Source organism: Episyrphus balteatus, chromosome 2, assembly GCF_945859705.1.
Source record: "Episyrphus balteatus chromosome 2, idEpiBalt1.1, whole genome shotgun sequence".
NCBI lineage: Eukaryota > Metazoa > Arthropoda > Insecta > Diptera > Syrphidae > Episyrphus > Episyrphus balteatus.
The window spans coordinates 10,935,802-11,079,980 of record NC_079135.1 but is presented as its reverse complement, the minus strand read 5'-3'; the positions used below and the strand labels follow the sequence as shown (position 1 = coordinate 11,079,980).

The 144,179-nt window shown below is 32.8% G+C and overlaps 8 protein-coding genes and 1 long non-coding RNA gene across 11 annotated transcripts; 6 read left to right on the top strand and 3 right to left on the bottom strand.

Moving 5' to 3' along the window:
- The first annotated feature begins 35,256 nt into the window (after positions 1-35,256).
- On the top strand, positions 35,257-48,393 carry LOC129909982 (trafficking protein particle complex subunit 11). The gene is made up of 16 exons (XM_055987182.1): positions 35,257-35,564; positions 35,618-35,788; positions 35,853-36,096; positions 37,708-38,051; positions 38,107-38,337; positions 38,401-38,540; positions 39,762-39,934; positions 39,998-40,131; positions 40,196-40,403; positions 40,461-40,651; positions 40,712-41,116; positions 41,176-41,327; positions 44,965-45,464; positions 46,854-47,663; positions 47,725-47,919; positions 47,992-48,393. The coding sequence occupies exons 2-16, from the start codon at positions 35,646-35,648 to the stop codon at positions 48,025-48,027; spliced, it is 3,906 nt and encodes a 1,301-aa protein (XP_055843157.1). The 5' UTR covers positions 35,257-35,564; positions 35,618-35,645; the 3' UTR covers positions 48,028-48,393.
- Positions 43,754-44,950, top strand: LOC129909983 (trypsin beta-like). Its single transcript, XM_055987183.1, has one exon. It carries the CDS (start codon positions 44,102-44,104, stop codon positions 44,864-44,866), a length of 765 nt encoding a protein of 254 aa, XP_055843158.1. The 5' UTR covers positions 43,754-44,101; the 3' UTR covers positions 44,867-44,950.
- Positions 48,394-49,416: 1,023 nt separating the features above from the next.
- On the bottom strand, positions 49,417-51,132 carry LOC129911280 (uncharacterized). The gene is made up of 3 exons (XM_055989014.1): positions 51,077-51,132; positions 50,784-51,019; positions 49,417-50,727 (listed from the first exon to the last, which is right to left on the bottom strand). Exons 1-3 carry the CDS (start codon positions 51,129-51,131, stop codon positions 49,441-49,443), a joined length of 1,578 nt encoding a protein of 525 aa, XP_055844989.1. The 5' UTR covers position 51,132; the 3' UTR covers positions 49,417-49,440.
- Positions 51,133-53,094: 1,962 nt separating this feature from the next.
- LOC129909187 (nuclear receptor coactivator 5) lies at positions 53,095-56,364 on the top strand. Its single transcript, XM_055986198.1, has 2 exons — positions 53,095-53,644; positions 55,565-56,364. The coding sequence occupies exons 1-2, from the start codon at positions 53,232-53,234 to the stop codon at positions 56,289-56,291; spliced, it is 1,140 nt and encodes a 379-aa protein (XP_055842173.1). The 5' UTR covers positions 53,095-53,231; the 3' UTR covers positions 56,292-56,364.
- Positions 56,365-58,238: 1,874 nt separating this feature from the next.
- On the bottom strand, positions 58,239-65,008 carry LOC129909186 (cell division cycle protein 27 homolog). The gene is made up of 3 exons (XM_055986196.1): positions 64,307-65,008; positions 63,892-63,967; positions 58,239-61,077 (listed from the first exon to the last, which is right to left on the bottom strand). Exons 1-3 carry the CDS (start codon positions 64,328-64,330, stop codon positions 58,523-58,525), a joined length of 2,655 nt encoding a protein of 884 aa, XP_055842171.1. The 5' UTR covers positions 64,331-65,008; the 3' UTR covers positions 58,239-58,522.
- A 3,718-nt stretch (positions 65,009-68,726) lies between these two features.
- On the top strand, positions 68,727-78,640 carry LOC129908923 (protein hobbit). Its single transcript, XM_055985761.1, has 12 exons — positions 68,727-68,912; positions 69,039-69,165; positions 69,270-69,509; positions 71,144-71,305; positions 71,374-71,511; positions 71,579-71,848; positions 71,976-72,119; positions 72,180-73,748; positions 73,806-74,263; positions 74,401-74,881; positions 74,943-78,035; positions 78,099-78,640. Exons 1-12 carry the CDS (start codon positions 68,860-68,862, stop codon positions 78,156-78,158), a joined length of 6,795 nt encoding a protein of 2,264 aa, XP_055841736.1. The 5' UTR covers positions 68,727-68,859; the 3' UTR covers positions 78,159-78,640.
- Positions 78,641-79,499: 859 nt separating this feature from the next.
- LOC129908924 (uncharacterized) lies at positions 79,500-82,750 on the bottom strand. The gene is made up of 4 exons (XM_055985762.1): positions 82,617-82,750; positions 82,090-82,199; positions 79,882-80,084; positions 79,500-79,818 (listed from the first exon to the last, which is right to left on the bottom strand). The coding sequence occupies exons 1-4, from the start codon at positions 82,674-82,676 to the stop codon at positions 79,583-79,585; spliced, it is 609 nt and encodes a 202-aa protein (XP_055841737.1). The 5' UTR covers positions 82,677-82,750; the 3' UTR covers positions 79,500-79,582.
- A 1,785-nt stretch (positions 82,751-84,535) lies between these two features.
- Positions 84,536-142,963, top strand: LOC129912451 (mediator of RNA polymerase II transcription subunit 13). Of its 3 annotated transcripts, none has more exons than XM_055990684.1 (13): positions 84,536-87,207; positions 103,819-104,134; positions 126,452-126,545; positions 126,612-126,695; positions 126,986-127,320; positions 127,401-128,067; positions 130,831-131,178; positions 133,596-133,764; positions 133,831-134,390; positions 134,610-138,762; positions 138,824-138,950; positions 139,018-139,157; positions 139,232-142,963. In XM_055990684.1, the coding sequence occupies exons 1-13, from the start codon at positions 87,139-87,141 to the stop codon at positions 139,610-139,612; spliced, it is 7,443 nt and encodes a 2,480-aa protein (XP_055846659.1). In that variant the 5' UTR covers positions 84,536-87,138; the 3' UTR covers positions 139,613-142,963. The 3 variants fall into 3 exon arrangements, with proteins under 3 accessions (XP_055846659.1, XP_055846658.1, XP_055846660.1); XM_055990683.1 differs by having other exon boundaries at positions 139,015-139,157; XM_055990685.1 differs by lacking the exon at positions 130,831-131,178 and having other exon boundaries at positions 84,538-87,207; positions 139,015-139,157.
- Positions 94,351-98,988, top strand: LOC129912453 (uncharacterized). Its single transcript, XR_008771828.1, has 2 exons — positions 94,351-96,277; positions 96,550-98,988. It is a non-coding gene; the product is annotated as an uncharacterized LOC129912453 (long non-coding RNA).
- Positions 142,964-144,179: the final 1,216 nt, after the last annotated feature.

Sequence of the window (144,179 nt, the reverse complement as noted above, 5' to 3'; positions counted from 1 at the left end):
AAATTTGCACTTTTTTCGTTGTTTTTTTTTTGTGTGTTTTTAAAATTGCGCAACACTCCACAACATTGCCTATATATTATTGAACTGCTGGATATGTAGAACAAACTTGCATTTCAGAAGTTTTCCCAAAATTTCACCCCGAAAATAAAGACCCCTTGAAAAAAACTCCTCAAAAGCGACCCTTACTTATAGAGTTTTATAAACATTATGTTATTGAGAAAATTTCTCCAGGGATATCTTTAAAAATATGTAAAAAAAATAGTGTTCCAAATTTCAAAAGAATCGGTGCATTAGTTTTAAAGTTATGCGGGGCACCGGCTTTGAAAACATTAGTTGTGGGGAGAACGATTTAAGCGGCCCATAGAAACTACACTTGTGTGCACACCGGTGTACTGAAAACGGTGTGGCGTTTTGCCACACACGCCACACCAAATTGTACACACAAGAGATCTCAAAGAATAAAAATCAGCAGAATTCGCAATCATGAATTGACATTTTATTGAAAAAAACCTCGGTGTGCGGAGCACTCAACAACAATTTAGATGCAACAACATATTAATTGTGTGCGCGCATCCCCATAGACATCACACCGATTGAGACACCGACATAAAAAAATCAAAATCTTTTGATTTTACTCGCTCCGTGTCTCACACCGAAAATTGGTGTCGAATCCAGCCCACACACATCACACATTTCCGTACACCGACACAAGTGTGCACACAAGTGTGGTGTCTATGAGCCGCTTTAAAGTTATGAACTCTGGACTAAAACGTTCGTAAGCGAAGTATTAAAATACATATAACTTGGTCAATTTGGCTCCAATAGAACTACAATTTGAACACAATATTCTTGAGATAAAAAAATTTTAATGCAAATAAAAAAAAAACAAGTATGTTTCAGTTTTTTTTTGTTATTCTTTTAGAACTTTAATATTTATTAGAATGAAGATTTAAGTATTTGACTAAAAACTACTAGGTCATTAAATAATGGTATAAATATGTCCATGATATTGCAAAATTTTATACAAAATCAATTAAAAAACGTAAACATTTTTTTTTCTAAATTTTATCTTTAAAACTCAATTTCTCAAAAACTATTTAATGAAACAACTTAAGTCAAAAAATAAAATAAGGAATAGATTAGGTGCTAACTTTAATATAGCACAGGATTGTACATGCATTTTATGATTTTTTATATTTTTTTTTTCTCCCGTCTAATCAGGAGGTAAGTAGGTAAGCACTTAAGTGGCTTTTACTGTAACAAGAAAATGAAAATTTTTCCTTCCGAATAACTTTTTTGTCATTTGGTAGCTATTTGATGTGGAAAATGTGCCAAAATATTTTTGGCCAGGTTTTAGACCAAAATACCGCACTGTGCGTCGCATATAGGAGTATTTCGATCAAAAACCTGGACAAAATTATTTTTTGAAGTAAAACTAATTATTTTTGCTAAAAATTATTATTTATGCAAGGAAATAACTTTTTTCAACAAATCTTTAAAAACGCTTGTGATAAGAAAAACTAAAAAAAAAATAGTATGAAATTTAATACACCCAAAATGTGAAAAAATTAAATATCTAAAATATTAGACCTTTTAGAATAGAACCATTGTGATTTTTAGGCTTAGTGAATCCAAATGCATTAATATCAGTAAAAAAATTTCTGGAAAATGTTAACAACCAGTTAAAATTAAACGTAGGGCGTATGAGTGATTTTACTAAAAGTAAAAATTTCACTCGCAAATTATTTTGTTAATCGCAAAAAATATTGATATTAAATTTAAAGAATAGTCAAAGTTATCATAAATCTATGTATCGAAGCAGAATAGGAGGGAATACTATAACAAAACACTTAGACTTTAAAAAAAAGCAATAAAAATATCTATATGTGGCAGACTCTTTTCCCACTGTCATTTACTCAAACAAAAAAAATTTAATATTTCCATAACTACTCTTTAATTATTATTCAATACCTGCAATTGTATTTTTCATATGAAAATTTAATGTTTAAAAGCACGCTTGCTCACAATCAATCTCTAACTATAACTTCCAAATCAGCAAAAATTACAAAAAAATTCCAGAAAATAAACAGCTGACTTTGAACTTGTTTTGACACACCAAACACTTTACCACAAAAAAAAGAAGTGCATCATATGATCCCATGTATATTTAGCATCCGCTTTGTAAAAACTTTAATTCAAAATTTTGATTTTTAGAAAATCGACTTTTGTCCAGCTTTTCGACCAGAATACTCCTTTGTGCGTCGTTAAAATTCGCTGCTTGTCAGTAAGTAGTCATTTTATTTCTAACTGTTATTGCTGATTTTTTTTGCCAATCCGTCCCTTGACGTCCTTGAAAGTCCTTGAGACTTCCAGGAATTAAGTTCAATATAACTTTTTATCACTCCATTGTTTGCTGTGGGCTTCAGAAAACCTAGGAAATTATTATTCCTTTGGTTAAAAATAGCCTATATGTTTGAGTGAAAATTACTCCAAATTGTAAGCGGACTACAAGCTACTTTTGTTTTTGTTGCTGAATCTTAGCTTTTAACCCTTTGAAGAAGCTAAAATTTTGGTAATGGGCAATGTTCTGAATGATAAACTATTGTGCATTACTCTAATTCAAGCTAGAACTTTCTGGCCGCTCAGGTAAGGTCATCGGAGTAGTCACTGCAAAATTAATGTATAATAAATAGAGGCAGGAAGCAGTTCTTCTTCTGCGATCATAAAAAAAAATTAGATTTATCTTGAAGAACGTTTACTGAATGAACTTGACTGATGTCTTTCTCCATTTTTGTTTTAAAATTGTGGTTTACTGCAAAAAATAAATTTCGATTTTGAGTTTTCTACCATCTTTTTCCATATTTTGTGTAGAGCAAGGCTCAGTGTGTGAATTCAACTTTCTTAAGCTTTGTCGGAACTTTAAGAAACCTTTTCACTGCTGTTAGATAAATATCTAATATTAGCAACTCAAGCATAGAATTGACACTCAACCCAAAATATGCAACCAGAACCATAACTGATTCAATAGACAGATATTGTTTTCAAGGTTAAAAAAGAAACACCCCTGTTTTTGACCGAAATATTTTTTTATCCAAACAGACTTTTTTTTAATAATATTTAAATTTCCCAGACACATTCCTCTTACTTGTCCAAGTGTCACTTCCATTATCTAATTCGCAGAAAATTTCACTTGACCGTATCTCCCCAATACGGCATTTTTTTTTTAATGTCAACCCAAACAAAAAAAAATTGACCTTCAGCGAAAATTTTGTCAAAAAATTATTTCTACAACTTGTCGTCATCCATCTTAATTTAATCGCATAAAAATCCTATTAAGCACTTTTTATCATTGTGTCTGTCTATGGTCTGGTATGGTGGTCTTAGTCCTGTCTACCCGAAATACGGCCAAATATGCCGACGGCGGATGGCGGCGGCGGCGGATTTGATTGGTTGGTTGATTTTGAAAGAGAAATTTTCTTATACGCGAAGCGAAAAAACATGTGTCCCTCTATCGTGTCCAACCATAATCCAAACACCAAAAATACTCTTGTCTGTCTAAACTGTCACTAAATAGGGACAGCTGTTCAAAACATACCTATTCTTCGCGTATACCAACCAAACAAAAAAAAAAAACCTTGTCGCGTTCCATCGAGTCTAAACATCTCTTTGAAAGAAACTTGACCATGGGCTTCTAACGCGTTCCATTTGAATGTTTTTGTAGATGTGTGTATGCCTTCCAAAAAAAAAAAACGGAACCAAAAAAAAAATTGAATTCAGCCCTTTGGCTGATTTATTGGATCCAAATGGCATTTAATCGCCAATTCCATTCTCCACCACCACGGAGATACCAACTTGGTTTATCCATGAGTATAATATGTGACGCAAAATGCACCTGGTCTATCCCTGTGTTAATCTTCCGATGACCATGGAAGTTGTTTTATTCTCCTCTTATTTTTCGGTTTTTTTTTCTCTTCCCGCGAAACCAGATGCAATTGAATCATCGCTGACCTATAAACATGTCCAAGTGCAACTACACTGACCTCCTCCTCCGCCATCTCTATTGAGGATGCTGATGGCCTTTTTGACTTGTTGCTGTTGTTTCTGGCTGATGCACATCCCTTTCCATGGACGTGGACATGTACATATAGAGATTGGAACGACCATCAACAAAATCGTGTGAAACTCTCGCTATCGTTTGAACCAGTTGCTGGCTGGCTCTTGCACTTCCTATGCAATTTGCACTTTCCCAACTGTCATCGTTGCTCCTTCCATATCCTCTCTATACCTCCTCCATCTCCACTGTCCACTCCATAGACTAGGACGTTGACCATAAGGGGACACAGAAAATGCATTGATTCATGCGTCGCGTCGGGTCCACCATATTCACAGTCGAGGGTATTGGTTTTATTTTTTGCTGCGTTCGTTGTCGGCGTCCAAATCTGTGGATCCAGTTCTGCCGATGCATATGTTGGCTGTCATGTGTATGGAAAAGGAGGAAGGAGGAAGAGAGTCCATCCGGATGCACCAAAATGCGGATGGTCAGTTACACCACGCATACACACACACATCGGTCTTTTGTTTTTGCTCGCTTCCTGCTCTGCTGCTGCCTGTATAAGCTCTGTGTGGGTATATTGCGCTGTCAACAATCAAAGTCAATGGTGGTTGCAACCAAATCAAGGGTTCCAGCCGCATCCACCATTGCATTCATTAACTCTCTGTGCACTGTGCATATATACTCGTCCTCGTTTTTCGATGGGATTACGATGTCGACCACGACGCCGCCGACGACGTGTCCTTGCAACAGCCAGAGTGGTGGACTTTCTGTGCTGTCCCTGTCCCATGTCCATAGTCCAGATTGAATTGCATTATGTGTACGCGGCTTAGTTAACTGGGCTCTCGAATTCTGGTTCCCAGGCTGCCAAAGAGTCAGCCGGCTAGTATCAGCAGCATTGGTCAGCAGAACAACACCTGTGCAATGTGCATTGTGCATTCCATGGTGCACATGGGGGTTGGTTGTTTTACTGTCGGGTTGGTCATGGTTTGATTTGGGTTTATATTCTTTATTTTTTGTGTGCGTTTCGTTGAAGTTGTCCTCTCGGGTTTTTTTTTATGTCGCGTAGTATATTCGTCATCGATTGTGTTGCATGTATGCTTTTTTTGTTTTTTTTTTTTCATTTTTGGGGGGAGTTAGAAGGCAGAATGCAAAAAATTAGGACATTCGAAAGAAGGGGAAAGAAAGTCATCAGTATGACCGAATTGTTAAATGCAGGTCTTATGCAATGAGTTTTTTTTTTTTGGAAGGAGAAAGGAAGGTATAGGATATTGTATAATGGTGAAGTTCGATGGGTCATTGTGCCAAAATGTTACCATGGTGAAATGGCTTTCACCCCCACACAATCACACACATGGTGTTGATTTTGTGTGAAAGTATTGGAACTATATTGGAAAATTGCATTACTTTAGTTTTCGGAAGGTCAAAAGTGATTCTTTTTTTGTGTGTGTGTGGCTTTCAAGGATTTATTGAACATACATATATTTGGTAAAAATTTATGAACTTTCGTTGTATAACTCAGCAATCTTCAATTCTGATCGATTTCACTGAATTGACGAGCTACATATTTGCGTTTAAAATCGATATCAGCTTTGTAAATTATTTCAGTTCATATTAAATGGCTCCGCAAAATTAGGCCCCAGGAAATAAGGCCCCAAACGAAATAATAAAATAAGGCCCCAAATTGGGGTATTTTTTCATAATTAAAATATGCCCCAATGAAACAAGGCCCCAGCGAAATGAAAAAATGCCCCAAAAATAAATGAAATAAGGCCCCAACTTGTTTTGAACTTTTTTAGAAAAATTAAATTTTTCTTTTTCAGAATTAATTTATTTTTGATGGTAATGAAATATCCCCCCAAACCAACAGAACCATCTTTATGGACGGAACTTTTAAAGTTGTTCCTCAAGGATGTTTCAAACTGTTGTTGTGTCTTTTTTTTCGGTTATTCTGTTACTTATTAATGCTTTTTTCAATGATCTCTGATGGTTTTTTACATTGAAAGGCATTTGTTTGCAGTGCAGCACGATGTTTACATTGAAAAGCATTAGAAAGTAACAGAATAGCTGAAAAAATCGCGCGATTTTTCAGCTATTCTGTTACTAATGCTTTCCAATGTAAACATCGTACTGCAAACCATCAGGGAGTAACAGAATAGCTGCAAGAAATCGCGCGATTTTTTCAGCTATTCTGTTATTTAATAATGCTTTTCAATGTAAAGATATTGCTGCAAACCAACAGGGAGTCCATAATATGCGGTACTTTGCCAATTCTGGGTCCTTGATAAGCGGAATTTTACAACAGTTTTTTTGAAAGATAATTTAGTATAGCATTTTTATGTAAATTATGAAAAATGAAATAAATCCCCAAATTGTTTTTAAAATAATATGAAAGTAAGCTCCAAAATAAGTGTTGGGGTCTAATTTCATGGGGGCCTTATTTCGTAATGAAATTATGCCCCAAAAACAAAATGAAACAAGGCCCCAAAAAATGAAATAACACCCCAAAATTTGAGAAATTTCGTTGTTGTTGTTTTGTTTGTATTTTTTCTGGGCCTTATTTCATTTTTTTTGGGGCCTTATTTCCTGGGGCCTAATTTCGCAGAGCCATATTAAATAACCCATTTTCGCTTTGAACTTATGTCAAAAAAGATAAGACTAGGATGTTGTTTGGAATTTACTTAAATGGTGAATTTAAATAAAGTAGTAAAAAAAAGTGAGAGAGCCTTTTAATATTACATGTTAACTTTTTTTCCCCTTCTTCTCAAAACGAATTGAAAAACTGAGGATTGGTTTGCGCTTGAATTGGCGACTTTAGTCAAACTAGAAGATTGACTCAGTTATCTATTTGCATTTCTATCCAAAATTTCCTTGACTTTTTTTAGCTGTAATCTTGAAGTTTTCGGATTGAGTGAATAATTTTCGAAGAAGTATGAATTTAATTTTTGGCGAATGCTGCTATTTTAAGAAGAAGTCAAGTAAATATTCGATAGTTTAAACTCTTCCCCAATCCCAATAAATTCCAAATACTTTAACTAATTTCAGATGTCAACATTTTCGTTACAGTAATTGCGAAGTCTCCAGAAATCGACATTTTCCGAAGTTCCGCTGATACATACCTATTAGTAAGGGTAGATATCAGGCTGTAATAAGAAATCAAGTCATTAGCAATTTTCTTCGTTTCTTCGGAACTGTCACAATTTTTATCGTTTTCCACATGTATACTAAGTAACATCAGTAAGTGGTTACGGTTGTTCATGATGGTTGTAAGAAGAAAATTAGAAATCTTTCTTGTGTGAAGTTGCATAACTTAAATAGTCCAGCTGACTTCGTAAGGTTGGATTTGACGATATTTTTCCATTCCGCTATATATCCTCTGAAACTCTCGCACGATCGCTTGATTTATTTATTTCATTTTATAAAATTGCAAAAGCATAGTTTGCTTGTTTGATGACTGGAAATTATGTTAAAACACGAGTTTTGCAGATGGACAGATCTTCAATTATCTTTCGAAGTACATATTTGGAAAAAGATAGAACTTTTTTCGGTCTCATTATTTAATGGAGAATCATATATGAAATTGATGTAGAATTTTCCGAGGAATTCGAATACTGTATTCACAATTCAAAAAGAATGTATTTTCACCCTTATAAAGACACTTTTCTGTGACCACTTTTCATTTTTGTCCTGCCAAACTCGCACACAGAGGGTTAAAACTACTTTGAACTACTTTTGCTATACTGAAAAAGTAGTTCAAAGCAACTTTAAGTACTAAGTAGTATATAAATATTCCCAAAGGACCGCAGCTAATATCTGTACATTAGAAAACATATAGTTCATGAATTTTTCTTCTAGAGGGTGCCATAATCCATTTCATACCATCGTCACATTACTTTTTAGCGGACGATACCACATTTGTCAAATTTAGATAAGTCAAACAAATAACCCTTCTCTAGACTTTGACTTAGTCAGGTTAAAATTAGTACAAATTTAAAAAATTCGATAATGTTAAATTTGATTCAAATTTAATTGTGTAAAGTTATTACCTTAAGATTAAGATATTAATACCTGAGGTAATAATTCTAACCGTTTTTGAAATTTTTATGTTTTTGCTGATGTTTTTTTGATTTTTTTACGAATTTCAAATAGAATCTAGATTTCAAAGTCGGTTTTTGAAATGTTTTAAAAAAAAACTGGAATAGTAAGACAATATTTGAACAAAAATTGAAGTTAAACTTTTTCAATCCTTAAAAACATCTATCTATCTATCTTAGTTCTATCTATAAATGCATCTTGCATTATTTTTTATTTCCTGGTTAGTACATAAAGACAAAATTTTAACTTAATCTAAAAATCAAATTAGATTAAAAAATATTTGAAAAAAAAAATCAATGCTTAGAGCTAAATATTATTCCTGCACCTTAATTAAGTTACCGTCATTGAAATATTTATATTTAGGTATGGCTCTATTAAAAAAAGTTACTGTCTTCCTGTATGTGGCTTCATTATTTCAAAAAAAAAAAAAAGAGAATGAAAATATTCACTGAACCCACATCAAACTTTTTTGGTGATATTTATTCAAATAGACAGACGAAAAAAAAAAAAAAAACCATTTCTCTCTCATCCAGAGGAAACCATCATCCGTCATCGTAATCATTAAAACTGGTTTTTAGGATTCACGTCTATATTTATTCAAATCAAATCCACTCTTCTATATCAACAAAGTCATTTCATATACCGAACTCTAGAATTTTTACCCGCCAAAAAAGGAATTAATAAACTTTTTCCACCCAAAATCAAAAGCAAAATAAAAATATACATATATATATCCCGATGCATTATCTAAATCCTTTCCGGGATCGGGATGACGAGAAACGAAAAAAAAAAAGGAACCACTTTCCCTGTCGTGACTTTTAAAAAAATACAAAAAAATAACAGAAAAATCCTTCATAAAAGGGTGAAACAATGGAAAAATGAAACGAAATCAAACACAAACTCGTAGAAATGAATGTAACTCTTTGGCAATGCATATTTCGCACACACAGACCCAAACTGTCAAAATTATTCATTGTTGCTGTTAGTTAAAACATTTTTTTGACGATGACGACGACGAGACTCTTCTCTCTCCGGGATGATTTTTTTTTTTTTTTCGAAACAGAGTGCGGTGTTTGAGTCTGGATGTGTCAGATATATGAACTCGCGCGTCCTCCTGCATTGGATAGGATATGGAATATGGCAATGGCACCAGATTGTACAGATCCAGCATCCTCCTTTTATTGAAATACAACAACAATAGCAAAAAAAAAAAAACCCTCAAACGGGACAGGAAAGCTGTTGCAAAAAATTCCAGAAAATAAAACTAGCGCGGAAAATTCATAATCGTCTTCACCACTGATGACGAGGAGTCTCTCTCTATGATATCTGGCAATGCAAGTCAGGGACAAATAGGATACAAAAAACTAAAAAAAAATATATGAAAGGATGTGTATATTTTCGACAAAAAAAATACAAGACAACACAAAACACAATATGAGAAACAGATCCAGATGAGAAATAGAGCGATAAAACTAGAATAACACTTTTTCTGTCATTTTTCGTCGACAACACAACGACGACGCAGACCGACGACGAAAGGCAAAAGGATATCTCCTTTTGTGTTGGAATTCCTTTTACTCTCATCGCAGCATCATTCATTTGCATACATGGGACATCATAGCTCACACATTATTATTTCCAAACACAAATTGTTGTCAGAAAGGAAGTTTTGTAGGTTAGAAATGGGTCCCATTTGCGTATATGGAAGTGTCACAAAAGGGTCCCACAACAGCGACACTTTTTTTCAATTTTTTTTTTTTTTTCGCTTCTTAAAATATGTGAAATTCAACTAACCTTTCTCGTATTTTTACAGTTAAATCAAAGCATAGTCCTTTTTCAACCCTTTTTTTATTTAATTGCATTAGAAACGGGTTTTTCGTCCTTTTTTTTCTCTCCACTCGAGTACCCTCTCTGTGGGACAATAATGTGCTCTAAGATGGAATTATATTTATATAAAAAAAATAATAATAAAAAAGGTCCTATAAATATTCATATGCAAATATTTCTCATCCTTCTTAGCGACGAAGAATTTCTTCTTTCTCACAACAAACAATATGATTGCGCGATGTGAGAGATGTGTCGTGGTGGTGAAGAGAAAAAGAGTGTCCTTATTTAATCATGACAATCGCATCGTCGCGATAACAATAATTATATTTTTTTTCCTTTTTTTATATTTTTTAAATAATATTAGAATTTCTTCTTGTGCCTATTAGGTGAGGTGATTTTTTTTTTTATTCAATTTGTGTCGCAGACCAAAACAACAGACCGACGACGACGACACGGGGCTCCAAGAATATCTTTAGTGGCTACGACGACACAGCCGCAATACTTGCTTTCCTGCTGACACAAGGATTTTAATTAAAAATTTTCGTCTTTGTCGGTTTGTCTCGTTTTGGGTTAAAAGTTAGGCAAAATGTGTGCGAGCAATGTGAATGTTTTTTTCTGGTTTAACGTTTTTTTTTTTTTTATTTTCAATTCCATAGTATGAATATCCTGATTGTGTGAAAAGGTTGAAGATAAGCATAGGCTGACTTTCAGGATGTTTTTTTTTTTTTTTTCAATGCATTTTCTTGTTATTTTACGCCTCTCAAAAGGATATAATTAGAATCGAAAAATAGGGATTTATCCTTTTTTTTTTTAATTTTTAACATAGCTTCATATGAAGTTATGCGGATTTTATACTTGCATGAAAATATACACACAAAAAAAATAATACAATTAAGACAGTTCAAAGGCTTGTACTTATAATTTGAAAATTCAAGAACATCGTTTGCCGTCGGTTGATAGATTTCTGGGGTGGTTGATTCATTCTGATCTGCTGTGTAAAAAAGTTTGAAAATATTTATTTTTCATTTCATACCGTAGATGAATAAATGGGCTCATTGTGTGTTTAACATTTTTGTATTCAATTGTTTTTGTATTCTTCTTTAGTCAACAATAAGTTAAATCCAATATTACATTGAAAATTGCAATTGCATATTTAGCATACAAAAAACAAAACAAACGCGTCCTTTCTTCAGCGTTAACTACGTAACTATATTTTCTTTTCAAATATGTAAATAATTCTAAAAACGAGTATGTTTGACAAATCCAATGACTTAATTAACTTATTTTTTTATTCAATTCCTTTGAAAAATGCTTATTTCTCAAATTTAAACATTTAGAATTAACTTGAGAAAAGCAAACATTTTTTTCAAAGGAATTGAAAAAAAAACAAAAATTTAGTTCGATACTGGATTTAGGTATAGTTGATTAGTTCAATAAAAAAATTAAAAATTTTGGAAAAAGAGTGCAAAAGCGCCAAATTATTTTATGGATACCTTTTATTATGGTATTTCATATTGGAATTTTTTAATTAGAAATAATTTTGACAACTTTTCAATTTCTATTTTTGCAATTGACTATTTTGGTTTTTTTTTTGTCTTATGCTTTCCTATATTTTAAAGAAAAAATTTAAAAACATGAATTAAGGGTGGAAATCCCTCTGGAAGACATCTTTTTCAATAATTTTTTTTGGAAAACCGAAAGCATTTATTGAAATTTGGAAAAATATATGATATTATTGACACATTTTTTTTGATTGATACAATTTTTTTGAAGTAAAATAAAAACAAAATGGCGGCTCTACAGCTCTTCAAAGTTGGCGTCTGCAGTTTGCGCCGTGCAATGCCCAAGTCCAGAAAATAATTTATAATCAAAAAAGAAATTTGTTTCCAATAAAATATATTTATACGCATTGCATGAACCTAAATTTACTAAAAACAAGTGTAAAATAAAAATTAGAGACAAAAAAAAAACGAAAAAACACAATGTTTTTTTATAAACAAATTGTTAAAAAAAATATTTATTGTAAAAATGTTGTTGAACTTTTAGGTGCATGCAATGGCTAGTAAACGAGTAATTTGCACTTTATTTCAAGTCGAAAGCTTCATTGGTTTTTGAGTTACGTTGCACGGCGATGAAAAAAACGCGTTTCGAAAAAAATGAGTTTAAAGTTTTCGTTTTCGTACTGCGGCAGGTTCGGAGCGCGTAGGTTTCGGGACTATCTAGGGACTTTTGAGGCTTCATTTAAGGCTAAGACTGAAAATAGTTTCTTTGGTTGATAAATGAATTTATTACGCAAAAAAAAATCAAAAATAAAAAATTCCAGAGGGATTTCCCCCCTTAATAAATATTTAAAATTATCTGTGCAACAAGTCTCGAGATATTGAAAGCTTCGCGCTTATTTTTAAATGGCTGGTCCCCCACATTACGCAAACTAATATTTATATTTGGAATAAACCTCTCTTTAAAACTGGATCCAAACTTAGCTGAAGTCTCAATTTTTTGTCAGATTTTTTTTCCTATATGTATAGTTAACACTTTTTGGAATTTTTCATGGTGGTTTTTGATGTGTTTTGTTGATTTTAGTTTTCTCTTCTAAATCAGCTGTTTCTTGAAGAGGTTAAATCATTTTGTGTTTTAATTAGATTTGTTAAAAGTATAAATATTTTGTGAAAAGGTGAAATAAATTTGCCTTCACGTCACGAAATAAATATTTTTTTCATAAAAAAAAGCATCACAAATGAAATTGATAAAACTCTTTGTCCTTACCATTTCAACTAAAAATATTACAATGATACTAAAACAAATATTGCTCAGCATTAACTAGTGTTAGAAACTGCAATTTATAAATAACAATTTTAGTACCAACTTTAAGTTGAACTCAATCAAATGACATCTTTGCCAAAGAAGCGATTGTTATGGTTGTACTGTTGTACACCCTTTACCTATTCTTCACATTTTCTTTATTACTTGTGGTAAAATGAATGAAAATACCATTTTTGCATTTCGCCATATTTTTACCTTAATATCTATGATTTAAACTTAAAAAAAGTCCAATTAATAACCTGTTAAAACAAAAGAGCTGAGCAGCGAACTTAATTTTTTTGTAAATTTTTTTAAACTCTTCTTATTTTTTCACTTAAAAGCACTATGACTATTTCTACTTAGAATTTTAGTGCTGTCTAACTTCTTTCAAAGGAAAGGCACCATGATATGAACGTATAAAACGGTTTTATTGAAATTACTGTAAGGATCCAGAAATTAAATCAAATAGGATGATGCAAAATGATTATGTGACTCAAATCAATGACACACCGAAAAGACTGTTCATAGCGCCATCTATACCCTTGATGAATAATATTGAGGGTTAAGACGTTTTCATACAGTAAGAATAAATTTAACCTTCCATTAAAAAAAATAATAATGGTTCTACATTATTTAATCGTAAATGATCATATATGTTAGTTATCAAATGATAAAAATTAAGTTTTCGGGCTCATTAAATTATTCACTATACTGTGTTACAATTATTTTATCTTGGACTTACTTTTTTAAAATTGGGCTATTGCATTTCGATTTTTTTAATTGGCATTTAAAATAAAATCTTACATTTAAAATAAATTAAAAAACAAAAACTTTTTACATTTAAAATAAATTAAAAACAAACGGAAATAAATATTTGACATTAAAAACTGATAAGCAAACAAAAATTAAAACTAGTATAATGGTTCTAATTTAATTTTTGTAAAGCAAATGAGAACGTTGTGCCTAAGATTAGTTAAGTGTAAAGTTATCTTTAAATAAATCGATTTTAATGTGTTTTGGCTAAATTCAATTTCAGTTTTTGGGTTTCGGAAAAAACTAGATGTATATCAGTCATCAATCACTCTCTCAAATAACTTGAAGTTAAACTGAACTTTAATGGAACTTTTTGTATAAAATTTAGTTTTCTATAGAAGCTGGTACTTTTGAAAAATTGGTTAAAATAGGTTAAAGTACAAAATATTAAGAATATCTATTAAAAAAAAAATAAAATACAAATTCAAAATATGGGTGTGAGAAAAAATAATTTTAAAGTTTTCATTTTCCTACAATACTCGTATATGTTAAAGTAATAATTGTGCAGGTTGTGTATTATTTTTTTTTTTACAAGTGAAATTCAAATTTTTACTTGCTCAATGAAAAGTGTGTCTTCGAAGAAAATTGTCGTGACTTAAATTACAACGAATAACTGAAAACCAAAAAAAAATGTTTTTTTTTACAAGTCACAATTCCACAGTGGGTTTAATGAATCAGAAAAATTATCACTTCATATACCTTATATTATAATATTGAGTTATAGCTCAAGTTGCACGTCCGTATAATTTTAAAATAGGTTAATAAACTCTTTTTACTAACCACATCTCATTTAAACAAAAGAGCTGAGCAGCGAACTTTATTTTGTTTTTATTTCCATTTATTCTGTAGTCTGTTCTTAAAAGTGGCTAAATTAATTTCTCTTGGAGAACTTGATAAGATTATCAAGATTTTAATGTAAATGAAGAAGATCTTTAAGATATTTTATCTGAAAAACTCAATGTTTAATATAAATATAAAATTATTGTACATCGTATTTTTTTTCTCTCACATGAAAGAATTACAAAAAAATGGTTGTTAAAGTCTGAAGGACTTGCAGAGCAACATTTTTTTTTTTTTTCAACGTTTGAAGTTCAATCGAACATCATCTCATTAAATAAGAGAAAACCTATTGATTCGTGTACTTCGTTATTTTATCAAGCATGAAATGTAAACTACCTATACTACCGGAAAAAAATGAGCCTTTTCAGAAAAATATATACATATTTCTACCTCATGTTGACTCTAGAAGCAGACTTTTTTATTATTATTTTTTTTTATTATTATTTGTTTGTATTCATTAAAGACGCAGTCTATCGTAATAAACCTCTGTAATTCGTAATTCAGTCAAAGATTATCCCTAGCAAAAGCCCACTTAGGGTTTTTCCGGTCTAGCCCCGTCCTTATACACAACGAAAGAGAAAGAGTTCCAACTATTCCAAGGAACATGATGGTGGCTTGATTGCTGCTGTAAACATCCATCAACTACATACCATAACTCTACATATTATTAACTCATTTTTATTGCCTGTAAAGTAATATGCAATTATTTGTTACACGGTACTCCTCGTTTGTTGGCATTCAAGAGCAAAAGTCAAATCGGGTGTGTTTGTTGTTGGTGGAACAACCTATACCGCCACCACCGCCGACGTCGCGTCGTCGTCGCAGTGCGGTGGCAGTTATATATCATCACCATCGTCCTCGTCGTCGTCGTTGGTCGTCCCCATAATGTTACTCGCCGCATATATGTACAAATATATCCTTGGGAAGGAGGTAAATGCTTCTCTCTCAATCTCATCATACATAACTTTTTTGTATGGAAAAAGTTCTTTGCAAATATTTGCAAAATACTTGTATCCGTTTTGTTAACTTTACTTAACATCCTGTTGTTGCATAAGTGTACCTATGCGCGGATATATATCTACGCGTGCATATGAAAATCACAGGATGTGCCATTGTAGCAAGAAGAATAAAATATACAGTCTCAGATGTTGAAGAGGATTGCTTTATAATGACGAAGGCACTTAGAATCATGATGCATGTGCGGAGAGGACGATTATGATGATGCCGATGAAAGGATGTACCTATATTTGTAAGGCAAAAACAAAAAACCAAAAAAAAAGAGTGCCTTCATATACCAACATACATATGCATAATGTGCATGCATGTGAATAAAGGATGCGGGTGGAAAATGATTGCCCTTGCACTGATTTCATTTTTTTTGTATTCTTTTTGCTATATACGAGAAACTACAAGAGCCTGTGAATGGAGAAAAAGGATATTTTTCTCGGTGATGTCTACTACACAGTTTGTATAGGCTTGCATTTATGCTAAAGAGGATCTCATTTGTTTAAAGAAACAACAACAACAAAAAAGAATATGAACTCATTCCATACGACGCACGACCGACGACGACATAATAATGCTCCAACGCTATCCCAACGAGAACGGCGACGCGCCATGTTAAAGTTGAAACATCTATACGCTTTGCTGCCCTGCCACCACCAGGGTGCACTAGCATCAGCACCATCACCATGATTCCACATGATTCGATGTAAAGGTTGGTAAAGGTATATAGGCGCATAATGCAATCTGCAGCAAATAAAATTTTCTATTATCCCCTTGGATCCTGTTACCCAACATCCTTATTAAAATGAAAAGGAACTGGAAGTGGTCTGAGGTGTGGGTGTGTGATGAGGTGAAAGGCATCACAAAAAAAAAAATAAAGCTGAATGGTTGGACATTTTTATACAGTGTAGCTTTTCTTTGTTATAAGATACTTGTTACTGTTGGTTTTTATAGTGTTTTTTTTCTAGATGATCCAGTTTTTATAAAGTCATATACAATCATTGTTAGGTTATAAAATAAAAACTTTTAACAATTAAAGAAATAATTAACTTTAATCTTTAAAAAGAGCTCAGATTTATTTATTTTTCTTAGCACTTGTGTATACTTGAAATTACGGATATTAAGCTTCCAAAATTGCCGTGTATCTTAGCTGGCGCCCGACACAAGTATTCTTTAAAGTGAAAATTTTTCGAAAAACTGTTACTATTCCTCAAACTAAATTAAAAATTTCAAGTTTTAAGAAATCAAATCTTTAAAAAAAAATTTAATTACCACGTGATTTGTTTTCAGTGAAACATTTAACTGGCGCCCAACACAAATACATCACTTTTTTTTTGTTTTCTCAAGAGCATTAAGTGATTTTTGAAACATGAAAAAGCGTTTTTAAACATTCAACAATCTTTCAGTACCATCTCCGCAGTTCACAAAAAAGTCGACCACTTTTTCTGCCCCGGTTAGAGAGTTATTCTTATGAAAATTTATTTGAATATTTTAAACCCATTTACTGATGTTTAATAGAACCTTACCAGTGCAATTTCAAGCAAGCAACATTCATCATTGACCAGATATTACTAAACTTTGAAAAACCTAGAAAAAAGACATGAAAAGCCACATCGATACACATTTGTAACGATTTCAAAGCCGTTTTTGACAGCATAATTGAGTGAAACTTTATTCTTTTGTTATTTAGTAATTTCCAACTACGCAGTTGACTATTGTCCCAAAACAGTTCTAAAAACTTATTCTTAAATTAAGGAAGGAAGGTAGTTTAAATTTTGTAAATCTTTGTTAAGATTAAATCGAGTTTCTCTATAAAGCACCTTAGAAGCTGTTAAAGAAGTCTTTTCGTTACCCTTACCTAGCTAATATAAAAAATTCATACCACAGGTTTTTTGAAAAGCTTTAAAGAAGGTAAGAAATCATAGTATAACTTATCTGCCGCCATTACAGTAAATAATTTCTAAGCTTACCAAGAAAAATACCAACTGAATAAAATAGTTAATAGAGTTAATAGGCGCCTAACAAATGAATCTTTAAACCATCAGAGCATGATACATGTATATTTCTCCAAGTTTAAAAATGAAATACTACAAAAGTAATAATATTATTGATTGGCGCCCGGGTTAAGACCGTTTATTTGTTTATTTTATAAGTTATAACTTATGCGAACGCTTCTACAGAAAAAATACAAATTCATCTAAAAAATTAATGAAACTCCGCCGGTAAGGAAGTATAACTTCAAAAGTAAATAAACTTGTATCCCAATTACGAAGTTTTTCCGTACGAGATACAATGAGTTTACTTTTAATAAACTCATTATTAATGAATACCATCAAGTTTGTGCATGTAGCTGAATCAACATATTAATAACTTTTGTTTAACAAATTATAAGTGGCGCCCAACGCACACTCATCATTATCAAATACATTTTATTAAGCTTTTTAGCGTTCAATAAATAATCAGGTAGAGCTAATAAAAAAAAAGAAATGAAGCTTCTAAAGAAAACGTTTAAAAGATATTTATTAAAATAAAAGAGCCGTACACTGAGGGAAAAGCCACCATAAAACAACGTAGAATCAATGAAAACCACATTGATTTAACTATTATTCGGAATGATTTTGCGTTGAAGATGAACATTTTAAAATCAACGTGGAAAAAAGGTTAATTTTTGATGGTTTCGCTGTACATAAATTAAAGTAGTTCACCTTTGAAACAACTTCAATTTATTTTAGAGAAGAGAGAACTATTCTTAAAAGGCAAAATAATAATGTGAAGAACAATATCTAGCAGCTTCATAGGCTCAACTGCAGATGTAAAAGTAGTGGCTTTACTTGTTGGAGAGACTTGTTGGTGGAGGCCTAGATGAGATCCAACTTGCAATGTGTGCACAACCTCAAGAAAATAAGTTTGAGCTGAAGGATTAAATGCTCATAAGTAAAAATTTTACTAAAAAACTTGTAATCCATTTCGACTATGCATACCTAGTTCTAAATGAGAAAAATGTGAACTTGAAGACCCGTTTTCTTTAGTTATATAAATCACGTATCACTCAAGCAACTTTAATATTCATATCATAATTCAAAGAATCATTTGCATTAAAAATGGCGCCCGGGACAAGTCCATTCCTTTATATATTTTAAAAGGATTTAATTGAATGCTTTTTGGATACTTCTCTCTTTCATTTTTGTTAAAGTAAACTTTTCATATAAAACCACACAGAAAATAAAATTGAGAAGTGAAAATCTGTAAAGATCAAAGAGAAATCCGAAAAAAGTATAGGATTAAAAATGCATTTTTCAGTTCACCGTTTAAAACTAAAGAAAAGCCTATTATAACTGTTTACATACCCTCGGATATAATCTTGAATACATTCTCAAATATTAACATCGTTCCTCCGAGCAATGCTTTCTCTTTCTCTTACAAAATATTCAAAAAAAAAAAAACCGTTTCAACATTGCGTAGGTATCCCAGACATTAAGCGAGATAGAAAAAAAAAATATATCTCATTCCTTAAACTAGAGAGACTCCATCTAGCAAGCCCCAGCATCGCATAGGACAGCAGCTTTTCCCGACATTTTTTTTTTCCTTTTTCTTTCCGTTCGCACTCCATTTTTTTTTTTTTTGCTCTCTCAATATACCTATGTACATATATTTTTATGTTTCTTTTTTTTGCCATCAACCAACCTTGTTTTCAACTCCATTTCTTTGGCTTTGCATATTTTTTTTTTTTTTTGAGAAAGAGAACCGCTGCTTTAGGGAAAAAATTCTCTAATAGGACAGCTATAGGATAAAGGTACATAAGAATAGAATGCTTCTATATTAATTTGTACCTATACCTACATCGTGCAGCAGCAGCTAGCAGCAGGAGAACCATAGCCACAGCAGTACCAGCACGTCATTCATATTGGATTCCCTTATTCTTTGACAGGATACTGTTGGATTTTTTTGTTGTTTTTTTTTTTTCATTCTACTATTTTGTGCCAAGACTCCCTCATAATTAAAAATCTACAGTTTACCATTATCGTGTCACTTATACATTCAAATAAACGGTTGTCCCGCGCCAGAAGGGTATACTACCACATTAAGAAAAAGAGAGGTTGAAACCCACTACCCTCTTGCTATATGGCATTGCTGTGGGTGACTCAGATGAATATTTGTTTAATCAGGGATGTAGTTTGTTTTTTTGTAAGTAAATCAGGCCTTCGCAAGGATAGAAGATCTCAAAAAGGCTGTAAAACTCAGTCGAAATTAGAAAATCGCAACCGATATTAGTTAATCATAGCCGAAAATGGAAAATCACAGATTAATGTGGTGAATCGCAGCTAAAGCTTAAATTGATACTTCGCTTCCGAAACTGGTAATTCACAAACTAAATTGATAAATCGCAGACGATTCTAGTAGATCGATGCCGATTTTTCCATCAGAAGCTGAAATTTACAATTCAAGCGCATGCACATCTCATAAATCGCAAAAGGAATTAGTAAGTCGCAGCCCAAAGTAAGAAATCGTAGCCGAAACTGGTAAAACACAATCGATCCGGTTAGCATTTACAGCACAATAAATCGCTGCTAAATCTAATAAATTGCAACTCAAATTGATAATTCGCTTCCGAGCAGGTAATTCACGAACGAAACTGACGTAAATCACAGCTAACACTGATACAATCACAGCCGAATCTGGTAAATCGGAAGCGAAAATGGTAAATCACAGCCGAATCGTTGCCGATTCTGGTAGATCCCAAAGTGAAGCTGAAATTGATAGTTCGCTGGAAAATTGCTAATGAAATTTGTAAATCGCAAACCAAATTTTAAAAAAACCGTAACATAAACAAGTACATCGCAAACGAAACTATATTTCTGCCGAATCTGGAAAATCGCAGTTGAAACTGATAGACCACAGCCAGAACAATCGGAAGTATTTAAAACTGGAAAATCGCAACCGATATTAGTAAATCGCAGCCGAAACTGGTAAATCGGAGGCGAAAATAATAAATTGCAGACAAATATCGTAAATCACAGATTAAACTGGTGAATCGTAGACGAATCTGGAAAATCGTAGTCGAAGTTGAAATTGATAAATCGTTTCCGAAACTAGTGAATCGCAACCGAAACTCTTAAATAGCAGACAAAACTGATAAATCTGTATCGAAGATAAAATATCGGCCATTTCCCAGAAGAAAAGTGGATAGAGATCAGACATAGCCCTTAAACTTGTTCATCAAAAACCTAATCAAAAAATAACGTTTAAATGCGGCCCTGGTAGCAGGCTTAACTAGATGGAATAAAACACACAAAAAAAAATCTATACTGTCCCACACAAGCACACGCACCAACAACAACAACAACCACCACCACCACTACCACCCCCTTTATGATGATGGCTATTTCATATAGTTTGCATATCATTATGGATGCCAAAAGAGAAACAAATATACACAAGCGAAGCAATTCTGCGAAAAGGACACACACATAACACAGAACTCTCAAGGCAGCCATTTTCAATCCATCTCTTTCGTTCGCGGCTTCACACCGAACAATACACAGAAAAAAAATTTTTGATGTCAGTGATGAGAGGGTGGGAATGATGGTGCAGACCCAGTTTAACAAAAAAAAAATTCACCCTCATCTAGGCTATGAGGGTGAACCAAACTGAGGGTGGTTTTGCAAACATTGATATAAAAAAAAATCACCCCTCATATTGTTTTTTTTTTCGTTGTATTTTTCTTCAGGAAACCGCCATTTTTTTTCTTTGAGGCCTCATAGTGTGGGGGTGCTTTGTATTGTTGGGTAGTAGGTATTAGTTGGATAAAGTGATGAGGGTGGCTGAGTGGTAAATTGGAAACTTCCGCGCGCATCATAGGACGACGACGACGTCACAATGAGCCTTCGTTCAACGTTTAATGCTGACGGACTACATATTGTTATGTGTTTTGTTTGATGCAGACATTTGTAGCGCTACTTCTACTATACCTGAGTAAGTAGACTTCTTATAGTGATTTGCTTGTGTGGTGCGTGGAGTTGGCAGAGACTTTAATATGAATTTTCTAAAATGGCAGAAAAAAGCCCGATGACAACAAAAAAATTGTCAGTATATTCTGAATCTGTGATTTTCACAGGTCAATCAAATCTCAAAAACTAAGGAAATCGAATAGAGTAACAGCGCACAGATGATCTTACTAATTTTTAAGAATCATTGAATAATTACAAATTTGTAGAAGAGACACCGTAGATTACTCATACGCCACTGGCACCGGCAGATAGATGAACTACACAATATAGGGCCTCGCTTCAACTAATCATTATTTGTTTAAACCATTATTAAAAATTCATTTTCTTAATTCATTTAATTCACAAACCTAAGCACGCTAATATTACGATGCCAGAATTCACAGCTGCCGTGTTGCATGATGCCAATTTCTATTTGTAATTATTTAAAGTTAGAATTTACCATAACTTCAACACTATAGCGAAGACATCCCTCATTTCTTTTTCAAACAATATATTCCTAACACACAAGTCTTCTAGCAACTATCGTTCTACAGACTACGCCCTTATTTAAATTTAAAGTAAACAACTCAAGCCATTTTCGACCAACCTCTAACTTCTTTACCAAAAATGGCGCACTTTTCAGGACATGTCCGGGGCACGTCCGGGATATGTCCAGGACACGTCCGGGACATGTCCGGGACACGTCCGGGACACGTGCGGGACATGTCCGGGACACGTGCGGGACATGTCCGGGACATGCCCGGGACATGTCCGGGATACGTCCGGGACACGTCCGGGACATGTCCGGCACATGTCCGGGACACGTCCGGGACATGTCCGGCACATGTCCGGGACACGTCCGGGACATGCCCGGGACATATCCGGGACACGTCCGGGACATGTCCGGGACATGTCCGGGACACGTCCGGGACATGTCCGGGACATATCCGGGACATGTCCGGGACACGTCCGGGATATGTCCGGGACACGTCCGGGACAAGTCCGGGACATGTCCGGTACAAGTCCGGGACATGTCCGGGACATGTTAGGGACAAGTACACCAAAATATTTGGAGTATTTTTTGCACTTTCGTGATATACATTTTGAATATAAAAAATATACCATTTTCTCGTATATAAAAAACACCACTGGTTAAAAAATTACACCAATTTTGGTATATAAATAGCGCTAGTGGTATAAAAAATGATCTGGTTTTTGGTGATAATTATAATTATAATTTTCCTTTGAAATTGAAAAAATACACAATAAATCTATGGAAAAAATACACCATTTAAATTATTCTGATTTATAATTTGAACCAAAGTTTATTTTTTTACCTCAAACAGTTTGAAATGAAAATGAATTTTTATTCACCATCACAATAATAAGAAACTAATGATGAAGTATGAATTTGAGTGCCTAATTTAAGAACGAAACACATTTTGTCTACTGATTTTAGATACTACCCCGTCTAAAAATCGAGCGCCTCAAAAATTTCAATGAATTAATGATTTTTTTTTTCGATTTTAAAAATCAGTTTTTCAAAAATTATAATTTTTTTTTTTGTCGTCTTTACATTTTTTTGAAGAGTTCTTTAATAATATAATATAAACGAATCGAAAAAACTAAGAATGCGGGATAATTAGGCCGATATAGTACTATTATAGTAAAATAATTAATCGCTGTCTTCATTTTTTAAATGGCGGCCATTGAAAAATATGGCGTCTCCCACTTATGCAGTCTGGTGAATTTTATGTCCACATGGTGTACTTCCTACACCAAAGAGAGTGTACAAAATATACCGTTTTGGTTGATTTCAGAATCGATTAATTTTATGCACCATTAATTGTATATTTTAAAAACAACCGAGTATCGGTGTATTTTTTGCACGGAATATTAAAAAAATGTTGAAATTTTGTACAAAAAAACACAGTGGTATAATTTTTATACCACTTAATTTTTCAAATTAATGAATTTACACCAATTTATACACCAGTGTGCTACTTGAGTGTCCGGGACAAGTCCGAGACAAGTCCGGGACATGTCCGGGACAAGTCCGGGACATGTCCGGGACATGTCCGGGACATGTCCGGGACATGTCCGGGACACGTCCGGGATATGTCCGGGACATGTCCGGGATATGTCCGGGACATGTCCGGGACATGTCCGGGACATGTCCGGGACATGTCCGGGACATGTCCGGGACACGTGCGGGACATGTCCGGGACATGTCCGAGACATGTCTGGGACATGTCCGGGACATGTCCGGGACACGTCTGGGACATGTCCGGGACATGTCCGGTACACGTCCGGGACAAGTCCGGAACATGTCCGGGATATGTCCGGGACAAGTCCGGGACATGTCCGGGACACGTCCGGGACATGTCCGGGACATGTCCGGGACACGTCCGGGATATGTCCGGGACACGTCCGGGACACGTCCGGGATACGTCCGGGACACGTGCGGGACATGTCCGGGACAAGTGCGGGACATGTCCGGGACAGGTCCGGGACACGTCCGGGACACGTCCGGGACATGTCCGGGACACGTCCGGGACACGTCCGGGACATGTCCGGGACACGTCCGGGATATGTCTGGGACATGTCCGGGACATGTCCGGGACACGTCCGGGACATGTCCGGGACACGTCCGGGACATGTCCGGGACACGTCCGGGACATGTCCGGGACACGTCCGGGACATGTCCGGGACACGTCCGGGACATGTCTGGGACATGTCCGGGACATGTCCGGGACATGTCCGGGACATGTCTGGGACATGTCCGGGACATGTCCGGGACATGTCCGGGACATGTCCGGGACACGTCCGGGACACGTCCGGGACATGTCCGGGACACCTCCGGGACATGTCCGGGACACGTCCGGGACATGTCCGGGACACGTCCGGGACATGTCCGGGACATGTCCGGGACACGTCTGGGACATGTCCGGGACATGTCCGGGACATGTCCGGGACACGTCCGCGACATGTCCGGGACACGTCCGGGACATGTCCGGGACATATCCGGGACATATCCGGGACACGTGCGGGACATATCCGGGACATGTCCGGGACACGTCCGGACAAAAAGCTCTTGCTTCCTCTTATGTGTAATTTTAATGGAATTGAAGACTTCTGACTAATATTTTTAGATAAATTTTGCTTCGACCATTTTAGAATATATGTAGGTAAACATAAAAAAGAAATGCAAGGATAATAAATGCAAGGATTTAATTTTAAAAAGTCTAACTTGAATTATTTACCTTACCTATATCTACTTTACCTACCTATTTAAAGGTTTTTCAAAAAAAAAAAAATTAAGACCAATTGAAAATTGCAATAAAAGAAAAATGTGAAACTCTTGAAAATAATATTTTTGCAAATCCAAGCGCATTTTCATTTTCCTCAAAAAAAAATATATAAAAACCAAACAAAAAGAAGAAAGTCAACCATTTGAAGAGATACAAAACAAAAATAAACCAAAATCATTAAATTATACGAAAAAACCTCAGTCTGAAAGGATCATATTGCACATAAAAATACACGCCCACTTGAGCTGAGTAATTAATCCACTTCACCGACATGACGTCTCTTCTTCTCTATATTATAACGAATTCATCAACTTGTGTCGAAACGACGACGAACATTTTAAAAAATAAAACAAAAAAAAAAAAAAAAACATCCTAGAATTAGTGAATTAACGACAGTAAGGAGCAAAGTGTAAAAAAAAAGTTGGGCACTCACTTTTTGCCTTCAAGCTCCCTATAAAACTCCCAGAAGACCCCGCTCAAACGTCAGCAACATCGCATAGACACCACAGCACTCAAGAAGTGCATTTCCAAAAGTCTGCTCTTGCAGTATTTTTTTTTTTTTTTTACATATATTTTTTCCCTAGCAAGGATGTATACAATTTCAACAAACCAAAAAAAAAAAATAAAAAAACCGACTCAAGATGAAAAATAATGTATGCAGAAGCAGCAGCAGTGATATAACATCACTTCACTTATTTTTCCATTTACTTAATGTAATTTGTAAATTAAGAGAAAAAATGTATTTTTTTTTTAATATAATTAAGAAGTTTTTAATTTTGTTGTTAACGTATGCAGCTTTATGGAGTATTTCAAGCCTGCACCACGACGACGATAGAGAGCGAGGAAGAGCAAACTCATTCACAAGTTACAATCAACAGGATGCTGTGAAGAGGAGCTTTGTGGGGACAGACATTGAGATATGGAAATGGGGGAAGTTGAGTTAGGATAGGTTAGGTTAGGTAAGCTCCGCAGCTCCACACTCCTCCAGCAAGAGAAATCCTGTGAGGCGTCCTTCGTCGTCGTCGCTGTCGTCGTGTGAACATATTTTAATTCATTTAACACGACGAAAAAAGTATCTCAACAATTCCTTGGAAAATGTGATGTATCTCCGGGCTGCATCCACAGGATATACCTACGTATTATATGCTCTTTGTTTAAGTATCATCATAACATGGATACTTTCTACTCATGAACTTTACGTATATGTAGATACTCGTATGTAGAATGACGGTACGGATGTGGTCGATGTGTGAGGTGTATAATTTAATTTGGCGGAATTTTTTCCAAAAAAAAAAACTAAAACTTTTCGCATAAGTTTTAGATTTCACAATAAATTTGTATAACGTACAATAGTCCGGATGTGGAGAATATGCTGCTGTTATTTCACTTATATGTACCTATAATGGACTTTGGGACTTTACGCATAGTTTTGGTCAAGTTTTGAGGGAATTTTATGATTAAAAAGTAAGGTGCGTTACTGTTCAACTAATTAATACTGTCCCATAAATTTTTGGTAAAAGGTTTTTGGACAGTAAAATTTTTGGGGAACGAAAAAATGCACTTTAAAAATCCTCAGGGGTATGCTTAGACGGTTCATTAAAATAAAACCAGAGGTCAACGTCGCATTGTGAGGTTCTAAATTTACAGACTTATGGTTTGAGAATTTTTAACCACATTCATTCTAACAAATCTAAATTGTCTACCAAAATAAAATTGAGCTAAGCTTTAGGGCTGAAAATCCTATTTTTTAGATTATGAATCTTGTAAAATGCAATCGCCTTAAACATTTCACTTATGGTTCATTGTTATAATTGAAGTTTTAAAGCTTGTTATCATTATCATTCTGTCACTAAGCATACAGCAGCTAATTTTGAACTGTGATAAGGTTTTGAGTAACTTTTCTCTTGAGAAGTTCCAAAAGATGTTTTCTATCGAATTCATGTCCGAAGAATTACCAGACACGAGTCCAATAGTTAAATAATTTCATTAAGGAATAACGTGGCACTCTAAGTCTTATGGCAAGCGCAAAGGCCCAATTTCGCATAAATATAGAAGATTTGAACCTCAAAAAGCAAGCTCTTTTTTGTGTTGGCCCTGGATTATGGTGTTTTCTAGAAAGTAGAAAGCATGTCATTATGAGCGGGTAATGTTTAATTTTTGGAAAATGTTGTGTGAATAGCTCTGCTTGTAAAGAATTAACTATTTATAGGAGCTGAAGTCTCAAATAAAACCTTATATAGTATTAAGAGGGAGTTAGAAATGTTAATCTTTCAAATTAAGCTGATTTACAATGCGATTTCTAATTTTTAAACGTTATGACCCCCTAGACCCCCTAACTCCAACATAGATGACCAATTGATACAAATGTCATCGACAGTTAGCATATTTCAAACATTTCAATAAATAAGACATATTTAAAGATAAAACGCAAGATTTATGTCTTGGCAAGAAATTGGACGATCCAAAGACTTATATAAAAAAAAGGCATATAGATAGTGCAAAAAACGCTTTTTTCTATAGGTATTTTTGTTTTGTTTTCATGAGCTGTCGAATGATGAACTGATGTTTTGTTGAATAAGGTTGTAAAGCGCCCAAACCATACCACTAATACAGAGTTCCCAGGTTTTCAAAATAAAAATCCCCTTTTTTTAACACCAAAACGTTTATTTTTCCCCTTTTTCGTAAAAAATATCCCCTTTTTTCCAGAAAAAATTCAAGTATTTATTTTTTTTAAATTTTTTTACTTAAATCTTTTTTTGAACATATTAATTTTGTATTTAATTTATTCATAAAAATAAAAACTTTATAATGGACATAAGTAAATAAAAAAAATTAACAAAAATGAAGTTAAAAATACATATTTTATTTTGATGGTAAACCTAAAATATCAGTGCTAATTTAATAAAAAAATTGATATTATTTTCTATATTAAATGTATTTTTGCAAATCATAGAGTATTTATGCCGATTAAAGCAGGCTTTTTTAACATCGATGTCTTAAAAATGTATAAAGTATTTTTTTTTTTTAATTTTATTTTTATTACTGCCGCGGCTGCTGGCTAAAAATTTCGTTTGATATACCCAAAAAAGTACTGATTCCCTTAATGAAATATTTTGAGGAGTGAATTAAAAAATGGAAGCACCCTAGTTTTTAGTAGAGCTGTCAAATTAAAAAATCCACTTAGCGTGGAATACGATAGTTTATTTCGATATTAAGTTTTATTTAAATTGATTGTTCAAAGATTGTGTCTAACGTTTTTGTAAGTTAAAATTTTTCCCCTTTTAGATATTTTTTTACCTTTTTTATCCCCGTCCCCTATTTTATCCCTTTCGTCTAAGAAAATCGGCAAAAATGGTGATTTTCCCCTCAACCTGGGAACCCTGCCACCAAACCAACTTAAAACAAAAGCTTAAAACATTTAAATATAGAGGTGGAAATGCAATATAGTGTGTGGATCAGTTTCTTAGCACACTGTACAGACAATAATTATCAAAAGAAAGACACAAATGAAACAAAATTGTGTACAATAACAAGCATACCTTCTTCGCTGTTGGTAAAATCTTATTTTTTGAATGCTTTAAAATGGCCAACTCAGTCTCGCGAAGTCAACCTTATTCAGAATTTCAACGCCAAATAAGAAGTAATCCTAAAACTTGAACAAACATTTCCGAATTGTTTGTTTTACAACAAAAGTTCAACATGTGAACAATTTTGTGGAGCTTACGAAGACGATGTCGAGCTTTGATATCAACCCGAGTAAAAATGAAATTTTGCCGCACTACCAAATCCAAAAGTATCTACAGCGAATTTTTCATACAAAATGAAATGGTGCGGCGTTGGTGCAGCGACGGTGCGGTCAAATTTTCCGAAAAACGGGCAATTAAGAATTTTTTTATTTTTTTATTTAAAAATTCAATTTCTATTTTTACTCGGGAAATTAACTTTATTTTCAAAATTTCAATCATAAAATAGCAAGTAAAAATATGTACCTAATATTTGTTTAGGAATTTTTATTTATAAACTATCTACTTAAATGGCCACAAAAATAAAATAAGTAATAGCTTTTAGATTTAAAATGTTTTTGTTTTTACTTAAATTGAAGTATGTACCTATGTCAAATACTGTAGACGTAAAGAATTGGGGGTCTACAAATAAAAAATTATTTCCATCTTTAAAACATAAAATAAAATTGAGTTTCGGGATTGGATTTTTTTTTTTGGGAAGGAACTTTAAATTTGTTCATATAGCAATTTAAACATTGAGTTCTAAAAAAATTGTTGTCTCAGAATAATGTTTAGAACTTTTTAGTTGATATCCAGAGTATTTCTAATCACAACGTTTCTTATTTTATTTTTTTCTTAATTTACTACAACTTTTTCAATTTTGCAAATCTTTTTCAAAAATGTATTATTCATTAATAAATTTATTAATTTAAACTAATTACGTGCATTAAATCAAATATTTATATGCTTTTCGATAAAACTGATTTAATAAATGGATCTGGGCGATTAAAGATATAGGTACCTATTGAGAAATGGGAGGTTTTACCATACCGAGCTATACGAACAATTTCAATTTAGTAACATTTTATTATTATAGTTTTGTTCCTATTATAAAATCGCCTCAAATGTAGGTAGTGATAAAATATTTTTTGATCCTGAACGTCAATTACTTTCAGTTGGTTTGTGATACGAAGGTACCTACCTATGCAAAATTTCTTTTAACCAAAACATTTAAAAACATCTTTAATTTTAAAAATATATGCAATATGCATCTTAAATATTCTCACTCGTTATATTTAGTTCTGCCTTCAACGAAACAACAATCCAGCTTTTTGAAACATATAATCTAAAACATTTTCTATATCAAAATCTATTCAACCATTATCCTCAAACTAGATTTCTTTACTTTTCTACTATACTTTAAAAATTAAAATAAAAACTGAAAATCATTCTGCATCCTTCATATACACCAGAAACTAAGCACCTACATATGTATGTTTCTATCTATAGATAAAGTTTTAGAATCCATCAAACGTCACATTTTAAAAATGAAACAAGGATTTTTAAACATACCAGAGAGGAGAGAGCGAGCGAGTCCATTTGTATACTAACACGAAAACATTCATTTCCTGTGAATGTATGTATATTCTGAAGAAGAAAAACGTAATAGGAAACCAAGAAAAACTCTATAGTACCTATACACAAGGTATATCTTCCTACTTCGTCCATCTAACAAAATAAAAAATCATGGAGTATAGAGAGCAAATTAACAAGTAGAAAAAAAAATTCATCCTATTCCACCCCACCACAAAATATACATCTTCCTCTATCTATTCACCAAACACCAATCGTTTCGTCTCATTTCAACAAATTGTGAAAGCTAAAAAAATTTCGCAACCCTCTATTTTTCAATAGAACTACCCCGCTTTTTTTTCAAATTCCTTTTTTTTTTTCTAAAAAACTTACCTACCACTACCACCCACAATGGTAGTAGAATGGTAGAAAAAAAACTCACCTCCCCGAACAGGGGTAGCTCTACACGCAAAACAAAAAGAAAAAACAAGTAAAACGAAACCTCAGCGAGTTCAAGTATAAGTGCAAACTCCTCTATAACCTCTCGGATAAATCGAGGCGAACAGCGAAAGCGAACAACAGCAAAATATATCCGCAAAAAAAAAATAAACTGAAACAAGGACAAAGGCATTATTCTTTCACATAAGAGCACCACCAGCAGAAGCAGGGCTACCAAGAGGAACACACACATAATATAACAAACTAAGCACAACAACCCCCAGTCCGGTGATCCTGTCCTGGCTGATTGTTATTAGAATTCCTGCTGCCTGCTTGTATACTCCGGTCGCGCGAGTCCTTGTTCCTTGCCCCCCTGTGCCCGCTACACCCCCGACTAGCTTCCGATTTGAAAACTAAAATTGCGAACGCAAATAGAAAATCATCCCCTGAGTACACACAAACACATAGAGCCGCGCAAAAAAAAGTACACCCTACGAGAAATCCATCATCATGCGGCCCTCAACTCAACGACAACGACGGCGGCCCTGTCGATTTTTTTCTATTTATTTATTTTTTTTTACATTTTTTTCCAATTCTCCTTCTACATTTCGTCCTGTTTACAAATCCAATCATGAGTGCCAAGGATTGGTTGGTGGGCAAGGAGGGTGGTTTCCTTCCATCGATAAATAGCAAGAAAAAAAAAACCATCCTAGTATTTCATTATGCCACCAACCAGCCCAGCCACCGTTCGCCAGTCTCCTCTCTAATGTATCGACGAGTATTGAATATTTTTTTCCCGTTGCGCCCGAAGGGGTGTGTTATAGCGGTGTACCTATATAAAAAGGACATGAGTCGAGTGTATGTAGGTAAGTACAATCTAGATCCAGGGTATATTCTAAGCAGCCCCTGTCATAGTTCATATCATCAGTCGATTCCTCTCTCTATTGATAGATTTTCGATTTATGTACATATTGGGTTGTTCTAGGTACCTACGCCAATTATATTTGCAGAGGGGTAGTTTTTTTCTCTTCTACCCCCCATCATCATCATCATTCTCATCATCGATTGATAGATAGAAAAAAAAATAACAGAATGTTCGATACTTTGAATTCCATTAAATGGCTGTTTCTATTGAAGTAGCCATCATAGAAAAAAAAAATTGCTAAAAAAAAATAAGAAGAAAAATTGAACAAATTACAAAGAACACGTCCTCGATAATTAGTTATCCTTGATGTCGTCCTAGTGCGGTGGGTGGTTGTGAATAGAAAAGTATAGTAGAGAGATGCTGTTCCTTTTTTTTAGCACTTTTTAGCTTCTTTTCATGCCTTATTTGTGCTCTTGGATGTCGGGTTCTTTCTTCTCTTGTAAAAATCTACTTTGTCATTAAATGTAATGACTGAATTAAGACAAAAAATTAAAAAACAAAAAAAAAGGACGAAGGACGCTTTATAAGATGATGTTATAGAGGGTATATAGAAAATGTAAACTTTAATGGGAATATTGAAAAAGATGTGAAAAGTTTTTATACTTTTTTTCTTTATTTTTTTTTAATGAAAAGAGGGGATGATTTTTTTTTTTTTGTTTTTTTGGGATGTTTGTTGAAAAGCCTTAAGGACATTTTTCATATTAACTAAATAGCGTGTTGATACGGTGAATATTTATAATTAATTTTATTGGGCTTTTACCTTCAACCTTTTTTGAACGAGCCACGAGAAAATTCATAATGTTTATACATTGTGTTTTTCTTAGTTTTTTTTTGTTTTATTTTTTGTTTTGTTTTGTGGTTTTTTTTTGAAATATTAGAAGAGTAATTTAAAAGAAATAACATTTTGATCCTTTTAAATGGTTATAAAAGGAGTGAAATTAAAATTAATAGAGCAAAGAGTATTAAATAGGTGTTAAACGAAGGGCAATATATTTTGTTTTTGATGGGTTTTTATGGGAAGGTTAGATTTTTTGTGTAAATAGAAAAATAAATGAGGACTTCTTATTTTGGAGTTAGAAACAGAGTTTTTATAATATATTTGCCAATTTATTTAACAGCTTTGGCACTGAATTCGTATATTTAACAATCTTTTTTACTTTAATACAACAGGAACAAAATTATGGATAATTGGACTTGATTTTTTATACCAACAAGGTCTTAAAAATATGTTTAAAAATCACTATAACTTTTTAATAATAAACCTAAGTAGTTATTTAAACATGTATGTTCAAAAATAAAAGTTTATCTATAGATTTTCTTTTATCTTTTTTTTATAATACAATGAATAATAAAATAAAATGAAATATTTGTCAACAATGTTTGAACAAAACGCTTTATTCATTTACAAGATATACGCAAATAAACAGCTGTTTTCTCAGTTTATGCAAAGAAACGACAATATCTACAACTATTTATATGTCCGTTACATCAATTTTTTATAATCACTTTTTGAGCAATACTAAATTTTATTGAAATTTCGAAATTGTTTTATCTCAAAACTGTGTCTGTATCCGTTTAGAAAAAAAAACAACCTTGAAATCAATTGAAAGCTATTCAAAACAAAATTGAGGCAATTTTTTTTAACAGTATATCTCTTAAAACAAAGACTCACAAAGTATCAGAATTAAGCTCCTTTAAACAAAAGAGCTGAGCAGCGAACTTTATTGCTTTTTTATATTTGTTCAAAAAAAAGGCAAACTTTATGAATATCGTATTTTCGTTTAGATTAACCTGATTCTAAGTACCATGTGAAACAAATAAAATGTCTTAGAGTAAATTGTGTAAATCCTAGAACTATATTAATTGAATAATCTATAGGTTCTCCGAAATATATTTGAAAAAATCGTGTGCTCGACGTATTTTTTTGTTCGTGGGACATTTCTTTGCAGATTCTTAAAAATAAACCTTTTTAAATATTTGTTGGCTGATTTCTTTGAGCTTCTGGCCTTTGATTTAATTCATCGTATTCGTATCCGAATCCATTTTGCAACCTGAGCAACTAAGAGCTAAAGCTCTCTTATTGGACATTGGACTTTGATAATGCAAAAACTACAACTTACACATTACTTACGGATATGTTTTTAAAAGCTCATCATAAATAAAAGAAAAATGGCAATTTAAACAATGGACATAAACCTTGAAACAAAAATTTGTATTCCTTTTTTTTAAGGCTCACAACACAATTTTTCTTATCGTAGCACGTTAAAAGAGTATTTCATAATGTTTTTCATTCGAATTTTGAATAAAGTGCTGCTGCTGTGCTATTGAAAATGAGTATCGGGATAGATAAACTTTAGAGTAGATCGCAAGATTCACTTCCATATTTTTTGGAAATGACACAGAGTTTTTTAGAAAACTCTTTGGTAACTGAATTTGAAATAAAACAAATTTAAAGAAAAATTGATTAAAATATAATCTTTTTTATTTTCACACCTCAAAATTTGATTCCACCGTGGAGAAATTATTTTTTTTTTGCGCTCGCTCTTTGCTTATTTCTTAAAAGTTAGTATGAGAAAAAAAAGAGTAAAACGTATTTCAAAAACTTTCTGAAGTCTAAAGAGCCGTATTTAACCATTTTCTATTTTTTCAGTGCAGACTTTTGTGAAAAAAAAACTGTCCACAGACACCTCATCAAATAAGATTTTTGGCCGCCATTACATCTCAATTTTTGAAAGATAAACATTTGAAAGTTAATAACAACAGCCCATACAGTTTTAAAAAGAGAAATTATAACCATTGAATAATTACAAATATAAGTGACACCGCAGATTACTCATGCGACTATAAGAGTACCGGAAGATAGATGAACTACATGTTTGCGCCTCAACTATCATGTATTTTCGAGTTGAGTCTTAACTAATAATTTTTTTAAATCTTCATAAGAAAATTAATAATTATTATTATACATTTCAAAGAGCTTATATTGATATAAGTTTTCGTATTTTGAAAAGTCATATTAGTCTAGAGAACAAGGACGATGCCTCTTACTCCTACTGGCCTAGGTTCGAATACCGGTAAAATTTGAATTTTTTTTTTTGCGGAGATTTTTTTTGAGAAATTTAATTAATTTTTATTCTAGTAATGTAAAAAAAAAAAAGAATCTCAATTTAACGTCAGATTCGAACCTGGGCAGGTAAACTTAACAGACATTCACCTTATCCTCTAGGCTATCTGCACTTTTTGAAATAGGAAAACTTTTATCTATATGTATAAGCTGTTTAGGATTTGATTTTGGGTTGCTGGATTTGCTTTTGGATTGTTGGCTTTGCTTTTGGATTGTTGGATTTGCTTTTTTAATTCAACGCACGATACTAGCGACTACAATTTTACAGCGGAAGTTTCCCTGGGTGTCCACTTCTATTTGTAATTATTCAATGATTATAACCCACCCTCACCCACTCACGGCTAATATAATTTTACCCAAAAGTGAATTTCGTTCCCAAAAAAAGTAGAGTTGATTCTCATATTCAGTGGAAATTAACTTCACCAGTTAACTTAGAGACAGTTTGACCTGTCAAATTTCAAATAATGGCTTGAAGTTGCTAAAATTTCGTATATGTCGGTTTTGCCAGATTAACTAAAGAATCGCAGTCATAAAACTTTCTAATTATGTTCGATTCTACGATTTCTAGCAAGGGAGCCATTTTACCTTGGGGTGCCATTTTAGGCCACTTTCCCCTACCTATAACTAAAATAAAAAAAACAAGTGTTAAATTAAAAAGAAAAGATTTCTTTAATTTTTCTTTATTTGCATAATGTTTGCATTATATCACGCAATTATAATGTAACTGTAACGTTATTTAGTTCGTTCGCTTTACGTACACATAAAAGCCTGCCATTTCTTAACATTACCGTTTAAAATAATTTCAAAACCAACTGCCATATCACAGCGCCACCTAATGATTACTTGCTAAACTAACATCAAACCACAACCAACTTCACTCCATTAAATGACAACCATCAAAAAATCGTCAACGTCACATTTGACATTTCTCAGCTGTTTTTGTTCCCACCTCTTCAACTGTCAAACTGAAAGGAAAAAAAATTAAATCCCTCTCTGTCATCACACACGAACATTATTTTTTCCTTATTTTTTTCAAGGAGTGTTTTTAACTATTTTCCACAACCAAATTAAACTACAATCTATTAATTTTCTATTTTCTTATTAAATTGCTCTTTTCAAATCTCAGCAAATGAATGTAAATTGATGCTACATACAAATTCAAAGTTTTCCTCATCTTGATGTATGAGTTTGTGGGAAGAGGAGAGGAAAAATTTTACCAAGAAATTTATACACTCCGGGGGAAATTTTTATATTTTCTTTGATGTGTGTCTGTGTGTAATCTCGTTGTGTAAATAGAGCGCTCTGTAATAATTTCATTATTTAGAAAATATTAAAATAAGGAAAAAGATAAAATGTCCATCGATGCTACAGCTCTGCCATCAGAGCTCCTTGTAGCACCACAACCTTTGATTGGGTTTTGTGGCCTTGATGTGCTGAAGAATTCAGTGCACAAGTCAATATGGGATGCTTTTAATAGTAATCGCAAACCTGATAGGTGAGTATTTAAGTTAAGGTATTTTTTTTTGGTAAAAAGTAGATCATAAGTTTTTGTCGTTCAGACCTGCTGTGCAGTTTAAGCTATTGCCGCCAAATTATGAGTTCCCAGTGGCAAAGCCGAAGCGGGCTTCCTATGAATGGTATCATCCCAAGGGAATACTCAAGCGCAACTGGATGTTGAAGCATCTTCATGTTCTGCCATCGGTGGTGGTCTTGTTCCAAGATATGGAATGGAACGATCCACTGTGGACTGACAAGCAATTGCAATGTGCCTCGACCATTCAAAGTCTCAAAAATAGTTTGCAGGTAATTATAATACTTCTCTTAGTACAGGTAAAATAGGCATTTAAAAACAAAAAAAATTGTTATACTCATGAAACTTGGCAAAAAGTTTGCCAAGTTTGCCATAAGGTATATAAAAAAATTTAGGTGATAGGGTGTTTTTTTCCGAAGAGACAATAAAATCTATAATTGGTTCCAAAAAGCCAATGATTCCTGTAAAACGTCTAAGAACTGAAGTATAAACATTCAATTTGTCATCGAAACCAAATTCAACGTTTTTACCCAATTCATTAGGGTGGCCCATCATTTTTGTGTTCACTCAAAAAACACCCTTTCACATAATTTTTGTATGAAAACTCTTTATTCTTGCTTTCTATCCCAAATTTATCGTTTTTACCAAATTTCATTAGGGTGGCCCATAATTTTTGTGTTCACTCAAAAAACATCCTTTCACCTAATTTTTTTTTATGAAAACTCTTTATTCTTGCTTTCTATCCCAAATTCAATGTTCTTACCAAATTTAATTAGGGTGGGCCATCATTTTTGTTTTCACTCAGAAAAACACCCTTTTAACCATGCTATTTTTATAGATACTTAAGATTCTTGTTTTTAATCTCAAAAGTAACATAATTGCTGAATTTCAATAGGGTACCACTATTTATTAGTTATTTTTTCCAATATACCCAAATTTGTTCTACACATGAAAAAAATGTAAAGACTAATTTTATTCGTAGTTTCCATAGAAAAGACAACATTTTTAATAAATTTCAAATGCGTACCTTTTATACCATCGATTTTATCGGACTTATCACAGATTTTCCTTATTTAAAAAAAAAAAACACCCTTTCTCCTAAAATTTTTGTATAGACTACTTAGTCCTGATTTTTCAATCATGAGTTAGATATTAGATTATCTGAAGAATAAATGTTTATTAAAAAAAAAAAAAACTTTTATTCCTGGGAATAAGCTCTATCTGAGGTTTATCTGATTATTGAAAAATTGGCCCTTAAATTCTTGGGTTCTGTTATAAATGAAACATTTGTACCAATTTTTATTGATATCACAATTTTGTCCCAATTTTTGTGGTACTAATTCCGAATTTCATCATTTCTTAAAAAAAACACCCTTCCACTCATGATAATTTTGTAGACTCTGTTGATTCTTAAGTTCTTATGACACCTCTATCACACACAACTCAACCCATAAAAAAAAACCCTTTCAACAAAAATATTTTTTAAGAACTTTTTGAATCCTTTGTCCCTGCTTTATCTAAAACCTTCATCCCGAATTTCATTAGTGTAGCATGTTTTTCACATGGGTTTTCGGTTATATTTTACCTGTTGAAAGTTGAAGTTAAAAAAACAAGCACCGTTGTTTTTAATCGGCTATAACTCTTCGTATTGACTTTATTTTTATGTCATTAGATTCAGCATCAAAAAATACCTTTAAAGCATGTCATATGATGATATTCCATAAAAAAATGTGTTCACTACATTTTTTACCTTCACAACCTCCCTCTTGTCGGCTCTTGGTAATGAGTGTAACAATTTTTTTTTTATTTGTTGATTTTATGTACTATTTTACCTGTACTATCTTGAGACTTTCCATAGCCAATAACTCTTATCCATTTGATAGGAACGCAATACTCGTCTAGCATTAGTTTTGCTCCAAAAAGCTGCTCCATTACCTCCTGGTGAGGATATGTTAGCCTCAGAGCGAGCAGCTAGCTTGACAAATGCTTGTGGTATAAGTAGTAAAATGCTCTTCATCCTTCCTCACACTGATCATCTGGTGGGATACACCTCACGCCTCGAATCGGCTCTTTTGGAAATGGCTCAGGGCTACTACACTCTGATGTCGAAACGCATTCGAACTCATCGTGATCAATTGACATCGTCACATCATGTGCTTAAGATTCGCCATCAATTTAAGCTGGGATTTGTTTCAGAAATGAGACAAGATTATAGTACAGCTCTCAAGTAAGTATTACAATTAATTCCATGATCGTTCTATGTTAACCATCTTTCATTGCAGACATTACTCACAAGCATTTGCTAATTTAGAAGAAATTCGTGTTGTTGATACTAATTGTTTGGAAATCAAAACTATTGCTGGCTTCCTGAATTATAAAATTTGCCGATTAATGTTCAAATTAAAAGTGCCACGTGACTCGATAAATCATTTCATAAGTCATATAGAGAAGTACAAAAATCGAATTGGATTTAAGGACCTATTGTTTGAACATTATGCGTGGTTAAGTACTCAGTAAGGATTAATCATATAAAGTCGTATTTTGTTAGATATTAATAAATGAATTATATTTTATAGACATAGTGCATTTGCTGATCTCTTTTGTGAAGCAATTAAAAATGGTCTTCCAGCACTGCAGACACAACATCCTGGAATGTATTATTATAAAGCAGCTAGCAATATTGTGAAGAGAAAAGAAGCATTTTTACAGTGTTGTGGTAAGGAAATCAATAAATCTTTTTTTATTCGAAGCATATAAATGAATTTGGATGATAGTTTGTTTATTCCTTGTCCAAGTCTTGGGTAGGAGTTTTCCAATTCCTTAACTCTATATACTTGTCGGTCTTTCAGCTAAACACTCGATTTTTACACTGCCTAACATTATTTTCTTGTTACAAGAACCAAAGTTCTTCTTTGCTAAAATATTTCGTTGCTTTCTTCAGTACGTTCAATTCAAATTCGAAGTCAACATTCCTTTCAATTTTTTTTTTCAATATTTTTTTTTATAGGAAACTAAAAACAATCGTCAATGCGTTAACGAGTAGTAAGCATTAAATTTTACTGCTCCGGTACGTCCACCAAATTTTATATCACGCCTCGGCTATTTTAATACCATGCAAATAAACAAGCTTTTTGGTTCAAGAGAAAAGAAAACATTGAAAGTAAAAATTATTCCGGTTGAATTTTCCTGCAAAAAGCGTATTCCTATGATATTTTATAACTGCACAATATACCTATTATTTAGTCGGCGGTCGTAAAACATTATACTACGGTGACTGGAACACTGTAGAAATGAGGTTTACTGGGGTGTATGTGTAACATTTTTTTCTAAAGAAAATGTCAAATATTTCATAAAAAATTCCTATCGGTGTCCCATTAATCGTAATTAACCTTTTGAATGCAAGAACTGTGGTTCTTAATTCAATTGAATTTTTTAAAAATAAGAATTTGGTTTAAAGCAAAATAAAAATGAATTTGAAAGAAATTAATAAAACAAAAACAAATTCTTGTTCACGTTTTCTGTTTCTTAAGAGCCTTCACAAGCCCCTACATAAAGTTAAAAATGGACTTGCGAGTTCCAATTTTTCACATTTTTTATCATTCTAATATCATGTTTGGAATTTGTATAACTTGACGTATCGTAGGCAACAACAGATTTGTATGTATTCTTGAAAAATTGTTGATCACATTAATGGCGTTTTCGATTGGCAGTCCGGAAGCGTCCGGAATCATTCTGAAAGCGTTTTATTCATACAAAACTGACAGTTTTGTGTGAATAAATTTTTTTCAGAATGATTCCGGACGCTTCCGGACTGCCAATCGAAAACGCCATAAGAAAACAAATTCGTTCTCAGTATTTGAAAAATTACAATTAAATATTGTTCTTATTCATGACTTTTTTGACGATTAAAATTATTTATTTATTATTTATTTTACAGCACTATCTCTGAGTCCTACAGAGCCAACAACACCAACTACTCTACAAAATATCTCATCAATGGCATTATTTAGTGAATACTTTGGAATTCGAACGATCAAAACCGGTGAACCGGTATCAGAACAACAAGTAATAATGTTGGTTCAAGAAAATGAAAAAAACTTTAATCATTCAGTAAGTAAATTATGGATGTTTCTCTAAAATTTAAACCATAATTAACCGTTCCTTTTTTAACAGAGTGCAATAATTCAACTATTGGGTCAAGCAATGGCTCAATTTAAAGTTTACAAAGGTCTCAGGTTTCGAAAAAAATTAGCAGTTGATATGGCTGAAGAGTATTTTAAATGTGGCGATCATGCTAAGGCCTTAACGTAGGTTTCTTTTTGCTCTCGATTTCATCCATGTATTACAACCTCTTATGTGTTTTATTTACAGACTATATTCCTTAATGTTACCAGATTATCGTCAAGATAAATGGAGTTTATTATTCTCCGATGTACTTCTTAAAACTCTACGCAGTGCATTTCTATCTGCCTCAGTGGCTGATTATGTTGCATGCAGCTTTGAAGCCTTGTCGCTTAAAAACCGATGTGATCAAAAAGAGCGTATACAAGTGCTCGAAAATCTCTGGAAAGTTTTTCAGGTAAAAATACGAGGAATCACAAAAAAAAGGAAGATTTATATTCAAAGATATTTTTAGAATGTTCCTCCTGTATCTCAAAGTCAAATAGCACCCGAACTACGAACGTTATGGGAAAACTCTTTGGCAAACTTTAAATCACCTGCTATTATTGATTTGGATAAAATAACTGAACTTCTGGAATGTAATGTTAGTTTTGATAAATCCGAACTTAAAAACGATGAAATGATAAATATTCGGTTGGTTGTCAGGTGAGTGTTTCTTTGATCTATTTCTGGGATTTTTTGTTTGATATTTTTTTGCTTTTACAGACTTCTTACCGATGTTCCATTGAAAATACACAGTTTCACAGTAGTTCTTATCGATAACCAAAGTCAGCAATATAAGCTCAAAGCAATCAAATATACAATATTTCAAGATTTATCCGAACTAAGGAATCGAGACAATGCAACCAATGAACCAAAATTATTCGATGGTGATCTCAAATTAGAACCAGAGAAGTATTATGAAATATTGTTTTGTACAGAGGCACAACAATATTTGGAAAATACTCAATTGCAAGTTTCATGTATCGAAGCATTAATTGGTACGGAAAAGATTGCAGCAATTTTGGTGAAGAATGCCACATTGACAAAACGTAACTTTAAACATCATAATAGATATCGAGATTTAATTGATAATGTTACTACAAATCCTACTTGTTATATTGTACCGACGTAAGTTTCATTAATTTTTTGTTCTTTTAAATATTAAATACTTTTATAATTTTTTTTAGATTCCATTTGGTAACACAAACAACACAACCGGTACAGCCGATGTTAGTTAATGAATTCTTTAGTATTGTTTGTGTGGTAAATAATCCATTTAATGTGTTTTTACAAAATGTTGGAATAAGTATCAGTGTTCCGAATAATCTTCGAAATAATGGTAAGTTTTAATTGTTTAAGATCTTTTAATAGTAGATAACTTTTATTGTTTTTCTTTTTATTTTAAAAATATAACTATCCATGAAGTCAAAATAGCATATACCCTAAGGATATTCTCAAAAGATTTTTTAAGAAGCTGTGTCGATAAAAAGGAGGAAAAACCCGTTCCACACCTCCTTTTTCTAGCCCTGGGGTCCAATTTTGCAAAAGTGATAAAAAATAGTGTAAATTGTCTTGCGAACAAGGCACAGAAAAACTCGTTCCTTGGTAAATTCCTATCTGGAGTCTCCATCGTTTAATAACAACATCTGACTGATTCATTAGTGAGAAACCTGCTCGCGATCATTGTGTTATAACAATTGGCTCATAATTTGAATTAAGGTGTCTGAAGTTTCCCTGAAAGCCAGCTGTTAAGATAATGTACCTTTGGCACCAATTGGCACCTATTTCACACTCGCTGATGATCTCATAGCCAACAACTAAGCATTTGGTACTTTTGAACGTTTATTTTGCTATACGTTGTGTCGAATAAAATTAATTAATTGCTTTATTAACATTGAAGACAATGGATACTTCTAATTTGGGTTAAACCCAGATTTTTTGAAAGTCTGCTTATTAATGTTTCTTTCACAAGGAAGATGAACAATACTATTTAAACGACACTAGTTTTTGTTGTACCCTAATGTTTAAAACCCAGTATTTGCTTTTCTCAGCTCCTATGGGTTTTTTGTACTTATATTTACAAAGCTTCTAAAGATGTGTTTGTTTAACAAATATTCTGTTGTCCCGGAACTTAAAATTCGAGGAATGTCAAGAAACACAAATTTTGAGGCACGGGTTATGTGTAAATATAAGCACGCCATATGTATGATTACGAATTGAATCGATCTGAATTTACTTGTCAATAATGCTTAGTAAAAGTGGTAGAATTAATGCAAAACGGTCGAAAATGATAAATTATTTTTTTTTTATTTCATTTTTAGAGTTGTTATCGACTAAGGTTTTATCAAAATTGCACTGGCAGGTCACATTTTAAATACTTCAATATAAATACTCGTAGGTTAAAAACGATTTTTACTTGCGATATAGGTACTATATATCAAGTTATGCATTCGTACAAAAAAAAAAGTTGAGATAACATTTTTCCAAAAAAAATTTTTTTTTGAAAAATCAAATTTTCGAAAACGGGACATTGAATTTTTTTGAAATTTTGTTTTTAGGTGTTGATTAGTGATTTCTACAAAATGGCATTTAAATTTTATTTTAAAACTTTTTTTCCAAAAAATTATTTATACAAAATTTTTTAAAAAACGGCTCTAACGATTTTGAATTTTTTTTTTCTAAAAATGCACGTTAATATATCAATCAAAACTGCATACTTGTTTTGGAGGGCAAATTAATTTCAGATTTCATTTTTTTTTAAACGAATTTTATTTTTTTTTCCAAATTTCTATATAAAAAGTCTTAAAAATTTAAGCAACTTTAACTCCAAGAGCAAGTCCGTACAACCCAGTCGTGCATTTTATTTGTGGGTTATTTTGACGTTTTTTCTTTTCGCCAAAATTCATTATGCAATCTGAAAAAGATAGGGCCCTTTTATGACTTGCTAGTCGAACGTTAGACTGAAATCGAACAGTTTGGGAAACACTCATATCGTGACGTTCCGATAAGAAAACCGATGATCAGTCCGCAATGCAGTCAAAATAAGGAATATGATAAGACAATATAATTTTTAAATCGCTTATTGAATGTTCACTAACTTTGATTCGCCAAAACTTTCTAGCGATTCGCAAGTCATAATAAGGCCCATATTTTGTCGTTTACTATACCTTTATTTATTTCTTTTCAAAATTAATTTTTCTCGCTAAGGTATTTGGAAATAAAAATTTCATAAGTAAAGTTAAGCTAAAAAAATTAGAAGTAATAGAATAATTCTGTAAAAAATTTTGAATTCAGCAAACTAAAGTCAACTTAAACCACGTAATATCGTAATCACTTCCGTCATTTTACTGTGGCAAAAATCTAAAAGGTTGTTTTAAAAACGGCTCTAACGTTTTTGATTAAAAAATTTTTCAATGAAAAAAATGTTTAGTAACGTTAATAATAAAACTAAGAAAATTTTCAAAAAAAAATAATTTTAGATAAAAGAAAAAAGTTCAAAATTTTTTCTTGAAAAAAAAATTTTTTGAAAACGGCCAAATGAATTTTATTGAAACTTGGTTTTTATGTGTCGATTAATATTGCTTTTTTAATGGCATACCTACCAATTTTTCTTCTTCTAAACAGTTTTTACATCAAACGATTAAAATCAGTTAAGGAAAATTTGACTATCTTTAGTCTTTTTTTAACTTAACCAATCAAAAACTAGACACGTTTATCTTATCAAATATTTAATTAAAGTTCAAAACGAAACTAAACAAATTATTTGCTCAATTATGATATTTTATGGTCCAATTTACATATTGACTTTTTAATACAAAAATTAGTAAATTATATAACAGCCTGCTCGAATTGTGTTAGATTGCCCAAATGTTTTGAAAGATGAGAAAGATAACAAAAAAAAACTTCTATCACTAACCCATCTATTGAATATTGAATTATCTGTTCTCATTTGATTAAACAATTTATTTGTACAATTGTTTTTTAGTGTTTTTATTCCATTGTTCTATTTCAAAATTTTGATATGAATCTTTCCAATAAATTGGCATTGAATTTGTCTAAATTTCTCATTCGAGTGTTTCCATTTAATCCGCCGTACACGCACGCAGTTAAAAAATGTTTTATAAATTTTTGGCAATTTTATCATTCGTGAATTTTGCAATTGCAAATTCAATTCCAGTTCAAATTTCAAATAGAATTATAGAAGGAAATGTAACAACTATAAGTACTGCACCTTATCAAGTTGTCTTAGAATATAAAGGCCAAACTATTTGTGGTGGATCACTTATAACTCCGACATGTGTTTTGACTGCAGCTCATTGTTTTAATGTTATGTTTCCATATAAAATTTCTATTCGCGGGGGTATGAGCAAATTGTCGGATAAAAGTATTAACCAACAAATGAAACAAATCTACAAGCACGAGAATTTTAACGAAATTACATATGACAATGATATTGCCTTTATTAAACTGAGTGGACAACTTCTCGGAAAAAACATTAAAACCATAAAACTTTCAAATAGCACTGTTAAAGTTGGACAAGAAGTTAGAGTAACCGGGTTTGGTTATACCGAAGAAGATGCTCTAGATGTTTCAGATCTTTTGAGAGAAGTCAAAGTTAATGTTGTTAGCAGTGAAGAATGTCATAAAGCCTATGAAGGACAAAATAACATCACAGAAGCAATGATGTGTGCTAAAGGAAAAGGAAATCGTAAAGATGCTTGTACTGGGGATTCTGGTGGTCCAGTTGTTGTCAATAATACACTTGTGGGTGTTGTCTCATATGGTATTGGATGTGGTCGTCCAGAATATCCTGGGGTATATGCTAAAGTGAAATTTTTGCGACCATTTATAGACAGAATTGTCAGCAAATACTGTTAGATTTTGATAATAAAAATGAAATACTCTTAGCCAAAAAAAATGTTTTTTTTTTTATATTGATTACTTCTTAGTTTTTTTGATTTTTGTTTTCTTTTCAGTCTTTCTTACCACCGATATTTCTTCTAGCCGCCAAAAATTACACTCACAGATTCAAATCGATATTGGTGAATTATCAATGCTAAACTCAACATCAGTCTCCTACTATGTATTTAGTTTGATTGAAACTAATATTGAATTGCAACAAAAAGTTTGGTATAATTTAGATTCGATAAAACCTAAACCACCTCCGCCTGTTGAAAGTCCTTCGACTACAGATAATTCACCAATTAATTCACGTGTTGTAGTTGCAGATTTTAGTACTTTAGCATTGAGTTCATTGATTCGTATTGATTATATTGATGATAGTCGATTGAGTAAGGCTCGAGATGAAATTGTTTCTATTTCGTGTGAGAGTGAGTTTAAATTTTGTGGCCGATTTTATACGCTTAACAGACAACCATTGACGAAGATTTATCGTGGTGAGAATTTTTTGTTTCGAGCAAATATTGAAGTGCAAGCTAAATGTGATCTGGATATACTGGAGACGTATTTTATTTGTGTAAGTTTGAAAATATAGATATTTTGGTAGAGGTATACCTTAATCAGTAATTTTGGTCACATTCGGAAGAATCAAACAAAAAGTTTAAAAATCCAATCAACAGAAAAAATGTTGGCTGAGATTTTTGAATTGTTTCTTATTAATTTGAAACTACTGACTTGAATCGTTTTGCTAGTTTTTGAAAAATCTGTAGTGAAAATAAGGGAAAATCACGATTTTTTATTTTTTTATCGAAATCGAAGGAGCTATTATTGAGTATTTATGAGTTTAAAAAAATTTTAAAAAAATATTTTTAGTTGAGTCCAGACCGCTGCGCTGCTTAAAACTTCCGGGGCTTAAATAATAAATGAAAAATATAAAAAATCGGAGCTATACCTAAAATTTTAAAAGCTAAGCATACATCAAGTGTTTATTTACTCGTCTAAACGTGTACCAATATTAAACAAATTTGTTAGTTTTCAAATCAAGAGTCAAATATTCTTTATTTTGCAGCTGAGTAATGTACACAAATCACCTTTAAAAAAATGAAAACAAAAAATACAAATTTAGGTAAAACAAACCTGCAAACCTGCACAGGGGCGTAGTTAAACAGGAGTTCAATGTTTCCTCTCATAGTATTGCTTTTTTTGATTTTAAAACTGTTTCCGATGGCTAACGCATGATGCAGATACCTTGTTTTTTTTTGGGAACTGAGTACTAAGGTTAGAAAAAAAATTTTACACTGTAAACAACAACAAACTATTGCTAAGGGTAAACAAAAATATTTGTTTATTGTGCTTTGCAGAATAAATTGTCTGGTTAACTTATATAAGTTAATGAACCTTCAACAACAAATGATAAGGCTCTTAAAATAAATAATATAATCGAATAGAACCGACTTCAACGAATATTTTTATAAAAAGCGTTTTAGTAGCTTTAAAATAAAAATTATTAATGTTTTCGAAAAACAAATTTTTGGATATTTTTAAATATTTCAATTTTTTTTTTTTGAAAAATCTATTTTTTTTAAACGGCTTGATAAAATATTTTTATATGCCGATTAATTATATGATTTAAATGCCATATTATTATTTTTTTTTTTTTTTTGAACATTTTTATACAAAGCGTCCCAAAATTAACAGTGCAAACGAAATATGCTTAAAGACCAATATAAGAGCTCTCAAAATTTGGGAACTCGTTTAGCCCAGTTCATATAATATTTTTAGAAATCCCGACTTTTAACTAGTATTTACCGTTGAAAAAAAACTTAAGGCGTGCTTTATTGGTGTACGGAATAATATTTTGCTGATCAGTACAGTTAAGACAGCACAGTACGGCCAATAAAACACGCCTTTCAAAATATTGCAAGGTAATCTTTCTAACAACTCATAATTTTTACCTACCCTTTAGGATCATAATTTGGTTCAATCTACATACAGTTTTAAACGTAAAAAATATATCAACTGCTATCGCTCGAATGACACTCTTGAAGATGTCATCGTCCTAAGAACAAACTCAACCAACTGTGATTGGATAACAGCAAAACAATTCGAACATAATGAAAACGAACCTGAAGAACAATTCCATCGTTCTCGAACTCTGCGAAGACTTCAACTAACAGCCAGTGGTGGTGGTAGTGGTGGTAAGCTTGACAACAGTATTGTGCCTTCTTCAGCAATGAACAAAAATCTCTTGTCAAAAATTCCCAATAACATGACAATAATTGGCAATTGTGCTCTGCTCGCAAGTCAAACATCAATACTAAGCACATCGACTATCTCCGATGATGGCAAACTAAAAGTTGACTCAGATTCCTCAAAAGAAGATCAACCACAACCGATTAAACCAAGTTCACGAATGGTTTATAGTAAGGCTATTGAAGCTATTACTCCAACTGGAAAATGTCGTGGTTTTATCAAAGGTGTACTAACAAATGATTCAAATGCTGCTGCAACAACTGCACCAATATTTGGTGTTTATTGCATTAAATGGCGACGAAATGGTTGTAAAGATGAAAACGAATCAAAGTTTGTGGTAACTGGATTGGATATTGATGAGCCTCCTTTAAATATTTACTGCTCGATTGAGGAGAAAATGTTTGTCAAAGTTCCAATGACTCTGAAGGTTGTTCTTAAAAATCCCACTGCTAAAGTTGTGCATTTGATTTCAACGCTTAGTGTCAGTAATTCAGATAATTTTATGTGTTCCGGTCATAAACAGGTGAGTTGGAAAATATAAATTGTTGTTGATTTCACATGATTTTTTTCTGTATTTCTTGCAGCTTGACGTATCGATTTTTGCATATTCAGAAAAGGAACTTGTATTTAATTTATATCCACTTAAAGTTGGTTGGCAAAATCTTCCTGAACTCAACTTAGAATATAATACACTCACAGATCCAAGCAGAGATGAGTCACAAAATCAACTTCTCAATCACTTAGTACAGCGATCGATGCCCAAGAAGGTTTTTGTTTTGGTAAGTTTAACTTTTTTTTTCAAAAATTGATCTAAAATAACTAAATATATTTTTGATTTATTCTAAATATAGCCTCCATATAAACAACACAGCAACGGCGTCAAGTAGTATAGACAGCCCCCTGGAATCAATATTCCTCATTCTAAATGTTATTTTCTTATTTAAGATTTTAAAATTTTCAAAAAAAAATATACAAAAAAAAACAACTACAACTCTCTCTTAGATAAATGATAAATTGTTAAATAGAAATGTGAATAAAATAATCCTTTGGGTATTTAAAAAGTTTAACAAAACAACAACAAAAAAAACTGTAGAAGAAAAAATAGTATACTTTATTATATTTCTAGTTTATAAACAAAGAAACAAAAAAATATGTAAGTGGCAAACCTTTGTGTTGATTTTTAAAATTTAAACAAAAAGATTTAACTGCAAATTATTATAGAAACCAATTTAAAAACAAAACAAAAAAATCAAAAAAAAAAACTCAACAAAATAAAACTTTGTCAAATAGAGAAATATTTAATTAAACAAACAATTTTTTGAATTTTATTTTATTTGATACTAAGGAAATCCGTCAAAATAAGATATGTATGTAGACCTTGATCGTGTAAAAACTTTCCTTCTAGTTACTCAAAATTAGGTTACTGTAAATCACCGTTCTACAACTAAGTTCTTATGAGGATAACTGATATAGGTAATTTGTATAGCAAAAAAAGTTCCACATACACCGCAGTGAGCCTTTACAATTATATAACACATTAAAGTATGTTCATTATTATTTTAATTTTCAGCACGAAATCAAAACTACCGAGTATATTCAACTGACTTCATTATTTGATTATTGATAAATTTGAACTTAAGAGTCACTATGGCGTATGTGGAATATTTTGTTCTATTAAAAAAAAGTAAACCAGTTGGTAAATATTGACGTTTTACTCAATTACTCTCCGTTTCTTATCACTACAAAGCTATTTTCCTCGTGTAAGAAATAGCGGAAAATATGTGTTAAATGCCGTGAAGAATTGAATTCTCGCTTCGAGTTTGATACAGAGGGGAGCTAAAAAGTTTTTTACAAAAAAATATTGATTTTTATATTGCAAAATCATTTTTTGAAAAACCAGCTAAATTTCATTTTCAAGTTTTTTTATCACTTAAAATAGTCATTTTAATAATTATCTAATTCATTAATAACTTTTTTTCTTTAGGTCTAATTTTAAAATTTTTTAAAATCATTTTTTTTTTAACGGGTATTCCGATTTTAATTTTTTTCTAAAATCATTTCAATTCAAGACCCTGTTTAGATTGGGTATTTTTGAAGCTCAAAAAAGTGTTACGTTTTTTATTTCAATTTCACGCTTCAAAGGCTTCAAAGGTTGTTTAGAATATACAGCTCAGTTCTGAATGAAAACTCCCGAGCAATTTTTTTTTTTTTTCAAAAATATAACATTTTATTGTTTAAAATATTTTAAAAAACTATAAATACATTAAAAGAAAAAAAACTCAACAATTTAGAACTTCAAATTACTTCGATATATGAGACCTCTGACTTTGCAATAGCCGTTGTGGTGGACTCTGACTGCATTCCACCACCGACGAATCACTTCTCGGGATATCATCTTCCGAAATCCCATAATTATCATTCGATATAATAGTGTCTATAGTTTTCTTAAGAGTTCCAACATTTAAATTCAATATCTTTGCTAATCGTTTGACATGATTTTCATTCAAATGATAAATAGCTTCATCACGACAATTGAATACATCATCTAGATTATCTGTTCCAAACATTTTCTTAAAATCCTCTTTGCATGATGAGCTAAAACTAAGGTTATCATTTGAATCGGATAAATCATCAAGTAGAAAATTTGGTGAAATATTTGAAAAGTGTTCCGATTGAAAATTCCTTGGAGTTATACGAGGTTGTTCTTCATTTCGTCTTGGTGGGATATTTTGTGTATTTCGATGTGATGAGGTCTGTTTAACATTTTCATTAATGAAACGAGATTTAAATGGAGAAGATGATGGTTTTGACTTTTCAGTTTGTTTGGATTTCTTTGAATAACCTCCGCTTGCAAATGGGTTCGCAGTTTTACTTGATAAACCCGTAGAGGCATTAGATTGAGCTGATTGAGCTTTATACAAGCTAACAATGCTTTCTTTAAATGTTTTTCTATTTCTATTGGGAGCAGTAACAGTAGCTGGTATGGGCTTAGGTTTAACTACCAATTTTGGTCTCTCTGGGGTTGGCAGAAACTTAAGCCATTTGGACACATGAACTGGGCTTCTTGGTCTTGCATTTGTTTCTATTACTTCAGGTTCGATATTTTCTTGATTTTCGTTTACAACATTCTCGTCAGTCAAATCAATCATTGAATCTTTAGAAATAGACAGAGTGTTAAAACTCGATGATTTAGCTTTTTCATTTTGCTGAGAAGGAACCAAACTTATTGGTGTGCTTGTTACTTTCTCTGATTGTTGTTGTTGTTGTTGTTGTCTTTTGGACAAATTTATTTCTGACAAAGCTGGAGTAGAAGGAAGTAGTCTTCCATGTTTCTTTGTCAAATCAAGTGGATTTCTCTGTGTGAGTCCTATTTTTGGCGGCTCAGAGTTTTTAACTATATTTTTAGTGATTTTGGATAGATTTTGTGGCTGATAAGGTGGAATTTCCGTTAAAACTTCTGTCATCATTCCAGCTAAAATGTTTGGAGAATGTATAACTTGTTCATTATTTGAATATGAATTGACAGTAGTTTCTGCAGACTTTATCGAAGGTTTGGAACTTAAATTTTGAATATTTTGGTTTATTTTCTATAAAAATCATTTATATGAGTATACTTTTCCATTAACTTTTATTCTAAGCTTACCTTTAAAATAAATGATATTCTTCCCTTTTGTTTACCGTTTAATGTATTTTTTATTAATTCAACTTCAAGCCTTTGTGCTTGCCATTCATTGATTTGCCAATCTGAACATAATTTGCCACATTTGAGCATTTGATAGATTTCTAATAGACGTTGAGTTGGTGGGTCTTTGTGTGACCGGAATCTGGGTAGGAGATTGCGTTGTGATAGACGTTTGGAACGACGGATTGGTTGGGTTTCTTTTAATTAATTAAATATTGTATCTTGTTCGAATAATGAAATTATTATAATATTACCTTCTTTTTCAGCATCAGAACAATAAGTTACATCACTTTCGGTATAATGAGCCATGTTTGTTTTTATGAAAAGTAACGGTTAATAATAAGTGGAAGTTTTATTTGTTGAACTTGGATAGGTACATAATTAGGTACATACATAAGTACTTTGGATATGCTCAGAATTTAAAAAAAAATATAGGTAAACATTTTAAGGTAAAAATAACTTGAAACTAGAATAGCATGAATTTTTGTTTTAAAATAAAAACTATAGAGGTCCCTAAATAAATGAAAAGACTATTGTTGTTTCAAGTTGTATTTCCACTCAAGATTTCTAATTGGAGGATATCATTCGAAAGACAAATATAAAGCTTAAAATCTTAAGATAATAATTTTGCTTCTTGAAATAAAAATAAAATAATTCCTAGATACATTAAGGTCCATTTTCTTCACTCGGAGTTGAACATAACTTGAGAATTTTTAATATAAAAATTCTCAAGTTTTGTTCAACTCCGAGTGAAGAAAATGGACCTAAAGTAACTGAAAAATGGCTACAACAAAAAAAATCCTCCACTCATACCTATTTGATGTTTAACAGCAGTTTAGTAGCATTTACTCCAATTGTAAAAAGCCCGAACCCTATGCGTGAATTTTAGCAGTGCTACCAACATAACGATACAAAATATAATTTTTGTAGGTGTTCCGAAAATCCCTAGTTATGGGCGAAATTTTATTTATCCCGCTGTTACATTTGCAAGTTTTACCAATTTACCCATTAAACATTGAAGTAGAGAAACAACCGGTGGAATATGAACGCTCCTTATTTTGAACACGACTTTTATTTATTTGTATGGGGTTTTCGTTGGTAAATTTATATTTTGATTTATAAAATTGATTTTTTTCTTTACGAATCGAATACGTTTTTATTCTAGGGTATTCATGAAACGCGGTGCAAACTCTTGGTAAACCTGGTAAATGTTTTAAATTGGATGTATGGATTTGACAGTTCGTTTACCACGTTTACCATTTTATCAGGTTTACACAGAGCTTACACCGTTTCACGAATACGCCTTCTATTTATAAATTATTTCACCGAATATTGCTTCCATTTGAACCCAAAACTACTTCAATTTTTTCTTGCAAAAGAAGCAAATTATAAGGGGTGTTCATATAATACAACTATGTTAGTTGTAGTACTATTTCTACTAATGAGTAAACTATTTTCCATCTCCAATTGATCGGAGCTATTGTTCTTTTATAAGCGTAACTTTGTTGCCCTCTAATATCCTGTTTTCACTACAACCCAAATGAGAAAATTTCGGAAATTAGGGCAGTTCATTTTTCAAATTAAAGTTATAACTACAACGGCCATACTTTTTGCAAAAAGTCAAAAAGTGAAAATTTTCAAACTCATTTTGTGACAGTTTTTCCAACCACAAAATTAAAAATAATGATGATGGGTTAAAAAACAATTATTGTAGTTTTTTCCAAAAATAAATAAAAAATAAATAGCGCTAGAAAGAAATAAAAAATTTTTACTTTTGTAAATTTCCCATTTTTTCACTTTTTAGGTCATTGTAGTTATGGCTTAAATTAACAATCGAAATGAGATAATTAGCGAAATTATCTTATTTTTGGGCTCTAGTGAAAACAAGCTATAAGATAGAATGGGGTTTATTGAAGTTTTTTTTGTGGCGTTGGAACTTTGAGTATGAAAATTTACTTTTTGAAAAAGAAATGCCAAAGGGATTAACAAGTAACACGATCTATAGTGCTCATAATAATTCTGAACCTTCTAAGTGAATTTCTGTAAATGAGAAGGATAACTTCAATAGCGTGTGCGTAAACAAACTTTTTTTAGAGAAATTAGTTTTATCCCGTTTTACGATCCAAAAGGAACTCGAATGCAATTTTTTTAAGCCGATTAATGAGCAAGATTAGCATACTACTTTTTTAACAAAAAAATTCTAGTACCAATATTTCAGATATAATTTAAAGACAGCGCTGTGATAAGAACGAATCGATATTCGGTGTTTTTTTTTTTTCGCTGTTGACATTTCATTCGATGTGTTTACTATTTGCTAGCGCTTAAAAAATAAATTTATGTTTTTATTCTCAAAAAACATAATACAATTTATTAAATTATATAAAACAAAATAAACCACAAACTGAAAAAATGGCAGAACATAATGGAAGCATGGTAAAAGATCCCAAATTGGCTATTAGCCGTATATTTATCGGCAACATCCCGGTATGCACCAAAGAAGAACTAGAAAGTATTGCCATTCCCTATGGCAAACCTATCGACTCACTTGTCCAGAAAAATTATGGATTTATTCAATTTGAATCCGAAGAAATTGCCAACAAAGCTGCAAAAGCTTTAAACAAATCCCTATTCAAAGGCAATCAAATATCTGTTCGAAATGCTGGACATAAAAAGCGTCCAAATCCAAATGCGCCAGGAGCAGCAGCTGCTGCAGCTGCTAATAAACAACCTTTCCCAGCACAAGTTCAAGGCTTCAATCATGCCACAAGAAATAACCCAGATTACAATGATTGCGAGATTATTGTTGTTGATAGACAAAATACGTAAGTAACTCAGTGCAGTGCCGTAAAGCATAAAATTTATATAATCTAGGAATCCAGGTAAAGTCAATGAAACGAGTGTTGGACTTCATTACTAAAAGCTCAAATAACAAGGTTAAAAAAAAAAAGTTACCACTCTGGATTACAATATTTTTAACTACAATTTACTGAAAAATTAGTACCGCTTAGTGATTCCATATGAAAACGTCCAATCGGAATTGCTGTCTCATTTTAGATTTTGCTCGAACTTTGTGAGGATGCTTTCTAGAACTACATATAAGGAAGTAAATCTATGGTGATTCAATTTTGAAGTGTGTCGCTTCCCCGCTACCCGCATTCGAACTTTTGAAAAATGTCATTTTTGTGTTACTATAATTTTGCTTCTTTTTAAGATACATATGTTTTTGTTCGAAACTACATTTTAAAGCTAATAAATACATAATAGCTTTTGAGTAAATATTGAAAAATCATTTATCCCTGAATTAAAAACAATTTTTGAAAATCTGGTAATTTTACTTATCGTCGGCCCCATGCATAAGGAAACCTCGTTACTCCACCTTTTTTCAAAAATTACTTTTGAATGCCATTTATTAGAAAATATGTCAGTGGAGCAACCCAGAAAATTTTAAGTAATTTCGAAAACTAAATAGATTTAAATTCAAATTTAGCACAGCATGCTAGTCCCTAACTACTCTGCTGTCTCCCTACTCGTTCGTCTTTCTTGTAAAAACTTTGTTTGGGAGTTACGAGGTTTCCTTATGAGGCCGACGTTATTTCGAATTCTTTTCAACAAAAAGAATAGAATTATCGATTTTAATGCGTTTTACGTGTCGTAAAGTGTTCTGAGCATGTTTTACACAAAAAAGTTTACCTAAAGCTTGTTTAAAAAAACACAAAAAACGCTAAAAAGGCAATACAAACCCCTATTAAATGCTATGATTTACTATTTTAGACTTCAGATAGAAACAAGAAATTCAAAGTAAATTTAGTTCTAATCCTTATCTATAAATCTTGAAAAATTCGTTTTGTTGTTCACACTATCTTCTTTGTCAAACGCTGGTTTAAAAAACAACTAAAACGCCAAAAAAAAACACTAAAAAAGCAAAATAAAACCATACTTAAAGCTATAATTTCACTATGTTTGATATAAGATAAAAAATATGAAATTTACAGTGTATTTAGCTATAAATCCTGAATTTTCGTTTTGTTATTTAAATATCTTCTCGTCTAAAGCTTGTTTAAAAAACAATTAACACAGTAGGTATCTAGTTTTTGATGTATTCATGTATATCAATCAATTTTATTCGTAAAACCTGTAGTAAACCTTCTTATAAGCTTTTTCTTATTAAATAATCTGTTTCAAAGAACGATGTATTTATGTTTAAACAAATTTCTTCACATAGGATATCCTCAAAAGTAGTAAACAAATTTCTTGTTTAACATTCTAACGTTATTATTTCAGAAACGTGAGCTGATTGGATATTCAAGTTCAACAAAACAAAAACCTTTTGAAAAGTATAGTTGTTTAGTCGCGGCAATAAAAGTATAAATTTGAAAACTAGTTTTACAGTTCTGCCTTTAGGTCTGCGTTAACAACATCCAAAAGCTGATGTTGTCCCTTTTTGTCCCTTCACAACACATCAATTCTGCAGTCTTTAGAAACTCAAGATCAAGTTTTTAATAGTTCTCCTTTCTATAAAAAAATCCAAAAAATAATAAATATACAAAAAAAAAAAAAATATTAAAAATTAAGAGCGGACAAAAATTTTGTTTTAACATTTTTCTATATACTTTTAAAAACACATTTCCAAAGTTTATATAAAGATTCATTGACTTTCCCTTGATTCCGAGGTATAAATCTTACGGCACTCTACTATATTTGTCATTCTTTAAATCGCCTTACTAAACTCGAAACTCTTCCAGTGCCTACGCTGAATACATTGAGAATCGTTTAAAAACTCTCGGACTCCAAGTAGATGTATTGTTTCCAAATGAAGAGGTTTCCCTTGGAAAAGTCCTCGCCAACATATCTTCTCGTGGCTGTATGTACGCTATACTGGTTACCCCACAAAATGAGGAACTACGCAGCATCACAGTGAACATCCTCTATGGTGTACCTGCCGAACATCGGAACATGCCAGTCGATGATGCTATCAATCTAATTGGCGACGATTTTCGTCTTCGAGTCGGCCCTCACATCGCCAACAGCAATCTACCCAAAGCTGTTCAAGTTATAGCTCCATCAAATGTTGCTGCGCCACCTTTAAAAGAAAGACATCCGGACGGAGTACAAACTCTTCTCAACTTACTTGCCGATAATTTACAACTCACAGTTCTCCAATACGATTGTATCATCAAGTATCTCCAAGAAAGAAGAGAATTCCAATTAAAACTCGAATTGGGTGATGCTGCAACAAATGCTGGCGCTCAACCTGATCCAGAAATTGAATTGCAAAAGAAAATTCTTAATATTCTCAATAAGCCATCTGTGGCAGAGACACATTATGAGTTGCTTTATCCTAGTTTGGAATCGGTGAAGGGAGATTATCGGGCAATGGATTTATTGAAGGATGTTCGTGTTCAAAATGCTATTGATTCAATTTTAACTTCTAGTTTGATGGCTACAATTGAAAAACATATGAAATTTTAATACTGACTGCGCAGGATATTTATTTATAATGGCATTTAATAAAGTTTTAGTAAATAAAAATAAGTCATCATAATGGAGAATTTTTATTTTTGGGTTTAAGGGAAATAATTGATGTATACTATAGCGGGGGATTTTATCTAGGTTATGGACAAGGGATGTTAATACTTCCTTTTTTTTTGGTCAGTCAATTTTTTAGTTTGGTTTTCAGTTGGTAGGGTTTTTTCCGATCTGAACAATAGTTTCAATATTTGAGTTCCAAAAACAAACCATATGACAATTTTCCTTTGTTACTTTTGTTCTATCTCTTTATTCCAAATTATTGCATTTGCGAAGGAAACAAACCCAAGTCAACTTTCAGAACGGATAACTTTAATAAAAGAAAAGGATTTAAAGAAAAAATGAAGGTTAAATTGAAAATAGAACTAAAACAACAAATTCCCCTTCGGGGGAAACTCGCAATAGCTTCTAAAATTCCGGGCGAACAATAATATTACAGGTGAAAAAAGTTCCAACAAAAAATCATAAAAAAAATATAATTTTACTCAGCAATTAAGTTGTTGCTCGAACTTTAAATCTCGATTTTTTCACCAAATTTTTTGAACTTTGATAGCCAAACAAAAAAATTTGTGTAGTTTGAAGAGTCATCTTTTCATGGGATTTGAATCCCTATAGTTCATAAAAACTGTACCAAGTACAACTAGTCATTCTCCTGAGACCTACGATTTGTTAAAATAATAAAAGGAAATATCATTGGTGATACCGGGGGTCCAAGGAAGTTATATGACTCTTTCCACTCATCAATATATCTCACTGTTTGACATAACCTAACAAAATTTCAAAATATAGTTCAATCCTAGGTAAAAGCTGATACAAATTTGGATATAGAGACAAGTTATAGACTATTCGGAAAAGAAAAGTAATGAGAAGTTTAATGAGACAGTCTAATACAGATAAGTTTAAACTGTCAAAGGTGTTTGCTATTGTTCTGTCTTTAATTTTATTTTTAGGTTTCTTATCAAATTGTTCCTATTCTAGTCGCACATTCTCAATTTTGTATTTTGCCAAATTCGTATGGGTGTGAATTATTTGCAAGGAGTACTAAAGTAGATAGGCACTTTATAGCCATTGAGATTTGTTGGCGAAAGAAAAAAAAATCAGATTTAAGCGCAATAATGAAGCTTTTTGCATCCACCCAATTCCTTTTATTCTTTTAAAATTGATTCGATTTGGACTCTGGTATGTACTACCTTTTATGTATTAAGCTGACCAGCTACAAATTTATCTAAAAAGAAAAATAATCAAAAAAATATCCATTCTGTTTCAAATCAGAAAAGTTATTTTTGTAATTCATTGCACATGATGATGATTATATTTTAAAGAAATTTCTCAAAATATTCCTTTAAAATTTTTAGATACACATTTATCCTGCATAATATTGGAAGAAAATAAAATAAAAATATACATGATGAAAGATAGATCTTACATATTTTCATAATTACTTGTTTTTTGTTTTTATTATTTTCATTCAATTTCTTTTTTTATTAGAAATTCCTAGTATCATTTTTCATTTTTCTTTACATATTCGTCGATCATTTATATCATAACGTTTTGGCTACTTATTTCATGTTTTTTCGCTTTTTCAATAACTTCAGGACTATATATAAATTTGCGAGAGAATACATTTTTTACTTTCTTCATCAAATTGTATGTTTTTTTTTAATTATAATTAAACTCTGTTTATTTTATAATTATTTTTTTGTTTCTTCTTCTTCTCAAATGAATATTTTTTTTTTGTTTTTTTTTTTTTAATTTGAACATGTAATGTAAGTTTTGTAATTAATTGTACAATAATTCAAATAAAAAAAAATAAGCTATCTACAATATCTTAAGTTAAAAAAATAAAAATATTTTTATATATGACAGATGAAAAAAAAAATACTAAGTATCATCATATAAGCTGAAGGGCAAAAAAATAGAAACATCAAAGAAGGAGGGGAGGGGTACCATCCCACAGAAAAATAATATACAAAGGACAAATATATAATATTGAGGAGGGTGGACACATCGTCGACTTGATTTGAAACATTAGTTCATAATTTTTGTTTTTTCCATTGTTTTTTTTTTATTTTGTTATTCTATTTATTTTTTTTTTTTGTGTTCCTTCAATCTTTATCATTTTTTTTTATCAATTCTAATTTTTAATACCAGAATTTTTTATATTTTGTTCCTCTCTAATAACTATCACTATCATAATTAACATCCTGTTGCGCCTGCGTTGAGTCATCACTTCGTTCTGAAATCGGCTCCAAATCTGGATCAAGATTAAGATCATTCATAGGCGGGCAACAAGATGGATGACTCATTGAATCGAAGGCGTCTTTAATTTGGTTATTGGCGCCTTTTGGATCGAGATCAGTCGCCCAACTGAAGTGCATCAGTGCCGAATCGACATTACCCAAAGCTTTGTGTATTTTTCCAATGAGATAGAATACAACAGATTCCTTTGGCACAATCTCCTTCAACTCTTCTAGTTCGCGGAGCGCTTCTTGGTGTTTGCCAAGTGAAAAATAAATTGAACCACGATGGAATCTGGCCAGCGGATTCTTCGGGTCTATCGCTGCCGCTCTATTCAAGGTTTGTAGCGCTTGTTCCTTCTTTTGCATGAAATATTGCATGGCACCAATGTGCACCAGAATTACTGAATTTTTGGGATTTATTTTAAGCGCACGGTCATAGTGCAATTCAGCCAGTTCGTATTTTTCTTGTTTGGAATAGATGGTGCCAATGCCAAACCAGGCGTTGTAATGGCGTGGGTCTTTGAGCACAGCAGTTCGGAAGAAATTCAGAGCTTTGTCTAGTTCTTCGGTGAGAACTAGCTCGTGACCGAGCAGAGTGTAACTGTAAACAAAATCAGGATCTACTTGCACTGCCCGTTTGAAGAACTTTATTGCTGTTTCGTGCTCTTTATGCAACGAGAAACAATTACCCGATACACACCATGTAATTGGCGAGTTTTTATCTTGCGCCATTAGATCCTGTGCTAAAGCAGATAGATCAACTTCCTTTTGCAAATGCCACAACGATGAACTGTAGGTCTCCATTGAGTCCAATCGATGAGGATCGCTCTCGTGTATTTTACGGAATATTGACACAGAATTCTCGTACTCTCGCAGCTCGTAGTGTGAACGTCCGATTTGGCTCTGCACCCAACTAGAGCTGAGGTGGTGCTTTGGAATTGTTTCGAAGCTCTTGATCGCCTCTTGGCAGTTGTACCGCGTCAGGTGGTAGTAGCCCTGGCCAAGATCACGCAGCAGTGCCATTAGACCCTCTGCACTTTGGCGTTTTAAATTCAACACATGGTGGGCCATTGTTTGGGCACTATTCAGACTATTGTTTAGCAATACTTTGCTGTCATTGGAGGTGATGGTTTCAATTTTTTCTTTTTTGTCTTTTTCATTCATTTCAATGTTGCTGAGGGAGATTTTAGGAATTCGCTGTTTGGTCTTTCGTGGTGGTGAACGTGGTTGCACGAATTTACTTATATTAGGACTTTTGTTGTTCTCTTTTACCGAATAGTTGCTATTGCTAAATAGTCTCGAACTTCGTCGGACATTCTGTGCTCCCAGGCCACCGCCTGTGGTGCAAGTGTTCGGCGTACGAGGAGTTATGTTGCCAGTTTGTGTAAAGACTGCTGGTTTAGCTGTGGTTTCTTTGCGATTTATCAGACTGCCTACGTGTGTTTTTAATTTTTTTCCTACCGCCTTTTGCTCTTGATTCGCCTCGACCAGAGTTTGTGGTGATGGCGTGTGCATAGTTGTGTTTAGATTTATGTAGGGCGTGTCTCCCGGGCTAATCGGTAGTATGCCAAAACTAGGTGTTGACGGACTCATTGCCGAAAGATACTTGAATTGCCGTCGGAATGGTGTACCACCATCAAAATTACTTGTCTCCATGTAGGCTATGCCTCCGCCACTACTGCTGATATTACTGCTATTGTTGTTGTTTGCGAAAACTGCAGGCGTATCCTCGATTGTTGTATTGAGGTTATTAGAAATAGGTGGAGGAGCACCGCCCAGACCAATATTACCACCCCGAAGAATCGTCATTGAACTATTTAGATTGTTATTGTTGGGTGTCATCAGATTGACGGTATTTGACTGGTCAACCGGCGTTGTAAGGATATAATTAGAGCTATTATTAAGACTATTGACTAAATCCCCTCCCAGAGTGGTTTGTTGGTGTTGCAATATGCTTCCATTATTTCCAGACAATGTTTGAGTTCCATCGCAGCAGCCTGGGAAGCCATCTCCGCTGCCAAAGAGCACCATCGAGTTAGTGTTGGTGTTGCCTTGGCTTGTGTTAAAAATATCAGTACTAGTTACTTGAAATATTTCTTTTGGATCGATATCGACACCAAGATTGCATAGTTCAGCAAATGCCGTCCAGAGGAACGGATTTAGCTTTAAAGCTTTTCGGTATGCATCGGCAGCGATGGAGTCACGCTCTGTTTTGACACAAATCTGAGCAATTAGTTGGAGCACAAAACATGCTATTTCACCAAAGTCTTTCGCTATTTCATCGAAGTTCTTTAATTCACCTAAATAGACACTCGATAGGGCACACTCGGCTTCGGAGTATTTCTTGAGATGGAACGCACATTTGGCAAGAAGGAAACGGCATTCAGGTGAACGTCGGGATTTTTCTTTTAGAAGCCAATATGCTTGATGAATCATGCTCGAACGATAATAACTGGTAGCTAGAATGAAGATAGTTTCATCTGATTCCACTGGAATTGAAGAAAAAATTGTCTATTAATATAAAGTGTATAGATAGATTTTATAAAATAAAAATTATTTAAAAAAAAGATAGTTTATATTTTGCTCTGTAAAATCTTTGTTGGTGACCTGAATAACTTTGTTTGTTCTAATAGCTATTTAAGCTTATTGTTCTAATAGGTTCTGAGTTGTTAATGGTCATATTATTGACGAATTTCAAAATAAGTTATATATCAAAACCAATTAAGTGAATGTATATATTGTATAGTTGTATTGTTTTGAGCCAAGTGTTCACACTATTGAAATTAAGCAGATTCAAGAGTTTTAGAGGCAAATATCTCAGACGTTACATCAATTGTTAAACTTTAAAACAATTTTCATACGGATCTAGTTTTGAAATGTATCAATGGTCTGTTTAGTTATAACCTTTGAATAAAAAGTACAATATTTTTTTTATATTTCACGTTTTACTAATATTTCAATATTATTGAAATTGAAAACCAAATCTTAGAACTTGGTTTCCTTTTATATCTCATTGCTTTTTTATGTGAAACTTAATTCAAACATAGGAAAACTTGGCTCCGTTTAAAACAGTTTTTTTTTTTTCAAATTTCTTACTTTTTGAAAGGCATTGCTGCAGAAATTTTAGTTCATAGAACTTTTTTGTCATAAGGTAATGTGACTGGATACCCTCGTCACTTTCGTTAAATATCTCAAGTTCTCAAGTTGTTGATGTCAATTGTGTGATTGTTTAATTTCATAGTTTGCCGGTGATTAAATACTTATTTACGAAAATTCTCTCTCAAAAACTACAATTAAAAATATGTGAATAAATATGTTGAAGTATAAAAAGAAAATAAAACGCATTTTTGTATTTAAACCCTTAGGGACGGCTTGGTATTTCATTCGCTCGATATGAAATCTCGTCATTCTCGCTCGTTTTGGATTTTTTGTGTTGGTCATTTCAAAGTTAGCCAAGACAAAAAAATGGGATCCCTGGCCGTTTTTCTCTTGAGAGACGGATGGACTGAACATACATTGGTCAGATACATGCATATTGCATAAGCTTATTAATACTATGACGTGTCTAGTGGCAGTAGGGACGCTAAATGTTTGCTCGTTTATCAGAAAATAAATATTGAGCAAGTCTCTTGCTCGAAACGATACCTGTCAATTTCGATCACATTTGTTTTTTTTTTAATTAAATTTTGTGTAAAAACACTACAGAGCCCAAGCAAATATTTTTGAATTTTGTCATATTAAGAAACAATTATTGCTTCGTTCAAAGACCAACCCTTGAAAACTTTAGTCTTCATGGTTCGGTGGTTAGGGTAAGTTATGTATTGTAAAACAAAATGGAATTAAGTGAATATTTCAATTTTAACATTTTATTTCTGCTTGTTAGATAATATTTAGGCATTGTTGAACAAAATCATACTTCCATGTGGAAACTGAAGGATATGTTTTTTTTTTTCGTTTATCATTAAAAATGATTTCTTATTGCAAGGCAGGTGCCTATAACTACTTGACACAGTTTCAAGTTTTGTGGTTGTAGGTATTCTTTTATAATTGTTATTTTAACGAGTGTCTACCAGTCTAGAGAAATTGAATTTCAATAACTATTTGTGTGTGCTACATATTATCATATCAAAGAGTTAGTGATTTTCAAAGGCCTACACTTTTGTCTTTCTTGAGCATTTTTTCCATTACGAATAATTTTTCCCATAAAGTATAGCTAAATAAAATTTCAAATTGGAAGTAAAAGAGGGATATTAGTAGTTACGAAAAGCACAGATCTTCAAGTCCGCATGCTGGAACGATTGGCGTGGTAAAGTGCATTGTGCATGCCATAGAGCTATTGTGCGATATTTGTGTCAAATCAAAGGTAATACCATATTCTTCTCAAATTCAGATGTTCTCGTCAAAGGTTGTCAGTTTCGAAACGCAGCCCGTTTTAAGGTTAGAAGCGAGGAAAGTGATTTTTTTTCATAAAGTCTTGTTTTTTTGGTATGTTGGTCGATGAGTTAAGGAATTTTTTCGCTATACAATAAAAATAAGTGTCATTGGCATTTAAATACAAAGCGGTCTTTTGAAAAAGCTTGATAGATTCTTAACAACGAGCCAAAGTACATATTCACGTAAAACTAAGAATAATTCAAGAAAAAGGGTCATATGCATAAAAAATAGTAAATACTTTTACTTGAAAAATTGTAAAGCATGAACCTTTTTTATCCAAATTTTGTGCATATCAAACCTAGTTTATACTTATGAATTTCATATTGCTAGTAGGTATTTACTACTTTTTATGCATACGGGCCAAAGTCTCAAATAATACACTAAGCTCCTTTGAACTTATCGAATTTAAAGGCCTATTAATTTAAATGAAATAAAACATAAAAAAAAAACTTTACAACAAGATAGTAAAACAAAAGAAAACTACCTACAATTAAGAATTTACTTTTCTAAATTAATACAAAGTAGATACCTAAATAGGAGGTAAAGTAGGTACTCGAAACTCATGATAATGTCAAGAGAGATCAAATGTCTACCTACCTACTCTCTTGTTTTATTGCAAAGAATTTTTCATTTTCATGTTATGCTGACCTAATCTACTAAATTACATTGCAACTTTTTTGCAAATAAAACAAAACACAAAACTGGGTTTTTCGTTTTCAATTCAATGTCATCAACGGGGCCTACACGTAGTCAATAACAAACTAAAAAACTCTTGTCAATAGTTTCTTACTAAAAATTGAAACGCAATTTTCCCCCTAATCATTTAGTTTAGTTATAGATTTTTATGTTAGAATATAAAATTATATTACCTTCAGAACAGAGACGTTCGGCTAGAAATACTGCATCCTTGCTATCGTAGTGGTTCAAGCAATGCCAAATGGCAGCCTTTCATCATAACATTTTGGTGTAAAATATTGTGTAAAATATACAACCAAGAGGTGTATATTTATTGTATAAGCCACGGTCACGGCAGCATAGCAAAAGCACAAAACATAGAATAAAAAAGAAAAAAAGAAATATAAATTTATTTCTCTATTTTTTTATCTAACTGCACTGCAAAACACAGAATAAATAACAACAAAATGTAACTGCACTCTTGTAAAGAAAAAAAATCAATAAATTGACTTTCCCCCGCACTTTAATTTTGTGGTTTCCGTATTCCGTAAAAAAAAGGGGATTGTGCTGTGCCACTTTTGGGTTTTTGGGTAAAGAAAACTTCCTTACCTGAACTGGCTCCTGGATAATCATTACTCTAAGTTTGAGCTAAATGGAGGAGTGTTTCTCGAGAAGATACAATTTTATGACACTTTTCTTTTTATTAGAAGCGTCTACGAATCTGTGTTCGGTTCGCCCGTCCGTCAGACAATTGGATTCACGCACGCATAAAAATACTCTTGAAACCTCTCACAGAAAATGTTAAAAAAAACTATCGCGGATAGTTTTTTTTAGTTATTATTAATTTCCGCCATTGGCTGTTATGAAAATGATTTTAAAGATGAATAAATTATATTTTCTTTTTCTATTTTTTGTATTTGATTCGATCGAGAGAATCTAGAATGAAGAAAAAATAAAATTCACTTGACTTGACACACACGCCGTACTAAATGGAAAGTGTAAATTCGAAATAAAATATTCTCTCTATTGAATTAGTAGTGGTGAGAGTTGAAGAAGAGTGGAGTGGAATGAATGTGTATTTTTATTTCTTCTTTTTTTTTAAATATATTTTTTTTTTGGTACGAATATCACTTGCAGTTTTTGGAAATTTTATATTTTTATTTATTTATAACATCATAGGAATTAGTTTGTAGGCAATTGAAGAGGTATGGGTATTATTTTTTGAGTAAAAAAGGTGAAAATCTGGTGTGTGAAAATTTTTTCTTCCTTGCTCGGTTTTCTTTTTTTTTTCTTTTCTACACCATACACTAGATACTAATACATTGAAAGAGAAATGCCATTTTTAGCTTTTAGAACGTTGATGGATTTTTTTTTTGTATGAAAATTTTGTTTATGACTTTATGACGCATGGGGTGACACCTGGTGGAAGATAGTTTAAGGATTTGAGGCTGAGTTGCCAATTGGTATTTTTTTTTGTTCTAATTTGAAGAAAATACACTTTTAGGATAAGTACACATCTAGTTATTTTTTATGTTGTAGTTTTTCAGCATTTTTTATAGCTTATTTTCACTAGAGCCCAAATGAGATGATTACGCAGGCTATGGAGTAAATCGATTTTTAGAAAAAAGAACACTTAATGATATATGGAAGCTCATCATTAATTTTTTTGTCGAGCCGTTTGTACTCTGCACTTTTAGCTGCGTTCCTTTGGAAATATTTATCTACTGCTTAGTACTTAAAGCTGCTTTGAACTACTTTTTCAGTATAGCAAAAGTAGTTTTAAGTACTCTAAGCAGTAGATAAATATTTCCAAAGGAACGCAGCTTTTAATATTCCACAAACTTGCAAATTACGAATAGTTGTTCATTTCTTTTATCACTTCCTCATGAGAAAGCTTCCAGTCACTCATTTTATAGCAATAAACAAATAATATCCTTTTAATTTAAAGCAACTCTGACCGACAATTTTTGTTTTGATTTGATATTTCAAATAAAAAGTGACAGTTTTTTTGACAGTTTTGTTTGCGATAAAGTATGCGATAAATTGTTTCACTTCTCAGGTTTTGAGTGGTTTTATACAAAACTTGTGTTTTAAGCCTAGTACGCAGCTGAAGCGAATGAAAATTTTCCATACAAAATTTTGTTAACGAAATCTTGAAATAAATTAAATTTGTTTTGTTTTTGCTTTTCAACAATCCTATAGTACGCTGCTGATGTGAAACGAAAAATGTTCAAGTCTCCAAAGTCTACAACGAAAATGCTAACGAAAAATATCATTAGGGGTATTCACGATTCGATGCAAGTGGTCTTGTATCGTTGTAAAAGTGCAAAAGTGTAACATTTTCTTAAAATAAAACAACCAAATATACAGACTACAATTTTTTTACACTTTTGCTGTACCCCAACCCTATTGCAAAAATAAAATACAATAGTGCAAAATTTGTCTATATAGTTGTAGTAGTAGAAAACAAAATTTTGCATTTTTACACTTTTTTGCTACACCGGATCGTGAATACCCCTATTGAGTATTCTGATGTCAAAGTCAAAATAAAAAAAAATTAAATTTATTTTAAAATCAAGAAAAAGCAACAGAAAATATTTTTTAAAGCAAGAAATAAATAGGGGTATTCACGATCCGATGCAACTGGTCTAGTATCATTGCAAAAGTGCAAAAGTGTAAAATCTTACAACACTACAACAACAAAATATATGGATTGAAATTTTACAATGGTCTTGCACTTTTGCTATACCCTAACCCTATTGCAAAATAAAAATACAATGGTGTTAAATTATTTTTGACAGATGGCACTCACCGTCGCGTCGCCCATGATAAACAGTTTGTCTTTTTTATTCTGTTTATAATGGTTGTCGCTACTCATGTCCCGTAATTTAGTTTCTTTTGATGTAAAATAATTAGTGAAAATTAATTAACCCGAACAAAACAAAGAATTAAATTATAAAAAATGGAAAAAAAGAAGAAGCAATGGTGGAGGAAAAAAAACATCATTCATGCTTCAATATTTACTATAGATAAGAAGAGGGGCGTTCACGATCTATTGTAAAAAAATAAAATTTTACATTTTTACTAGACCTGTTGCACCAGATCGTGAATACCCCTAATAAATTTGAAGTGAAAAAACAGTCAACACTGCTCTTGGGGTCAAGAAAAATGCACAGGACAGTAAAAATTAAGTGACAAATGAGTGAAAACTCTCAAATTTTTCGCTATAGCTGAGTACTGAAAAACGAAAAGCAAAAACGAAATTTTTCGTTCCAGATTTCGTTAACGAAAATTTTGTATGGAAAATTTCGTTTTGCTTCAGCCGCGTACTGAGCTTTAAATAAGAACATAAAAGCAAATACACATCTCAGAAAGGCAAACAAAAAAGCTCTAATGTAATTTTTCCGCTTACAATTAAACCTAGAGTACATACTTGGTGAAGCAAGTCGTGAAGTGAATCCGATACATTTTTTTTTTGGTCAAGCCTGGTATGCTGCTGATGCGAAACGAAATTTTCCATACAAAATTTCGCTAACGAAATCTTGAACGAAATTAAATTTGTTTTGTTTTTGATTCAAAACTTATTTTCTGATGTTTTTTTTCGAATTTTTTGATTTGTACTTTAATTATTTTTGATTTTCTATAATACCCGATGTTATTTTTTTTGTTAATATATTCGCTGTTGACTTTGGAGACTTGAAAATTTTTCGTTTCGCTTCAGCAGCGTACTAGGCTTCGCCCGTGAACGTTCCTGTGAAAAAAAATTGGAGAGTTTTGCTTCACGACGTGAAGTAGTTCACGTGCAAAATGTACGGGAATCTCTTTCACTCGTGAATCTACTCTCCTTATTCGATAAAAAATTAAGTTCACAATTGAAAACAAACAAAAATTGTATGAATTCACAGTATACACATAATAAGGTAATATCTTCCGAACGTTGTCAAAATTAGTTTGTCACAAATCGGCACCAATCTGTCAGGTCGGCCTTTAATTTCAATAGCAGTAAGCACGAAATTTGTTTTTGTTTTAATTTATAAAATGTCATTTGAAAAAATTATAGATTAAAAAATAACAAATTTTCCTCGTTGTTGCTAAAAAAAATGTAAAAAAAATTAGTGGTGTGCGTGGTTTTTCGGTTTTCGTGCGTTTTTCGTCGGTAATTTAAAACAATTAAGAATTACGGTAGCTGACATTGGTCGCCAAATTGTCATGTTTTGACAATTTGGCGGCCAATGTCAGTTTGGAAGATATTACCTTTTTATGTGTACTGTGGTATGAATTCACTTCACGACTTGCTTCACAAGTATGTATTAGGCTTTAATGTCCCCGGCAATAATTGTTTCTGTGCGAAAAAGAGGTGGAGACTTTTCAATTTCACTGTGTCGAACAGCGTACTGCACATTGACATCATACAATACATGGACTGCTAGTTATGAACTGCTATGCCATATAAAAGTTGAAAAAAAAAATAGTTGCACGACACTAGCCATTGGGCGCATTCACAAACCTAGGTGCTACGTAGTCGACTCGTTCTGATTGGCTGAAAAGAGCTAAAAAAATTAGTTGAAATTTCCCCTCCGACGTAGTGTAAAAATTTCGACTTCAAAGCTAGCTGACATTTCTCAGTCAGCTGTTTGATGGAAACAAATTCTATTTGAATTTTAAATTTGGTGGAATTGATGGAAAAAGCATATAAAATAAAATTAATTGTGCAGTATGTGAATATAAATCAGGAAATTGAGGAATTTCAAAGAAAAAAAGCTATTTAAACCACTCAAAACACATTTTTTTTTATTGCATCTGTCACCTAGCTTTGTAGTGCAAATTCGCATTCCAAAAGCTAGTTGAAACTCGACTACGTAGCACCTAGGTTTGTGAATGCGCCCATTAAGTTTTTTAAATAGCCATTCATGTAAATCATCAAAGTGTAAGCAACCCTTATAAAAAGTCTGTTGTAGACGATGAATAATTTTCAGGTTCCCGAACGCTGACACTGCAACGAAAAATGATAAACGTCATCAAAAGAGAAAAATAAAATAAAAAAGACAACACTGAAAAATTACAACACAAAAGTTGTTTTCCTCTAATTTCCAAATTTAAACCACAAAAAATCAAATAGATTACTTGTTAAAATGATTAAACCATAAATTAAAATCATCATTATGCTATTCAAAACTCTTATATGCGTTTTGCTATTCCTCGTGTTTATTTATTGGTGAGTAAAACATTGGTCCAATTGGGCCATAATTCCCAGTCCACTAACGAAGACGTAACAATTTTTTTTTTATTTTATGATTTATTTCTGATTAATGAATATTACTCTTTTTCTAATAAATATTAGGTTTTTACCAGCAAGCATAAGTTGGTATCTGGAAAGAAAACTTAAAGCCAAAGTACGAATTGGACGGATTAGCATACGTATATTAGCTTTGAAAAATGTTAACATTAGCAAGAGTGGATTTTCAGTGGTAAGCAAGCTATCATAATTGATTGGTGCACCACCACCACTTGTTTTTAATTGATTTTTATCACTGATTCATCAACCATCAGTATAATTTTAATTTAATTGTAGCAAATTGAAGAGATATGCCTGCGAAGTAGTTTTTTCAATACCGAAGTCTCCAAGTTGCTATCTATTTACATTCGTGACATCAGAATTAATAAAGATATCGATACGAAACAAAACAATGGCTCCCCTGTTGATATCTTAAAAGAATTGGAAAGTCTTCAAAATCAAAGGCAAAATGCTAGAAAAGGAATGCCTGATTTTCGACAGGCAAAAGTGCCTCCGAGTATAATTACTTTTGCTCAGGTAAGGTATTTGTTGTACTTTGAATTTATTTTTTATCTTATATTGTTAGTGTTATAGTTATTTTATTTGTTGTTATAGTAAGGGGATTAAAATATTATTTCCTGTTATACTATCGAGGGGGGGGGTATCTATAAAATGTATTATGTTGTTAATGATTTGTTTTTCAAGATTTGCTTCTTACCTACTACTTATTTATTGGCATATTAGTTAAACATTATTTCAATGAGTTAGCTTATTTACTTATGTACATGGGAATTATTGTTTTTAAAGAAGCAATCGCCATGTTTGCCTAAAAAGGGATTTGGAAGGTCTTGAATGCCTACTTTCCGATCCACAATTTAAATTCTACAAATCCCAAAAAATTGCATGATCAAGAAAAGTTTCTAAGCAAATGCTTTTGCATTTTATTAATGTTACGAAAAGTATATTGCCTGCCAGGTTCTTCCCAACTCGGAATTTAATTTTATGCGGATTAAATTTCACATCCGTAGACATATCATCCACGTCTGCTTATAGGTATAGAAGTACTAATTTGAATCAGAATTTCACTTATGCCATTTTCGATACCGAATGTTACTCCATATCCAAAATAATTTTCAAATATCCGTTTTCAGAAAGTGGCATTGTGTGAATATCCATTGCATGTTAATATCCATAACTCATCATGGCTTTCAATGTCCATAACTCATCAATACGCTGATCAGAGAACACCCCAGGGGAGGTATGGTGATATCTTCGCGGAATACAACCACCTTACACCCAGTTAGTCCATGACCCACTAGAACTTCCGACTTGACTTATTCCTTACCTCCCACGCTGAAAAATATGCAGTAAATATCTCATCTCCTTTAGGGAAATCGGATCACTGCTTAATTTCAGTAATTTTTAGTTTGACTTGAAGAATGATGTCTTGATCAACAGATGTGCTAATCGTAATTTTGTAACTTCTACCCCTTGACATATAGTATACATACATAAAGTTCGAAGCATCTTCCACCCCACTAGAAATAAACCATCAACTGCTGATTGGCCTAATGAGTGGTGGCAATAGATAATCTGTAATCTACTAATATACCGAATACTTGAATCCATGGGTTGTAAAATATTAAAATTCTTCTGTTGAAGAAAAAGCTGATGTATAAAAAACCAACCCAACGCTTTTTGTTTTGAGAAGGAGAGTTGAAGTATGAAAAAAACCAAATCATTCATATCAAGAACGAGGATAATAAATCTGTAGGTTGTAGTGCATCTGGCTCATTTTCACTTGTTCATGCAGGAGAGTTTTTTTTTTTAAACTTATATCAATAAAGTAAATGGGATGAAACCTTGCTGTTTATGGCCGTGTTTTTGTGGTAACTCAGTATTTTTCTGAGTAAAAGTTTTATACTGATTTATAACGATGACTTTTTTTTTATATGTTGTTGAAGAGTCGAAAAGTATAAGTTTAGAAAAAAAATTCTCTGTAAACCACGACAAACGAATATTTCGTTTATCCTTAGCAATCATGTATTTTTGTTTACCGTGCAAAATTTTACTGAGCTTAGTACTGAGTTAGAAATAAAACACGACTTTTTATCTCATTATAGTCATTTAAACATAAACAATTTTAATGAATCCTTAAATTTTAATTTCAGTTCATGGCAGTTCATGTTAATAACATTTCTGTAGTTCTTATGAACAACGACTTTGAACCAGGCTGGTTTCTCCATGCAACTGCTAAGGAACTTCATTTAGATGGAAGTATTGTTCATAATGAAAAAACTTTGCTTGTCAATGCAATTCTAAATGAAGCACAGGTAATACTCATACAACTTAACGTTTTTTTTATTTTTACAAAATTACTTTAAAATTTCTTATGTTTCAGGCCAAAATTCTACGACACTGTCCTTCTAGGCGACAATCGCTAGAGAATTTAAATAAAATAAGACCATGCTTAGCTGAATTAAGTTTTGATATAGCTTTGGATGGAATACTTTTTGCCCATGGACCATTATCTGTAGATGTAAGTTTTATATTACCTTCAATTGTATAGCTGATTAATTTATATTTTTTTTTTTCTCTTTTTTAAGAAACTATCATTATCTATGAACAATGCTAAATCAACCATTCATGGTGGCCTTTATGATTTCTTACGTGAAGCCAAACAACGTAAAAAACCAGCCGAAATAAAAATTCTTGAACAACCAATGGTTGTTAAAAAACCATACAATAATGAGGCATATCAGAAAATCGCCCCAATTATTCCAAAGAATTTTAGTTTTATTATTAAAGCTGCAACATTTTCGGCAGTTAAGGAAAATTCACAAAATGATTTTAGTGCTAAAATGCAACTATTCACAGTAAGTTATTTTTTAGATTTTTTTTAGCAGTGACAAAGCAAGAGAGTATATCAAGATCGCCTTTTTTTAAAAGTCACTACCATAAATGAATAGCAATTTAATAACATTGAAACACCTTTTGGTTTAGATTACAGGAAAATTCAACTCAAAATCTCTAAATGAAAACGTTCATCTGCCAACTTTATATACAAAAATATCACTTCAACATCTTGACATTGATACGAAGTTTGAAAAACTTTTATTTATTGAACAGTTTACTATTGATTCTGTGGTAAGTGGTTTCATTTGCAGAAGGTTTCCCTAACACTTAATCGAAATTTTTGTATTCCAGTTGGAAAATGATATGGTCAACTTGTATCTTAAACTGAAAACCTTCCAACTCATTTATAATCATAGTGAAATTTACAACTGGGTTAATAATAACTTTTTATCACAAAAGAAACCCCAACCACTATTGCTATCGCATCTTACTGACGCTGATGCTGCATCTCAACCATTATCAAATAATAATAGTTTCACCGAATGGATACTCAAACGAGTTGTTATAAAAGGTTGTGCAGAACTATGGAATGTCTCAACTCTGGTTAAACTTGATGAACAAAATGCTGCTGTAAGTGTAAGTCACACAAGATTGCTACTCGAACAATTCGATGAGAAACGAAGCAACCGATATAAAACAGAAATTCTTAATCTCCTATTGGACCAACGTCATTGGAGTACAGAATTAATGATCGAATCATTATGGTGGTCATTGGGTAATTCAATTAATGATACAAATAATCTAAAAAAATCCCACTCACCTGGAAGTCCATTCTTTTTGGGTGTAAGTCTTGTCAAATTAAGCAGCTATGGAAATGTCACAAAATTGGAAATCTCTGTTCATACTCTACGAACAGAATATAGTTTAGCTTTGGCTGAGTTTATTGTTAAATCAACACAATGTATCAAGCAGTATGGTCGAATGGATATGAAAAAGAAACCACGTGAGGCTTTAGAAGGTTCCACAGCAGATCCCAATGCTGGTCTGTTGGTGTCAATGAAAATCAAAGATATTAGTGCGTTCTTTATAAACCATCACGATGCTTGGTTATTAATTAGTTTAACCGATATCACTCTAACCCGGTCACATCAAGTTTCAAACTTTCGTTTGGAAGAATTTCAAATGGCCATTATGAGATCAATGAGATCTTCATCATTATCACTCAATGATTTCACTGATATATTCGCCAATGTTAAAATCATTCGAATGGAATATGAGAAATTTGAAAATTCGAGACCCAAAATTTCAGTCTATATTCCAGGTAATAGTGAAGCTACGTGGAATTCAAATTTACACATGCATGTGGTAACATTGCTGCGAGATATGGGAGAACTTAGAACTGAATTGAATTTATCGCGACCATCGACTCCATTATCATCTGATAATTTGCCACCATCCCAACAACCATCTGATCCAAAGAATAAACTAATATTAGAAATCTCTGCAGAGAGGAGTACATTATTCGAAATAAAAATATCAGAGCGCCATACAATGCAATGGTTCCTGGAGAATCTTTTTGTTAGTCGCAAAGAGGGCAACTTTATATCGGCCGAGAATATTTTCATAAAAATCGATGATCAGCATATTTTCACGGTGAAAGATGTGGACATTCATTCGCTGCCAAAGCTAGAAATGCTGACACATGAAAGAGCTAATTGTGAAGGATTTGTATTGCCCACAAATAAAGTTTGGGTCACAACTATAGGAGTGTTTAAGGCTATTTTTCCATATGATCATGACTTTTATGATGCAGTTCAGTATGAATTTATATCGCTTTTCAAATGGTTGAAATTTGTGCATAATTTTAAAAAGAAACCATTTACAGTGACATCACCTTTACCGAGTGATATGGTTATACAGGTGAAGATTATTTCTATTTTTATATTATTTTTTTATAATTTAAAATTTTTTTTGTAGATCAAAGAGTTCCTAGTTGAAATAAGTGATGATCCATTTGAAGTGAAACTTCGTGATAATTATGTTCTTTTGGTTGATGAGTATTTGGAGAGTTTGAAACGTAAAAAACTATTTGAACAGAAAATTGCTGAACGATGTTCGGAACGTCTTCTTGTGCCAGCTGGTACAATAGAGAGTCTTTATGCTAATCTTGTTAAGAAAAACTCTGAAATCTACATACAAAGATCGAAAAAGATAAGTGTAAGTGGACCAGTTCGAACGAGACTGCTAGCTTGGATAATGACGGATGTTGAAATAATGGCTATGGCTGATACTTCTATACATGGTACGGAAAATGTAACACGAATAATGAGAGAAATCGATACAGAGAGTCCATGGCCAGAAGAGGGATTAGAATTCACGACACTTTGGTGTCGAAATGTCAATGTTAGTTGTACTGAGTGGAAATTTATGTTGAGGTGAGTTTTCTTACAAAACACTTGATCTGCGATATTTTAAAAATTGTTGAGAACGAAATAGTTTAAAACCAATGAACTGTAGATCAAGCGCATTGTTTCTCCTTAGTCTTATAATAATTTTTCCTTTTTCATTTCAGAGATTTCCCCCAGCCAATGTTCTATGTGAAGGCCATGCGTCTCTTTGGAACTCTTTGTGGAGCAGAACAACTTGCTCCAAAGCGAGCCAAACGTGATGTCATAATTGAAGTTGGCCATCCATTCGGAAATGATATGATTCAAAGAGGAATGACATCTCTAAAATACTATCATGACTTTGACTGCGAACTAGATTTCTGTAGCTATGCATTTGGTCCTTGCTGGGAGCCAGTAATGGCTCAATGTAATTTAAGCTTTGAAAAAATATCAGCCCCATCAAAAGATCCCAGTCCGGTTCTACCATTCTGGGATAAGTTAAGACTTTTACTGCATGGTAGATTGACTATGATTGTAAAACAATTTACTGTACTTTTGCATGCGTCATTGGATCCCTATAATACAACCGAAGAAATGGAACTTACATGGAATAATTGTGGAATTGTATGGACAAATGCTAGGATAATTTTCAAAGGAGAATTGAATGTAAGTTTGAAGAATTTTGGTACTCATCGCAAAAAGAGTTTAGAATTATTTATAATTACAGATTACTGTCCGGACAGCCTCACGTTATGACGATTGTCGTCTTTTACATTTTCCAAATTTAAAATTAACATTAAAACTAAAATGGATTTGTCTAGCCAATCCAAATGACCATCATGCCGTGATACCATGTGCTCCAGATAAACTACCCGAGTACTCAAGCAATCAAGTTCATGATTCTTTTCGTGCATTTCGATCTCAAAATGTCAATATTTGGATCTCATTCGAAACAAAACCAGTACCTAGTGAAGATACTGAAGCAGATATTCCAAGTTTGGTTCTCTATGGCAGTACTTTACGATGGTTTGAGAGTTTGAAATTGATATTGTCAGGTGTAACAAGGCCCACTCGTCGAGGACATGTCTTTAATAATGTTCGACCAAGAAAAAAACAACTAAGTCGACATTACAAACGAGCCAATTTGCAAATGAGCCTTCACAAATTTCAAGTTCTCTATTGGATGTCACATGCTTTGCATAAAGGCTTTCAACTAAATGGCGGTAGAGTTTCTTTCAGTTCAGAACATTGTCTGAGCCTCTGTCCCATCAATGATGGATTGATTCATCGTCCCAGAGCCGATTGGTCAACTGTTTATATGAATTGTGAACTAAATGATGCTGAAATCTGGCTAAAAAGCATTTTAACTGAGAAACTCGAAAGCAGTTCAGAGAATATTGCCAATTCGGATGCATTTAAAATTGTGCGTTTTTACTTTCTAAGTGTTGATAAAGTGTCTTATGGACGAGAGGCATTAATTCCCAATGAAGAGGATTCCAAAGGTAAAACCTCCACACCTGCTCACAAATTGGTTGTTTACGATTTGAAGGGTGCCTGGACTAAAAATAACCGAGATGTTGCCTTTGCACTTTTTGATTCTTTTATGAAATCGCAAAAATTGAAAAATAATCTTTCAACTGAAGCAGTTAAGGGATTCCGTAAAGAAGCAAACTCGAATATTATCAAAAATCGACGCAATGAAAGTGGAACTGCTACCCCAGAAGTTCTACCAATCGGGGGAGAGAATGCTTCGACGGCAATTAAGAAACCTCAACAAACTAGTCATGCTACTGCTATGTTACAGCAATTAATCGCCGAGGCTGATCACAAATTTAATGTCTATAGTGATGATCAGAGTACTCAGACAAGAGAATTACTTTTGCAGGGTTTACAAGCTTGTAATTCCCAAGACATTATGCATGAAAATTGGTCAATATCTCTCGTTAATTCCCAGGTCTTACTTAAAGGATGCGAGACATCGGGTTATGTTATAATAAGTGCAGCCAAAGCAGAAATCTTACAAAGAGTGCATAGTCCTGTTTGGAGAGATCGATCATTGGTCTCGAAAACAACATGGAAAGGTCTGCTCGAATGCATGCAGTACTATGCTACTGTCAGTGCTGGAGAACATGATTCTCTTCTCGAAAAGGAAATCATGTGGTTGACAGTCGATAATATCCAGGAGAAAGATAAAGATGCTACTGTGATCAATGATCTGCCAGATATTCCACATCTTGTTGGAAGTGGCCGGAGTGTGGGAGGTGTTGTTTCTGAGACAGTTGGAGCTTCATCGGCTTCAGATGCTGGCGTCGCTCAGCCACTTCAACTCCAGCGTATTGTTTCTCGCTGTAAATGTGAGTTCTTCTATGTAAGTTATGGCGATCCAATAGATCCGAATTCCATAGAAACTGTTCCAACCCCACCATCAGAAGAAACGCTAAGTCCTTGGGAGAAACAAGATGATCCCGCTGATGCATTCACTCTTATGCATCATGATTTGGATGTTTGCACAAACTCCCTACAGTATGCAATGATTCTCGACATTGTCAATAATCTTCTTTTGTTTGTTGAGCCTCAAAGAAAACAAGCTCTAGAGAAACTTGCTCGTATGCGATTCAAATTGCAATTATATTCGAGTGAAGATCAAAAGAGACCCATTCAACATTTGCAAACTCAAATTCGTAGTCTTCTGATGAAGATTCGTTCCTTGGAAAAGGATATTCATTTAATTGGCAAAGCACGTGCCGAGGAGGGTGATTCCCGAGAGTTACGTATTGATTTCGAACAAGTCCAAAAGTCAATAAGGGACAGTAAAGAGGAACTAAATAATCTCAGTGAAGAGTTGGATATGATGTTGCTTTGCTACAAAGAAACCCAACTCTCAACGATGAGTAAAATAACCAATGTCAGAGGGGCAAACAAATCCGTATCGATTGTGCGAGCAAATGAAATATGTTTTAAACGAGCTCAATGGCGTCTCACCGAAACCGATGGACAAATTGGTATTGCTGATCTCGTACTCAGTGGCTTTTTGTATACAAAAAAATCCAAAAGCGATGATTCCGTAGAACATCTTTTAGAACTGGGTAACATCCGAATGAATAATTTAATTCCTCGTGAAATTTACAAAGAAGTCATTTGTCCGACTGAAATTCAAAAAGATATGCCCGTTGACACGCACAAGCGAGTTTTACGTGTTTTCTGTCGTGAAAAACCTCCCGTCGGTGGTATTTCAGTTAAGGAACACTTTGAAATTAATGTTGCACCCATTACAATTGCAATAACAAAAAAATTCTACAGTACAATGTTGAAATTCTGTTTTCCCGATCGTGATGCATCCGAGACTGAGGCAGTCGATGATATTGAAGAAAATTCTTCAGGCAGTTCATCGTCATCACAAAAATCATCGAAAAAAGCATCAAAATCAAAGAAAAGTTCTAAAGACTCCGAATTTTATGTGAAAATTGAAAAAGATGATGTTGAAAAGATGAAAGAACGAGCAGAGAAGAATAAACTTTTCATTTATATTAAAATTCCCGAAGTGCCTGTGCGTGTTAGCTATAAGGGAAATAAAGAGAAGAATCTTGAAGATATTACAGATTTTTCATTGGTCATTCCTACACTAGAGTATCACAATGTTACATGGACATGGTTGGATTTGTTGTTGGCAATGAAATCAGTTAGTCGAAGGGTTATTCTATCGCAGGCTATTAAGCAAAAGTTGCAAATTCATAGAAGACAGCCACTTACTTCGGCTGGTGAGAGGGCATCACCACAGGAGGAGGATAAAGCGAAGATGCTTTTTGGAAATCGTTTAGCAGTAAGTTGTTTTAGATTTTCATTATTTTTTGTTTGGATGTTAATTTATATGTTCTCTTTTTAGAATGAAAACCGAAGCCAAAGAAGAGGAGTCTTCAAATTTACAGCAAATAATCCAAAGTAGTAGTTAGAAGTACTAGAAGACGAATTTATTTGATCATGTTTTCATCAACATTATACCAATCCAGTGATATTAAAAACTAATAATAACAAAAAAAACTTTGGCTCCAGACATGTAAACAGTGTGAACTAGTATTTATAAAAGGGGTATTTCAGTACTTTTTTGTATGTGACCCGCATAGAGACAGGGTCTCCGCCGGTGAACGTACTTTAAGCACTTGTAGTTGCTTTTTTAAGCGTTGTAAAGCACTTTCCAAAAAAACTGTTATTAATTGGCATGTTTCTAGACAAAGTCATAAAATAAATAGTCAAGGGTAGGCAAGTTACTATCCATTTATCGTTTTCTTTCCGTTAAAAAAAAAGTATTAATAGTAAATTTTGTTAAAAAATAAAAATACAAACAAATATGTGTGTCATTTGATTGCTGTATAAAAAAACAATAAAATAAATAATTTATTTTCAATACAAATCTATTTGTGAAAAATATTTATGTTGTATTATTTTTCTTATGAAAATTGTTGTATTCTTCCTTGCATATATCTTACTTGCGTTCAAATATACGATGAAAATTTCTAAATTGTCGATGCTCGCTGTTACTTATTTGAGTCCTCACCCACCAGTCGTCTAGACAAATCGTTCTTCCATGTTCTATGGCTTGGTCTTTAAAACGGAGGTTCGGTATTCATAAGCTTCGAACGTTGAATCTGGGAGGTAAAGGTTTTTTTTGACGAACGTTTTCTCGTCCATTCGCTCAATAAACATCATTGTAAATATATGTACATTAGACCGGAGCGACATTGTATGGGAAAAAAATAAAATTGAAAAATAAAAAAATACCCCCGCAAAAATGCATTAGGTCCAAAAAAAGTATTAAAAGATTATTTTTTATTTTTAAAACGATCGCTACGGTTTGCGCATTCGCATTGAAAATTAAACAAAATTGACTTAAAAAAACAAGCCCCTATTGGTTATTCCTCATTGCAATTGAAACCTTAAAAAAAAGCGTAGAAAACAAACGATAGATCAAAGCATACAGAATGATTTTTTTATGAAAATTTTGTTATACAACTATTATATTTTTTTTATTATTTTGTTAAATTTCTTTCAGAAAGCAAACTTAAAAAACAATGGTTGAATTAAACGAAATTAAACAAAACAAAAATGTTGCACATACGCCACAGTGACCGGCCTGATTGTCATCTCGACTTAATTTTACTTGCCTAATTGAACCTGTATTACAAGTGAAAATCGAACAACCGAAATATGGTGAATACGCTTTTTGCGTTCATAATTATGAATTTAAAAACAGTTATTTCTTTTTAATTCAAATTCAACACATTGGTACTTATTTAAATTTAATAAAGTTTTATTTTTCTAAAAAACAAAGCACATTATAATTCTTTCCATTAACATCAACAAAAAACATTTTTAAGGAAAAGAACGCTTAGCAATATGCCCTGGATATTTCTCACGATACTTAAGTCCAGTAACAAGAGTTGAACTTTTAGGAAACGCTGTTTGTCCATTAAATTTGGTATCAGTTTCTGGATTAAACCTAAGATATTCATACTGAATATGTAGATTGGGGGGTAAGTCGGCTTTTTTCAGCGCATCAAAAGGTACGGTTGTATCAACTGAAGACTTGTAGAATTCAATGACGTCAGCTAATAGAACAAAAAAAAATATTATCAATTTTGTTTATATTTTATTTAAATATGTAAACTTACCAACAGTGTTAATCTCATGCACTTGAGAATTTGGTACTGAATGTTTGAAATCTTTGAAACAAGCATCTAGAATTTTAAACTTTTCTTCTAAGTTGGAAAGTTTGTAATCTGTTTTGGAAGATATGTTAAGGCTTGCACAAATGGCACTGATTTTGTCAACGGCATCGTTGGGTGCATCATATGGTTTGAAGGGTCGAAGAAAACTAAAAAAAAAAAATGGTTTTTATAAAGTATATATTTTTTTTTTACGAAAGTATGTAGGTATTCTCAGTTTTAATGTAGACAATCTAGTAGTTTGTTTTTGGGTGATAGTAAGTAAACTTCAGGTAAAACATAGGGTAGAGTAGCTAGTAGTAAGGATTTTTTTCTCATAAAATAAAGCACAGAAATGTGAAATATCAACGTTTTCGAATAATTCTTGGAGTAAAGTGTACTTAATTTATTTCCTTTTCGGTAAAATTAAAAAAAAAGTTGATCATTGAAGACATCAGAAGAAGAAGGGGTTAAGTGACATTTTTGAAATTTTTAATTTTTTCTTTATCTTTAATCTTTTTTCTAAATCTCTCTCTTTAAACGACTATTGCTCAAAACTACCATTTTGGCACTCAACCCATTCTTGTTCTGATGTCTTAAATTGTTCCAAAAAAATAATTTAATGTAAAAATTGGAATTAAAAAGTCCGTTTTTCCTATATCCGGTCTTTGTTTTCTATTTTCGGCCATCTAGTGTCTTAATTAGGTACAGCTTAATTACATTGAATTTTTTGTGTTTAAATTTTGGTTTTTTTTTAAGAATTTAAAAACCATTTTTATGAATATTAATTAATAAGTAACATCAATTGATTCAAAAATGTATTTATTTTGTTCCATTTTTTAAACTTTTATCAATAAATGGTGGCTGAATATAGAAAACGCTTGATTGAAATCGAGAGCCGGAATACGGCACCTCTACCCTACGCGGCCCTAGCAAGGTATCCTTCGGAGTGAGAATTTAGGAATCTTAACAGTCTATACAAATATTTTAGGTGAAAGGGTGTTTTTTGTTTGGGAAGTAACAAAATCAATGGTGTAAATGGTACCCTAACGAATTTTATTAAAAATACCGGCGCAAAATTTTAAACGATTTAGTAAAATGCTAATGCCCTTTTAGTAATTTAGATAATAATTTGAAAATCAGTCTGCTTTTTGACATAGTAACTTACTAAAATGACTTTAGCATTCTACTAGGTATATCGTTTAAAATTTTGCGCCATTGTCTTTGCTTGGGTATTACGAATTGAATAAGTTTATAAATTAAGTAATAATAATGGTATCCTACTGAAATCCATCAATTAGGTATGTTACTTTTGAGATTGGAAGCAAGAGTCTACAGTGTTTATAAGAATATCATGGTTAAAAGGGTGTTTTTTTGATTGACTCAAAACGTTCCAAAAATCAGCCTACCTATTACTATTTTAATAACGAAGAAAAAAATAACAAAAATAATAAAAATTATTACTGATGAGCCCACTGTCGTACCTGGGCGAAACGCTTTATAAATTTGGAGTTGAGGTCACTTGAACTTTAAAATTGTATTACTATTTTATTTTTTCATCTTTTCTATATTCTGATAGAAATATTAAAACTACCTATCTTTTTTCTTAAATCTATTAAATGCTAGGTACCTACGCCAATCCCAGTTAGTAATTATTTTCAATAAAAAAAAAACCACCAAGCTTTCTGCTTCAAAATCGCAATTCTTGTTTATAAATTAAATTACTCATCTACCTATTTAAAAACAAAATAAAAAAATGACGCAAAGCGATATTCATGTAAACACAAACAAAATCTTTTTTTTTAATAGGTAGTTGAAAAATTAGTTTTAAAAACAATAGTCAAAAGTCAACATCAACATAAAGATCGTTTTAACTTGTTACAAAAACAACAATTTGGAGCAAGTGAAGTGAGCTTTTTCATAAAAAAAATAGGGATTTTTTTCTCCAACCCAGCTGAAAATGATTTCTCCTCACTTACTCACACACACAAACATAGTTTTAACTATGTGTAGATGTGTTGTTTCTGTTCCCCTTCTATTTATCACTCATTTTACTTTTTCATTTGGGAGCAATACCAACACTAATGTAAAAATGTACCCCCATCTTTCAGGTTTTATCCAACATAACAATACAAACAAAAAATACCAATTACTCCTTTTTCTATGTATACACACCCTTTAGAGGCCAATGATTTTCCCACTGAATCAATACGGGCACTCACTGCTGCAGGGCCACCCTTTTTATTATTTTGGGATGAATAGAAAGCAGTTGGTCGAATGAAGATCTAAAACGAAAAGAAAAAATATTTCATGTACATAGGTGTGTAAAAATATTTCCGATATAAAAAGTTTTTATAGGAAAATGAAAAAACCAATGATCAAATATTCTTGTCTGCCTATCTCGGCACATATAATAGAAGGAAGCTGTTGATAACTTTTATTACAATATTACACCACTACAACTGTCAAATCACCACCAGCTGTCAAATATTTTTTTGTTATCTCTTCTCTCAACCTCGCAATATAGGTATAAAATCTCGTGGTGGTGAATATTGAAATTTATCTCATTATGATTTACATTTAAAAAAATATAGATTCTCACTTTATTAATTACAATTCACTTCTTTCCTTTTAAACTCATCGAAAACACTAGTCGGAGGGGTTTCTTTTTTTTATGTAATTCATTTTTCATATAAACTTACGTTTCGTGCGAAAATGTGTTGACCCGTTTTACGTAAACTCACTTGCCCAAGCCCCGCCATCGTGAACGTGAAAGAGACACTGGTGGGTTAATGCGAGTGTGTGAAAATTTAAAGACGATTTTTTATTTTCTTTCGATTTTGAGTGTTTCAAATGGTGGTTGGAAAGAGAAGACAGTATATGTTTTGTTTTATATAATAAGAATGTGTAGGTAGATTTTTAATGCAAATGTATGAGAAAACTGGCGAAATCAGTGTTTGAATTGGAAATTTAATTCTGCGTTAACACAGTGCAGTATTTTTCTACAAAAAAAAATATTTGTACTTTTTAAATTAAATTTTTGATATAACCCGGATAGACAACTCGTATTCTCTCCGAGCAGATGGTAAAAGATGCGTTCCTTTGGGCACATTTATATACTATTTAGTACTTTGAACTACTTTTACTCTATTGAAAAAGGAGTTTTTATTATTAAGGAACGCAGCTGGTGGTACTAGATTATCATTTTTATCTACTCATGAGTATGAATATGATGCCTACTTTTCACTAGTCGATTTCAGCCGCACGATATGTTGCACGGTTAAGTCGACTACGATTTATCTATGGGGAATGTCAATTTAGTCACCTGCGACTTACGTTCACACGAGTCGAATAGCTTCGCCGCACGGCAAAAATCGGCTAGTGCAAAGTCGGCATGAGTACTCATGAAATGCGGCTTCCAGAAATGGTATCATTACTATGCTATACTGAAAGGAACAATACAAAAGGCTGGGAAAAACTCAAATCTCATTTTCGGGATATTATTGTTTTGTGCAACTTTGGATTGACTTTGAAATAAAATCGACTCTGATCAGAAAAAGGCGTGTGTGGTCAAGACTTTAACTCAACCTTTTGCCGAAATTTATTTGACGGAAATTCAAATTTTCTTGTAACCCATCATATTAATCTATGACAAACAGCGAAAGTGCATAACTTAAAAATGTACCTATATAAGTTTACAAATATGACAGCTCAACGCGAAGAAAATTATCGGTTATCACAGCTTAAATGAGGGAACTAATTAATTAAAAATGAGTTAATCAATTTTGATTTTTGAAGGTTCTCCCAAACCAACGTGACATTTTTAAACCGACATGACAGAACACGCTACTGACTGCGATAGCCCACATCCATTTTGTCGTGTTTATGTGGGCAGTCACACAACCCGTTTCGTTAGTAAAATTTGACAACGTAACACCGGCTACGTTCCTTTGGAGATGATTTATGAGTATAAATCCAGTACTACCATTTTGTAGTACTAGTTTACTATAATCACCTACTCATGAGTATTCCACTACCTCCAAAGGAACCCCTACAATAAAAGAGAGAAGGTATTAACCCTGTTCCATTGGAGGTGATAGTTTACTCATGAGTAGAAATCTAGTACAACTACACCTTCATAGCTCCTTGAGTAGAAGATCATGTGTTATTTGTAGTACTAGATCTACTCATGAGTAAACTACCATCTCCAATGGAACTGGGCTATTATAGTAGAATAAAAAGAAATAATTTAATAAAAGATACATGTAATAATTCAAACTAAAATTAAAAAAAAATATTTTACTATTTAAATAATATTCAAGTATTTTTGTTGTCAACTGAATTTTATATAATTATAATTTTTTTCAAAGTGAATCATTTTCAAATGAACACTCACAAAAAAATTAAAAGAAAAACAAAAAAAAAATATACAAAAAAATTCCAATCGACCAACGTCTTCGCAGTGTAACCACAGGCAATGTCATTTCCCATATTAGTTGGAAAAGGAACAAAAAAAACTCTTGCAATAGAAAGAGAAAGATATACAATTTTGTATCCGACAGAACCGAGAAAAAGAAACCGACACATCTACACTTATATTTTCGAATCAATCGAATAACAGTTTTGGGTTCATCGCGGCTAATCCCGTCGAGGCGAAATAGTCTTTAATAAAAGATTTCTCCAAATAACGCGAATTATTATATATTTTGTCAGAACCAAAATTCTTAAAATTTTTTTTACAAATTTTAATATTTAAACATTTAAAGATAAAAACATATAAAATACATGATAAATAGTTATTTAGAAAAAAAAAAAAACAATAATTTAAAAATTTTTTAGTTCAGTGTTTTTTTTCTCTTATTCTTCTCTTGTGGATATATTGAAACAATTTTATATGTGTTTGAAGCGTGTGTGAATCAAAAATAACATTGCCGAAAAAGCAACAAAAAAAAAACGTAAAAAAAATAAATACCCAAGGATAACATAAAATTTGTATAAAAATTTTGCAAAATCATTAAAATATTTGTGAGATTATGGAAAAAAAATGAACAAACTTTCTAATGAACTTTTTTTTTTGTATAAAAAAGCATATAAAAGTTATAAAAACCCCAACCATCAAAAAAGAGAATATTGAATAAAAATTTCACTCTCTTCTCCTCCCAGAGTCAAATGTTGAAGAAGGAAAACAAATGTATAGTGTGTGTGTTGAAAAGAGACAACAGCATATGAAAATCGTGGGGAGATTCGTTTTATACAATACAACTTTAAAACTCGCTGTTTAAACATACACACGGACACGGAGTGACAGTGAAATAAATAAAAGTATATTGCCAACACTCTTGCATTCAAATAACAAAGATTCACTTCTATATTTACATGTGTATATGCATATTATTAGTGTGTGTGTGGTTTAAAGAAAAATCTTCAATTGTCGCCATTTTCATCACCACAGTCGCTCGCAAACGTCGTCGTGTCGATGTTTAATCGTCGGACTACACTATTATACCAACTATATATTAGAATTGAAATTTCTTTCACAAGAATTTTGATTCAATATTTAACGCACATTTATCAAATAAACCGTAATAAAAAAAAATCAATCCTGTGTGGTATTTTTTTGTGAGCCGTGGTGAAAATTATTATTGCACAACCCAGAGCAGAAGTTTAATTATTTAATTTAATAAAACAAAAAGCAAAAAAAACGCATCTTACAGCGAAAATTTAATAATAAGGAAAAAAAAGTCAGTTCAGACGGAGCAACCCACATATTTTTTTTCTTTTGCGTTATTTTTCATCCTTCTTTTTATGTGTAAGAAAGAAGCCTGCGTGTGTGTGCGTGTGTAATATTGTGTGTTTGTGTGTGTACAAAGAAAACGGGGAGAAGTGTAAGCTGAAAAATAGCAAAGGAAAAAAACAAGCCAGTTTTTTCCTTCAACGAAGTAAGAAAAAGTGAGAAGGTATCACACAAATCGGGAAAAATTTATATTCTTTTTTTGGCATAAAAAAAAGTGAATGCAAAAAAATCCCAAGTATACACCCAAACCCCCAACAAAGCATATAACTCAGAACCTGATAGAAGATCTTGTAATAAAAAAAAAAACTATTATTGCAGTAGAGAGTAAGGTGAACTCTACTATAACAGAGTGTGGTGAAAAAAAGCATTTACAAAGAGTTTTTGACATCTGAGCTACCAATTGATAATGCCACGAATTTTTCACCATAAAGAAAACTGATAATTTTTTTGTTTTAATTGAATTTACGGATATTTATTGAAATTCGACAAAGTGAGAGAAGAATATATACCTACGTACTACCAGTTTGTCAGTAGCAGAGAGCAGAGTGTGTAAAAGCCATAACCAACACATTCAAACAAAAAAGTTGAAACAGAAAAAAAGTATGGATATACGTTTCGTCGCTGCCGTCGTCTCCCTCTCCGTCGTTGTTGCCTAAAAAAAACAAGGAGAGTGCGTGTGCACTAGTTGTTTCTTGTTCGTCGTCTCCTTTTCCCTGTCCCTCTTGCGTGACGAAGAAACCAAAATACACAAAGTGGGGAAAATTTTAGTGTTCATAATTTTTCTCCTTTCGTCGAGAATCCCTCTGTTGTGTTTTTAAGTGGTGTGAGTGTGTGCCATCAAACTCACTTGCTGCTTTTTTTTTATGCATATAGATAATACAAAAAAAAAATAATCTTATATTTTACTCGTGTCGTTCATTGTCGTCGGCGGTATAATACAATATAAAAAAGAAAAGAAGTGTGCAAAGAAGGAATCGAAAGAAAAAGGAAAATATTCGGTACGGGATATACAAAAAAAATAAGCAAGAATCCTCTGCAAGGGGTGTTTGTGTGTTTTTTCGATACTCTTTTTTTTTTATATATATTTTTTCCTTCTACTAAAGTGAATTGATGATGATGATTAAGAAAATTATGTCTTTAAAAGTGTGGTGAATAATATTTATTTTTTTTTTATTTCAATTTCAACTTGAATATAAAGTATGTTATTGGCTTTATATTTGTATATGTGTGTTTTTTACCCGAAATAAAGATGTGTTAAAAGAAAATAAAGAAATTGTATCTTATAATTATTTTATACAAAGTTTATACTTAAAAAAAATAAGAAAAAAAAATATTTAAAGTGTAAACTTAGTGTGTAAATGTAAAAAAAAAAAAGTTAAATGAATTAAAATTCACTCGAAAATGAAAATGAGGTGTGAAATATACCAACTATGACGCATCAAAATCACCAGACTAACGGCGCAAGTTTGGAGGATTGCCATACAAACTTCTTTGCCTTGGTAAATATATAGAATGAATTTTTATATTTTTCTTTTTGTTTCTCTGTTGTATCCCCCATTTCTGAGTATATCGTCAAGTTGGGTATAGAGAGGTACCAATATTTTTGCACTAACACTAGTACAATATAGTTACACACTGCTCACTCGCTCACTTGGAGAAGAAATAAAAACTCGCATACATTTTTAATTTTTTTTCTTTTTTACTTCTATCTATTCTATCGTAACCTGAAAATCCATACTCCCCGTCGTCTCCATACAGAACATAATTTCTTTTCGAATTATATATTAACATAACAAGAATTTTTTTTTGTGGGGGATAACAACCAACACAATATCATGTTATAAACTGAAATGTCAAGAATTTTCACTTTCGAACATGAAATTGAGGAGATACCTAACTAGATCTTGTTAGAATTATTTTGTTCAATGTTGTTTAGTGACAGGACATTATCTAGTCCTGTTTGATTTCACCTATACATCTAGTACAATCTTTGTTATAGGTATAGATCAATTTTAAATCGTCCATTTATTTAATCTAGATGAAATTTTGGGAAATGTCAATCCAGATTTTAACGGATTTGCACGCAGAATACATACAAAAGTTGTTTAAAGTACACGAACTAACCTAAGTTTTAGTAGGTAGGTATGTTTGTGTTGTTTATTTTTATTCCGGAAGATAGTAAAGTTTAACTAGCTAGAAATCATAACTCTCCTGAACTATTACTTTGCAGAACTTCCTTAAATGAGTAGGCTATTTCATAGCAAACAAGCCTATCTTATCACACAATCTTAATAAAAAAAAAAAAAACTAAAATCTAAAATGTAATAAACTAATAAAAATATTGAGAAAAAGTTTTGTAAATTCTTTTCTTCTCCATGGATCCAGTTTCATTTGAAAAATAAAAAGAAGAAAATGCAGTAATAGATGTATGATGTTTAGTTGGGAATGATTTCTATATTGTGGAGATTTGCTGATAGGAAAAAATAAGAAAAGACAGCAGAAGAGAGAATGAAAAGAGAAAATAGAAGAAAACAGTAACTAGGAATAATGTAGTAGGCAGCAGTACGATGTAGGTACCTACACGATATAGTAACTGTTTAGTTGAAAAATAAAGAAGATATGAAACAAAAATAATTTGGGTAATTTGGTGGTGACATAAAATTTACTTCAAAAATTATAGGTATAGGTTTTTAATTAATAAAGATTAAGTCCTATGATAAAAGAATATAATGTATAGAATGGTATTTGTAAACATAAACAGGGAGGAGAGAAATTTAATTAAATCTTTATATTGGTTTTGTTCTCTTGGTGATATTGGTATGATTTTGGTGAATAGGTGAATATCATCAGATGGTTAGATATTGTAGGTAGGATGGTATCTATTTGTAAGTAGGTATGATGAAAGCGGAAAAACTTTTTAAGCTTTGTTTTGTGTGTTTTATTAAATAAATTTATAGGCAGGTAGGTAGGTACATAGTAGAGTAAATACCTTCCTATATAAGTAAATTTTGCTATGGTTTATGTAGATAGGCTTACATATTACATACCGGTACCATTCTTAGAGAAGATGGGGAGGAAGGTAGAGGCACTATATTTAAATATCAAAACGAATTACCTAACATTTGTGTTATTCTTATGATAAATTAATTCAGTAGACATCGATTTGTTTGGGATTTTTTGTCCAATAGGGAAAAAAAGTTTTCAGTTTCTGGCATTTTTTAAAGTTAACTTTGTAGGTACCTACTGAACTACCTACCTACTTGGTGAAAACTTTCTATGAGTATTCAGAGTAGAGGTCTATAACGAGAAACATCACATCTAGGCAAAAACCATCAAGGTGGGCGTATCGACGCACAATAACATCTAAGAGCTTTGAATAAAGCGTGTATGCAAGTCCTTGGGTAAGGCGTAGTAAAATACGATCAAAAAGCAAAACAGAACCAAAAAAGTATATATAAAAGTGCAATATAAATGTTAAATTATTAAATTTTAAATGTCCCATAAGGATTTCATATACCTATAAAATACAAATGTTAACAGCACTTACTATCATACAAAATCTATAACAAAAAACTAGAAAATTCAAGTATTACTAAATGTTATAGGTCCAATAAAAATAACCCTTGAAAAATAACCAACGAAACGTCGGGAAAAGTTTTAAAATTGATCAATTTGTTTTTATTAATTCCTCACAAAATAACATATCAAAAAGCCCATTTAACATACTTAATAATTAATTTAAAATCAATTGATCAAATTCTTTATAATAAAACAGAACCATGTCAGCGCCGAAAAATTGCGAATAATTGCGGAAGTTTTGAAGAAATTTGCATGCAATATGGAAGCATTTTGTAATACAAGCAATACTACCCCGCCAGACAGTACGTATACTCTGGTCCTAGATCGATTAGAAATTATCGGTTTATAGCTTTATGGATTCTTGGGTCTAGCAAATTAATGCAAGAGATTAGCAGAAAATTTTGAGGCGTGAGTTGTAACGTTGGAAGTATGAACGGAAGTAGTGAATTGAAAGAGATGATGAAGAGAAATCAAGTGAACATCTTTTGCGTCCAAGAAAAACAAAATTACGAAACACTGGAAATACACTATGTTCAACTACGGGATAGAGCAAGGTAGGTATGTAGAAACGGAATTAGTGTCAATCTTGCGCAAAAGCTACTTGGAAAGGTTTTGGCTATTTCGCAGTCTAGTGACCGTTTGATGTCTCTAAAACTGGTGCTGCAAGGAAGGATTTGGAATACTGTAAGTGTTTATACTCCCCAAATTCCATGTGAATAGGTGGAGATGCATTTTGGTTAGACTTTTACAAGCTCTTTAAAACAATCCAAAGGATGAGCTTTTGATTGTGAGTGAGATTTGAATGGATATGTCGGGAATGGCAACAAAGTCTGAGGGATGTCATGTTGGTGTTTGATACGAAGCTAAAGCTAGAAATCCTACTATAGAAGAAATTCTAAACGTGTTCATGGTCTTACAGTGTTAAATACCATGTCCATAAAACAAAAATGACACCTTATCATAAGAAGTGGTGGAAATAAATATCAGATTGACTAACATCTCGTATCCAGTTATACATATAAAGTCGGTAGTTAGAGATTACAAAGGGATATTTTGGCGTCGTCTTCTACTGACATCAATTTTATGGAGACGAAGGCTATGAGGGAATCAAGCCGTACAACCTGGCAAAGAAAAAGGTGAAGCATTTATCTGTTTTATGAGAAATTACCTTGATTTTGTGACGTTGCTCATCACGCTAAGTAATACATAACCCACCAATTTATAAATACAAAAATTCAAAAATTCCGAACCGTTTATGGCTAAATAAAATTAAAAAAAAAAAACAAGACAATATCAGATACAGTTGGAAGATACTTCCTTAATTACAAAAAAAATAGCAAAATAGCCTAGAGGACCGTTATAAAATTGAAGAAAAAGAAAAAAAAAAAACTCATTTACACACTATAAAGCTTTATTAGTAAACTTTAAAGTTAACCTAGATTTCGGTCTATTTATTTTTTTTTTCATTAACCAACTGTCTTATTCGTAAAAATAAGCAAATGAAAGCAAATTGTTATAGAAGAAGTTATACTGACCCACTTTAGAAGCAAACGTCATTGACAAAATATTTTTTTTATATTAATAATCTCTTATTTTTGACAGGTGGCTGCCAAAAGTACAATACAAAAAAAAAAAAAATACTTGTGATGCAATATTTTAAATAAATCTAGAAACTACATAGTCAAATAAAAATATACATTAATTTTCTTTCTAAGCAAAACGGAAGACAAAAAGAAAATTAAATAAAATAAAAATATGAAAAAAAAAAAAAGAAAAAGAAAAAGAAAACAAAAACAGGTATAAAATGTAGTAAGGTGAATAACAGGAACTTTCCTACCGGACATAATGAATTTTGTTGTCGATGGTGTTTTACCTTGTCTGGGTAGATAGGAGGCCGGGTAAACGACGCAAGAAAGAAACGACACAACGACAACACAAGCGATGTTGAAAAAAAAGTCATTTTACTTGATTTTGCTCTTCATTCTTTTTCTCGTCTTTGGTTGTTTTTTTTTTTGTTGTTGTTTTTCTTTCTTTGAATAATTACAAACTAAGTTCGCCGCACACACAGCAGAAAAAAACATGCAGCTGGGTATGGTAAGCAAGCACCTACAATGACGACATCATCATCAGAGCACACAATAAAGCAAAGCAAAAAGTGAATTCATATTATTTGTTGTATCCTAACTACTTCATAATACTCTCGAGTGTTTTTCGCTCTATATAACTATGAGTAGGCAGCTCTGGTAATAAAAATACAAATAGTATGGTGTTGCCAAACTTCATTTTATTAGGATTTAAGAATTTAGTTAGAATTTTGGTTTATGAACTTGTCACAGCCAATTTTCTAGTATCAAAGTAATCTTCCGTAGGAATCTGGAATCTAACAGTTTAGTAATTGCCCATTTTTCGGGTTTTTAAGATTTTTGAAGTTATACTTCTCTTACGGCGTTTGTATCAGAGTGAACATTTACTTTTTGACAGATGTCAAAATGACGTATCGATTACATCGAATAAATATGGTATGAATGTACTAAATTTTTAAAGGCATGTTCACACGAGTACCAAAAAAGTTTTCATAGAAATCAATTTCTATGAGTGAGAAGTATAAACAGACTCTTGTTTTGGCTTCGCCAACCTCGTTTATCCATTAAGGGTAAATTGAGTTTTTTTTTAAATTAAAAATAACTCTAATGTAATTGACAGTTCGTTTAGAATCAGGATTTCCTGCGTGAGAAACCCCAAACAAAAATATAAAATACCAAAACAACATTCTGAGTCTTCATGTGCGTCATTAAATAATTCCATACAAAAATTTCCCTTTTCAAAAATTCCCCGTTCAAACATGTTTAAGAATTTCAAATACCTAGCCATCCAATTATCTATCAAATTTGTATTTCTATACAAATTGGAGATAAGATTGCTCTTCGCGGTAATGAAATAAAATGTAAATAAAAAAAATCAAAATAAACTAGTGAGAATCCAAAACGACTGACCTACGTAATTAAATTATTAATTTGACAAAAAAAAAAAATCAAATAAATACTGATAAGGTTATCTTACAATAAAAACAAAAAAAACATCAATATCATATTTGTTGTGTGTATGTGTTTGTATTTTAAAGTCATCATGTTTTGCTCTCATGTCTCATCATAACTCACACCCGCGCACTTAACGAAAACACAAACACACACAACCGAAAATTGAGAAGAGACAAGGCAAAGGCAACATATCAGATAAGTGTTGCCAATGTCAATAATCTGTGTGACGTTTGAATTGAATGAAGACGTAATTTTTCAACACGGAAAACCGTTATCTCAATTTTGACAATGATTTGCGTATTCTCTATCTATGTATTTGGTTAGTTTTACAACAAAATACCTACTTAAAAACTATTTTTGCTAATTAAGCTTAAAAAATAAATAGATATACCTATGTAGGTAGGTATTTGATTTTACCTGTGTAGAGTAGGCAGAACAAAAATGTGTGTATTATACATATATTTTGACATTGAATTCTCTGGGTGGAAAATCCCCAAAGCAAATATGGTTTGGCTTATTACAACTCGTCGTACGTACCTACGAACCTAATAATGCGGCGCTACATTTTCATTGCTTGTGCGCCTTTTGTATACCATATTCTACCAATCCTACTACAACAAAACCTCTATTCTTGAAGAATACAAAAATCAAAAAGGAAACAAAACTAAACAGTGGAATTATATTTTTTCAGGTTCTGTCTGTTGTTGTACCGGTTTTTATGTAAAAAAAAAAGAAACAAATAGCAAATAAAGCCAAGAGGAAGTGTGGTAGGTATTATTTCGATTAGGTACTCAAAGATGATAACAATCAGTGTTGAAATATTATTCCGATTTCATTACTTTCAAAAAAATATGTTTGATTAATCCACCCTTAGAAGTTAAGAGAGATGAGGAAATCTAGGTAAAAGTTACATCGCTCAATCATAATCGTTAAATAAAACTAAGGGTGCATCGAAGATCTGTTTGTTTGTTTTTTTTTTTTTTTTTCATGGGTAGGGTAGGTACGTATGTGGGTATGTTTGTTTATTTTGTTTGATGTGTGCCATACGTAGACTACTCATTTTCAATCTCCATACTCATTTACCCAAGGTGGCTTTTCGTTTTAATTTTTTTTTTTTTTAATTTTTATATTGCTGGGGTATTTTGTATTTTAGTATTTCCATTGGTATGGCACACCAACGTATACGACAACTGCGAAGGTGATGTACACAATGAATAAATATTATTTCTATTTACGTCTCTACGAGGTATACGTTTTTAGCATTTTATTCTTTTTACCTATTTTCTTTTTCAATTTTATTTTATATTTTCTGTGTATTGTTTTTTATTTAATTCGCTTGGTGAAGATTTACTTTTATGTAGGTCTTTCTTGTTCTTAGCGCTGTGCGATGCGAGAAGTAGAACATAATAAGTACCTACATTTATATCTAAACAACATCATAGGTCATTGGTTAGTTTTTTTTTTTTTTTTTTTTGGTAGAAGATTTGCAACCGGGAGAAATGATATTTCTCTCTTGTTTTTTCTCTCTCTTTTGTCATTGGAAATATCTCTTTATATAAATACAATTGATAAAAATGTTAATGTCAACCAAACAGAGTTGTAGGAATTGAAAGGAGAAAATATTATTTACCATTAGATAAATAAAGGATTCCCGATAAAGGTTGACCTTTGAAAAAGATGTTTGAAAGGTCGTCATGGTCATTTAAGGCCCAGTGCACACTTGAGTTTCTTCATCACTCGAGGTTTGATTGTTACTATACGGTTTGATTGTAACTATACCGACAGACACTCATGCGGTGACGGTGTGGTAATCTACTGGTATTTATATTACCAATAGCCAAATTTCAAAATTTTCCTTTTTAGAATTAACGAAAATGTAGATATTATAAAGCAGCGTCCACATTATGTTGATCCACACTGTTTTTTTTTTTTTTTTTTTTTTTTATTGTTGACCAGCATGCTATTCGTCCACACTTTCAGTTAAGTGGGGGGAAATTTTTTGCTATCTAGTGAGCTCTAGTCGAAACAGGCTTTTATTAGCCGCGTTCGTTTCTACTCATGAGTAGATGATTAGTAGATCGAGTAGGTACTACAATCCACACAAAGTCAGTTGCTCGATTAGATACAAATGTCTAGTTATTGTAATAGATTTCTACTCATGAGTAGTCTACCCCATCCAAATGAACAAATGAACTCGACTATTTCAGGGATGAGAGCGGAATCGATTTTTAATTTGGGTGCGTTCAGATTTAGTATTTTGATGAGAACGTTCAGCGAACAGTGATCAAATACATGTTATTCTTTATGTGAAATAAAACAAAAAGTAGAATTTCTTTTAAAAAAATATTATTTTGCTCTTGTTTTTGTCTTTTTTTTTTGGACAAGTGCTGAAGGGTTTGTGAAAAAATTCTATAAAAAAGATCCCAAAACATATATGTATGAATGTTATACAAAACAGTTTTAACAAATAAATAAAAGCACCCGTCGGCAAAGAAATATAAATTCAAAAACAAATCAAATACGTACATACCTTTCATTAAACAGCTGTCAAATGTTAGTAAACAAATTGATAAAATCTACCTAAATCAAAGTAGGTACCTATGTATTTATTATAAAAATAACGTCTTTTATTTACTTTTTTTTTTAACTTTGCACCTGTCATTTTGGGCACTTCTGATTTTGATGGATTCGAAAATTTTCTTACTATTATAACATAGAAATTCACCCTTATCAACTTTTTTCGAACTCGTTTGAGTATGTCTTTTAAAATTTAGTACCTTCACACCATAATAATTCAATTTTACGCTGGGTTAGTTAATGTAGGTAAATGTCATTTTTACATGTCAAAAAGTAAATTTTCACTCGTACCCAAACGCTGCCGGGAAAGAAGTAACTTTCTGACGCTTTTTTGCAATGAAAGCAAATTATAATCCAAAAATCATAAATTTTAAATTGAATCCCAAGCTTTCCAAAAAATTAAGTTTCATCGAGACTCTTTAATTAATCACAACATCCATTTCACCTTCTAATATGAAAACAAAGCAAATCTCTGACAGTTTTAAACGTCAATCTAAAGTTTCATATTCTAACGTGCATTTTGTAGGTACCTAAATCAAATCAAAACCAAAACAAAATCTATTCATATTCATAAAGAAGATACATAGGTGCAAATAAAAAAAACTTGCAATATTTTTCCCCACACAAAGTGCGATGTTCATCTTTTAAGGTTTGCTGACTTGAACACTAAAGATTCGACACATTATATTCCACCTGAGAAAATATAACAAACAAGTGCTTTGCTTTATATTTTCCTCAAATCTATACCTACCTGTGCTACCAACATAATACTCATCGTATCCACACAGTACCTACATTTTTTTCAAAAATTTGTTTTCTATCATATTCACATCATGTATTATATATCTACATTATTTCGCTTACCACTTGTTTCTTATATTATTATTTTTATTTTTTTTTGTTGCTCCTTACATATTCGTGAACTGACGACGCATGGCAAAAGTTGAAAAAGCCTAACCATAACAGGAGGGCGATGTGATGTGATGATGTGTGCATGAATGTGTGTTGCTTCATCCATCATATACACATGTACAAATCTACCTACATTTGTGTGTATATAATTATAATGATGATTATGAGATGAGGTCGTTGTCATTAGGTTTCCGTTTTTCTTTAACTTGCATCGCTCTCTCAATTTCAATTCTTATTTATTCCGCTCTGCTCATCTAGGTTCATAAAATTTACAATATTTTTCTTTATTTTTTTTTAAACAAATTTATGGAATTTTGTTCCGAGTAAACAAGAAGAAAGGATTACAAAAGATAAACACGTAAATAACGAAATAAACACCTCACTACCGGCCAAAACAAAGAAAAAGTCCCTATTCTCTGTCTATCTATACTCTCGTCGTGTAGGTACATTCTGATGAAGGTAGGTGCATAAACAAAAAATACCAAGACTGGAAACTGAGCGGTCTAATGACGTTTGCCTACAAGCTGCGAGATGTGGTGAATGTCGTCAATCTATCGTTGTGTTCGTGTTGGATGTGTGGTGAATGTCGTGAATCTATAAATGTGTGCGTGTTAACGTCATTTACCAACGTGGTGGCTTTCACATATATTCACAGACAACACTGCACACAAAAGGGTTTTGGGGGGGGAAGACGTACGAAATTTTCCAGTCTTGGTATTTTTTGTTTATGGGTAGGTGGCTCTAGGTAAGTAGAAGTGCAAATAAAGGAAGTGAGAGGAATAGAGGATACAACAACACCAAAACATAAAAAAGCTCCCATCATCATCATCACAACCAAAATAAGAATAGCAAAAAAAAAAAAAAAAAAATTGAGCTGCAATGCATAGAAAAAAGGGAAGAAATCAAAGTAAACGAAGTGGAAATTTGCTCTCCTCGCTCTCATCGTTGTGTTTTTTTTATTCAAGTTCCATTGCAATATCGTCGTCGTTGTGCTCGTGGTGATTCCTGCGAAAGCGCTTCGGTACGAATTCGAACAATAGCTAGAAGCAAACCAAAGGAGAAACTCATCAAGCTGCCTTCAAAATATTGTTTGTTGTTGTTGTTATTATTTTTGTGTTTGTCGTTGTTTTTGTAATTCTTTCATTTCATTTTGTTGTTGATGATGCTGGTGACTGTAAAAATGCAACTGCAACGACCAACGCGCATTTGGCAATGACTGGGAGAAGTTGCATTAAATTATCTGTTTTTTTTTTGTTTTGTTTTACGTAATGACTTAAAGAGACGTCACAAGTTTTGTTTTGTTTTTTGTTTTTTTTTTTTTTGCTTGGGTAATGAAAATATAGCTTTTTGTTGCTAATAAATATGGAGATATCTTCTGTCTCTCATTTACAATGCGTTTTAAATCAAGTGTAATCGAAGTTATTATTCGCTGTACTATATACAAGGGGTGATTAGTAATGCTGTTGCGTGCTTAAACTACGTAAAGATATTGCGTTGTAAATTTGGAAATGTTGTTGTTTGTTTTTAGAGAGAGATAATGATTGTCAAATGATATGTCAGATAATAGCATTGAAATAAGTGTTGTAAATAATATGAAATGTCAGTATTGAGAAACTATGTACTTTATTTTTTTTTTATTTAATGTCATCAGATTAATGAAAGATAATTACATAGAACTGTAACGTTTTCAGCAGGCAATTGAACTTTCAAGAAAACTTATGCATGTGTTCGCAGTTGGAATTGGAATCTGAATTATATTGGACTGGATTGCATTACATTTCTTTCCTTATTTTCCAAACACTTCCTTCCTCAATTTCGTAACATACCCTTTTTATTACTTTTCTACCATACCGAACTTCGCCCGTTCTTCTTATCTTAAATTAATAGCCCAGATCTAAACCCGATTTTGAACTGCAGCATTACAGCAAAACAAAAAAATCCCTTATTGAAGGTATTTTTTGAAGTTATACTTCTTTTCCGTCGTTTTTATCAGAGTGAAAATTTACTTTTTGACAAACGTCAAAATGACATTTACCTACATATTTTAATACATGAGTACGAAAAAAGTTTTGATAAAAATGAGTCTCTGTGAGTAAGAAGCATAACTTCATGGCAGCTTTTTTCAATCCTAAATGCTCTTATCACAACACCATACATTTCGAAACTGAAAAACGAAATTACAGCATTCAGTAAAAATCCAATCTGTAAACGTCAAATGTCGCCTTTGTTAGTAAGAAGACTTGAAAACAATGTTTTATTTATTCCTTGAGACTTAAATAGGATACGACTTTCTAAATTTTAAGACCATTAGACGTCGAAAACAAGAAAAAAATTGATTGAAAAACTTTTCTTTGACAATGAACCTTAACTCCAATGTAAACAGTGTAAACTGTTATACTCCAATCAACATGTAAGCATGTGAACGCATCCATTTTAAAATGTCTCTGAAAATGATAGTTGTCAACAACAAGCAGTCAAAATGACAGATTTATATTTGAAATTAAGTCTGTTCAATGACTGAGTTCTTGATTTTTCGGAACAGAAAAATAGGCACAATAGAGCTCTGTTCGGTTCTATTTCTTTGTTGAACGGATGTATGTGTGTGATTCATATTTTATTGATAAGGTTTAGAGACTAACTATAATTTTCCTCTAGCACAGACAAAGGGTTAAAATTAAAAAAAGAAATAGTTCTGTTTGTATTCAGTTTCTTGTTATGTAAGGATCCACGCTATATCTCGTTTAACGCATTTTACTCAACTACATGTTATTGGTATTATCCACCCTGAATGATTAATATTAAACCGATCAATAACTTTGTTTTTCAAGTCACAATTATAACATGCAATCGTCTATCTAAACAAATATGAGCTAAAAAACAATTCCAGACCGGTTTAATGCGTTTTTAATTTCTCTTTTTCTTAATGACCTATAACATTCATCCAATCAACCTATATAAAAAAAAGCAAGTCTGCTAATTCAATGCCCTTATACCTGTCGCCCCATCCATTTACAAAATACCAGGGTCAATATTCTCTCGCTAATGTATGTAGGTATGTACATAGCAGCCCACCCAACCTATTCGCTTGATGTATTTTTCATTTTCAAACACGATCTCTTCTAAAAAAAATTAAAACACTGCATTAAATTTATTTACAAAATGAAAAAAAAAAAACTTAACTTAAAATGCAAAAAACGAAATATAGCAGCAGCATGACCTTAAATCCAAGTAGAACATTGGCGGTCAACCAGCCGCAACAATAATTAACTTTATTTTTCTGTTGTTTTTTGTTTTTGTTTTTTTGTTTGTTTTATTATTGAAACATGGAATATCTACCTACCACTATCCAACCTAGAAACTGGCTGGTCTTCCGCCACAAAAATTAAAAAAAAAAAAAATAATACAGTAGACACACACCTCTTGCCCCTCCCCACCCTACCTTACCCATCTACGTAATATATAACCCAGAATTATTATCTGTCAAGTCACACAATACGCGGCGAGCCACAGACACATTCATGGTCAACCATCTTACCAGAATGTGTATTCTCAACCAAACACTTGGATGAGGTTAATTTCCGATTTCGAATCGTGCCTTATCTGGAAAGAATACAAAAAAACAGAAACATACAACAACGACGACGACAGCAATGAGAAAACGGAGAAAAAGACGCGCCGCTCTGTTCCTGAGTAAAATTGAAGTAAATAGAACAAAATAATAATATATACAAAAAAAAAAGAAAAACCCTAGCGAACACATGGCGGGCAAGTCGGACGATTGTGGTCGAGAACACAAAACCAAAGGCGAGAAAACTTCTCTCGTTTCAGCGCGTTTGGCGTTTGTTGGTGGCTGAAAGCGCAAATAATAATAAAAAAAAAAAACAAAAACATACAAAAATTGCACACAAGACACAATTGAATATGAACAAGCACCACTAAACTTGCGAGTCAGTATAGTAGGTAAAATGATGAAAACAGAACAAAACACATACAGGTGTTAAGAAGTGTTGTTTTAATTCAGATACAAAATATAGGTATATTTTATTGGTATGGTTTTTTTTGTTGTTGGTTTGGTGTGGTATTCATGTGTATTGTGTATAGATTCTGCAAAAATTCAGAACGAAATTTTATACAAGATTATTAAGGGTTGAGGTAATTTTTTTTTTGTTTTGAAGGAATACATTGACCTTGGTGACCCTCGATGATTTAAATTTCGTCGTTAGTACATATCTCTACATACTAGACTGATTTTTGTTGTGGAATTTTTTTCGTTCTATACGTAGGTAGAGTTCAAGAGCATGACAAGAGCTAAAAAGCTTTATATTTTTATTGATTGTAAACTCTTGTGTAAAATTTTGATATTAACTAAAGATTGGCTACTGCTTGTATGAGCCGTAATCGTTACTAGATTTCTGAGCATTTCATCAAACTTTTTCGATTTTTCTCTCAGAAAAGCAGTGTTTTTTTTGGTTCAATTATTCTAATCGTTTGTAAAATAGAGAGAGAGAGGGAAAGTTCTGAAAATAGTATTCACATTGGACTCAAAATTAATCTGTCAAAAAGAGTCTAAAGATTTTAAATGAGTATATAATTTCCTGCCTCTTTTCGCTATCTCTTTCTTACCATGAAGTTCAAGTGATAAAGCAAACACAGAAATGTCAAAAAGAGTCGGCGGAGTGAATTTCGGCAATCAGATTTCTAAGGGGGCGTTTACATTCTCCAATTTGCTTGTCAAACTTGTTTAATAAAAATGTCAAAATTTTTTGATACGTATTTTGACAGCAAATGATAATCGTGAACGTAATCAAAGAGAGACAATCCTATTTGCATTTTTTATGTGATAAACGTGAACCGATATTAATCCGACGAATTTCCCTAAACGATTCTATGAAAAAGAAATAAAGAGTATTTTATTTTTCCACTAAAAAAATTTAACTTGAAACCGTACAAGGATCAGAAAACTGCAATGTTTTTCTTTGATAAATCTGAAATTTGTTTATCTTTTAAGCTACAGGTGGTAGCATCAGAGTTGAATGTGCTTAATTTCACCCGTCTAAAATTCCACCCGCTGAAAGCATCAAGTAAGATTTTTGTGTGTCAAATCAAGGTGACAGCAGCGACCACATCGAAGCTAATGTAAGACCTTAAAAGGAAAACAAGGCAAAAAGGTTACACATACTTAAACTTGCGCTGCAAGTTACGTATATAGTACTTTATCATTTATCATTGCCATTTGTCACTTGGCACAAACCACTTGCTTCTTAACAATTGAATATATGTATCTTGCTACCTATTTTTTTTACCTGCTATCTGGTAATTACCATGTGTCATTATCAATTATCATTTGTCACTTGCCACTTGGTGCTTACACAATTGTGAATGGGGCTCAAATTTTAATAAAAACAGTAATAAAAGTGAATACAAAAGTGAAGTTGAAGTAAACTGTTATATTTCTGACAACCCTATCAACAAATTAAAGCCTATGCAGCGTAATCAAATGGTCAGAGTGACAGTTTTATATTTAACATTAGGTCTGTTCAATGGCTGAGATCTAAATTTTTCGAAACAGAAAATTACAACAGAGTCCTATTTGGTTCTATTTATTTGTTGAGCGGACATAAATGTATGTATACCATGTTTTTTTGGTAACCGTGTACTTAAACATTGTAAGTAAACATTTTACACTGTAAGCAAGAACAAGCGTTTATTCTTATTTAGGTATCAATAGTGATTGTGATTATTTATTGGTTTTCTGTTGAAGATTTTTATAAGTGGCGCCCAACGTAGGATTAACATTTCAGTATTGATATAATGTACCTAGTTACAAATTAAGATAGGTATAATCAAAAATTTCTAGTTTTCTAGTTTGTGGTAGTTGTTCTGTAAAGTAACTTGCTTATCAAATTTGTACTGGCTACTGCCTAATGCCTACTGTTAGTTCCCCCTGAATTTTGTTTAGTTTCTGAAATGTACTAGATGATCCCAATTTTTCAAGTTCAACCAACTCGTAAAATGGCTAAGCTTCTGTGCTTAAAACCTTCAAACATCTTTATTACTAACTTGTCAAGCTGAGTGAATTTTCATCAAAGCTAGTAGGAGGTAGATAGGTTGGTTGGTATGTATGTGTTGGGGGAGTGGGGTATTCATTGCTGATACATATTTCCTTCCAAAAAGTAATTCAATACTTTCAGACTTTTAGGGCGAGTAACAGCAAATATATTTATACCACCATTATCATCATTATATTCATATACCAATATTCTAATGCATATATCTATATTTTTTTGTCTCATACTAAAAACATATGTTCAATGTGCTGTGAAAAAATTTAAAGCACATTCGCTTTAATGTGTGTGAAAACAATATAGGCATCAGCAGCAGCAAAATAGAGAGAGCGACAAAAAAGTACCGTACCACGGGGAAAAATAAAACACACAAGGCAAAAATGAAAAAGGAACGCAACAACAACAGAGTCTATCTGTCTACTACACTCTCTATCAGATTTTGTACATTATATTGAACACTGTTTTCACCATACCTTACAGTATGGTATAGTTGCTGCTCCGATTGTCAGTGTTCGTCCGGACGTTGCCGCATTTTTCCTCTCTGTTGCCGGTTCTCCCATTTTAACCTATACAAACTCGCACACATTTGAAAACTGAAAATACTATATTGGTATTGGTGTGGACCAACACTTTGGCATTGTTTTCTTTTTGTTCAAAATCTCTCAAAAAAAAAATGTAAAAGAAGTTAAATAAATAGGGAAATACCTAATAGCTTAGAGCTTTTTGTTAATAGAGAGAGGGTGGTTGGTAAATAAGATAAAAAAAATAAAAACTATCCGAGGGCTTTGAATAAAGTCACCCCATCTATCAATTGCATGCGAACATATTTTTTTACGGATTAGGTAGATACCTAGGTACATATGCCTCTATATGGTTTAAATTCAAAACTTTAATATACATATTAAGGTATGCCTTCATTTCAAAAATACCTACCTACCTTGCTTCTTATAAAGAGAGAAACCTGAAAGACAAGCTAAAGAAAACCTGCACTTCATGTTTTTTTTTTTTATGTTTTATTGTTCGCCCATCGCCCCCTTCGTCCGCACGTAGGTATTTATATTTATTTTGTACGTGTGTTTGTTATGACGTAGGTCTTCTACTCTGCCTGCTGCTGCCGGCTGAATGCTTGAGGTAAATTCGAATTGAAATCGAAATTATCGTCATATCAGATGGGATTGGATATTATTTGCGGTTAGGTAGGTCACTAACCGATTCAGGGGCAGTTAACCCATAGGAAGTAATAGGTATGTATAATAATGTTTTTTTTCGGTAAAATTATAATTAGCAAGAAACGATTGTCGCGCGCAATGTCATTAGCATTACAGATTTGGGAGGAAGGGATTGATACAAAATTGCAAATTACAAAGTTAATTGTACCATCGGGACAGAGAGAGTAGGCAGTTATTAGGACTGCTTTGAAACCGAATTAACTACCCAATTAATTTTGTAGGAACATTTTCATAAATAAAATTATTTATATTGTCATTTTTGAGGTGGTTATAGGTACTTCTTTTCCGGCATTTATATAAGAGTGAAAATTTACTTTTTGACACATGTCAAAATGACATTTATCTTTATTAACTTACTCATCGATTACACCGAATCATTAGCCGCGTTCCTTTGAATAGAAATCTAGTACAACATTCCTATCTACTTGAGTAATAGATCTTCTAATCATTTACTTATGAGTAGTCTACCACCTCCAAAGGAACGCGGCTACTACTACTAAAATGTTAAAGGCATGTTCACACAAGTAGGAAAAAAGTTTTGATAAAATTGAATTTCTCTGAGTGAGAAGAAGGTATAACTTCAATCGTGTGTACATGTGTATACAAACTCTTTTTTTTATTGGTACCTCCGCCTTGATAATATTGCATGTATCGACTTTTTACATAATGTATTCAGTTGCTAACATTTTCTATTTTTTTTTTTTTTACAGACTGATTTGTGCGGCATTAAATGGCGCAAATTTGTAAATGGTGAACGACACAATGCATCGGCCGATCCATTGGACGATCCAATATTACGCTCATATTCGCGATGCATGCAAGCGGATATGTTATGCGTATGGCGTCGGGTTCAATCTACCAAACAAGATCAACCCGACCCAAATAATACGATGTCATATGATATTTGCACATCGAAAATACATCCACCATTGTCGTTTGCCGCATCAAAAGAATTATGGATATTTTGGTATGGAGAGGAGCCAGACTTAAATGGTTTAGTTGATACGGAATTGTTAAGAGTTTCTGGTAAGTTTTAATAATAAAATATTTATTTAGTACTTTAGAGAAGGATACTCGTATATGCATAAATCTTGAAGAAAGACATGCCTTGAAAACGACGACATTGGTTGATCTTGGTTGTCATGAGTGGAAATGTATTGTGCAGTTTAAACCTTTCAGCTATGAACTAACATGAAAGTGTTTAAGACAATAAAACAGATCGCAAAAATATATGGTTATAATGAAATATTGGTCAATAAATCTTATAAAAAAAACATACAGACAAAATAACTTGACATGAATCGTCAACATTATTTTTAAAAAATTGAAAGATTGAAGAAACAAATTAAAAACAAAAATTAAAAACAAAATACAAATTATCGAATTTGTTAGGTTCAACAAAAGACAAAACAGATAATATTAATATTTTGGGCATTTATGCAATAAAATGTAGTGAAATTAAAGTGTTTATTATGACCAAACAAAAAGAAATGTCGCTACTCGCCTAAAACAACACCGTACCTATATTCGTAACAGCCAAGCTTATAGATCAGAATTAGCACGCATTAAACAACAACCATATGTGTGTGAATATCGAGAATATGCGTATGAAAGTTTTTTTTAACAACTGATAAATGGAACTGAATGGGTAAACAAACGGAATTTATTTAACACTGGGAAAAATGAAAACCAAACAGACCCAAATGTTAATTGCATCGATACCGTATTTTTTTCGTTATTAATCGGGAGCTTGAGGGGTGGGCCACACAATTGTGCGGTGACGCTATTGCATCGCCCGTCGTTTTAATGGGGAAAAATACTCGCAGGTTCCCAAAACATAGCTACGTCAACGCATGATTGGTTACATCCATCAGTAGATTGTAGTAGATTAGTTCCTATAGAATCAAATGGCTGCGTTAGCTAACGTGAAAAAAAAGCATGTGTGCACCGAACCGGACCTATGTAAGTCTTGACAATTGACATACATATTTCAACAAATTTTATAACTAAATATTTGCTAAACTGTCCTAAGATGCCATTTTGAATATGAATATCAGATAATCCTCAATTAAAACTTAATAAAAATGACTTATTTTCTGTTGGTAGGAAGAGAATATAAAACAATAGCGTCATTTTACATACATTTTACATAATATGTTTTGTATGTTTTGGGAAATGAGGGCAAAAAACATACTCAATTAGGATCTATACACAAAATAAAAAAAAAATTATTAGCTTTGCTATTGAATTTTCTTTTTTAGCAAGAAATATTGATTTTTATCTTTATTCTTCGAACAGAAAAGCAGCTCCCATTTTACACAGGACCTGTTTTATTTTTTTTTTCTGCTCAGCAGCAGCTATCCCATCAATGTAGTACCCGGCAACAGTAAAGGCAATTCAATAGAAAAACTTCCACATTCGGTGTGTGTTTCTCTCTACTTCCCTTATTCGCTATGTTTCTGTTGGTTTTTTTTTTTTTTTTGTTGCTTCGCCCCGAATATTCCAAGATGGGACAGTGAAAATAATATTTTACTTTAAATTCGTGTTTCATCGTGCGCTAAACCATACCCATTTCATCCCTCTGATGTGAGACACGGGGGATGGAAAAAAAATCGTCGAGCAATGGGAGTAGAAATGTGAGGACAAAGCTTGGGAAGAAGTGTGCTGTAAATATAATCGATTCAGAATTGTCTTTTTTTTCCTTTTTTTTTTTGTTGGGTTTTTCGGAACCCTCGCAATATTTCGTACGTTTTTTTTGGTTTGTCGTTGCTTTTGTAAGGTTTTTTTGTCCCATTCTATACAAAGTATGTGTGTACATTGATTTCGTTTAGGCCTCTGCAAACAACCACTATAGAGACCAATACTATGCAATCTCTTTTAAAAGCGCCGCTGGCTCTGGTGCCTACTATTGCTGCTGGTGATAAATACAAAAAATGAGGAGCAGTACCTTCCTATAGTTGCCTGATTCAAAATTCTGTTGCCTTGCACGCCTACACTACAGTACACATACTGAGATGGGGGTACTTTCACGTCGTTGTCTTCGTCCTTTTTGAGAAGAATAAGCAACAGCACGTGTATTATATACAGTTAACTTATGGTAGGTACCTTCATACCTACCTATCTATCTATCTACTATTCACTCTATATGGTATGTTTTTGTACTGCGTGGTTCTCACTCTCTGGAACTTTTTTTTTTTGGATTTTGCGCACTAATGGAAATAGTTCAACGCGCCACTCACAGTTTCTGTTTTTCTGTAGGTGATTTGGCGGTCTAAATTAGAAAAAAAGGGGAAAAAATGTTTTGCAGACAAAATTTTGAACTTTTCACAGTAAATTCTGGAATATTGGAGGGTGTTCTGTGTTTGAATGTGTTGGCACAAGGAACTACACCATACAACACAGTATGTGCGTAGTAATATGAAACCCCTTTTATTCTTTGTACCTATATTCTGCAACAGGGAAGTGAAATTTGTGTAGGTAATGAAAGAAACCCTTTTTTTTTTAGCGAAAAGTGGGGAAGTGTCTTCCTTTGTTTCGTCAGCTTGGCATCAAAAAAATTTGTTTGCTCTTAAATGATCCAAAAATTTGAATCCATTATTTATCAGTTTATGTATATCTAGACAGATTTAAGAAAATGGTATCTAATTTCTTAAAAACATCTTTTATGTATTCAACATCTTCAGTTTCAATATACCTATTCAATTGATTTTCTCGATGACTTCAGCCGCTTTTACTGAAACTAAGCACCATTTAGTGTTAGTTTTACAGTCAATACTTCAGTGAAAGGTTGGTAATGGAGTGTTCATCTAAATATAGGATGTGTCTCTAATATTGGTCACAAACAAAAGTTCACTAACTTGATAGTGAAACTCGATATAAGTGTTTGTTTATTGTAAAAAGCCTTAAGCACGGGTCACACCTAGTTGGCGCCATCCGCTTATTGATTCGCTGTCTGGCTAACAGATGCTAAACATTTTTTGTTCCGCCAGCTGGTAGCCGCTGCTTGCTACCAAAAGTTAGAAATGTTAAATTTTGCCAGCGACTGATAAATACTTGCCAGCTGACAGCAGCAGAGCCAAGTTTTTATGGGCGAGTTTCATCTAACAATACTTGACATTTAATTCACATTTTGACCACCAGTAGAGCATTCCCCCAAATGGGGATTGGTAAATTTGACAATCAAAAAATTTGCTTCAAATGTCATGTAATGTCAGATGACAAATCCATCCGCCATTTTTATTCATACAAAATGTAAGCATACAAACGATTTTACTATTCTGAGTACTACGGTTACCGCCCGTCACTACTTTACATTTAATTCAGCCTCTGATGACTACCACCATACGTATATTCTTCAATCCCTAATTCTCTCATGCTCCTTTATGTGGCATACATATATTTGAACACGCCTCATTCATAAAGTCAAAATCACGTTTATAGCACTGTTCCTTTAGAATCATTCTCAATCATCTATTACAAAGTACTTCTTGTTGCTTTTATGATTACGAACAAACGAAATGAAGTTTGACAATTCGTTCTCATGTGACAGCTCATAAAAACAAATCAATTAATTGTCAAGTTTTGTGGTTAAAACACACCATATACATATGAGTAATGCGTTCCACATTTTAGCGAATTAAAAATTTATTCCACCTCATTTTTTTGCATTAAAAAATTTTCTTTCATTTTTGCCGGCAAATTCAATTCAATTCAATTTAAGTTTATTGAGACTTTCTTTTTTTTAACATTTGATTTATAAAAGTAGAAAAACTTATACTAGGTTTTATTGCTGACTTTGAATTGGTCTAGCTCATACATTCAAATTATTATAAAAAGATTTACATTATCTTTTGAAAAAATAGTAAATAACTTGACTAGTTACATATGTGTTTAAGTGTTGCTCAGGGCAAAACAAAAGAACAATTTGACATTAATTTTAGAAGTTGTCATACATTTAGAAGTTGAATCTGACACTTCTTGTTTTTATAGAGCATGAAAATGTATGTATAAATAAAATGAAATATTATACACAAATATTTCCATTAAAAAAAAAAACAATACTTCCTATCTATTTATATACATTTTGTTTACTCTTCATAAGAAAATAAAACCAAACTCAAAATACCCCACCACCACCTAGTCGTTTATAACCCCAAAAAATTCAGATTATGATTTCATTGAATCCATTCTGGAATAATAATAATAATGACGAAAAGTTGTTTGGATAAAAATTATAGCATACACTTTATGTTGACCAAGTTATTTGTTAAGTGGCCATAAGCTTTAATTGACCAATAAAAATCAACAAGTGGTCTTTATGTTTATTAAACGCGTCTCCATAACCATAACCAAAGAAAAAAATATAAAGACGATGATAAACGACTTTTATTTATTATTTTTGTTGGAATGACAGTTATTGAGGATTCATTCAGAACTGTCAGATGGTGTAATTTCGAAGACTCGAAATAAACACCTTCATCTATCGAGGTTCTTAAAAATATGTCAAAATAAAACGTCATTCTATTTTTGTTGCTTCTTTTTTGCTTCTAATTGTCTAATCAAGTTTTCTTAAACAAGTTACACATAAGGCATAAACTAATTATTCTTTATAACGCAGTTAAATTGCAAATAAATTGGTTGATGGCCAGAGGCAAAAACAAATAAAAATATTGCCTTTTCTGGCTTATTGAGGCATAAAACAAAAAACAGCACAAAAAAGTACCATACACATACAAAAATAAGCTGTTAATATGTAGAGGTTAGATATAAACCCAACCACATATACCTAGCATAAAAGCTATAATAAAAAGCACACACTATACCTACCTCTTTTTTTCAGCTTTTTTCTTGTTTGTTTGGTGCAATTATTATTTGTTTTCCCCTCTTATCGGTGATTTGACAGCTACGCATGGCGATGGTTAGTGTTTTTTTCTCATCAATATTTTGGTCGTGGTGAATTATAAAATGAGAGTTAGATACTCACTCTCCATCCATGATTCGTCTCTAATAATTACAAAAAAACAGGAGCTTTTTTTTTTTAGAGAATACAATTTCAAACATAAATTTTAATTTATGTAAGTATTGTTCTTGAAAGATTCCCTCAACAGACCTATGGATGTTGTTGCTCAAACATCGTTGTTCGTCGTCGTTCGTTGTCGTCAATGAGGTCAACGAAAGTCGATATAATTTCAAAGACAGAAGTTTGCGGATGTAACTGAAAAGCACAAACCGCAACCGGCTGTAGGGAAAAAAAAGTGGGTCGATTTAAATTTCTAGCTTCTAGTTTTGCATGCTTATGTATTATTTTTTTTAATAGACCAAGTATGAAGGTAGATAGGGACTAGGTATTAAAACTGTTAAGTTTGGTCGAACCTTTAAGGTGGAAATACAAGAATATTGCCTGCAGAAGCAATGTTTGTACCGAAAGGCGGTGTTCACATTGGCATCACTACGCCGACTTATTTTGACATTGCTTTCTCATTTGCACTTCATGGTGAGAAAGAGAAAGCAAAAAAAGGGGGATAGCATTTAAAATCTTTAGACTCACAGAAATGTCAAAATGAGTCGGCTGGCGTTGAATGACCAATGTGAACATCATCAAGAAATGTCAAACTAAGCGGTCTGACGTTAATACATGACGTTTAATTCTAACACAAGACAAAAGTTATGAACACTCATTCCTGTACTTTTTTATTCAGAGTCAACATTTTGTACGCAATCAAAAATTGAAAAAAAAAAAAATCAAATTTCTGGCAACGTTTAACCATGTGACGTTTAATTCTGGCAATGATGTTTATATACGTCAACTTTCTTTATTTGGACAAAATAATCACTGAATGCACTTTATTTAGCAAGGAATGTTCATTCCAAATGCGAGATAAGAAGTTAAAACAAATTTGAGGTATCAAATTAACCAAAAAATGAAGAGGGGTATACCTGCCTGCCTACCTAAAAGGTAAACAGAAATACCTACCTAATAATATCCAGTCTAGTACACATTATTGGTAGGTATTTAAGCATGAAAGTATGTATATATTTGTGTGAGTAAATATCTTATGCCGAAAGCAAATATCATGATAATGCATCGCGGAACGGATGAGGCGATGAGAGGCAACAGACAGATCGGAATCGGGTACAAAAGATACAATCTCCGCCGCTCCGTTCTCCGTTCCGACTATAAATCCGAATCTCGATGACATCTGGTGTGGTGAATTCACACTAAAAAGTGTTTTATAGTGGTGTTGGTGTGGTGTGGTGTGAAAAATGAGTTTGAGAGTGTATATATTTTCTTTTTGATTGTAGATGTTTTAATTTGTTGGATAGCGACTTTAATGTTAATTTTAGTAAAGAAGTGTGCGTTTCTCCGTCATTACTATTGAATCGATGCGTTTCGGAATGTAATTTTTACAATGACCTTGAAGATATATTTTCATAATTTCATTTTATATGGTTTTGTATGGATTTTCACCACCAATTTTATTGCAATGATGTGACATGAGATAGGTATTGGTACCAACAAAGAGAATAATAAGAAAGTTAAAACTTAAAAATTAATTTCATAAACAAATTTTTGTTTTACCTACTTTGTCTTCTGTATTTTTTAACACACAAAAAATTAATAGTCAATGTACTTTTAGGGTTTATTTGTTGTATTCAAAAGTAAGGACATTAACACCACTTCAATGGAAAAAAGAAACAAAAAAAAAAAAATACGGATATGATATGCCTATGTGTGAGGTTTCTGTACTGTACATAAGTATATTTGTTTATTCATATCAAAAGCGGAATAAATTTACGGAACCATTTACCTAATGTCAAAAAGTCGTTGCCGTTAGGTGTATTATACGACGATGTACGTTGCAAACAACACTAGAGAATGGTGACTTTTCCAGAGTTGCCGTTTTAAGTTTGTTTTTCCCTTTTGTTAAGTCAAATATAGGTAGGTACCTATATACAAATATGTAGAGATAGGAAGGTAATATCAACGGTGTGCTGTTGTTTGTTTCTTTAGTTTTTGTATATTTTTTCTTGTTGTCTTTGTCACTGGAAATCGTGCTTTGTTTTGATGTTCTTTTCGTATATGAGGGAAGAAAAAAGAAGATTTGATTGCACTCAGATTATTGTTTGGAAAAAATAAGGCAGATGAATATAGACAGGGGATGAATAAAGTGGGTGCGATGTAGGTATAACTAAACATCTGTATGTATTTTGTTCCTGAAAAAATAAGCAAAAAAACAATACATACTAACTTTGGGTATATTAAGTAATATTGATTTTAATACTCCTAATTGTGTTGCTTGGGTAATTGAGTAGGCATACCTAGTAGGTACTTATGTATATAAAATTTGTAAAACTATGTAATAGATAGTAATCTAACTGGTGGCGCTAGATGTAAAGGTAGACAAAAGCTTTGACACGTGCTTTCAAAAACCGGTTGAACTAAGAGTCTATACCTATGATTAGTTATTGACTTTTGTGTACGAAAATTTGTTGAAATCCGCTTTGTTAAATTTTTTTTGTTTAAATGAATAAAAAAACACAATTCTTTCAATAATGGTAAGGTACCCGCATCCCTTAAATTTAACCATTATTCGGTGTTAGTACGAATAGGTGTGGTAACAAAGAGCAACAGGAGTATGAACACTGCTATTTTGTTTCACATCCATATTTAGGGATCGCACCTCGATTATATCGAGTCTTGACGGTGTTCACATTGGCCTCAATTTTGACATAGCCAAAAGAGGGATGAAGTTTGAAAATCTTTTACAGAAACACTTCACTCAGATTTAACTGCAATTGTGACACGCAATTTAACTGAGAGTTTAGATGAGTCAATTTGATGAGTATTATAGGTACTTAGTTAGAACAAAAAGTGTTGATCGACATAATGTGACCGCTGCTTTATGCCTTAATTTGTATTGAAGATTGTATATGCGATCTGAAATAACTTCAGTGCATAATATAATATAAAATTGTTAGATCAAAAAATAATTTTAAATCTAACAATTCATTGAACAAGGTATACCTACACTTGTTTTTTTTTTACTTGTACTATAATCAGTGAATGAGTAAACAAATTTCGTACCAAAAACATCTCGCAAAAAATGAAGGAAACAAAAAAAAAACAAAAGCAAAATAAAAATAAAAAAAGAACACATCATTTGCCGAAATTGTGTCAAGCTTTTGAAAGTGAATTTCTTTCCCGCGGCAGTGACGTTGTTAAAAACTCTCAAGTAGACGTGTGAATACGATTTAAACAAATATTTATGTACATGGGTACATACTATACCATAACATCTATTGATAATGTTTTGATGGCAGTGAATGGTATTTGATGACGAGTTGTTTCAGCTTAACGGTGTTGTGCTTCTGTATCTTTTTGTTATTTTTATTTATTGCTTTAAGGCCCCCTTTTAAAGTGACAGAAAATAAATGATTTTAGGAAGGAAAGAGTGCGACATCTATGAGTGAAACAAATTTAAGAAATCTGAGAATTAGAGCGCGCAAAAATACATACGTACATGTTTTTGAATGTTTTTTTTTTTGTTTTACCTTCTATACCTCGTATGTATAAGTATATGCATATTTTTTTTATATCTTTTCTTTTATGTTGTTTTTTGTTTTTATTGCGACGACAACCAAACCGATGATACCCCATTCACTAAACAGCAATGTAGCCACGGCTTCGGCTCCCGCACCGCACCTCCTAGTATAAAAAATGGTGATGGTGAACCGAAACCGAATAGTGGCAATGGTGAGCGACTGAACGTGTTGTTCGCCGCAGCAGAGGCATGCAGGTTCCCAGAGTTGCGACTTGCGACTTGCGACGACGACGACGATGGTTTCCACCGCGGTCATCTACCTCCTCCTCTTTCTTTTTGTCTTTCGCGTACGTAGCTGGTTGATTGTTATGTTGCTGCTTACTGTTTTGCTGTTCGTTTTTTGTTGTTTTATTTGTGCTTGACTTCTATTTTTACATTGTGGAATCTACTTACGTATTACGTACACTTATTTATTATGCCTTGTAGGTTTTTTTTCTCTTTTTTTTAATTTTTTAACATTCGAAGATTTTTAAAATTATCGAGTTTATATTTCGTTTCTCGATCAAATAGTTGTGTAGTGTAGGTATACATTCTTGTTTTTTCTTTTTGTTTCTCTCTACTTGGTTGGTCTCATAATAAAGACAGAGAGAAACTAAATCTCACAGAGCGCATAAGCTGCACTTTTTTTTTACGTTTTATTTCAAATCAGAAACACAATATTATTATTACTGTGGTGCTCTCTATAACTAGCATGAGTGTATGTTGTTATTAAGGTAAACAAGACTTGTGAATGGGTTTGTGAATTGATTTCTATATTTTCTGGTTCCAGAAAAAGCTACATTATCTTAAGATCCACTCTTTCTTGTTTCCTTCATATATTTTTTTTTTTTGCTAACCTGTATGGTGATATAGATATGTATCTGTATCGATGGTGTTTTGCAATCGTCTCTCTTTTTATTTCTTCGTCTTCTTTTTATGTTGGTGATGTGTAACACTAACAAAAACCAACGTTAGTAAGAGTTATTTTCTAATAAATTGTGAATAATCTAGAAATTAGATTGATTTTTTTGCAATCAACTTTGAAGTTTCGAGATGTTGAGGATTAATTTTATAGAGTTGCTAAAAAGTAATTTGAAAATTTGTACATATCTGATTATTTTTTGTAATATTTTGTGTTGTCATTAAAAACATAGTTGAGTCATCCATTATTAATGTTTACGCACCCATATTGCGATGTAGATAATGGATTCATATAGACAAAAAATTACAGAGCTATTAAAAGTTGAGAACTAAAGTACTATGCCCGGTCAACCTTTTATCTTCTTATTATCTCAAGATTTAACTTACAAAAAATGTTTTAATTAAGTAAAAATCTAGTTCCCTACATTACTAAATAATTTACATATTTTTAATGAAAAGCCAGTTATTGTGCTAGATACACTCATATCGGTTAATTGAATAAAATAATGAAAAAATTTGTCAATATGGAAAAGTTAACTAAAGCGGAATTTGTATTCTGGGCGCACTCCTTTCCTTTTCAAGTTCATACTACTTCTACTTCTTTTTCATTTTTTACCGACTTCCAAAAAGGAGGAGGTATTCAATTCGTCTGTATTTTTTTTTTTTTCTTATGTTTGTTACCGCATAACTTTACACTGAGTGAACCAATTTTGATAATTCTTTTTGTATTGGAAAGCTGGTGGCTGCAGTGTGGTCCCATTTCGTTCACTTTTAGCCATAGGAACTATTTTAAAAACCATAAAACTTTGATCCATGGAAGTCGGTTTTGTTTTTTTGCTAAAAATGATTATTACACATTTTTAACCCAATTCCTTTTTGGGTACCTAATCTGAAACTTTTCGACAATTTTTCTTTCTCTGAGAGAATTTTATTCCCACTCTTTAAAATTTGACAGGTTTCATATTGGGCAACATTGTAGTTACGAACACACCCAAGATCAATTACTATTGAAAAGAAGACTCATGAGTCATGAGTAGAAGAAATCTAGTACTACCAAATGGACATCCTATTTTGTGCAATTGACATTCGAAATGTCATTTCACTAAAATGCCGTTCAGGCACTAAGTTTCAAACGATAATTAACGTCATTATAATGCTGAATGCATAATGAATGCATTCATGTTTATTTTAGCCGGGTCCAAAATTACTGGAAATTTAAACTTTTTACAGCATTCTGAATTATCGTTGCGCGTATTTATAAAACTATGCTTACCTTTCTACATACATTATTGAATGGAACTTAGTAATTTGACGACAAAAGTAAATTATTAATTTAAGAAATGTTCTAAAAAATTGTAATTGTATTTAAAGTCAAATAAAAATTAAAAAACACTGATGGCAAAAAATCGAACGAAACGCCGGAAAAATTAATGGATTAATCTTTTAATTGCTTTAAAAAATCAATGATCAGAAAAGCCCAAATTAAAAATATGTACTCAATATTTGACATAAATATAACTGATAAATAAATATTACAACCAAGCAGTTAAGAATACAGCCCTATGATGGTAGCCGATCGGAAGAGATTTGTATCCGATTTGTACGATTTTTTCAGTTTTCATATGATTTTAACCCTTCCGACTGTAAAATCGGACAGATTTACGAAAAAAATCTTAGGTGCGTTGAAAATTCAAAATACATGCGATGCTATGCAGTGAACTGTCAAAATATTTGCGACGGGTAGTGCTTTGTACTTTTTTTTCTTTCCGATTCCTTCCGATAGAAAATCAAACGTGAAATACTATCCGAAAAATATAAAAACCAAAAAAATTGGAATAATAAACAAATAAATTGTTCAAAAACACACAAATGAGTGCACAAAACAGTAATGTGCAAGTAATTTCTATTATTGTATGTTTTTGTGTTTCTAGTGTTTTGTTAAATGTTATTTTCACGATAAAAAAAATATTTTTGCAAACTGGTAGATGTCAAGTGAGTGCGTTGTTTGAAGTCAATTTTTCTCCTCAAATTCGGGTACCGTGAATACAAAAATCTTCCGATCGGAACTTTTCTCCGATCGGATATTTTTCCGATCGGCTACCATCATAGGGCTGATAGTTTATCTGTTTATTAAGTACCTACATGTATTTCTGACGTAGGATGTTCACCAACTTTAAAAGACCGGTTAAATCGGGCTCCAAAATCTACTCTTTAGTATTTCTGGTTGCTTCAACTCCTTTTTTTTTCTAAAAAAAGCAGGTCCTTGAATGCACTCCGTACTAAAAAGTACTTAACAGTAAATGCTGCTGCCCAAATGTCGAACAAGTAACTATGCATTGTTGACAGTTTTCTGTTTTTGTCAGTTTTTTGACAGATTTTTTGTATAGGTTCACGCAAATGAGGTTTAGAAATCTCAACAAGCTAAACCGGTCAAATAATTGGGATAGAAAAATTCACTTGTGATAAGTATATCTTTATTTCTACCCTGGTATTCTCTTGTCATCTTACGCACACCTCACACCAACAATAACAAATTTTGATAGATAGAAACAGCGGAAGTGCCGAATACCTGACACAAGAATAAGAATAGGTACCTACCTTACCTACGTATACTTTCATTCACGCATTTCACCTGCAAAATATAAAATGAGAATGTAAATTGCTCCTTCCTCGCATGATGGCTTTTGCTCTTTTTTCTCTCTGGTTTCTTCTTTTTTGTATCATCTTTGTCGTTATTTTCTAATGATTGTACATGTATGCATGCATACACTTACCTAATGACTTTTTTTTTTAATGGTAGGTACTCTGCTCATTTTCTCAAATGAGGTGAATAACATGATGTTTCTTCCATCCGGCATGTATCAGTATCAATAGTATCTTTATCGCACTCATAAACATCACAAAGCATGAAGCCTTTATCAAAAGGTAGAAAATGACACAGTACTAGCAACACATTTTGGTTTTCTTTGAGAGCGATACCAGCCTGATTTATTATGTTTACATGTACGCCAACCAGCAGCAGCAGCAGCGGTGAAAACCCTGTCGATGTGAAGTACCCATAAACACCACACATTTCATAGCTTCAACAAGAATAAAGAAACAAAAAAACCAAAAAAACCAAAGCGTCTGCACCTTCTTTGGTAACGTAGGTAGGAAGGTAAATTTTATTTTTCAATAAACAGGAGGTAGGTAGGTATAGGTTGCCTAGAAAAAAGCCTAGAAAAAAACCGACAAGGATTTGAATATCTCTATTATCGGAAGAAACAAGGAAAAATCTGCGCATGCGAACAAATGAATAATGAAAGAAAGGTGAATATGCAGAATGATCAGGAAACTGGGAAAGTGTCTTCCACTTTAAATTTTTGCCTACACTCTGTAATCTTCCGAAAAAGTAGGAAGTAGGAAAGTACCTACATATTCACCTTCCCTCCGAAAATGGACTAACATAAGTGGGAGCTTTTTATATGCAAAAGAACAAAAATTCCAAAGTTCTCTCCCAAACGAAGCATATCCAAAATATCCTTCCTTCTTAATTTTAATCAATTATTCAGGGAATTTCCTTACTCACCATTCTCTCTCATAATGACTACATATTTATCGATATTTAAACACCAAGCCCGTTGTTGTACACAATAATGTGTGATAACCTGATTTCCTAGACGGTTGCCGATGAAATCTGGCACCGCCGCATAAATTCATTTTACAATAATTAGACCAGACGTCATTACCCTTTGTTGGTGTGTTAAGGAGCGAGAGGAGCAACATAAAATACTACACATTCAAAGAAAAAATTTACTCTCTCGTGTGGCGCTGAGAGAGCGACTCTGTGTTAAATAAAAAAAAAACATTGAGAAGCGGCAACTATTATTTCGGTGTATGCGTGACAAAAACGGATTCCCCTCTTTTTGATCATCTACCTACACACATCTCTATAAAAATACCTTTCTTCCAAATCGTATAGCTACTTTTTTTATCGGCCTCTCTTGATGGTGGCTCAATACTGTTGCTTCACTTCTTCATGTTCACACAATTCTGCCTGCTGATAAAGTTATTTCATTCAACAGAGGCGCAGGTTCAGATTTTGCTTTGTCTTTCTTTCTTCTTTATTATATTTTTCTTTTTCACCGTTAAAATATTTTTGCAGCAGTGTGTGGTGGAGTGGTGGTGGCGGCGGCGAATAGAATGACAACGATTTTGCAAGATTTTTGCGGCGAATTAAATTGCGCAAATAGGGATGATATCTTTACAGTTTACACACTCCACACTCTATCTATACTTATTTTTGTTTGATTTTTGCAATGTACATAAACGATTACGATCAATATCAACAAAGCAATAAAAAAAAAAGAAGAGAAAAAACACATAATAATCTAAAAGATGCATTGTCAGTTGGATTTTTGGCAAAACGACCTCGATTTAGTAGGTTTCTCTCGTGCGCCATCTACAAAACACCTATACCTATATCTAAGTCTATAGATAGGTAGATCGATTTTGATTTTGTATTATGGTGGCTGGCACGCACAGATTAGGTATAGGTAGGTACATAAATATTTGTTTATCATTCATACCAGACAATATTGTATGAAGTTTCTTTTGATTTTTCTTTCACGAAAAAAAGTACACCTACCTATCGTAGGAATAAAGAAATTAAAATTATCCACCTACTTACCTATACCTACCTACTTCACAGTCGGATGCTCTGTTTAACCGGTTTTGTTTTGTTTTGTTTATTTGACGAATAAATGAATTTAAGGCATTGCCAGATTGGTTAAATTTGTTCAACGAAAATATTTATGATAATAGAAAAACATGCCAAAAAATGTCAAAATGACATTTACTAATATTAACCAAGCTGCTACATGTGCATTATTACTCTGTGAAAGTGCTTAATTTTAACACGCATGTTCACATTGTACGAACAAAAAGTTTTGGTGAAATGGAATGTCGTGTAGGTTTGGACACAAAATAGGAGGATTGCTTGGCTCCACACTTACAAGTTTTGGGAAGCAATTTGCAATATTTTCATACGAATTTTCAATTTGGTCTTTTAGTACTTGTTAGCGTATGAAGCATGGAAAGCAAGAATGTTTGCCTTCGTCAAATTCACAGCAGTAGCAGTTTTTTTTCAGAACATGGCTGGTAATTAAGTGTGACCCTTGTCTTTTAATCATTAGCGAATAAAGCACGGTTCCAACTTTGCTAATTGCCAGTTTGGTGTGCCTACAAAAATTCGCCAACTGCATTTGACTCATAGTTCATGTCGTATGTTGACTGAATGAAATTCCAAATAGTAAAAATATCTCATTGAAGTGATTCCAATAAATGTCAAAAAACAATGCTTTTTGACAATTTTGTAGCCCCCTAAACTAATTTAAAACCCTCAAATGAGTGGGTAATCCACCCTTAATCCGATTACCACCGTGTAGCAATTTCATTTATTGGAATTTATCCAATTGAATCGCAATGAAATAATCACAACTAAGTTTTAACAATCCTAAAGAGGTTTAAGCATTAAAAAAATATACAAATTAGTGGCCATAGACCTTTGAAAGAAAATTATCTTCCAAATAAACTAACAAAATTAGGTAAATAAACTTTGTACCCCATAAAATTATTGTAAGAACGTGAGTAGGTACTTATTACATTATATACCTACCTTTATAGTCAACAATTTCAGTAATGTAGGTAGGTAGAAGATACGTACATTCCTATCTACATTAGTTCTAGTGAGGCACGTGTCTTGATATAATTTCCATGACAAAAACTACTGCGAACTTTTGTATACAGTATCTATCTTCCTACCTTAATTAAGGCGAACGATACAATCTTAATTTTTTGTGTACAGAAGCAGCACAAAAACAACAAACATACATAGTTACAGTACATGCCTTAAAAAAATCATTTATTAACAACCCTGACTGTGATATCGAAATGAAGGTTTTCGATATACATATGTAGATACACATTTTGTATCAAATGTTTATGCAAGCCTAAGTTTGTTTATAAGTTGGATTCAACTCAATTAAAAATTGTTTATTATTATTGAATTGATATTAAATCAATAATAACAATAAATGTGACAACAACGCACGCTTATCCTTTAAATTCAAGTGCATGTTTGTTGTTGACTGGATTTAATTTTTCACTGCCTGCCTGACAACAATGCTACATTGAATTTGGAATAATACCTGTGCTAATCTGCACTACCTTTACCGACTATTGTTCTCCCTCTCATTTCATTAATAATTTCATTGCTTGCTTTGTAAAAAATAAAAAACAAATATGTAATGTAACACCCCCCTTAATAGTCCACTCGAGAGCATTATTTTTTTTGACAGCTCTCGGCAAGTCATAACAATAAAAAAAAGTGATACCAAATTTGTTCATACAAATAAAATTATACAGACTCATGCAACCGAAAGTCGGATATAAATACCAATTAAAATATATATGTCACAACTACTTATGTCACATTTCCACACACGAAACACACACACACGCACATACACTATCAACTGATTTGACCTCGTCAAGAATAACATTTGTGTTGGAAATTTGCCGAAAAGGGTAGTGTTTGTATGTAGATTCCATCGATGATGATGATGAAGGGGAATTTTCTCTCCTTTCAATTTCCCCTTGCTGGTTGCTGTATACCAAGTTTGTATATAGCAACATGTGCACGACTACACGTGTTTCTGACATTCTTATTTTCTTATGTTTTTTTTTTTTTTTTTGCAAAAGTCAATTGTAATCACATACTATTGCAACTATGGGAAGGGTAGACAAAATACAGTCAAACTCAAATTTGGAGAGAGAGAGAAAAATACACACCATCCCACCATTCAATTGATAGATGTAGATGGATGCATTAAATCACGATTTACGATAGTTGTATGCTGCGATGGGGCATTGAATTGTGTGGGGAAGTGAAGAAAAAGGATCTTTAATAAAACAAAGAAAATAAAAAAAAAAAAAAATAATGGAAAAGTGCACACAAACGGCAAAGCAAAGAAACGAAACGACGTAGGGGGGAAGCTGATAATATTTTGATTATGCTGATGGAAGATGATGAAAATTTTCGTATTGAACGCCTGTGTTTTTTTTGTATCATTGAGTACTGCAACTTATTTTTTGTATAAAAAAAATTAATTATGAATTAACTCTATCTGCCTAGGTAGGTACCAACTAGTAATTATTATAGTGAGCTCTAATTTTGTAGGTAGGTAGACCTGTAAATTGGGTTTAAGGGAGGTCGGTGTCGGTAGGGCTTATGGTACTAAGAGTCTAAGGGTGCAGTATGCGAATCGTAAGAAAATAACAGGGTCTCTCCTTTGAACATGGCAATATCAACTGAGTCGTTCTAACTACATTCACCACTTTTTGCAAGAGAATAAAAATATTTTGTTTCTCACTTTTTGTGTAAAATAGAAAACAAATAATTTTTAAACCACAAACTAAGCTTGATTGATTGATTGATATTTGGGGTATAGGATGCACTGCGACCTGTAAGATCTATTGTACCCCCCTATTAAGCTAAATGAGTTAGTACCTCATTTTATAGCTCCTCCTCTAACCTGATTCCTTTCATGAAATTGATTATTTGGGGTATTTTCAAAGAGTGCAATTTATCCTCTTCGACTTGGTAGCGACCCATGTGTTTAAATCTTTGGTGTATTAGTGCATTGCAACTACCCAGGATGTGGTCTGGTGTTTCTTCTTCTTCGCTACAGAATTTACATATTGCACTATTTATATTTACTAAACCCAAAATATGTAGGTGCCTTCTTAACTTACAGTGGCCAGTGAGGAGCCCAGTGATTAACCTGAGATTGTTCCTACTTAGACTGATACATGATTTGAAACGCTCTCGGTTGTAGTTCCCGAGGAGCATTTTCGATTGTCTCAGTTTTGGTAGTTCTGCCCAGTTTTTTGCTCTCCTGGACTCCTCGTCTAGTTTTATTTTATTTTTAATGACATTTTCTCCTATTCCGCAATACGGTTCGGGTCCCATTAGAGGGGAATTTGCTCCCGTTTTTGCTAAGGAGTCCGCCTCCTCGTTACCCTGGACACCAACGTGCCCAGGTACCCAGTGGAGAGTGACTTTGTTTATTTTGCCAAGTTCGTTAAGTTTTCCTATACACTCCAATACTAGCTTGGAGTTGATTTCGTAGGATTTAAGTGCTTTTAGGGCAGCTTGACTATCAGACATAATGGCAATATTTTTATTCCGGTGATTTAATTCGAGGTTTATTTCTGCACATTTTACAATGGCATTTACCTCAGCTTGAAAGATACTTGGGGATTGACCCATAGGTACGGAGAGTTTGGTACTAGGCCCAAAGACGCCTGCCCCTGTACCTTCCGCTGTTCTCGACCCGTCTGTGTACCATTTGATGGTATTTTCTTTAAAAGAGTAGTTGATAGATTCACCTACCCAATCTTTTTTACTACTGAGATGTATGAAACTAAGCTTTCTACATCGTTTCCTTAAGTTTTCCATTCGGAAAAACTAACTTACCTATAAAAAAGTACGTTTGAAAATTTTCAATTTTGTTTCTTTGCATTTTTCGAGCCAATGTAGTAAGACCTTAATTCTGAGTAACATAGAGATGACGTCACAGCGAGCTGTCCAAAACCAATCGAGCATATGTACTTTGTTTTCTGCATGGTATAAGAAGAGAAGATAATATCATTTGAGTCGCAATTTTACAAAATGGAGTAATAAGTTTTTAACTTTTACAAAAGCAACAACAATTTCCAAGGCAAATTTGTTAACAACAATAATTTCAATGGGGCACCTGTCAAAACTTTTTTTTCTTTCATGTCATAGTTCTCGATACAGATTTTCTTCGCGTGGTCATACCTTGTTTTCTTATACCATGGTTTTATGTTTATCATGTTCAGCTGTCATTTGGTCGAATCGACCACGATTTTCGGGGTTCACATGGACTTGAAACAGAGTAGCTTGCATTTGGTCTGATCGGATAGTGTGAACACTCTAACGAAGCGACGGTCTGTCCGGTAAGCCGGATGGTTTTCAAAAAATATTGATATTTTGGCGGTGGGTCGGACCATCGACAAACTATACCAAGACTGGAAACTTTCGTACGTTTTTGTAATTTTGACATGAAGTTCATGAATAAGTGTGCAAAGCAACAACAAATTTAACTGAAAAATTTAGACACCACTGTGGTGAATGACCCACCAAGTGTCTATGTGTGCGTAAACAAGCAACACACAGAAACCGCAGCTTGTAGGCTGATTTGACAGCTCAGTTTCCAGTCTTGGTGTAGTTTGACGATGGGTCGGACATTTTTGCTAATAGAATGTCTATCCGGGACATCAGTAATCTTTTTCTTTTCTTTAAATTGAACGAAGAAGAGGCACAAGAAACATGAAAAATTTGCTTAAAATTGAGTTTTTATGAAAAATTGTCTGATGAGTGTGAGTACAAAAAATAATCCGGCCATCAGGCCAAATGACAGTCGACTCTTTTTGATATTTCTGTGTTGCTTTCTTACGTACACATCATAGTAAAAATGGGATTACTGAAAAAGGCATGACATTTTAAACTGATTTAAAATCTTTGGACTATCTCACGTAGCTGTCAAAATGAGTTTGGCAAATTGAGACCAATGTAAACACCGTCCTTAAAAGATTAAAAAATGACGTTTTCAATTTCGCCCAATGCAATCTGGGCATAGCTTCATAAAGAAATTCTTTAATTTCCTAGGTACATTTCCTAGGTATAATAAGGTTCTTATTTATTATTAGCGGAAAAAGTACCAAGACCATTAAATATTTCTCGTAAAGTACCAACATCTAGATTTCACTATCTCTAATTATTCTTCTCTGACGTCAAGCTATGAGCAATAAAATTCTAATTTTACTAGGCCAGTGTCGTCCAACAGTTAGTCACCCAAAATGAAAAAAAAAAAAAAATACCTAACTAAAAAAAAAACAAAATAGCTACATACTTCTTCAACCTCATCCCAACATACCACAAAAGAAGAATTGAAGAAACACAAAAAAAAAAGAAAATGCTATTTTTCTACGTAGTTAAAAGATTTTTGCCCCTTATTCCGATTTTCTTTTATTACTTCTTGTTTCCTACAACAACACAATAAACATTCATAACGAAAGAAGACATACAAATGTATTATGTATTTCGTACTATTTCCCATATCGGAATGTTGTCTTCCTTGGTAGCATATCGATGAATAGAGGGAGCAGGACAAGAAGAAGTTTCATATTCTCCAATCTCAACACTAACAAGAACAAGCCCACAAATAAAAAAAAAAAAACACCAACCACCCAACACTACAATATGATCCCTCTTTTTTTCTCCCATTCACAAAATTGCAAACACACATAAACAATTCAGAGGCAAACAACAATCTTCCAACACACTTATAACTTTGTGCGAAACAGAGACAAACAACAATTGAAGAAAAATGCAACAACATTGCATTATTAGTCTATTTCATTTTCACATTTATGATCGCTCATCTAATAATATTGCTATCGTCATTATTATTTGTGTGTTTTGTTGCCGCCGTGTGTGTTTGTTGGGAAAAGTTGTGTTTTGAGGTTTGTTTACGTGCTGTTTACCTTTACGTAACGTGTTTATCGGTGTGTTTCTTTTTGGGGACGAGTTTGTTGTTTTGTTGCTGCTTGCTTTTCTGTCTGATACACTTTCGCCCAGATTTGGTAATGTTTACGTTGAGTTGTTGGCCCTGTGAATGTTGTTATTTATTTATTTGTTTTTTTTTTTCTCCTTTTTTTTTTATTAATCGGCTTCTTGTAAATTGGCAATGATATAATTATTTTTTTTTTTGCTTTTCGGTTTCTGTTATTACATGCAGGTGGGTTTAATTGTAGATAAGGGGGATTGAGATTGAGATGAAAGAGGTTTGGATTGGAAGTCACACGAGTGCTAATTTGTGCATAGGCACACAATCTATTTTTATAAAACAAAACAAAAAATTTAATCTAGAAATAACTTATATTTAGATTTAATTTATTGTATTCGAAAATAGGTAGGAAGGTAGAATATAGAGTCGCTAATTGTTCTATAAATATAAATTACAAACGGATACAAATTGGAATGTAGGTAAGAACGTGTCTACATAATATTTGTACCTATAGGTTGGTAGGTATTTCTGTGTAGGTACAACGTTGACGTTCTGTTTTTTTCTATTTTGATAAGCTACCTAATAAGAAATCAGGTAGGTCTAGGAGCAATTGGTTAGGTAGGTAGGCATTGAGCTTTAAGCACTTGCTCTGCACTTTGATTTGTTGATTCATGTTTGGTAGGTATTTTTAGCAAAAAGGGTCGAAAGAGACTTGTAGACTGAAATGAGATTTTATTTTAAGGAAATATTTTTTAATTAAATTTAATTTAAAACCTAATAATTTGATAACATGAAAAGTTTCGCAAGTTTTAAGTTACTGGTTGGACACTTGAAATTTAAGATTCGTGGATCTTGAATTTAGTTAGAAAAAAAATGGTGTTTTTGTTTTAGACTGTCGTTTAGGCTTTAAGTGCAATTTTCTACTCAGTCCATTTTTTTTTTCAACCATTTTTCAATAAAATAAAAAAAAAAATTTCTGTGGAAAACGTCTTAATGAGAATATTTCGGTTGTTTTTTTTTACAAAAACCGGTTTAAACCGGGAGAACAAAACAACCGAATCAAACTGGTTGACCGAAGCAGAAAAACCGAAACCGGTTTAAACTGGCCGGTTTTTTCCCATCCCTAGTAAAAAGTACTTCTCAACTTTTTAAAGGACTTATGATCCAGAAGTGACGGTTGAATCCCATTTTCTAAGTATGTAGTTAGAATGGCGCCTGCTATCTCACATTGTGATTTATAGTGACGTCTGCTATCTCAGATTGTGGTTAATAGTGGTGACGTCAGCTATCTCATATTGTTATTTATATTGACGTCTGCTATCTTAGATTGTGGTTTATAGTGACGTCTGCTATCTCAGACTGTGGTTTATAGTGACATCTGCTATCTCAGATTGTGATTTATAGTGACGTCAGCTTTCTCAGATTGTGATTTATAGTGATGTCTGCTATCGTATTCATATCTACTGTGCTATCTCAGATTCTAATTAATAGTGACTTCTGCTATATCAAACTGTGATTAATAGTGACTTCTGCTGTATAAAACTGTGATTTATAGTGACGCCAGCTATTTCGATTCATAATGACGTCTGCTGTCTCATATTGTGAATTATAGTGACGTCTGCTATCTTAGATTGTGGTTTATAGTGACGTCTGCTATCTCAGATTGTGATTTATAGTGAATTCAGCTTTCTCAGATTGTGATTTATAGTGATGTCTGCTATCATACTCATATCTACTGTGATTTATAGTGACGCCTGATATCTCAGATTCTATTAAATCGTGACTTCTGCTATATCAAACTGTGATTTATAGTGACTTCTGCTATATAAAACTGTGATTTATAGTGACCCCAGCTATTTCGATTCATAATGACGTTTGCTGTCTCAAACTAATAAAACTAAAGTTAAACCCTGTATCCCACGAGTATACTCCAGTCTATGACGAAAAGCTCCCCACAAAGTAGTTAGTTAGTGACGCCTGTTTTCTCAGTCTTTGGTAAGTAGTGACGCCCTATATCTCAAACTGATCAATACTTACTGGAATCTCAATCTGTGGTCAATAGAGACTGTTACCCTTTTACGCAGATACCAATTTTCACAATTTTGTCCTCATGATTTATGCATTTGCTTTCTTTTCTCAATGAATTTAATGTAGAATAAAAAAAATATTTGTCTGGTTTTACTACTTTGTTTGTATTTTTCTTGCAGCAAACCAATTAAATTGGAATGGAACATGGGAGAATGGGCTGACCTATGAATGTCGATCTTTGCTTTTTAAAGCTCTCCACAATCTTATGGAAAGGTAAGTAACAAAAAAATTGTTATAATCCTCAAACTATATAAAATTATCTTTTATAATCATTTCTAGATTTGTCTTAACAAAAGATATCGTTCGATTTGGTAAATGGTTTGTCCAACCTTGTACAACTAATGACCGAATTTTTGGGAAAAGGTAAGCTCCTTTCCTACGCATATATTATTTTGGAATATAATACCGGCTTATTGATTTAAGAATTTATCAATTGAGTTATTTCCAATTCCAAGATTAAACTAAACAGGATCTCTGTGATCAATTTGGAAGTTATATAATTGATCATCGTTCTCCATGTTACAAATTCTTCTTGATTCCTTTCCACTTTCTATTTTTTTTTTGTCTGTTTTCTTTCTGGTTTAGGATAGATATGTATTTGAATGTCAATAAATTTAAAATTTTTGCATTTCCTTGTTTGTTTTTTTTTTTAGCTCCCAACATCTTTCATTCTCTTTTACATTCTTCGTACATGGCGATACGGTGTGCGCTTCAATTGATCTTCGCGAGCATCCTGCTGTTCGACAGCTAACTGCTGAGCATTTGGCTGATGCGGCAGCAGCTTCAGCCGCCGCACAGTCCGGCCAGCAAGATATACGGCAGCGTAGTGTTATACTGGCGCCATTCGGAATGGCAGCAACACTCACTGGTAACAGTTACAAGACTACAGACCCCCTCGCCGAGAAGATACTCGAAGACTGGGCATCATTTTTTCCACTGTGCAATAAGGAAAATTCAGATCTTCCACCTGTGGTTGAAGTTGTATCGGGTACGTGTAATCGATTTACCTCTCTCCCATTCTCAGACTATATACTGTTATTTGCAAAACTAATTTATATCATTTTGCAGGTGGCCACAAAATGTATCATCCCTCGATGTACGTACTAGTCACGGATCTAGACGAAATGGAAAATGTGCTAGAAGAAACTTCAACAGATCAATCACAAGGTATACTAGCTGGCATTGGATTGGGATTATCTGCATCGGCAACAGCCTCATCATCATTAGTCAATCCGAGGGCAACACCAATAAATCACATCTCACCTCCCACACCCTCGGCGTGTGGCTTGATTCCAGTTTCGAAAGCAACGCCAACTGTTGGTGGTGTTACTTCTACACAACCATCACCATCGCCTGGTGGTGCTGGTGGTGGTGGAACTACCACAACAGGTGGTGTCACACACCAAAATGGCGATGGTGGCGATAATAAATCGATCTTGAAAAAGTTCGAACACAAATCGCAACCATTTTACGGGACTTCCAGAAATAATACTCACGCACCGCCACAGGCCTCCACCGAAATGCCCGAAAGGGTGTGGCAAGACTGCATCACGAATCCCATTTCCAGTCTAAGTTTGAATTCAAATTCATGCGATGGCATTAAAATGGAAGTGCCCGATGTTGTTGGTGGTGATAATTCTTCTATGAACAACAATAATAACTCATCGTCGTCCAACACAAAGACAATGTGGAATTTTGTTGATCCATCACAAAAAGCGCAATGTACTTGCACAAGGTAAGACAATTGCAAATTCCTTTTTTTTTTTTTTATTTTTGTTCTAAGTTGTAGTCATTCTTTTTGCATTTATTTATTTTTTTAATTTTTTCAAACTCTTTAAAAAAATGAATATTTTATTTTCCCCAAAAAAAATTCAATTTCTTAGTTTCTGTATTAGAAAAAAAAAATGGCATGTGTATGCATTTGTATCGTAAATATATATTTTTTATAATTTTTTTTTATTGAAAAAAAAAATCAATACATTTTTTATAAAGAAATTTAAAGTTTGCAGTTTTTTTATAAAAAAAAAAATACACAAAAAAAAACTCATTCATTTAACAGTTTGGATGGTGTGCTTGCAAATCTATTAGATAACTAGAAAAAGATATTTATATACAATTTTACGTAAATGTATATTATGTTTGCATTATAATTGGTCAGAATTCTTAATTTTTTTTAATTTTTTTTTTGTCACTTGTGCCTTGTTTCTTGTAAAAAAATAAACTTTTTCATACTTTTTCATTTGTTTGTTTGGCTTTTCTAAACACCATATTGACGTTAAAGAGCTTAAATTAATGGGAAAAATTGGAAAGCAGCCTACACCTTTACATAACTTTTTCTTAGTCTAAAAAAACTGCCAGTGCAAGCATATGATTTCATTGAAAACATCGACTTATTAATTTTTGACTACGATTTCAGTAAAAGCGGGAAGTTCAAATAAAATTATAACATACAGATCAATTTATTTAAAAAATGCTTCGCTTTGTTCGAGCGAATAAAATTTGTTTTCACTGTAACCGCCCTAAATTCTTTTGTTCTCCGGCAAAAAAAAATTTACTTTTGGTGAAAAAAAAAAATCAAAATCAGCGAACGTTTTGGGAAAGGTGGTGAAACCCCCTCAACACAATATTTACTATTCTAAAAGAAACCGTATACTTTAAAACTATTCCAATTTTTCGATTTTTCAATGTCATAAAGAATGCTTCAATAAAAACTAGGACAATTTTTCTTCTGAAAAAATTCCACCATAAAGCTTAGTACGCTGCTGATGCGAAACAAACATTTTCTCAGGTCTCGGCCAGGACAAGGTAATACTTGCATAATTTCAGCGGATATACTAGGCCTAGTATTTGTAGAAACTTACTATTGAGCACTTCAAATAGTATACATATTATAATGAAAAACTTTTTAACAGGCTCCAGTTCAACCTTTGACCTGGAGTTTTTTCGAGAATCAAAAAAACTGTTTTTAAATAATAAAAAAAAATTCTCTAATTTTTTCAGATGTTTATTTTCACGGTAGATGGCGCCCCAAGTGGATTAAAGTTGAGTTATAAGGCCATTTTTATTTTTTTAAGGCTAAATATATCTATAAAAATGGTCTTATAACTCAACATATACCTATTTCAAAATAAAAATGTGAAAAATAAGGGGATATTTTTTACAGTTTTTCCACATAGGAACCTGACTCTCTAGTTTTCTTAAAATATTCAGGAATTAAAAAGTTCGAATCTTAAAATTTCATTAATAACACCGGCACACAAAAAAAAAAGTGTCATGAACCAGAAACCAGACCTATCTTTCTATATGTTTTTTGGCACGCTGAATCCGAATTTGAAGTCCGTTTGGCCCCATCACCCTCCAGTTTTGAGCTGTGAGTGCATTTTGTTTGAATTTTTATGACTTTTTTGGAGTTTTTTGCATTTTTCTCAAAACTGAAGGGTGACCGGGCAAAACGGACTTGAAAATCGGATTCAGCGGTCCAAAAACATATAGAAAGATAGGTCTGCTTCCTGGTACATGAAACTTTTTTTTTTGTGTGCCGGGTATGACAGCGACATGTCGCGACAGTGCTAGCACACAAAAAAAAAAGTTGTATGAACCAGAAACCAGACCTATCTTTCTATATGTTTTTGGGAGCGCTGAATCCGAATTTCAAGTCCGTTTTGCCCGGTCACCCTCCAGTTTTGAGAAAAGTGTAAAAAAGACCCCAAAAACTACCTTTTTTTGAGTTTTTTTGCATATTACTCAAAATTGGAGGGTGACAGGGCCAAACGGACTTGAAATTCGGATTCAGCGGGTCCAAAAACATATAGAAAGATAGGTCTGGTTTCTGGTTCATGACACTTTTTTTTTTGTGTGCCGGTGTAATCAATTAAATCTTTGCATTTTTCCACCTTCAGTGCTTTCAGTGAACGAATGCCTCGAAGAACAATTGTTAGCCAAATGTTCTAATGACCGCTGACTTAGCTTTCTACTTCTTGTTAATCAGCATCTCACCAAAAGTTCAATGTTAAGCTGATTCACTATGAAAATGTATTTAAAAATATCTTAAATTTTAATAATTAAACTGTTGTAGAAATACTTTGTTTATGTTTTTATTTATTAAAAACAACAGGAGACCACTTTAACCACTTCTCTGTTTATATTTATCCCCCCAATAATACCTGTCAGACATTTTTCATAAAAATTTTACCTAATTTATAATTTGCAAGCCACCATCCCGAGATAATAATAAATAAAAATTAAATTCAACCAATATGAGCACATTTTTAATTAGCTTAAAAATTTACAACATGATCATTTGTGTGCCATCTATTAAAACTGTCATAATCTATAAAATATAGGATAATATTGAATTAACTTTATCAACAGTAAATTATGGTCAATTGCAATAAAAATCAAAAAAATACTATTATTTAAACAAATAAAAATATTTAACTTCGAGAGTAGTAACCACAAACAAAAAAAAAAAAAACAAAAACAAACCCGTTTTATACAGGTGTAAAAAACCGACTAGTGGAAGTCGTTCAACTTGTTCGTCGTCGTCGTCTTCGTCGTCATCAACTTTATGTTCAGCCGCAGCTAATAAACTGACTGGCAGTGGTGGCAGCAGCAGTGCTCGTCCCGATAAATCGACACGTTTCACTCGTATACCGTTTCATAAAAGGCACACCACCGCTGATTCTGGTTATGGTTCAACAACAACTGTCCTCACAGCTGTTGGTTCTAATTCTTTATTTACCACCTCCTCCACATTGGCGGGTTGTAGAAAACCAAAGAATCTTAGTATTGAACAGTGTGAAGTGGATCTGTCTAAAAGCGACGTCGACACCATACCAAATCAAAGGTTTGTGTCATCACTTGCTCTTAATGCTATAAACTTAAAAAAAAAATAATAATAATAAAGACAATCAATAAGAAAAAATTAAAACAAATTGGTGGCACAATTCACTCACACTTTCTACTTCTTCATCCCACTATCTCGTTTTTTTTTTTTTTTTGTGAATGGAGAGAGGCTAAAAGAAATTAAAACTAAAAAAAAAAATCACCTAACTCTCTTGCTTATTTTTTTAAGTTTTTTTTTTTTTACTTTTAATTAATAATTTTGTGAATACATATTTTTTTCATTAATGAGGGTTGTTATTTTTTAAAGTCCCATTATGTACATAGACTTTTTTTTTATAATTTTTACATAAATTTTGTAAATATTTTTTTTTCTTTACATACAATTATTTGGTTTGGAGATTTTTGTTTTTTAGTGGCAGTGTGATTAAAAAGATTGTTTGAATTATTAATGTACGGAAAAGGTCAATAGTAATAAATAACATTCACATAAGGTTTATTGGGTGTTTTTTGAAGTTTTCTAAATAAATTATTTTTCAAACCTTAACACAAATGAGCGATCGATTCCGGGATTTAAAAAAAATATTCATATCTATCGCAATATCCGTTCAAAGAAATCACCTCAGAGAAATCTTCCGATTAATTTGAAAGCATTTCATTTATGAACTTAAGTAATTAAATTTTTGAAAGTTAAACGTTTATTTTCCTACAAAATACTCTGACAAGAAATGTTTACTGATTTTCTTACTTAAAATGGACATGATTTTAGGCTTCATAACCTCGATGGGCCATATCAAGTTGTGCATTTATAAAAAAAAAAAAAAAAATGCACGACGGGGTAGCACGAATTTGCTCCTTGAGTTCAATCAATCTTATTTCTTTTATTTAAATGCATTAAAAAAATAAAAAAAAAAACAAAATCATGAGAGCCCCTTTTATAAAAAAAATATATTTTAATTTATTGAAAGAAAAAAAACAAAAAATTAAATTAAGTTGGTATGCATTTTTAACTAATCAACACCTAAAACCAAAATTCAAAGTGCCGTTTTAGAAATTTTTTTTAATTTTTTCAAAATTTTATTTTTGATGTGTATTTAAACTACATATGTATGTCAATACCTTGAAATTGCGTTGCAGTTGAAATTAAATTAGTCGTTTGCGAGATACCGTTAATATCAATTTTCATTAGAAGGACGGCCTTGCCTTAGAACTTCTAACATGACTGAACGGATTTGCTTTAAATTTTGTACCAATAGTATCTTTAACGGATAATACTGTTTTTAAATATCCAATGATGTAATCTGCCTGATTTCTGATGCTGCATTTTAATGATAAATGTACATTATAATTTTTTAAAATTAGACCATATTTCGAGATTTTGTATCTTTTTTTGGCAAATGCAATTGTCACAATCGGAAACATGCAATTGAATTTCGATAATATATACATAAAGTTTAAGCTAAAGTTTCTAGGGCAACATAACTCCCCTGTATATCTTTTTGCGATGGGCCTCATTATTTTTTTTGTCTCGAATAGAAAAACCACTGATTTTGAACCCGAGCTAATGTCTGCCCAGAATGAAGTAAAAACAAGTCGTAATTGACCTTTTTAACAAATAAATAACAATTGGAGAATTGGTTTTCGCCTCGAAAAATGGAAACAATTTTGGTTGAACCTTGATAACATCACCGTGTTTTTTTTACAACAAAATTAAATCGGGTTTTCCTCACTTCTCACTTCCTTCACCTTAAAAACTGGAAAATTGTGAATTATATCTCGAATTATAATTTGGATACTGTGTAGCGAAATAATATAAGTTTTTAAGACGTATCGTTGTAAATACCTTCGTTGTAAATACATACACTATTTCATAGAATTCCTAAAAATGAAAATGGGGTAAGTTATAAAAGATTTACGTACATATATAGGTGAATGGAGAAACTTGAGTCATATTTGACGAACCGAGAATAAGATGAGCCTCATCATAGTTAACTAAACTACGAAATAATCATCCCTAAATCTTCGAAAATAATAGAAACAAATTGGTGGTTTTATAATTTTTTTTTGGTAAAAAGGTTTTAGTTTTTACATCACATTGTAAATGAATATTATTTTGATGAGCATGTATGCTTGTTTCTTTTTATGGTTTGGTTTAGTTTGGTTTTATTTGATTTATTTGATTTGGTTTGGTTTGGCAGTATATTTTGTAAAAAAAAAAATAATTTCAATAAGCTGGATTTGAGTTTTTCGCTTTAAGTCTTATCTTAATATAAATGGCAAAAGGGTTTTTGCATTCATCAACTTATACACTTTGGGTGGTTTAACTCAAAACATATATTAAACCCCAACTCAAAACTAAACAACACAAACAAATCAATACAAATATTTAATTTATGTCTTTCGTCATCTTTCTATTCTTAGATCAAATACAACTCCGGGTACTCCGCATGGTGGAGGTTCATCGTATTCAAGAAACTCAATTGGTGATTCTATGCCAGTACCTTCGGTAGGATCACCAGGCAGTGCAGCTCCATCACCACATCCAAATTCCACATTATCACAGCCAACTTCTGTTCCACCATCGGATCAGGTAATTTTTCAATAAAACATCAATAATGTCCAAGAATATTTATCTTATTATTTTATTTGTTTGCAGTTAATGTCTGTGATATCACCTAGACCTCCAACATCGGTGCCACCCTTGCAGCAACCGGCAACGCCGATTGATCATTTACTCGACAAAAATACACCTGCACCAACACCAACGGACCAGCATGACAACAAAAGCATTACTGCTTCGCCGTATGTTCAGCCAACGCCAAGTGTTGAGCCACCACCATCGGCGGAAAATATGCAATGTACAGGTCCCGGAAGTGTCCCACCACCACCGAGTGTCGAGCGTTGTACGCCAAATCTCCAGTGTGGCACTATTTCGGTGAAAAAGTTCGAAACCACCGGAAATGGGGGAAGTGGTGAGAGTGTTGTCGGAGGTGCAGGTGGTAGTAATACACCACCAGCGAGCATTCCAGGTGCAGATACTCAGATAGGAAATAACAACAACAACCGGTGCAATAATTTAGCATCGTCAGCGGCGACAACAGCATACTTTAATCTATACAAACGTCCAAAACTGACAGCTAAAGAAATCGAGGGAATGGGAAATGATGAGCTTTTCTCTTCAGACATGTTGCATGACTTTTCGCTCACTGAAGCATGGTAAGTTCTACAAAACTGGAAATTAATATACATGAGAGTATTCAAGGGACACTCACTTAAAGTTTATAAGTTTGTGTCATCTTTGACTCTTAGAACAAGCTTTTAAGTTCCTTTTTTCAAAGTTAATTGCCTTTAAAGCTTTATGGCAATTGAGAAGGTCTTAATTATATTTTTATCTCAACTTTAGCCTGAGTTTAAATACATGTTTTTTGTCCTTAGGTTAAACCATCCTGTGAAGCGTTTCAAAGCCAGTGAAACACCTAAACCACATTGCACGATGCGTCACACGAATCTCTACGATAGTCACACGCATATGAAACCTCTCATGCCAACACCGGGCTCTATATACGATACACATCTCATGAATCTAGAGCTTTCAGCCAACCAAGCAAATGAAAGCGGTCTTACAAACAATAATCTATTCAACGCCAATATGCTTCAAGAGCACGAAATCAAAAAGGAACAACACTCTGGTACTGATCTCAAAGAGAAAGGCCTCACCGGACGTAATCTATTTACGGCCGAAGGTCTAAATCCCTCCTACAATGACTTGGATCAAATATTTGATAATCCAGATGATGAGGCGGCTATGCAAATACACACTCCACCAGATTCCAATAAGTCAACAAATGGGTGCACCAATAATATTGACGACTTGAAACAACGCTCAACGAACAATACAAATACGTCTTTGATGAATAATAATAGTGCATCTTGCAACAGTAACAACAATAACAATGCGAATATGATTCAAGCAGAAGACTTGACAAAGATGTTTCCAACTCCGCCGAGTCATGAACAACATCATCCCAATTCGAGTCCTTGCGCCATTGAAATCTCAATGACGGAACTTAACGAATCGGTGAAATACAAGCAGGAATACTCAGCCGAGCTGGGGAGTCCGGTGGAGGAGAAGATCGACGATTGGTCTTATGTGTACATGCCTCAGCAGATGTGCAAATTTGTGGGGTCCACCAAATATGCACCGCTGACTAATTTGCCAAGTCAAACTTTGCCACCGCTTATCATTCCTTCAAATTGTGTTTATAAGCCTTCGTGGCAGCAGCCTCCACCACAGCGCCAGCAACAGCAACAACAACAGCAGCAGCAAAAACAACAACAACAGCAGCAGCAACAACAGCAACAACAACAACAATTACTCCAACAACACCATCAAGAGTTAATGTCTAGTACAAATCCTAATAGCCTGCATCCCCTGCAGATGCATCCACAACAACTTCATCAACCTCCACCGCCACCTCCGTCATCAACAGGCTCAAATCTCTTGCTGAATCAGCTGAATTGCCCTCAAGCAGCTCTGACAAACACCAGCAATCCAATGATGCAGCAAATGCTGCGTGCTGGTCTGTCACCAATATCACCCGCGCCAGGGGTAATTGCACCACCACCAGGTGCGGCAGGAGCCATCTTTCCACCTAGCCCCATGATGAACCGCCGGACACCATTGCATCCGCCACCACCTTATGAAGTTGCCACTTCTAGTCCATCCAACTCAACATCGTCCTATCTGAACAAACAATTTCACTCCCAGGAACCACCACAAACGCCCTCGGCGCCTGGTTCCAATGCATCTTGTTGCATACGTCTGCCAGAGGTTAGTTCACTGATGGTTAACATTCTGCTGTATGACACAGCGCTGAATGTGTTCCGTGATCACAACTTTGATAGTTGCACGCTATGCGTGTGTAACGCTGATTCGGCCAAGTGTGTTGGCAACATTCGAGGTGCTGATTCCGGTGTCTATGTTGCGCTTTCCGGTACAAGTTTCAATCCAGCGAACAGTATAAATGGAACTGGTGCTGCTGGAGCAGCTGGAGGAGGAGGAAACAATTCATCACAGCAACATGGGAATATGCGAATGCTTAGTGCCTTCGGTGGACTTGGTTCACCGGCATTGATGGGTGGAGCGGCAGGAGGTAGCAATGGACAAGGAGGCGCTAACAACCACATAACTGGTTACCTTGACGATGATCCACTCTCATGCTCGTGTGGCTTTAGTGCTGTAGTTAATCGGCGATTAGCCTATAAATCTGGACTCTTCTATGAAGATGAAATGGAGATCACCGGAATTGCAGAAGATCCTGCCAAGTATAAGAAAAAGTCACTCCTAGCTCTCTTGGCCAGCCTTGCGTCGTCATCATCTACGAACGGTCGCAGTCAATCTTCTTCATTGGCTTTGATGCCAGCAAATGCAGATGCCTTTAACAGCGAACAACACATGATCCTTGATCTTCTTATGGACCAGTGCACAATGATACAGACTTCAACAAGCTCCATTCATCGAGCACTGACCCGTCATAGGAGGAAAAAACCCAAAATCGCTCCCATCACTCTTATATCGAATGTCCTCGAGTACACAGACGCTAATGACATTATCTGCCTGGCCTTAGAACAAGCGCGTCTAGCATTCAACCGCATGGAACTCTCAACAAATCGCAGCAATAGTCCACCACCATCTTCATCGGTAAGCGTTCATAAGTGGCCATACATCCCAGCGGGTTATACTCGCAACAACAAGGACATTATGCACATCATGAACTCTATGCAACCTCTACTACAAAATGCCTTCCACATTAAATCAAGTTCGGGACAAAAAGACGCCACATACACGGTGAGTGGACCATTGACATGGAGGCAATTCCATCGGCTGGCCGGTCGTGCTTCTGGACAATGTGAACCACAACCAATTCCATCGGTTACAGTTGGCTATGACAAAGAGTTGATATCAGTTGCTCCATTTGCTATACATTATTGGGACAAACTCCTGCTGGAACCATATTCTTATCACAGGGATATTGTGTATTTGATCATTTGTCCGGAGAACGACTATGTGATTAGCAAAACCAAGACTTACTTCAAAGAACTCAGTACAACTTACGAGATGTGTAAACTGGGCAGACATACACCCATGAAGGGATGGGAAGGTATGTTGACGGTTGGTCCAAAGATGGAAGGTTGCGCCAATGCAACAACAAATCTTGATGATTGGCTGCGTACGATTGAAGAGGTTCCTCTCGCGGAAAAGATTCGAATGTATGCAAATGCTTTCCAAAATCTCCTGGCTCCCTATCTCACTCGTGTTCCGAATGATAAAACTCTTCTTGATCCACCAGAGAGTACTTCATCGGGAAATTGCGCTACCCGCCCTATGGCCAGTCCCATGCCAAATTCTCAAGATCCCACTGGCAGCATGCACAACAACATAGATATTAAGCCACCTAGCACACCGCCCAAACCAGATACATCCGCCTCATCCTCATCAGATCAAGAGAATCGTGATTCCCTGAATAGTTCAGCGACTCTAACCAATTCTCCCCTCGTCGATCTTTTGGGTGGTTCTGATGATGACATAAATCCGCCCATTATTGTCCTGTATGTGGTTGAACCATTTACCTATGGTTGCGATTCGCCCGAACTCGAGCGTATCGCATGCATCTCGTTATTGCGAATTTACTCCGAACTTCTTAAATCCATTCCAGAATCTGTACGTACCAATATCAACTTACAGATTCTATCTCTGGAGTCTATACTCGAGCTAGGTCGCAATCGGAATCGAAAACGTCTTAGCGATGAGTTTAAGTGCCTGGCTTTGAATATCTTTTCGCAATGTCGTCGGTATCTATCGCACGCCAGCAGTGTCAAGAGTCTCACTGGCTTCGGAACGGCAGCCAATATGGAAGTCTTCCTCAAATCAAAAGACGAACAGAACAAACAGCCACATAAGATGTACACACCACCTTACATTCTCGCACCAATGCACGAAAAGGCCGACAAAACGGACTTCTCAAGGACGCGTAATGGCTTCGATCAACAACAATTCTCGGTCATGTACTGTAACTATTGCATGAGTGAAGATCAGTCATGGTTGCTGGCCACAGTGACCGATGATCGTGGTGAGTTGCTCGAAAAAATCATCATCAACATTGACATACCGAACAGGACACGCCGAAGAAAAGCACCTGCTCGGCGAGTGGGTTTGCAAAAACTCATGGATTATATCATGGGACTTATATCGCAAACCGATCAACCATGGCGATTGGTGATAGGTCGAATCGGTCGTATTGGTCATGGTGAGCTGAAATCATGGAGTTGGCTGCTGAGCAAGCAATATCTGCAAAAGGCCACAAAACAGTTAAAGGACATTTGCAAGCAGTGCTCGCTTATGTATCCTCCAAGTATATTGAGTGCATGTCTGGTGACACTGGAGCCGGACTCCAAGTTGCGTGTTATGCCCGATCAATTTACTCCGGATGAACGATTTAGTCAAATTTCAATGCAAAATCCTTTATCGACACCACAAGATGTGACATGCACGCATATCTTGGTATTTCCTACCAGCGCAGTTTGTCAGGTAAAAATTCGAAATTAAAATTGAGGTAAAGAATGATCTCTAAAAATTTCTTCCTTTACAGTCCTTCCAGAAAACATTCAATGAACTCAATGAAACTCAAGTGGATATCGATAATGATTTTATGTTTGATCTTGACGAAGATCCTGAGAATCCAATGAGTGATGTTAATATGGATTTATTCTGGGATCGTAAGTGAAAATAGATTTAAAGATTGGGAGAGAGTACTTAATATGATTTTATTATTGTTAACAGCAGCTATGGTTCAAACGGGAATGGAACGTAACTCCAATCATGGCAGTCCAGATCGCATGGAAGACAATCGCAGCTGGCAGAGTTCCAGTGGTAATAATTTCAACTCGTCACGCATGCAACATGATGCTCAAGATATTGAAGAGGTAAGTTAAACAACCATAAGCCCCTTAGAATACCCATACTAAACTAACCTCATACATATTTTTTGTATTTCCAGGTCGGTTCAGTACTTCAACAACCCCTTGCTGTTGGTTATTTCGTATCAACAGCACCCACAGGTCGCATGCCTGCGTGGTTTTGGTCAGCTTGTCCCCATCTCGAGGACGTTTGCCCAGTGTTTCTCAAAACTGCTTTGCATTTGCATGTGCCAAACATTCAAAACACCGATGACATTCTCAACTCCAATAGCCATTCAACAGCAAATGATCATCCTTTGGATTCCAATTTAACCGCCGATGTCCTGCGTTATGTGTTAGAAGGCTACAATGCGCTGTCATGGCTGGCATTGGATTCGAATACCCATGATCGTTTGTCATGTCTTCCAATTAACGTGCAAACGCTAATGGATCTCTATCATCTGACGGCTGCCATCGTCTAAAAACAAACAGGTGTCAATCTTTCCTTTCATGTTACATATATTTAAATAATTGTACATTTTTGTATATTTTTTTTTTTTTATATTTTATTATATTTTTTTTTGTTTGAGATTTGTGTTGAGGACTTAACAACAAAAAATTGTATGAAACTTGTAGGGAAAAAAACTTATTAAAAAACAAAAAAAAAAAAAACAAAATGAAAATCTGTGATATTAGATTTTATATGATTAGAGAAAAATACAACAAAAAAAGTAACACTTAACGACATAATTATCAAAAAAAAAAAAAAATAAAACTTGTAAGGATATACTTATATTATACATATTATTATATACAAAATGAAAGAATGAAACCACACACTCATATACATCCCGAGCTCTTATATAAAATATATTATACGATATAAACAAAATATTGTTGCAAAATAGTTTATCTATCCTACAACAATGACAAAAACAGAGATACAGCAAAATTTTGTAAATTATTCTTTTTTTTAAATTTATTTATCAGTTTTAAACAGCAGAACAAAATCAAAAAAAGAGTAATTTATTTAAGTATAAATAGAAACAGCAATATTCCTTGATTGGTGGTGATTGAAATGGTTTTTTGCAATGTATTCGATTGATCGTAAAGGGGTTTCATATTATTTTTTTGTGGGGGTTATTTTATTGTTATCCATTTTAAAGAACTTGTATCTTAATTTTGATTTGTTTAAAAAAAAAACTTGTTTTCATCTTAAGTGCCTAACTTCAATTTTAAATTTGATATCTTTTTTTTAATATTTATGTGCCTTTTTTAATATTTTTGTCTCGTTGTTTTAATTTGCCAAGCCTAAGGAAGCACAACACATGAAATATAAGATAGAATATATCAATAATAATTTTTAAATATTTGCCAGATTAAAATTTAGATCAGAATTTTAAATGGATTAATACAAGATTATACAAGCTCTAAAATTGATGGACATTAATTAACGTTATGTGACTTAAGTTTCAACATTTTTGGACCCATTTTAAAAGTCTTTTGGGAAATATATCATGCAAATGCATTTTAACTTTGAAAAGCCAATTTTTGAATATGTGATATTGAAAAGTTACTAGACTATGTTTCTTACAAAAAAACTATAATGAACAAATTTCAATCCAAATCGAAGTAAAAAAGTTAAATCAGTGAGTGGTGTCATGCGTTTGATTTGGTTTTTAAGTGACAACTTCGACTTTGACGAATCCGAAATTTTTCTATGGGCAGATGTTGGTGTCCATATTTTGCTTCCGTGAGACTTCGAAGTCTTGTCAGTCTTGTTTCTAACAATTTGAAACTGTGGAATTTTTTTTTAAGAAGGCGTTTAGCAATCAATGAAAATTTCTGTCATTGAAAAAGTTGCCTTATTGAAATATTGAAATCTAGCCGAAAATTTTTTTTCTGACAGAAATGTATTATTGGAATTGTGTTAAATTGAAACGAAAATTAGTGGAACGATTCATTTCATTTTTTGACATAATAATCAGTTGTTCAGGAAAATGAATTTCCGTCCGGAAAATAGAAAAATACATTAATAGCAAAAAATTGCTGTGCAAAAAAAATCATTAAAAAAAATTCCTTGGTTAATTTCCAATTGATCAGTACATAATTTGCTCCTAATCGAAAGAATACACATTCAAATACCCATTCAAAAAATGTTCCGAATTGATTCGAATGATGGCTATAACTGGCCCCTTATTATCAGATTTGCTTCGGAGCGTTTTGGTGAAAAACTTTTTCTAATCAAACAAAAACAAATGTGTTAACACAGTCACTGACACCCATTCATATAATAAGAGTTGTGTGTCATTTACAAGCTGTTAAAATAATTCGTTTAGGAATTTGGTTTTGCTTTAACATTTCCATCATAACAAAGTGAGCTGAAATAACTTAAAACCCTAGCAAATTTGACTATCGCAAAGTGAAGAATATCGAATATTCGCTTGTTTGTAGTCAAATTTCGCTATGTGTTTTAATCATTATTATTTTTCTGATTTTTGAAAGAAACAAAACTATAAAAATTTTTTGCGAAATGCATAAAACAATTTTTCGGAACATTACGTTTTGAATATTTAGAAAACTAGAAACGATCCATAGAAATATAATGGGCCCTATCGTGAATCTACAGGGGAATTTTGTTTCCCTCGGAATATTTTTTTCCCTCGGAATTTTGTGTGCGATCCTGAATCTCCCTCGGAATTTATTTCCAGGGAACAAAAAATCGTATGAAATTTCCCCGGAAAATTGATTGTCGATATCAATAAATTCCGAGGGAGACTTTTTATGATCATTTTCGCTCCCATATTTAAAACATGGGAAACATTTCGACGGAAATTTTTATTCATGATAACCCCCAATCAGCCCTTTGTGATTTTTACGTAGAAAATGTTTCATCCGAAATACAAACGCTTTCAATTTCATATTGTTCTCGAATAAAGTATCACTCTTTTAACACTGCTTTCACGAAATCCATTTGTATCGGAAATTTTCCACGACTTTCGAAAAAACAATCACAAAGTCCGAACCTAGTTACGATTTATATGAAATATTCCATTACAAACGGATTCCGTGATTGTTTCTTCGGGAATGGTAGCAAATTTCTGATACGAATGGAAATCGTGATAAGGCCTAATATTCTCAAAATAAGTTACGGATATCCTTCACAAAGAATATGCGAAATCTTAAGTTTTTTTTTTCAATTGTAAGCCTTGACATTAAACTGAGTTAAAGATTTAATTTGTTTTATATTCTTGGAATTGTATGTGTATAGAAAATTGAAAAAAGAGTGCAGTACTACGTCCTGTTTATCACTACTTTTGGTGAATTGAAATATTGATTTTGTCAAATAATCTCCTTTTGCAATTATGTATTGTTTTCAACTCATCACCAATCTAACAAAAAAAAAAAAAAACAAACTTAATTAAACAAAAAAGTTAAAAAAAAAAACAGAAACTTGCTGAAAACACAACCGTAAATCAATTAAGTTAATAGTTAAACAAAAATTATAGCATTAATCTGCAATAAAAAAAGTCCTCATCCTTAAAAAATTAATAGAATAATAATTAATAAAAAAAAAATAAAAACCAAACCGATACCATGCCACAACGTATAATATTTATTATTCACGTTGTTCAAAAAAACAAAGTAAACAGATCCCAAATTATATAAAAAAAAAAGAAATAAACAAAAATCAAACTTATATTTTGTACATTACTACTAGTTGTTAAGTATAAACAAAAAAGAAAATCTTAAATTAAAACTTTTTCTACTTTTAAGATGAAAAACAATGTCTGTACATAAATTGCTTTACTAAAAAAAAATATAAATAAACACCGATAAACGATCAAGTAAAACATACCTAAGCTAAATGAGATTTTGTACATAGACAACAAAAGCAAGGTTAATAAAATTACACATTTTATACAAAGTTTTAAATTAAAAAAGAAAATCTAGTTCATAACTTAAATAAAAGAAAGGACACAAGTAAAAATATTCTAATGATAGTTTAAATTGTAAATAAAAAACAAAAAAATTCATTTAAAACAGACAAGTAAACATAATTATTATAAAGTAGTTAAAAATTAAAATAAAAACAAAAATAAATAAAAAAACAAACAACACAAAATGTTTTTAATTTAGTTTAAAAAAACAAAATAACAAAAAAACATGAATGTGTAGTTAAGTTTTAAAACAAAACAAATATAAATATCTATATATTAATTGTAAATATATAAACAGTTTATTTGATAATTTATATAAAATAATTTTATAATTAAACATAATCTTAAGAACATGTGTATAACATAAAAAACAAAACAAAAAAAAAATATTACTGACACTGCATTAAGTTATTGAGATGTTTACAAAGTATTTTATTTTATTTAATTATTTGTTTCATGGAAGAAATAAAAAACAAAAATAATTTTATTGAAGCAATCACGACTAATTATGTATTATGATAAAATATTTTATTAGCATTATTATTTTTATAAATATTAATTAAAAATTAAATCGAACAAAAAAAAATTATGTGAGAATTTCCCTTTCAGTCACTGTGAGAACGGATATAAAAACTAAAGAAGTTAAACAAAAAACAATCAAACTAAAAGACAACGACGTTGTTTTTCGTTAGTAAAATTTAGTTTTATTTAACCTCTATAAATATATTAAATAATTTTTTTTGATATTTTATCTTTGTATTGTAATTTTTGTGTAAAATTAATAATTTATTTAAATTAAAAAAAAAAATACGTTAAGAGATAAAAAATGAAAGAAAAAGAGAGGATACACTTAATGTACGTAGATTTTTATTTAATCACACTGAAAATCCCACACATCCACACACTTAAAGCACATATAATTATTGTTTGTAGAGAAAACCCACACACACACGACAACATAATTATTATTATTATTGTATAAGTTTTTATTTGTTAAAAATCTATAATGTACAAAAAAGAGCATTATTGTAAAAACAATAAAAAAAAACGAAAATGAATCATTAAACAAAAATAATAATCGAAATTATTAATTAAAGATTAAGTTTAA

Excerpts from the sequence above, each read along its gene's own strand:
- LOC129909982 (XM_055987182.1), top strand. The coding sequence starts at position 35,646 with ATGTCCATCGATGCTACAGCTCTGCCATCAGAGCTCCTTGTAGCACCA. Across the intron at positions 38,052-38,106 it reads GATTATAGTACAGCTCTCAA|ACATTACTCACAAGCATTTG; the intron begins GTAAGTATTACA and ends CTTTCATTGCAG. Across the intron at positions 40,132-40,195 it reads GATCATGCTAAGGCCTTAAC|ACTATATTCCTTAATGTTAC; the intron begins GTAGGTTTCTTT and ends TTTTATTTACAG.
- LOC129909983 (XM_055987183.1), top strand. The coding sequence starts at position 44,102 with ATGTTTTATAAATTTTTGGCAATTTTATCATTCGTGAATTTTGCAATT.
- LOC129911280 (XM_055989014.1), bottom strand. The coding sequence starts at position 51,131 with ATGGCTCATTATACCGAAAGTGATGTAACTTATTGTTCTGATGCTGAA. Across the intron at positions 51,020-51,076 it reads TTCTGATGCTGAAAAAGAAG|AAACCCAACCAATCCGTCGT; the intron begins GTAATATTATAA and ends ATTAATTAAAAG. Across the intron at positions 50,728-50,783 it reads GAATATCATTTATTTTAAAG|AAAATAAACCAAAATATTCA; the intron begins GTAAGCTTAGAA and ends TGATTTTTATAG.
- LOC129909187 (XM_055986198.1), top strand. The coding sequence starts at position 53,232 with ATGGCAGAACATAATGGAAGCATGGTAAAAGATCCCAAATTGGCTATT. Across the intron at positions 53,645-55,564 it reads GTTGTTGATAGACAAAATAC|TGCCTACGCTGAATACATTG; the intron begins GTAAGTAACTCA and ends AAACTCTTCCAG.
- LOC129909186 (XM_055986196.1), bottom strand. The coding sequence starts at position 64,330 with ATGATTATCCAGGAGCCAGTTCAG. Across the intron at positions 63,968-64,306 it reads TTATCCAGGAGCCAGTTCAG|GCTGCCATTTGGCATTGCTT; the intron begins GTAAGGAAGTTT and ends TTATGATGAAAG. Across the intron at positions 61,078-63,891 it reads CGAACGTCTCTGTTCTGAAG|TGGAATCAGATGAAACTATC; the intron begins GTAATATAATTT and ends CTTCAATTCCAG.
- LOC129908923 (XM_055985761.1), top strand. The coding sequence starts at position 68,860 with ATGCTATTCAAAACTCTTATATGCGTTTTGCTATTCCTCGTGTTTATT. Across the intron at positions 68,913-69,038 it reads TTCCTCGTGTTTATTTATTG|GTTTTTACCAGCAAGCATAA; the intron begins GTGAGTAAAACA and ends AATAAATATTAG. Across the intron at positions 69,510-71,143 it reads GTATAATTACTTTTGCTCAG|TTCATGGCAGTTCATGTTAA; the intron begins GTAAGGTATTTG and ends TTTTAATTTCAG.
- LOC129908924 (XM_055985762.1), bottom strand. The coding sequence starts at position 82,676 with ATGGCGGGGCTTGGGCAAGTGAGTTTACGTAAAACGGGTCAACACATT. Across the intron at positions 80,085-82,089 it reads AAATCATTGGCCTCTAAAGG|TTTTCTTCGACCCTTCAAAC; the intron begins GTGTGTATACAT and ends TTTTTTTTTTAG. Across the intron at positions 79,819-79,881 it reads GCATGAGATTAACACTGTTG|CTGACGTCATTGAATTCTAC; the intron begins GTAAGTTTACAT and ends TTGTTCTATTAG.
- LOC129912451 (XM_055990683.1), top strand. The coding sequence starts at position 87,139 with ATGACGCATCAAAATCACCAGACTAACGGCGCAAGTTTGGAGGATTGC. Across the intron at positions 126,546-126,611 it reads CTCCACAATCTTATGGAAAG|ATTTGTCTTAACAAAAGATA; the intron begins GTAAGTAACAAA and ends AATCATTTCTAG. Across the intron at positions 126,696-126,985 it reads GACCGAATTTTTGGGAAAAG|CTCCCAACATCTTTCATTCT; the intron begins GTAAGCTCCTTT and ends TTTTTTTTTTAG.